Below are 129890 nucleotides of genomic sequence, written 5' to 3'. Positions count from 1 at the left end.
TTCCCTTCCCCTTCCCCTTCCCCTTCCCCTTCCCCTTCCCCTTCCCCTTCCCCTTCCCCTTCCCCTTCCCCTTCCCCTTCCCCTTCCCCTTCCCCTTCCCCCTCAGTTGCCATGTTTGTCTTTATGACATGGGCCCAGACATATATATGTCATGTAAAAAAGAAAAATTACCATTGCAATGTCTGTGCTTTTACCACTACAGCATCTTTGACATCAAAGTCCTGTTCAAAATACTAGTACAGAAAAGCAACGGGGTTTTCTAAGTACAGAATTATTTTGATTGTTTAAAAATAGGCTTCTATCTTTAGAAAGAATATTGAATTTTCTCTTTTATAGCTTAATGATTCGTTGTTATGACAGACTTAATCAATCTGATGAGTCCATGTTCAGTGTTCTGGCAAATATAATCAGCCCTGGAGTGTTTTCTTACTCCCCAAAGGCACATTGTTTCTGTGTTTATTTCATTCTGATGTTTTATCTGGAAACCATATTTCTTTTTCTTGAAGAAAAGTGTACTGAGACATGCATTGAAAGCCATGTGTTTAATTTACTGAATATGAAATGATCTTTTTATTTAGGAAGTGAAAGGAGAAGGTTATAGAACAAAAAGGCTAGCTAGGTAATGGGTGAAGAAGTTACAGAGAGAAAAGGGAAAAGATTGATCTCATAAAATTCACAGGGCACATTTAAAGACAGTTTGTAGTAATAAAAAGGACTGTCAGAGATTCTAAGACAAGCCCAATGTCTCACTTCTAAAAATGATCTACACAATGTGCATTTGTTTGAGTTCTAGTTTCCATAACTCATTTCTTGCTTCTGAATCTTTCATTTTGTGTTCTTTAATGTCACTTGTCTGCCAGATTATTCTAGGACCTTTGAAGTGCAGAAAGATGGTTTATTTTCAGGCTTTACTCCCATGCAGAGTTCCAACATGCACTGCAAGTCTTTGGGGGAGGGATTTGTCTCCTAAAATTATGGAGATTTTACTGAGTACTATGAAATAATGAATTATAAAGAAAACAGAGATATTCTAGGCTAAAAAAAAAGTAATATAAGTGTATCTTATATGTAACATAGAGTCTACTAAAGAGGATCATTATTTAACAAGCATTGCTTTTTTTTTAAATGTCAGTACCTGATTCTGTGAAGACAGGAATATGTGCATGGAGCAGCAGAACTGACCATTTCCACTCCTCAGGGAGTGCAGGTCAGAGCCTGTGGTGTGGAGTGGTGTGTACCTTTCCTGTTGCAGGAAAGGCAAGGAAAACTTTATGCTGTGCAGTAATAACTCCTTCTTCAAACCACTGGCGTTAGTACATTGCTAACCCTGCTGATTTCTTGGACGCTGTGCAGAAGGGGCCCTTCTTAATCAGATCAGTTGCAGGAATGACCTGGCACATGCAGATTATTGAAACAAGGTGTCCCATGTAACACATGAATACTTAGTGTGTCAGGGTGATTTAGACCGGAATCTCTATTTAGATGGTGTTAACACCACACATTTAATAATAGTCTAGTGCCAGGCAGGAAATAATTACTTGCTCTCTAAAGGATAATTTGTAATAAGCAATGTTGTCCTTACAACTCCTATGATGTGAGGTTTATCTCTGAATCTTCAGTTTAAATGCCACACCCAAGGTCAGCCATTATCTCTCTCTATTCTTACTACCATAGTCTGATAGGAATGGTTTTATTATCCATGCATAGAGCATTCATGTCCATGACAGTTCTTTAATGCCAGATAAGATTTTTGGTACTCTCTTTCTTATGCAGTACAAGTGGTTGTTAGCCTTAGCAGAAGGCTCTTAATAAGTGAATTAACAATAGTTAAGGTTAAAATAAAATTGTCATATATTTTAAGTGATGTCAGTTATTCTCCATTTATAAGAAATTGCCATTATCTAAGAAACCTTAGATCTTACCAAACTACAGCAGTTCTTAAATTCTGATAATCATGCAGCTAAAATATCATCCTTTTGACATTCTACTCAGTAGAAATCCTAATTGAGTACTAAGATAGACTACTATCCCTTCTACTCACTCAGGGGAGACTTACAATGATAGTATGACTTTCAACCAATGGAAAAATGAAAAATAAAAATTTATTTTAATTGCATCTGATGGAAAGGTATTGTTGGACAGGTGACTTCCTCTATTATTTCCATGGTTTTTAGTTTGATTACACTTGGATGCTAATAAATATTTAGTTCCATTTCTAGTTTGGGGCTGTTTTCTGTGAAATCTCAAAATCAGCAGTGGCTTTTTCTGTCTCCCTGATGATTCTGAAGTTCTGTCAGTCAAAACCCTACACAAAATTCACAGCTTGCTCTGGTTTCAGCTGAATCTCACTGCCTGTGCCTCAGATAACCAAGTAGCAAATTTCCCTGGGTGTCACACCAGTACTAAAATTTATCCATGTCAGTATTATACAACTTCCTTATATTCTCTGTGACTTACTCACTTTGCATTTCAATAGTTAAAGACAAGGCTTCATGTCCTTTGAGTCGCAGTGTTCAGAGACATGACAGATATAACTAAGTTCTTTAAGTGGCTCTCTAATTTCAGGGTAGGTTGCGTGACATTGACAGTGTAATTTAAAACTACAACTCTGAGCTTTTTCATCTTTTTCTTTTCCTAGCGCACATTTCCATAACCTACTTGTATCATATAAAAGGGAAGAGAAAAGTAATTTCCTATGGCTTTTTTTTTGACTGAAGATGTACCTCACCAATTGCATCAACATCCCTTCTGCACCACACAAGAATGTAAATAGGTAGATTTGTCAACACATGTAATGTGGGGTTTTTTGTACTTTCCTGTGATGTGTCTGATGGCTGGAGTCAGAGACAGCATTTCTGTCTTGATGAAATGGGTCTAATCCAATACAGGTAGATACAGGCCTGGTTTTGGCCTAGTCATTTCACATCCAAGGGCTTAGTTTCCCCATCAATAAGATAATGTACTGGTCTCCTTTTAATGTGATACCAGATTTATAGAGGTGAAGTGCTGCTAAAGAACATTTTATTATGAAGTCCTGCATCCCTGGAGCTTAGATTAAGGGGAAGGCATTTGCCTCATGCTCATTTGTTCTTTCTGAAATATCTGCTTTGTATATATTTTTAAAAGATGGCATGGAGTTTGAGGTTCAAGGAAACACTTCCTGCACTTGAGAGCAGCTGCCTCACTTTGTTGACCCTTTACAGCCTCAAGCTACCTCAGCTACAGGAGAGCTTCTGGCATGACTCATCCTGGAATTGCAGCTTCCAAGAATATGCATCAGGGGAGCAGAATTGGAAGGTAAGAAGGTTTTCCTACTTCTGATTCCATTTCTGGCTGAGATTGAATGTCCCATGTGTCGTAGATTCTGTATCTCTTCAGCTGAAGACTCTTCTGAAAAGTTTCTTGGCACCCAGATAACCAGGGTTTTCAGCTGGTCTCCAGCTGAGAGGTGCCCAGTGGGTGGGTACCAGTTGGGCTTGAAAATTCAGGCACTGGGTGCCCTACATGCCTTGCTTTAGCTGTGGGGCTTATAAAGCTGGAGGTACAGCCTTCTGGTTTAGTCCTAAAACTGCCATTTTTCATCTGTGGTCAGAACCCAAAGGTCAAATTTTCTGCTATGGAAAAGCTCCTTTTTAGTAAACAAAAAATAGAGCCATTTTTTTTTAAAGTATTCTTACTTTTCTTAATACAAATGTGGATGAAGGAAAACATCTAAAAATAGATGAAATCTACATGGTTGGAAGAATTTGAAGCTTTGTTATTAGTGAATGATTGCTGTGAGGAGTCCTACTCTTTCATTTTAAATTTTCAAAGATAGCCAATGTCCACAGATGCAATTTGTTTAAACTGTACTTGTAGCATAGACATGATGAAAAAATCATTATTACAAAAGCAAATGATTTGATAGTAAATTGAAATTAGGAAAAAATGGGATTTCTCCTCCTTCAAATAACTTGATTTTAATGCTAATGAAACCTTGACAAATAAAAAAGAAAAAAAAATCTCCAGGAAGGGTAAAAACTGAGAAAACCTATCGAGTTTTACAGAAAAGAACTGCTTTAAAGTGGCTAAAAGAGCCTAAGGCATTGCACAAGCACTGATGAGATTGCTGTTTCCAAGAAGTTTTATTCTGGTCACACACAGACATACCTTTTCTGAGGAAGGCACATAAGAACTGACAAAGTGGTCACACGCTGTAGACAGTCTGCATGTGACACACATGGTTTAGTGTGTTAAAATTAGGGGGGTTGGCTGATGCTTCCAAGAGGTGACTTGCCTGAGGACAGTGTGTCTTTGTTTTCACGGCAGTCTAACCGAGAGATGCAGCTTCGGTTTCTCTCCTGTGTGGTCTTTAGTGGAGCCCAGTTATGTAGCTTTTTCAGACATGTGTCCCTGTGCTGTATGAAATACCCTACACATGTTGACTGCCAGGGAGTCTGAGAAGCAGACACCTTTCACAAGCAGGTTGACCTTCACCTGGCTGAACAGTGTTATCTCAAATTTTGTTCAGAGTCTCCAGTTGTGCAAATTGTTGTTGATGTTAGGTGTGCCAGGATGTTTGTGTTCATCATTGATTCTCTTCAGGTATTTCAGCTTGCATTGTCTTGTATGTGCAATGAAAATCCCAGAATCATAGAGTATGCTCAATTGGAAGGGGCCCACAAGGATCATCAAGTCCAACTCCTGGCCCTGCACAGGACCATCCCCCAGAGTCACACCATGTGCCCAAGAGTATCATCCAAACACTTCTTGAACTCTGTTAGGCTTGGTGCTGTGACCAATAATCCTTTCTTCTTACTGTAAGGGTTTAGGTCAATAATTTCTTCAAAATTCTCCTGATATCTATTTCTTCTTTGAGGGACAGGACAGACACATGTTAATGTAACAAAGAATCCACACACAGTGTCAGCAGCCTGGAGAGCAGAATGGGACCTTGGCTCTTTGTCTTTGCTCTGATGCTTTCTGAGGCTGCACACAGTATCCACATTTCTTTGTCTTTAAAAATATCTCAGATTGGTGTCCAAGAAACCCCTACACTTCTTTGGAGAGATAAACTATCGAATATATCACACTTCAGCTGATTCTTACTCGAGAAGTAAGTAAGGGGTGTGTGTACAAGAATATTTCCAAAGACATTTTTAATTACTATTGTCCTCTGCAGACCCTAATTCCTTACTCTGTGCAGTAGCTGGCATTCCCCACCATCAGCCAACTATAATAAATTCCTTCACACACACAAACTTCATTGTTCTTGAAGTCTTGTTTTTCTTGCTCTTAAACACACTTCAGTCATGACTGATGTGGTTTAGTTCATATGACACAGCCCTCTGAGCACTGTTGACCACAAACTGAGGGAACATTACCAAGTATTAGGCTCCATGTATTTTCCAAATTCTTCCCATTGTTTACTGATGATACAAAGGAAGCATTCTGTCCCAGTTCTGTAACCACTGCACAACAGCAATACAGACTACAGGTAGAAGAGCAAATGGCATGAGGTACAGAAGCTGCGTGAGCCTCAGCTGGACAAGAACAGTAAGAAATATGGCTATAGTTGGCCAGGAATTGTTTTTTAATGCCAGTGGTACAGCAAACTGTGCATACCTGGGGAGAAACCAAGAATGACACAGTCCTCCATCCTCTTGTTTTGGCACATGTGATCAGAGGGTGGGATACAGATCACAGAAATTAGATATTGTTCATATTAGAATTTCAGGTGGAAATAAAAGTCATAAAAATAACATATATAAATAGGATTGAACACCATATGAATAGGTAAAATCAAAGACTCACCCATGAGTGTAAATATTGAAAACAGAACTAAGCAAAAGACTGATATACTCAGAGAGATTTCTTCACTGAGAAATAACTGCATCTGCCAGCACTTCAGATTTTCTTCTCCCATCACTCTAAAAGTATAATGATGTCGTTATTACAAAAGAGAAATGCTTAACATGCCTTCTTGTGGCTTCAGTTGAATATTTGCAATGAGGAAAAAACATACCTTTATTCACACTGGATTCCATCTCACATACATCGGAGTCAGTAGAAATGTACAGTTGTTCAGATATCTAGAATCTTAAATTTATTCTCTATATTATTTTTGTTAATGATGTTCATCTTTTTGTTGACTATCTTTTTCCACTCAGGAAACACTACAAGTCCTCTTGACTAATCACAGCATTAAAAAAATCAACTGTAAGAAACAGTTTCAAAGGAGCAGCTGATCAAGTGCTCTTTAAACGATTTCCAAAGTTAATTTATACCTTTTATCTAGTCCTGTCTCTAGACAATTTGTGTACGAGATGTAGGACTGCTTGAGGAAGACAGGGTCTGAAAGAGAATTGTACTGAAAAGCTACAAAGGCTTAAAACCTAACCTATAAGATCATGGTAAGAGATAACAGAAGATTGAAACAGAAAATTGTCCCACTGATGTTCAACAATGTCTACTACAAGGGGACTTCCACTAAAGCACTGGGTGATATCTCTGCTAGATGAAGGATGCTGGCCTAGCTGGATTTTGGGCATAGTTCTAGCAGACAGTATCAGCCTGGTGTGTCCCACCAGGATTCCTTTCGTGGCCACAAAAATAGGCATTTGCTAAACAACTTCTCAGTAGTGGAGAAGAGACATTAGTATTTGCTTTTTACATCAGTCTTGATCTGCCTGTAACTTTTCCAGTTTTCAAAATGATATAAAAACTAAGCAAACTCCAGAAGAAACACTATTAGTTGTAGTTTTACTACATACAGTATTTTATTATAATTGTTATCTATGAAGTTTTGATGCATTGTAAAATGATTTCATGAAGTGCCAACCTCCCACACAGGGACAAAATCTGTGAATGATTCTGTATTAGGTGTTTATATATATACATATATATATATGTATGTATATATATATGTGTGTGTGTGAATAAGGATATGCAAACATATGTAGATATTCATGTGTTAAAAGCAGTTACAATTTTCAGTTTCAGCTGTGCGTGGGAAGCAGTTTCCTTCCATGGAGAGGAGCAGATTCACATCTTGACCAGAGAGGACAACTATATGACTAGTACTCGGCAGGAAATGCCAGGAGTCCACACTGCTACCTGCTCAGTGCCTGGAAGCACTTGGGTGCTTCAGAGGACAACGTGGGCTTAGCAGCCTGCAGAGCCCATCTGCCCTGAGAGGACAAAGTTGGGATGCTGCTAAGGAAGTCTGTAGGTTATCCTGCAGAGGACAGCAGGAAAGCACAGTGACTCATACGCTCTGCAGCTGCTTGGGTTTGCCCAGTCTGTAGCCAAGGAATGGGGAAAGAGAGCTGAGGGTACTGGGAGTGAGGTGATAGGAAAGGATGATGAATTTGGGATTGGATGCAGCACAGAGGATGTGTGAGAGGGGGCTGTGAAGTCACACACTGGGCTGCACTGTACATTTCCTACTGTTCGCAGAAAGCTCCACTGACCGGCTTCCCACAGAACTTGCTTTTCATGTGTGCCACTATTGATGCACTGCAGTGTGTTCTACCACTCATGTACTAAGTAGAACTCACCCCTGCATGTCAATCCATGTCAACAAATCACCAAGGCATCAGTAGTCATGCTCCAGCACACCAAACCCTCCCCAGAACCCATGGTAAATCCAGACCTCTTGTGCTTGAGTCTCGAAAAGCAGCATATTCAAGCTAAAATTGCTTCTGATAAGGCAATGACCTTGGAGACAACCTAATCCAAAAAAAAAAGAAAACAAACAAAACAAAAAATGGGCAAGAAAACAGGCTTAGGGAAAACTTCGTTGTGTGTCCAGGAACAGTATGACATCCAGGGCACTTCCGAAGTTTTATAATATGTGTCTGGCTGTTGAAGTACAGCAGATGGAAAGGGTTCTGTGGACTACAAAGTGAAATTTGGGCTGCTATTCCCAAATTAGGTTGAAGGAGAATTTCCTACACACCAGGCAGCCCAAAATGTTAGAGGGATTTCTTGCCAAATTTCCCTCTTCCCACTCATTCCATACCTTACCATTTCTCTCCCAGCAATCAGCAGATGAGGAAGCAAGATCCATGATGCATTATTTTCTCTCAAAGGCCTGGAGAAATCATTCTTTCCTCTGTTCAGGGTTAAGAAACCAACATTGTGTTTTCCAGTTCCACTGTGGACTAAAATAATGCCAGCATCACGATTGATGATGCTTTGCCTACAGTCCCCTGTTTCAACATAATCTGAAAGGATACAACCATTTTTTGTTACCATAAACTGAAAGAGAAAACAAATGCACTGGTGTGATGGGGAAATCCTGGGATCATGTCAAAGCAGAGATGGAAGAGCAAAAAAGGAACTAAGAATGGAAACTTCCATTATGGTATAAAATAAATAAGTTTTCAATTTTCTTCTGATGACCAGACATGAAAGGGATACAGCCCTGTAGGTCAGGGCCATTCTCTTAGTGAGGGATAAGCGCTCACCTCCACATGCTGCCAGTTCATGGGTTCAGAACATTTCAGGCTGAAGGAGGTGCATGAGGTGCTGCTGATGGACATTCTGAGGGGCTTCCTTGGTCAGCTGGGGTTTTCTAAACTGCAGGAATCCCTGCCAGATCAGCACTCCAGAACTTGCTGCAATAGGGAAAAATCTAGAATAAAAGGTCAGTTAGATGTTACAGTGACTTGCCATTCATAAATGGAAGGAAAGACTCCAGAAACAGAGACTTGTCCAGCACGTGCAGCAGTTTAGCCCAGTGTAGCAGGGAGGATGCTGAAACTGAAACCGGTACACCATTGAAAGCCCAACAAGAACAATATTTATTACAAAAAAGTAGCCAACAAAATGAAAACCCAAGAGAGAAGAAGGAGGAAAATAAGCCTTCAGTACGACTCCCCCACTCAGGTGTTGCTTACAAAGTTATCTTACTGACCCCAGAATGCCTAGAATTACCCATAGCAGAAGCTGCATCCTCGGAATGTCAGCAGGCTCCCAAGATGGCGGGTGTCCCCGCAAAAGGCAACGCTGTCCTTCAATGTAAAGCTTGAGTTCCACTCCCAGCACGAGCTCTCTGCTTTTTATACAATTAACTGGTGATGTCTACCTGGACAGGTGTGGCCAGCACCGCCCAGTTAGAGGCCTTCAGTCCCTCCCTCCATTATGCAAGCGGCATCTCTTCTGTGCATGCGTGAGTACTCTGGAATTTCCCCGTGCCTGCGTTCTACACCTCGGAGGGTCTTTCCTAAATGAATCTGGGGGTTTACTTCATCCTCCTCCTCTTCACTTTCGCCTTCAAATGCCCTTGGAGGGCCGTCAACCAATAGTGAGGTACCAATTAATTTCAGCTAATACAAGATGCTTGCTTCAAGGATGAAGTTCTCGTTTATCAGTGCTTGTTTTCTTATAACTTGGCAGGAAAAGAACAGACTCTCACAAGTGGCTGGGCCAAACACAGATCAAAGTATCAGCATCTAATTAAGCATGGATACACCCAGGCTTGGTGCAGTTCAGGTGGGGAAGCCTAGTCCTGCCTCCCCTCCCCTCTGTAACACAGTACACCACCAGTCATGTCATTCTCCACCCTCATTTCAATAATATGGTGAAATGCAAATACTTATTCTTTTCTTGAATTCTTGTGCTGTTCTGCTTTCTGCCTTCCTGCAAAGGACCAGAATAGCTGCATGAATCCTGCACTAAGTATTCCATTTTTTCTCCTCGCAAAGGGTTTGTGGAACCCAGCAGGCCTCTGTGCTACAGCCAGTATTAGCAACACTTCCCTACAAATGGTTTTACAGGAAGGACCATCTGGTGGTCAGCTGCCCAAATGCGTATTTGTTGCCTCCTGCACCTGTTCAGTGTGTTGTTCAGCCTCTCCCTGACAGGTGCTCTCCCATCAGAGTTCTTCCTGAGCAAGGGGACGAGAGGACCCAGCACATCTCCCATAACAGCAGCAGGTACAAACAGCTCTTTGAGATTTCTGTTCTTAAGGAGGAATAAATCCCAGCTTATCTTCAAAACTGAAATGATGCAAAGGACCAGAAGGATAATACCTGGCTCAGAGATCAAACTCGCAGTATTACAAGCAACTGCATCAGTACTCAGGTGAGCCTGCAATGTACCTGCCAGTCAGACCTGTACTACTTTAGGATGCGATTTCTCTGTGCAAACTAAGCCATCCACTTCCATTAAAAACTTAGTTTGGGACTGCCCTGACAGACTGGAATGTCCTGACTGGACAGACTGGACCACAGCCACGTGCTCTGAAAGTAAAGTAACCTTTACCAAGGAGACCCTGAAATGAGTTTGGGTTTATATGTAAAACTTTCAGGGAGACTGGTGCTACTTCTTAGAGGCATCTCTTACTCCCTCTACATCCTTGACTTCCCAAAAGAGCTACATTTTAACAGAATAATAAACTTGAATTTGAGAATCAAATGCAACTGGAGAAGTTCTAGTTCATGGAACTTGACTGTTATTAAGATCTTCACATACAAACCCCTCAGCTTATCAGAAGATTACCTTCAGAGAAAGAAAGGAGAGGGAGAAACACCTGCAATTTTTGATTAATTTTGTGAACTATCCTGTTAATTACTACTCCAGCGGAACTAAGGGTACATATCAAAAAACGGCTTTAAGGATGGCAAAAATTAAAAGTAGAATTAAATAATATGCTACTTAATAATAAAAGAGCTGTAGCTGTCCTTATCAGGCCAAAAAAATGACATCACCAAAAGCAGGGAGAATGAAGCAATATGCCCGCCAGACCAAAGAGCTGTATGTCATTATACTGCAGTCCTGTCTCAAGAAAATCATCCGGAAAAAAAATATGTCTGAAGATTGTACATACTTGCAAGTGAAAGCCCTGGGGTAAAAAAAAATGGGCTAAAAGCAGGATATTCCCTAAGCTAAGCAATATTTGCTCATCTCTCTTCTAAGAGATGATGAAATTTTCCCCAGCTTTCATATGGCAACTGGAAACACACCATCCTTTGTTCTTTAACCTCTCACGAGGAAGTCACACACACTAAAGGTTTGCTGAGCAAACATATGATCCTTTTTCCTAGTCTGCCAGTTTTTTTTGATATTGGCTCCCTCCCAGCAGCACATCAGAACAAGACTGCTTAGTTGTTACATTGATGCACTTCATCCTTTCCTTATTAGGGAAAAAAAACCCCAAAATTTGTAGGTTTGAGATACTTCCTGTCACCCAGATGTAAATACATTCAGTGTTACCCTCCTGGCTATACCATGCTTTAGGCATTTGTTTGGGAGGTGGATAGGCAGAAGGAATTTAAAGTCTTAGCTTCAGCCTTTTTCCTCTCATTTTAAGGCAAGCAAACTCCCTTTTACAAGGTGTCGAAGAGCTGGCCCTGGACACTCCCTTCTCTGCAAGCAGTGCTTGCAATGGGCACAGGCAGCAAAAGCACTGGAGGTCCTGTTGCCTCACTGCAACCCTCCTCCCTCTGAGAAGGAAGACAGTAATTCACACCTCGCCTAGGACAGCTATTCAGGCAGCCTTTAAAGCCAATGGAGAGGATGCACTTAACCCCCCTCCATTCACCATCTGTAAGGACAAATTCATCTCCCCTACTAAGACAAACTACTTTTTAGAAGCATCTCACTCCATTGCGACCAATTACGAAGAAAACACAGATGGTTACGTAAAGTCACTTAAGTTTGAAACAGTTGATTACAAAAGAGTTCCAGTCCTAAGCAATAGTTCAATATCTGGCTTCTAGAACTAACCTGACCACTACTTCGCATCATAGCTCACCTGATTTTGTCAGTCTAACATTTGAGAATTAGAACTGTGTTTTAATTGGCAGGTATATCAACTTTAATATAAATTAATGTGTTAAGTAAGAACCTTAAAGAGCTTCTTTAAATACATTCATCCTAAAAATGGCAACATTAAAATACGTTATTTTTTTACAGGCACAAGACTATAGCTGACTGAGAGACTTAATGCTGGGAAAATGCATGTCAAAGACCTTGCTGCTGTAAGCTTTAGGTGGCACTTCTGATGTTGAGGGGGAAAAAAAATCCATTCTGACAGAAAAAAAAATGCAGAGTGTTACTAAATATTTCTGAAGAAAATACATATGTTCAAAGTAATTCATCAGCTTGGTTTCCAAAGGATGGGAGGCCAATTTCTGCACTGCCTCAGCACTTTAGAAGTCAGTAACTCCAACCTGTTCTGAAAAGGTGTCAAGGAGAGTAGAGTTCTCAAGGTAATTAAGTTCTTGCAAAGCTCTGTGGAAATCAGTGGTTGGGAAAGAGGTCCAAATAATTCCTCTCAGAGAGAAAAGATGGGCAGAAAGATGCCCTTCTCTTGCCCGGCAGAGATAATGTCAATCAACAGTGGAATATGGAGAAAGATGTTTGATCTGCAGGAGGTGTAAGACATTGAGAGGGAAGAGGACTTCGTTAGTTCCACTCCTTACAGCATTCATTTTAAATAGAGCTCTTTTCTCAGGATCTGCCATTTTGTAACTACGATTCAATTTCCACTGTGCCACCCTTTCTGCAACAAAAGTGCTCGGGAAGATTAAACGTGACTACCTCCCCGACCACCAGTTACTGAGATTAAGAGTGAGCCCAGCTATACCCACATTAGAACGTAGCCAACACAAAACACCAGCTAAGAGAAGGTATTTTATATTGCATGTTACAAAAGCATGAAAGCAACCACAAATGTGTATGGTTTTAATGACCATCGGCACACAGAAACACAGATCATTTCCTTATGCTTTGATATGCTTGATGCCATGTTACTGAGTGATGAACAATTACAAACCCATGGAATGCCCAAATCTTATTCTCTTACAAAATGATCATCATCATCATCAAAATGAACTGCTCTTATAAATGAATTTGCTCTTTTCCTGACATATCAGAACAACATGGTGTGCTGCTTTTTCAATAACAATACCAAAGTAAGGGCCATAAAAAGGCAAGTAACATAACTGTCACTACAGGTCGCTGGAATTTGTGATCATTTATTGCAGTCAACTGGAAAAGTAGTAAAGTTTTATAATAGCATTCTACAGTCCCTTATAGACATCTGCTACCATCGAGGGTAAACAGATCTTGCATTTTAACTTAGTAAAATCAGCACTGAAATATAAACTTACCAAACAAGGCAATATATAGCAAGTATTTTCTTTAACTGTTTGGTGTAACTTCATGTATTTTGTAATAAAGTAATTACAGAGCAATTTCTTCAAACAATAAAGGCTTCATAATTTTAATAATGTACAAAATGTATCTATGCAAAGTAGCAGCAGCAAGTTTAAAAGAAAATCCACTGCAGAAACACAACATACAGGTTTTAAGTAAAGAAAACCAAATGGAACAGCAAGCATCCTCCGGTACTGCAAGAATTTGATAGGCAGAACAATTTTCCTTTGTCTCCCAGAAAGTTAACAGAAAATGGATACAACTCTTGCTGCTTTTCACTGTTTATACTAACAAGAAGAACTATAAAAATAGATTCAATCTGTATTTATGATAAAAACATACCTGTGGCTAATCTAACAGCTAATGCCACAAGCCATTGCCTCACCCTAATGCTGTATCTCAGTGACTTTCTAATAGTAATCATCTGGGAAGAGCACTGAAAAAGTGCTGAAGCGCTGCTTTCCTAACTGCAGGCACTGCAAGAAAACAAAACAGAAGTGATAACTTACGCCCTATGATAACATTGTATCAGTTGTTACATTCAAACCATGACTGGTTTTGCAGCACCACAAAATTTTGAGTTTAATTATTACTGGAGCCCAGGGCTCCTCTTTTTGTGATCTGGTTGCCAGATCACACAAAAGGGCCCTTAGCATTCACTCTTTGGCTCTTACATGTTATTTTGCCCAAATGTTCAGTTTCTTATCTCTTATTGACATATTCTGCAAGCAAAGACTGAAGTGATATCCTCTATTTCCCCAGCTCCAATTCCTTGACAGCTATTTACAATATGGGTTAACAAGAGCCTTTTTACTTTAGGAGAAATTCCTTCAACGAAAGTGCTATCCAGCACTGGAACAGGCTGTCCAGGGAAGTGCTCAAGTCACCATCCCTGGAGGTATTTCAAAGATGTGTAGATGGGGCACTCAGGAACACAGTTTAGTGTTTGTTTTTTTTCAACATAAATGATTCTCTGAGTCTATGAAAGAAAGCAAAATAGCTGCCTTTATGAGGCACTCTATCTTGTGGGTACAGACACTGCTCTCAGAATTATCTTCCAAATCCAGGTATTCCATGGATGGTGGCAGTGAGTACCCAGTACCTTTACTTGCATGAAGGAAGACAAGCAGGGGCCTGGACAGCACTCAGGTCAGCCCTTACTCATAAAGCTGAGAGAGACTGAAGATAACCAACTGAAACATAAAGAAAAGGACAGAAAAGTGAGACCAGTTCCTTGCATGCTCAATCAAAAAGATGTAATTCTACATCCAGGGAGGAGTGACGCTGGTCTGTGCTGAAGGAAGCAACTGATTTGAAAATTAGGAATGCCAAGAAGTACGTAAACATTCATGGAATGTGTGCTGGAAAGGGTAAAACCTGGTATGAGAAGATAATGAAGTCATGCAACAATCCATGGAGAAGAAGATTTAGAATTCAAAAATAAAATAACTGCAGTAGTGTTACTGCCTATTTGCAAATTAAGATGTTAAGCCTCTTAATAATGACGCAGAAAAGGCAGAAGCTTCCAACTAAAATTTCTACTTCCCAGCTGAAAAGGTGTATTGGGTGAGGAAGTCTTTTCCAACCCAAGAGCAACTGAAAAGGCAAAGCATTACTAGAAATAACTGTTAATAAACAGCATATATTTAGTTTAAAGATAGCTGACCCAGGATATCTTTACGTAACTGGAAATGCCAATAGATTTTGGGAAGATCTAACTCTCACACTACAGAAGGGAAACTAGAATGAATTAGATATAAATACAGACCAATTTTCCAGTATCCAAACTATGCTGCAGAATTTAAGGGTTCAAAATGTAATTACCACCCATCAACATACTTAATGAGAAACAGCTTTAGTACTTTGGTAGGACGTCATCACAGTGAGACAAACATCCGAACTCATACTTAGCGTGATCCTATGTCCATAACGTACAGACCAGGTACACAAACTGGCAAAGTTCAACAAGAAGCTCCCCCACTGGCTGCCAGTCAAGTGAGTTTTAGGGAGGCTGCAGAGATTTGCAATAGGACCAACACGCTTTGATGCTCTAATAAAACCATGCAAACACGAAGCTGGGCAAAGCCCACACAGAGCCAGAGTAATGCAAAACCCAAACCATTCTCTGCATCTGTGACTAGAGAAGATCCATTTGTTTAGGCTATCAAAAAGTACTTGCACAGAAATAGAGCACATGTTCACACATTTCAATAATGACAGCTTATTATGATTAATAAGTACCCATACAAGCGGTAGATTTGCACTCTACTATAACGTTTACAACTAGGCAAATTCTTGAACGAAGAACTGAGCTCAGGCTGACTGAAAGATATTTAGTGTGATGCTAGATAACTTAGTTTTAAGACCTGCAATATTAGATCATCTAATGGAATTAGTCCCCTTTGACCATAAGGTGTCAGAAAGTCATGTTGTATTTTCCCCAAGCAGCCTGTTTGCAAATGGGCATCTCCACTTACAAAGGAAAAGATAATGCAAATAGCATGGAAAGTAGCCAGGTTATAAAGAACAGTGTTCTACAACTGCATTTAGATCACCCCTGTACTACTTGCCATCATGAGCTGACCTCTGGGAATTAAGCCTCCATTTCCACTGTGCTGGTTACAGTCCTCAGTCTGAGACAAGACCATCCCGTCTCAACACACAGGAAAAAACGCCCAATGCATTGTAACAGGGACAGAGGGCATGGTTCTTGAGTAAAGGGGCTATTACCAATGAACCACTGTGTGCAACCAATGACCTACTGATCTCCTCAGAGATGGCTCTCTTTTGATGGACGGTGTCCAGGTTCATGAGCTGCAAAGCTCTTTCAACACTTTTACAACACTACATAAATGTTTACATTTATACAGAAGTCCAAGCCCTTCTAAGCCCCAGTAAGATCCTGAATACCAATTTCACATCACTGTACTGCATTTATACTTGCACAGTGTAAATATCATTAAAAATCACACAGACATTGAGAAGTAACAGCTCCATAATCTGAGTTGCAGCATAGTGTTTATTTACATTATATCACTCAGAAAATTCCACCACAAGCATGACAGAATCAAGAAGCTTCACAACAAATGCAGCTGAGATTTTTTTCTGTACATTATATTTTTCAACAACGAGAAATATTTTATTAGCAATACGGACACATTTAAATATTAAAAATCTATACAACGTCCTTTTCTCTCCCAGTCTCCGAAACGTGTAGGTTCAGGGCCTCTAGGTCCACCCCTCTCTTTTGTAGTAGGATTGATTCCATCAGGGAATTCTAAAATAACAAGGAAAGTTCATTAAAATTCCTATAATGTTGACAAATATAAAGATGTCACCATTTATGACGTCTGCCTCTTAGTTTCATTTTCAAATACAAAATCAATTCTCTTTCATTTTTAAAGGTAACCTTGAGTTAAGCATTTCCCAGTACTACAAAAGTAATTTCATTTTTTTTGACTACAGTCAGCAATATGTATGATCATATTCAGTTATGGAAATAAAAAAGCAACTCAATGTCCAGAGGCATTAAAGCAACACAATTTCTCATGAATTCATGATCAGAACTTGTATCATTCAGGCATACTGTACAGAGGTTCACTACATCTAAAACCTCAGGTCACTTTCTGTTTGTTTAGGTCACTAATTTTAAGCATTTGTTTTAAATTTCACTTGAATTTTAGTCAAGATTCTATCATTCTTGTATTTAAACCTGTCTTTCCTGGATGCTGGTATGTTTTTCAAGAAATGGCGTTTTGATATTCATCAACATCAGGCTAGAAACTGGACCTTTCTTACCTTCTAAAACTTAACTTAAGCTCACTAAGTCACTGTGATGTCCTCTCAGGAGAGGGAGACTCTTTTTCAGTGGGGTACAAAGGGACTTTCATCTCTCTCTGGTAAGTGACATGCTAAGTTTACACATGACCAGCGCTTCTTCATAGAATGGGTTGGAAAGGGACATTTAAGATCACCTAGTTCCAGCTCCCCTGCCATGGACAGGGATGCTACCCACTAGGTCATGTTGCTCAGGGCCCTATCCAGCCTGGGCTTGAACACTTCCAAGTATAGCTCACGCACAACTTCTCTGGGCAACCTGCTGTGCTTCACCACTCTCTGAGTAAAGAATTTCTTCCTAACATGTAATCTAAACTTGCCCTCTTTCAGTTTAGAATCCCTTATCCTGTCACTATCTGCTTGTATGAAGAGTTCCTCTCCCTCTGTGTTATAAGCCCCCTTCAGGTACTGGAAGGCCACAATGAGGTCTCCCGAAAAGCCTTCTCTTCTCCATGCTGAACAACCCCAACTCTCTCAGCCTGTCTTCATAGAAGAAGTGCTCCAGCCCTCCGATCGTCTTTGTGTCCCTCCTCTGGACCCACACAATCAGGTCCATGTCTTTCTTATGCTGAGGACCTCAGAGCTGTACGCAGCACTCCAGGTGGGGTCTCACAAGGGCAAAGTAGAGGGGGAGAACCACCTCCTTCGACCTGCTGGCTGCGCTGTTTCTGATGCAGTCCAGGATATGGGCTGCCCATTCCAGCTTTTCATCCATCAGAACCCCCTATCCTGCTACAAAAGAAAAGTACTCTGCTAGCTTACGTCACTTTCTCAAACACCACAGAGCTTTCTGGACATCGGTCAATGTGCTTACATGACTCAGTGCTCCCTTACTCAGGGTTGTCTCTTAAAAATAGTTAACTCAGGCCACCAATCCACAAAGTACTTGCTGGCACAGCACCATCCCAGGCTGAGTGTTTTCTCATCCTGCACTAGATTGCAGGGCTCCATGAAGCTCACTGTACCCCACATGTCCCTTGCCATGCTGATTTTCCAGAGCCTCCCACATATATGTGTAGCTTGGGACTCCCTCAGTCATACCCCTAACTCAGCCCCAGTGGACAACACAAGTAATGAGAAGCAGGGTGGAAAATCAGAAAAGACAACAGAAATCCCGAAGATCAGAGGAAAAAGAACAGTGACGGAGGGAGACCCATGGAGCTAGAGGCTATACAGGATGACATACTGGGACGCCTGTTTAAAAACTGATGACATCAGGTGTCAGTATTGGAGCACCTCTAGCAGTACAAGGAGCACAAATGCATGTAAATTTATTTTGTAGATGTCATCATCCCAATACCCAAGTTCTACTGATGTGCTGACAGTGGATACAGATGCTCAAAAGATTTCTCCAGGAGAGCTACACAGCAGTAGGAATTCCAACAGGCAGCTTAAACTCTTTTTTTTTTCCTAATAACACAATAGGCAATTTGCAAACTATTGCCGGTGTTATATGTAAAAAATACACAGGTACAACTCAATTTAAAGGCCAAAGAGACCTTGAGTCTTGCTCTAAACCTAGAACACCTAAGCAAAAAGCAAAAGATATTGATTACGCATTTGTTTTAAATGAAGCAGTGATGGTATTTATTTTCTTGGGAAAAAAAGACAAGAATTAAATAGCTGCTTACATAGTAACTCCACCTCTGAGTCAGTTCTCAAGTGAGTCACAATCTGAAACTGAGTGCAACCCTTTTGGAGATGATTCCATAATACAATAATGATGATACTATAATACAATAATATAACTGCAAACTTGCAAAGAAATTTATGAAACAAGAAGCACAAGTAGCTTTTCACCATGATGCAGCTTCCCCAAGTGCTGTGGAGGCCTCAGGAATCTGGGAAATACACCGTCGAATCGGAGATCTCTTTTTAGTACATCTGCACAAAAACTGCCCCTATTCTGTGCCATTTTACCCTGCATGGAGAAAGGGTAATTCTGTGGAAGAGTATCTGAGGATTTTGGATATGAAATTAAAGATTTGAAGGTGGAAAAATAAGAACAGTTTCTTAAACGAATGTCTGGAATGATTCATCTTTATGCTGCTATCGTTCAACTCTGCTGGCCTTATGGAAACAAACAAGGGGCACATCCTCAGGGACTGAACTGTGGATGGCACTGGCTCACTCAGATATTGAATACGGAGTCCCAGACAGACGTGACAGCTACACTGCTTTTTAATTTTCTGGAAGCGTGTGGCAATGTGCTCGTGAAACAGTGCCACATTCAGTTCTGGAAAATGATGTTATTTATCCAAGCAGACTACATCCCAAGAATTGAAGCAATTACCAGCTCTGTACAGAAGTGCCCTTTAATGCGTTTGAAGTATTTACCGAAGGAATGTCTACAGCAGAAGGAAATTCTGCTTCTAACAGGCACTCTGCTGCCTTCCTTTTGGAGATTATGAATCAGTCTGTATTTCTTTTCCCCAGGATGTCAGTGCTTTCAGACCTGGCTTTCTGTCTACATATAAAGGCACAATATGCTGTGAATATAGAAGAATGAGAAGATATTTCATCAACCTGTTAATGTCTAATCCAAGAAGATTTATGTTGGGCAGAAGAAACTTGTGTTTAATTTGTTGCAAATAGTTGCAAGTTATTCTTTGCATTGTATCTTTTTAAGTTCTTGCATAAAAAATATTTTTTTTTTAAATAAAAACAGTGAAAAACAAACCCCACACAGAGCACTGTGTCCAGCTCTGGGGCCTCCAACACAAGGAAGATGTGGACCTGTTGGAACCAGTCCAGAAAAGGCCACCAAGATGATCAGAGGGCTGGAACACCTCTCCTGTGCAGACAGGCTGAGAGAGCTGGAGTTGTTCAGCCTGGGGAAGAGGCAGCTTTGGGCAGACCTTATTGCAGCCTTTCAGTACCTACAGAGGACCTATAAAAAACAGCTGGAGAGTGACTTTTTACAAGGACAGGGGGGAATGGCTTTAAACTGAGAGAGGGCGGGTTTAGATATTATGTAGAATTTTTTTACTGTGAGGCTGGTGAGGCACTGGAACAGGTTGTGCAGAGAGGCTGGGGATGCTCCATCTCTGGAAGTGTTCAAGGCCAAGTTGACTGGGGCTCTGAGCAATCTGGTCTAGTGAAAGGTGTCCCTGCCCATGACAAGGGCTTGGAACTTGATGATCTTTAAAGTCCCTTCCAACCCAAACCATTCTGTGATTCCTTAGTCATTTTGTCATCTGGATACTGATATATTAAAAAGCTTGTTCTAGAGACCTCGAAATAGATAAACATGGGTTACCACTACTGCTGAAGAGTAGCAGAACATCACACTACAGTGAATTAGATAAAGCATGACTAGTGCTTTTGATTAAGGGAAGATGACTAATTAAAAAGAAGGGAGAAAGAGATTCTGTTGTTCTTCCATCTGACAAAAAAGTGCATGCTCCTAGTGAATTCAGCAGTGATGGATCTCTGCCTTAATCTTGTCAGGTTCTCTACATGCAGTCCCACTGAGGTCACTGGAATGCAACACAAATAGCTCTTTGTTAGGTCTTCCCAGACCCCAATGAGCAGCTTAGTAAACTCAGTATCTGTTGTTGCTTTTCAAAACACTGTCTGCAAGACCAACAGAAAGTTGGGCCACGAAATGCAGCATGAATAAGAAATATTTTGTGGACTAAGAAATAGAATAGGCTTTTTGAATAATAAAAAGTAGCCAGTGCCCTCGTGAGTTTACTGCCACTATTTACAGCTGTACTATTACAGACCAATACCAACTACATTTCTCAGAATCACGCAATGGTTTATGGTGGAAGGCACCTTTTGCAGGCACTTGGCCCCAGCCCTGCATAAGAACCCAAGTAAATTTGAATATCTCCAAGAGGAGAGGAATCACAGGTTCCCTGGGTGACTTGTTACAATGTTTGACCACCTTTGCTCTGAAGACTTTTTCTCTCATACTCCATTTCCTGCAGCTCGTTACTCTCTCCCATTGTCCTGTTTTTTTTGCAGAACCATTAAGGTTAGAAAGTGTTTCTGAGGAGTGCTGAATTCCAGTCATTTTCTTCAACTGACATCAGCACAGCATCTCACAGTCTTGCCTTTAAAACAGCTTTCAATTTTGTAAAACATGACTGGAGTAGTCTAGGCCTTCCCTGGTGACCAGTTTGTGACCAAGGAAGTGCCCAGATTTACCTGGTATTCCTTACAATTTTTACGTAAGCCAGGCTATAAGAAGAAAGGAGGAGAGGCCTTCGCCCCTCTTTCCTTCCAGTGGCTTCAGAGGTGCGGGTTTCCCCGCTGTTGAGTCTGCCGTGTTGGGGAGTGAGGCCTGGTAAGGCCCTGCCGACCTTGGGAGATGGAGGTTGCCGGTGGTCGTTCCAGCGCGACTTTCTGTTGTCCCAGCAACAGAAGCAACAGTAGCAGTAAGATATTCTTTTGCTAATTCTTTTAGTTGCTAGATCGTGTATATTTTATTTTGGTTTTGTTCCTTTTTTTCCTTCCCCCTCCCCCTTCCCTTTTTCCTTCTGAAATTGTATATATATTTCAATTGTATATAACTGTAATATAAGTGTAAATATATTTATATATATTGCTTTAGCTGTCTCTCTCTCCTTTCAGTTCTCTTGGGTTTTTTTCTTTTCCCTTGGTTTGGGAGGCAGGTGGAGTTTTTGTGGCGAGGTTTAGAGACTTGGCAGGGAGCCAGCTTCAAACCATATCAATGACTTACTTTCCAGGGGTTCCCTCTCTATACTGGATTCTTCCGGTTCATCAAATCGGCCTACTGGTAACTTCGGTTTCTTAAGTGGCTGCTTAGTAGGTCCAGATCTTCCTTCTGGCTTAGAGCTGGAGCTGCTCCACAAGTTGTAAAGAAGTGATGGCTCTATCAAGCAAATGGAACATGTATCATAAGTGTGAGAGTTTAACACCAAGTAACTCTATGACTGTTCAAAGCACCTCTGAAAAAACCCTACTTCAGAAACTAGGGAGTGGAGGACAGGAAAACAAACCCTAAAATTTATTTAACATTCAACTCATGATGACCTAAGAAATCAGCACAGATAATTATTTTTGGTCCTAGAAACATATGTAGGCAAAACTGTGTTAGTTGCATAACTTAGTTCACATAAACAGTGTATTTTAAACTGCTTGAACTTACCTTCGCTGTTACCTTCTTGTATTTTAGACTCTAAATAGTAATTATGCTACCATAGATCAGTACATTCTGCTTTCTGGGAAAAGTCTTAACCTCCCCCAAGAAACCTGCTGATTTCCACATCTTGACTCATTTCCAGCAGCTTTTTAGCCAGAAAAGGCTTCTGCTTTCTCAAAGGAAAGTAAAATAAACGTTGTTCCCTTAGTAACAGGTTTTCCAGAATGTCGGCAGAGGATAGTTGGGCTTCCCTTAGGATGGTAAAATAATTCAGCTGGTAGTCAAAAGCAGGACAAACTTTGAGCACATTAAAGTTCAATTATATAACTGCATGCAAATGCTTTAATTAGAAGCATAAACTTTTTTCCTTAAAGTCCTACTAACATTTTGGTTAAAAAGCCAAGTGTCCACAGTGAGCATAAACTATCCTCTAAAAATATTTTGGTTATGGACAGGTACCTAAAACAACTCTGACTTAAGAAGGAACATTCAAACAGAAATCCTCCCTGTACCAGCTGGGTGCAAAGTACCTGAAATAAATATTATTCCATCTTGCTGAGGAGATTTAATCAGGAAACCTTCTCAAGCAGCATGAATTTGACTCACCTAAATATACACCAACCAACAACCCACCTGTATTCCCAGAATCAGCGTATTCATTCACTCATTTTAAAAGACCACAGCTTTAACATTAGACCCTAGAGCCACGTAAACTGTATTATGTCTACCAACTGCTGCCAATGCCCCAAAGGAGTATTTTTTTTTTTTTAGTTTAAGAATGACATAACAAACTATCAACAGTAAAGTATCTAATCTGTTGCAAACACTGGATCTTTCTACTCCTGTCATTCTTCAGCAAGCTGAAAAAGCAGCTTGCTAGAAAATTAAATTATAGCTGGTATTCTAGTCCAAATTCAAACAAAAGTCAGATTAAGATACTGGTATGAAATCAATTATCTCAATCACCAGAGAAGAGGCAAAATCAATTTTCCTATTTGCAATACTTGATATTCTTGACCAAAATACACTCTTCTTGACAGAGAAGCAACAAAAGTTCAACATTAAATATCTCTGAAAAAGATGGGATGAACTATCATCAGTTGATATCACATTCTTTGATCTTTGATTCCCTCATCCCTTACAGGCTCTCACAAAGCCCTCCCATTTATTAAGTATATATACGAGTTACACAATGATATAGCTGAATTTGAAAATTCCAAGTCTTTAAAGCTGCTGCACTACCAGCGTCTGCAATATCCTGTCTTTTGAAGTGGTCTACAGATGATGATTTATCACAACAAAGCCATCCCTGCAGTGGAAGCTGGGCACACATCAGGATGCTCAGGACATTAGAGCATCAGCCAAATCTTGCCATGAACCCAACAGAGCACAAATACCTAACAACGTTTTCTCCTAGTTCTTCCATTAACATATAGCGTAGTGAAGTATTGTATCAACAGCATCACAGAACCTCAGCTTTTGCTAGAGGGAAGCAGCCCGACCAGCAGCTCCACAAACAGCCCAAGCTGAGGCCTGTGGGACAGGCTCTGTTATCCAGGCTGCCTTATTTCTCTATAAACAAACCACATGAACCTCCTCAGGTGAAGGGCACGAACCAGTAACTTCCAAGGCCACAGTAAGTTCCCTCCAGCTATTCTACAAACATTAACCCACTGTTTAACATTTCACTACCGTTAAAAAGTTCGGAGCAACGACAGGGCAAGAAAACCTGCGTAATAACAGATATACCCGATAGCAGGCTTGCGATACAGGGAAGAATATTAATATCCGGGGGGTGGGGTAGGAAGACAGCAGACGAGCTGTGGGGAAATGGAGGGTGCGGGGAAAGCTGTGGGACCGCACAGAGACTCTCTGAGACCTCCCGGGCTCACGAGGCGGGGGTGTCACAGCTCCCCCCCCCCGCCGCCATCTTGGGCGCCCTCCAGCCCCCCCAACGCCGGCAGCTCCGGGCGGTGCCCGTCCTCTCCCCTTCACCCGCCCCTCCCTGCGGGAGGAAGGGCTGAGGGAGCCGAGGAGCCCCTTCGCGGCACAGCCGGGCCCCTCCCGCCCTCCGCCCGCCTCTTACTCGCTGCGCTGGGCGCTCCGCGCAGCAACCGCAGAGCCATGGCCGGGCCGGGAGCGGGGCGGGCCGGGCAGGCAGCGCGGCCGCGCAGGCGCCGAAGGCGGCGGCTCCAGGCGAGAAGTGCGGCTCCCGTGAGGGCGGAGGGTCCGGGCAGCGGAGCCGCACCTGCCTCGCCACCCACCCCGCTCCTGGGCTTCGATGAATGGAGGCGAACGGCGCCTAGGGAGGCACGGCCCCCAAGAAGGCAGCTCCGGACTCATGAAGGTGCTCGGGAAATCAGCTGTAACTCCTCTCTCCCCACCCTCCCCCGCAAACCTTTGGCATCCTCTCTCTCCTCTGCAATGAAAGAGTTTTAGCGCTGAAAGGACCCATTTCCCTTCTTCCCTCCCAACCCCCATGTGTAGTACAATCCTGCTAGTTTTGGTTTTGTTTTAATAATAAAAACACATTGCTGAAAAAGGCAGCCTAAGACGTGAAGGAACTTTGGCTGATTCCATAGTGACATATGGACCCAGTGTTCGTCCTTACAAATTAAAGGCCGTATAACTTCAAGGTTACAAAAATTATTTAAATATTAAATGCTTTATTAACTCAACAAATAAACTTTATCTCCCTCTGTCCAGTACACCAGCTGATGCATTTTCTGCACTCAAACAGGCAATATTCACCCTTCCAGCAAGAAAGTAGCAAGAAATTGAGCCACCAACCCCTGCTGGACCAGAGGACTTTGGATGGCACCTTTTCAGTTTTCCAGTTTAACCAGGGAAGGTGCTTTTAACACTGTATTTCAGTATAACCCTAACCCTGGGACAAGTAACACCCATGCTCATGGAGTGGAGCTCCAGTTAATTAGCCACATTTAATGATATGAATATGGCAACAATGAATATTGCTTTTTGTCACTGTTCAAACTTCTCCAGCTAACCTTGTCCTTCCGTAAAACAGAAATCGAACCCCTCTGTCCACAGGTACTAAACTACAGAAAACAACCTGGAGATCTGAGTCTAAAATAGTATTTTGTGTTCACATCTGAAGAGTTTAAGAAAGTAAATCTCCTTGGTAATGTAAAAACAGCAATGCTCCCTTGAGTTTATTGCACTACATCTGGCAATGACTACACACTGGAAGTGATTAAATATAACTGACTGCTTTATGAGTGACATTTTCTCAATCAGCTTTTTATAACATAATTAATTAGACTTTAGAGACTGAAAATAATGAGAAATCCTTTCCTTTATTCTAACAGCGAGATGCTGGGCCTCTAGATGAGAGAGAATAAAGATGAATGCAGAAAAAAATGCTCTTCTGCCCAAAAGGAACAAGAAAAAAAACCCCAGAAGATCTCTTTGAAGTTCAAGAACTTATAATTTAGGTGTTCAATACAGAAAAACTCATACCAAGCTGTCTGCAGATACCAAGTAATAGTAAGCTCTGCTCCTAAACAGCTTAACACAATCCATGAAAAATCATACACACACGCATCCATCATATGCACATGCATACATGTGCAATTTCAAATGGTAAGGATCAAATAGCAATGAAGGATTAATGAGTTACTGTTTATCCACCCAAAAATAACTTGAGGTCTTCAAAACATTTTTTTTCTTAGTCTTCATATATTGTATTGCTGTAAAAATGCAAAATTCACTTTTAACTCCTGAATTATGCATTTCTAGATCCTGTGGTTGAGGAGGTAATAAATCTGAACATTGGAAAAACAAATGTAGCATATGCCACAGGAATATTCTACTTTGTGATTGAGTTCAATGTTGGTTTTTTTTTGTTCCTCTGTTTACTGATCATTTATCTCTTGCACTGCAGTTTGCCTCTCGAGGACGACACAAACAATGCTGTATTTTGCTTTGCTTTTCTAAAAAGTGGGAAGTCAAAGATGTATAGGTACCACAAGGCCTGCAGCAGGTCAATTCAGATGAGCCAAATGTAATGGCCACGGGGCTATCTGGAATCCACCACAACCAGCACTGCCCCAGGCAGCAAGTGTTCTGGTAACTGCCTATATGCCCACTCTTCCTCTCAGACCCCGTCAAGAAGCTTGATTATCTGAACACCACACCTGGTCAGGGCTGGGCAAATAAAACTGGCTTGGAATCAAGGGGTTTTGTGGTTACAGAGTAAGTTTTCTGTGAATGTGAAATCTCTTGGGTATGCTGTAAAGCCTGGTGATTTCCTTTATAACATGAGCTCTTTTTCCAAAGTAGTAGCAATTGCTAGATCTACAGGACCAGAAAGATTAATTTTGATGGAAGATTCAAACACAAACAAAGGAAGTAATTTATATATACTACATGCAAACCAAAGTTCAGACACTATCTCATTTTATGTAGTGACCTCCTAATAATATCACAGAGAGCTCTGTGAAATAACAGTAGCAGCCTACTGCCTTCATGGAACAAGAGACTGGCAGTTTTCTAAAGCAATGTCGACCTCAATTCTTACCTCTCATTCTGTAAGCAGAATAATTCTTCAAGGACCTGTAGGATACCTGCATAAGGTGAGGTCACTGTCACTACGGGAAGATGAAGCCCTGATTCAAAGAGAAGACTGATGAGATGGAGCACTTTATAGCTGCTACTGCATCAGATGACACAATTAGGTATATATGAGTCTGTATTTCTGTCAAGGAAAGAGAAGGCAGAAATATGCAGGAGTAGGGGGAACATGCCACACAACACATGCACAATTGTCCAAAACATCCAAGACTGTATGTGTTGCTCAGAGACCAAGTGTACCATACAGTCTGTAAGAGCAAATATGAACTTCATATGCTTTGAGGACGTGCTGGGCTACCAGACCACATATGGACTGCACTGGGCAATACAAGTGAGGGGAGAAAAAATGAATTTAATGTTCTCTTAATTTGCCCTGTTCCTTGATAAACTTATATGCGAATATCATATGATTTCCTGCACCGTCTGTTCCCCTCAAAGAACAAACCTAATTCAAGCTTCCTTAAGTGGATGGGATCTACTAATAAAGAAAAAAAAAAAAGACTGTTTCTGCCAGGATATTTCTGCTTTGCTGATCACAAAAGCATGCTTTATATTTTCAGATTTCCAGAGACAGAAAAGAAGATGGACATTTTTCAACAGTGACAGAACCATCTAAATACTTGTGTACTAAGAACAGTTTAACCTCCTCATTGTAAATCAAGGAATATTTTGTAGCTTTAGCGCCCTTAAATGGATATTCAAAGTTTAGCCACTAGCCAACTACTATAATACTCTTAAATAAAAGACAGTTGAGATACCAGAACATAATTTAAACATTTAGAACTAGTAGTACCATTATAATACAAAATTATTAATAAAAATAGACATTTTTATAGTGAGAATGTATTTAAGACATCTTTGTGTCAGAAGGAGTTGCCTAACACAACTCTAATAAAGTACTCTTTACAGCGTGTACATTGCTGAACTGTAGATACTCATTTGAGCATCCTTGTATGCTACAGGCAAAAAACCCCCCCATATATTACAAAGACTATTATACAACAAACCATATCAAATGCAAAATCACTTCATTATAAACTATTATTGCTATATTCATTTCAAAAGTACAAAATTATTAATTATATACAAAAAAGCCTCCCCAGAATTTTGGTAATTAGCATAACATTTCAGTTTCTTTAATTGCTTCCATTAGAGTAATTTGTTCATTTTATTAACACCAGATGCAATAACACAATGCTAAAAATAAACATGCATTTTACAACAAATTTATGTTTTTCAAAAAATGTTCATTACAATTAGTGTACAATTAGTGAATGCACATGTAACTCTTTTCCCCCAACCTGTAGTGAATTATTGTCTGAAACAGAGAAAAGAGAAGGAAGGAGAAACCAAACAATGCTATTCAGCACCAGTAGAAAGTCAATAGACCTTTAACATTCCTGTATATCAAAAAACATTTTATCTGTGTCACCAAACAGGTAAAGTTTACAATATTGTCCCATTTGACGATGTACTGATTTATATTTACAATACTTTGTAGTCAATAAAATGTTTTGACAATATGTAAAAACTGCTTAAATTCATAAAAGTATTGCAGAAACTTATAATGTTTACTTATTTTAATTACATACAAGGAAGTCCATGTAAAATTGTCCATGTTCATCTGAAGAACTGACAGAGTAGGGAGCCATTTTAATAGTTTGCAAAACCCCAACTGTTTGAAGGCAGCTATCGCTGAACATTCAAAAATCCTTAGTTGCCATTTGCTTCTGAAAACGAAAGTTCCAGTAATAAAATTTGTGTATGTAAACTAACATGTTTTTGAGATCAGTAGAAAATGTATTCCCACAGGCATAATATATTTGACAATGAAGATAATGCTTTTGTAGAAAACTGTTAAGCTGTAGTGAGACTCGCAGTATTGTCATTTTCAAACATCCAGTATTTTAGCAGCTCATTGTGTTTCCAGTTAAACTTCCTACAGTGCTAAAATACGACAACTGAACACGTAAGAAGACCTTATTAGAATTTTAAAATCCAATTTATTTTTGGCATCTATAGCCTCTGGTAAAATGTAGCCAAGTAACATTGACTTTTGTAGTCTGAGAGCCAATAACAAACCAACCAAAGTACACACTGTGCTTTAATCTCCAAATAATTAGGTACCCAAAATTAAGAAAAAGTAATAGAAAAGTAAAAAGAACAAAATAAAAAAATATTGCACAGCCACATTACCTAGAAAGTAAAGTTGATGTTAAAAAGCCCTAAGTGTGGATGATATAAATTATCTTCCATATAAAAAGTATAAATATCTCTTAAAATACAGCTTAGGCTATACTTTAACACCACACATTATTTGAATTCATCTGTTAATGAGGTAATAACCAAGTCTCTTACAATGCTCTTCTTACTGAAAATATTTTAGGGCAGCAACAAGAAAGAATTTTTCTAAAAATATTTCTGAATCAAGAACAGCAATGTGTGCAGCTCTCCCTATGAGAGAATCTGCTGTATTGGGTAATGCATTAATTACATTATAACGAACCAAATTACATTCCTTATTTTGAAGAACTGGCAGAAGCAGGTTCTGGATCATTTCAGCATAAATTGGTCCTGTAGAGGAAAAAAAAAGTTGTACTGTGTGAATCACCGGAAGCACTAACAATTCTTTGACCTTGAACTCAAGAAGAACATATTCCATAGTAAGAGAGGTAACGAAATGTGTTATGCTGTGGTTCTGTTAAGGTAGAATATACAGGAAGTTTAATTTCCTCCAGAAATGTTGGAAAAATAATTTTAAGCTATGTGTTTTAGTATTTGTACATTTACAGTGAGAATGTGCTCATCAGTATTTATTACACTATGTAAAAGTTATTTATTTGCCAATATATAATGTTAGAATACAATTGTGCTAGGATGTCTCAACAGTAAATGTAACTACTGACCCTCACTGAAAGTGGGAAAACTACCTTTTCTTTTCGTGTTACTATTAAGCCTCGAGTAACTACAGCCCAGGGCTTGACACTACAACTTAATATCCTCAAAAATCAAAGCTGTTTGTCCTCCCTGTTCATGGAGGGAGGCTGTGTCCATCCCACCTAACTTTAAGCAAAGTCTGTAAGCTAGAAATTTATTCAGTCTCATCTCCTTCTGCATGTAATAGAACAGGACAGATCCAGAAAGCAATTCAGCTCCGACATGGATTTTCTTTCTCCATTACTACAAAGTAAGTCCAGAGTGTCTAAACACATAATAGAGGTGCCTCAGTTAACCACCCAAAATTAAATGGGATGAGACTGATAACTGTGAGGTTTTAACCTGAGTGGTTTGTTTCTTTTGCAGGATATTTAATACCTGATTGTTTATCTTTTAAAGCTGTTTTACACATCTCAATGCGAGCGGAGTGATAAGGAACATAACGATCCTGCAGAGATCCTACTAACACAATGTTTTTGAAGTAATGAAGACCTACAAGAAAAGAGAAAAATGTTTCTATTACAGTTAATCCCTTGACAATTATGACAGAATAATTAAGCATTTTACAACAAAATTTGGTACCATTTCATTACAAGATCTTGCCAAAAAAGGCAGAAAAATCAATTACAATAGGTAGAGCTACAAAATAACAAGATGTTGGGTACCAGCCTTTCCTCTGTACATATTTAATACACGTGGGCACGACCCAATTGTAATGTTTCCCATCTAAATCAAGTAGGGTTCAAACACCCATCTTGCTTCTTAGGAATACAGTGGTTGGTTTCTGGGTGATAGAAGGGAGTCAAGCCTTCACATGGCTTAAAGAAACCTAATGATGGATAGTGCCTTGCCTTCACTGATGTTTCAGTCAACAGCTGCATCAGAATTCATGCCTAGCATCTACACATACACGATACAGCCCACATAGTGCAGGTGCCTCTATTAGGCACTGTCTCACTGTAAGGTTTAACCAGCTCCAGCACAGGTGCAGGGTCAACCCAACACAACCCCCCAGTACAATGAAACCTTTATAACTAAACTCAGACTTCCTACTTCTTGGACAAACATGCTAACAGTAAGATGATGCAAAGGTAGGAACCCCCAGTAATGACACAGTTACAGTCCTTAAGACATTTAATTGTTATGTTTTCTCTAAAAAGGTTCAGCAGATTTCGGGTGCTGCCCATCTGCTTTAGGCCAAATACAATGGAGCACTTCAGGAAAATAGGTTGCCTTTGCCTTAGAACAACCCCTTCTGAATATCACAGCCACCTACAGTTAAATACAAAGGTTGTTTCCTAGTTTTCAATATTTTTAACACTCCATGTGATGAAGACTAGATCTCCAAATCAAGTGAGTTATAGAAACAATGCTAAAGAACTTCAGTATGTCAAAGAGTATCTTCCTAGATTTCACAGAAAATGGGGAAAAAAAGTAATTTGTAAATATATAAAAATATAGGCAAGATGTATCCAAACTAGATCCTGGTTCCAGTTCTCTTCAAACAGGAAAAAAACAACACTGCTGCAAAAGATCAGCCAAATCACTGGAAGTTTTTATTTGACATCTGATGAAAAATAACTGCAGCAAATCTTATACAAAGATGCAGTTGCCAGTTCCAAAACTTTGTACTGAGTTGAAAAGAATGAATTTGGAATAAATAGACCAAGGACAGGAATTCTCTGAAGGCTAACCTGCAATAGTCTTGCAAATTCCTTGGGAGTCTACTTATCTTGATGTGAGTTTTTTTTTATATGCGCTTTATCTAGTGAAATATCCATTAGCAGTCATGTAAAATGTACAAGGAAGACTTAATGACCTTTCAAGGTCCCTTTCAACCCAAACTATTCTGTGATTCTAAGTGAACTGCCTAGATCTTTCAATAAATCTGAAGAAGGAAGAGATATCCTGGGGAATATCTAGAGGAACATCAGTCTATGTCTATCAACGTTTAAATATACTATCTTCATCCCCACATGCGATGTAACACATGCAAAAAACCCCCAACAAAACATAGATAAGAAAGGCAGATAAAGAAACAGGTAATCCTAAATGTATGTATATTTACTTGACTCACACAGTGACTCACAGACAGACAGACAGATATAAAAAACCTCATATCTGTCTCTCAGTATAGTGACTGCACTCAGAACTTTTGCTCATTAGTCAGGAAGAAAATTTTCAAACTAATACTCCACACCTCTGCAACAAAAATGGTTTACTGTTTATTTAACTTGAAGAATATAGGATTAAAGCCAAAGTAACTCTTAAATAAACTGAAACAGGAGCTTGTTAGAAACAATTTTTTTTTTTTAGGTTTCCTATTCACATTTATACAAAGTGGCCGTTAAAAGATAGGAGGTATTAACAAAGCTTACCTGCTTTTTTACTAAGTTTATATAAGAATGTCTGTCGTGGATCCGAATGGTCTCGACATGTTAATTGCAACAAAGAACCAGACTTCTTCCATTTCTGCATAAACCACAGTCCTGCATTGTTAGGTTACAACATGAGTACAGATCCACAATAAAACATGGAAACTAATTAAACATGAGTACAATACGTAAAATCCATAATTTAGGCTCTCAGATGTAAATTCTACTTGTCATAAGCATTGTCAAGCCCAGAAACCATTTAATTTTTTTTTCATTATTCTTTCCTGTTTATTTATATAATGAAACATGAAGGCCTGTATTTCCACTAATGTACATGCCTGCCTATAAAGATTAACCACACTTGCAAAAAGTGAAAATCCTTACTGATGTTAGCCATAAGGCACTGTAGACATTCTATTTCAATAATCCTAGAATATTAGAACATTTTGATGTTCAAATACATAGCACTAAACAACAGCCATTACTTCTCAGATTTCTAAACTGAACGCATTACATATAGCTTGAAAAAAGGAAGCAGAATTTTCTCTGAGGAATACGATAATACAGTATTTTCTGTGGTGCTGTATTCTCTTTATTAGTCAATGACCCAGGTGGCTAACTGGCTTTTCGGAAAATCCACCTCACTCTCCATGCAAAAGCAAAGCAACCAAGCCCTTACTGCCTCATGAATGCCTTTATGCATTGATTCAACTCTCAGAGAAGTAGTTATCTTTTAAATAGAAATTTCATGGAATAGAATCATAGAATTGTTAGGTTGTAAGGGACTTCAAACATCATCTAGCCATGGGCAGGGATGCCACTTACTAGAGCAGGTAGGCTGCTCTGGGCCCCATCCAACCTGGCCCTGAACACTGAACATCCATGACTTCTCTGGGCAACCTTTTCCAGTAAATTTATTGGTAGTTATTAATGTATACATGCAGTATAGTTATTTAGAGTTCAATAACCATTACTTATTATCTTGGTGTTTTCCACAACCTTAAAAAGAGTCTAAAATGTAAAGGAAGACTACTACATGACTATTACATTACGTTTTGGACGTTCCTTAACTACAAAAGAGATAAAATTCTCCAGAAATCTTTATTTTTTTCAGTGAATATATTCTGGATTATACTTTGATAGCTTTAACCTGAGCTGACAAAGTCAGTTGCCAGTGACTATATAAACAAGCAAATGGCCCCGCCTTTGTATCCTAGAAAACAACAATTTCTAAAAGCAAAGTAATGCTAACACTTCTGGGTGATTTGGGTGAGATTCAGTTACAGACTAGAGTACTTCAGAGACACTGTCCACAGATACACTAGGATTCAATGCTCAGTCTTAATCCTGAAGTGAACCTCTCTGGTAGTGTAGTTAGGGCTAGAAACCATTTCAACCAAACTAAAAAAGCTCTCGTTCTCCCTCCTTCTATAAACTCAAACAGTAACTCCAGGTAGCCACCAATGCCTGTCCACTTCTCTTAAGCTCAACACAAGTTAATTTTTTCCTCCTCATTTTTACTTGTAACAAAATAATAATCAATAAACTGGCACTAAACCAAGTAATGCTTTTTAGAGCGTTTTTAAAGAGTTTAATGAGCATGTTTCTATTCAGTGAAAAAGGTGTTACTTGTTTTGGGGCTGGGCTCTCCAAGGTAGATGTTTTCATACAAAAATTTGATGCTACCCAAAAGCATTTTATAACATTTATTTCAAAAGTCATCAGTTTCTACAAGTTCTAGAACTATATTTAATCTTTAGAAAAAGAGACATTCATAAGGTACAAATACATCTGCAGAAACACACTGCAGGTTGTAAGGCATTTTTCAGAGAGAAAAGACACTAGTCATTCAAAATCACTTCAATGCATCTTACCTACTTGTTTGGCAAATTAAATATATTAAATATATTAAAATTCAGTTTATAATAAATTAAGCTCAACAGATTAAAGATGGAGTAATTATGGTGTAACAGAAAACCTGAACCAAACATACTGGAAAACCCTTAGGTCAACCATCTCTTGCACGGTTGACACATCCTTCTGTCGATACTTTCTTTCTTCTTATGACAGTGAAACGTGCACTTTCTCTTTATCACAGTAATGCAGAAATGGGCACCTCACACGAAATTGCTAAATGTATTTCAAAGACATATTTTCCCCTAAAGTTATACTACTGAAAATAATACTTCACCTGTATTAACAAGAGCACTGCTGTTGTAGAGGGTACCAAGATGTGGTCCAGACAGAGACAGGAAGGTATGAAGTTTGTTGAGGTAATACTTAAATCGAGGTCTTGTAAGCACTGAACGGATTATTAAATTACCCAGTGAGTGTCCAATAAAGCTGTTTAAAAATAAAAACCAGTATAACACAGATATTTATGGCAATCTTTTTTTTTTCTTTTAGACCGAGAAAAAGAAAACTGGTGTCATGAAATGCTGAAAGAGCATAGGAAAAAAATAATGAAAATCTGCCATTCGGAACCTGTATTTTAGGTCACAAGAAAGCACAGCTTGTCCATATTGCTCAAGCTGCACAAACTCATTACAAACATGTTCTGAGCTCCTCCAGAATTACTTTATACAGCATTTTTGAAAACCTAGCAGAAGCAAACTATCCTTCCACCAGCATCTCCCACCCAAACCCAAGATTATTTCTGGGTTCATTTCTCTTAGCACCAAGTATTCACAAAATATTTTATGAGCTGTGCATGACTGAACAAACCACTGCTTTGGCATGTGATGGCATTCAGTATGATAAATGTAGGAGCATTACTGAAACAATCTAGTGGAGACAGATTCCAAAAGTACTCCTATAAGGGAGAACCCCATTACTTAATTGAACCTTGTTATTTAAAAGTAGAAGCAACATCTTAGATCTTCTCAGCAGCTGGACCAAAAGAAGCGATTATCAGCTTGAGCGAGCAACTGAAGAATATGAATATTTTTCCAGGAGAATATTACTTTTGGTTGTTTCCCTGGTTAAGCAATGTAAGGGAAAGATAGATGGGACTCTTTAGCTTCATGTATCTAGGAATAAATATTACTTAATCTGAGGTGCCTACTGTCATATCCACAAGTCTATATAAAGCATTTCTTTAAAACGGACACTACAAATAAAGCAATTCTAGTTATTGTGCTTACAGATCTCTGCTGAGATAAGGACCACACCACACTAGGCAGTGACTTAAAGAGTATATGCTAGAGACAAGACTCACAAAATCAGAAGGAAAATGTGCCTTCCTGTGTCACAGATGTAATCTCAGGACACGTAGAAAACAGAAAACCATCCATATAGTAGAACTGTCATGGCTGGATCACATATGTGGCACAACATTATACCTGTAAGATCATCCTTCCTGTTTGCTCTGTATCATTGCATTAATCAACAAAAATAGCTAAAACAAAGCTTCCTGTAATATCTGTAAAAAATACAGTGCTAAAAGATTACTTGACTGTTTGAATGCTTCCCAAGCAAGAATCACTGACTTGGAAAATTCCAATTTAAAGGTAAATGAAAAATTTCAAACATTTGGTTATAGAATGGCAGAACCACCCCTGAACTCCTAAACTCTGAAATAATTACGCATTTCAATGACAGAACAGACTTTTTGTTCATCACCAATACACAGCTTAAGCATATGAGTATATTCTTCCCATTTGCTTTTACTACTAGATTTTCAAAATTGCTTCAATATGAGAAATTCTTAGCCTCAGCTTGCTATGTTTGCCTAATTCTGAAATGAAAGATTATGTATTCTCCGTGGTGTCAGCACAACAGCAGTGCATTTGCAAAACAAAACACTGAGCTGTTTTCTTGAATGCTAAAATTTAAAACTTTTCTCACAGTACATCATAAAGTCCACACAAGAGCAACAAACCCACAGATTTAAAAACAAATGCCACAGAATTATCCTGAAGATGATCTGCATGACGTAACTGCTCCTGAATAAAAGAGATTGTTTTCTAAAGAAGATCTGAACATTAGCAGAGATGTTCTCTTGACAGTTCTATAACAGTTCAGACAGTATTTACTGAAGGTCATAAAGGGATAAGAAACTCTTATATTGTATCATAACAAATGGCAATTTCTGGGAAAAAAAGCAGCAATCCATCAATCAATCCTATCACCCTCAAGAATACGGGCATCCCTAAACCAAAACTTCAGAAACATGAAAGATCCACTTGTGGAAAAAAGGGTGCTCACAATTAGCCAATGTGAACGTACCTCAAAGATTAAACATCTGTACTTAATTTGAAAAGACTTTAAATAAAAAAGGTTACAGTAATATGTTGTGGTCAAATTCAGATGTTTAGGTGAACACGTAACACATGGATATTGTTTTCTAATAAAGAAAGGTTTAAGAATTTGCTCAAATCAAAAAGGAAAGGAAAAGGAAAACCCTTCAAAAAGCATCTTCAAAGTGTAGGACAAAAATGTAATCCATCCTACTCATGGGATGCTCTGCAAAAGCAATGCATTTCTGAACACCAGGTGGCAATATTACCATCTTCTGAATATATGATACCATTAACACACTGAAGTTTACAGAATTACAGGTTTTATATGGTAGACACAAGTCTACCAATTCAGATCATTCTAGAAAATTAGACACAGCAAACCCTCATTATTCTATGCTAACAAACAAAAATCCTGTCCAACTATAAAAATTCATGGAAGAAAGAAAAAATCAATCAAACCCCATAATCAATGTGCTGAAATAATGAATAGATATTTTAATATATACCTAGCATTAAAAAATTGCCTTCTTTTTTTGTGAGCCAATGTTACTTAGGGAAGAGGATGGCAAGCTGAATAATCCACCCGAGGTCAAAGTCCAATACAGGTCATCAGAAATTCATGTAAGACCTGATATGAGCAAAATGGTTTCTGAAACTACATTGTAAGACCATGTGGTTTATTTTCTAGCTATGTGATTACCTGGGAGGGCTTCCATCCTCACAGACACTCAAAACTTGAACGAGTCTAACTGAGCAATTTGACATGCTTTGAAGTTGCATTAACTTTGAAGGTGGCATTGGTATGAGGGGGTAACTGGTCCCAGTGACCTCCAGACATCCCCTCAACCTAAAGATTCCTGTGATTCTTTACCAAACAGTTCTTTTATAAGACAAATTGCAGTTGGCTTGAATCAAGCTTCCAGCTCATGCTTGCTACACATGATTGTAGTGAGCACAAAGATTTTATTCAGAGAGGAACACATGTGTTAGATAGTGAAGTGCTGCAATAACTGGTATTAGTTCTGGCCGTACCAAAAGTGTTTACTGAAGCTGACACTATAATATGTCTGTGTTACAATGGTACAGGGAGTGCGTTCTCTTTTCCCAGTACAAGAATGTAGCACAAGAAATGGGATTTTGCCATTACTTGAAGGCACAAGGCTTCGCATCTACCTGACAGTGCAGAATCTCAGAATGTCCCTAGACTTGTCTTGACTTGAGCTGATTTAATTTTATCTGACAACAATCATCTGGCAGTGAAGTAACAAGTCAGGTCTACAGCTGCTTTAGTTTCACTACAGTTTCTATTAATAACAAGTAGTTATTCTGTGCAGCTTGAACTGTATCACCAGAATAAAGTGTAGTGTGGCAGAGTGCAGACACAGGTACCATATGGCAGAGGTCCCCAATGGTCTATTAATGGTCACTGCAGAAGCACAATCTTTATAACTCAGGAGAGAAAGCCAGTGTTAGGAGTAACAGAGAATGGGAAGAAAAAAAGAGTAAATGAGAAACAAAAGAAAAAGCATATGGGCAAACTGGAAATACAGAAGTATGAAAATAAATCCATCCAGACCCAAGGCCAAGGAAGCCGAAACTCCCACTGTGAACATCATTCTCCTTACACTGAAGCTCCAGGATGCTGACATCCCACTATTTAAGCAAGACAGAATCCACCAATCTTAGGATGTCAGCTTTTTTTGCGATACAAAATCATCATAGATCTGGAAAATGATGTCTGATTTGACTGAGCTACTGAGCAGCACTCGTAGGGAGAACACTTCCTTTAGGAGACCGAGATTTTATGAGGAGAAACCAGCATCATTCAGGAGAACATGCGTAACTACCACAAAGTCTGCTTTCTGCAGTGGCATAACCAGAATGAGAGAGGAAAGCATCAGCTACTTGAACAGAGGATTTCTTAATGGTACTTTTCTGGGCTTTCTAGGTCATCCCTTCAAGGAACTGCATAGAAGCACATGTCTTTCTGCCAACACTCTCATGTAGCTACCAGGAAACAGCTGCAGGATTTCCTGACAGATTAAACTTTCTCATAAGAAAAGCTAAACTTGAGAAAAGAAAACTTCTGCTTTAGCTGGGCCCAAGACAAGTATATACCTTGAAAAGGAAACTAAAATAAAAATTCATAATTTCATTTTCTTTCAAGTGACAAGTAACAAATAAAAGTGAAAAAAATATTTACAAACTGAAAGTCTTAGGAGAGAAGCAAACCAAAAGCAAACAAGGGTTCAGTTCTCAGGTATGAACAAGGAGAAGGTAACTGGGTGGGTTTGCTCACTACAGCCTTCAGACCACGCCACGGGAGAGAAGGCACTGGTGTGTGCTGGTGGCTTACAGAACTATCCTGTACCAAGAGTGCTAGTGTGTAGTCTGTGTAACACAAGTATGCTCAGAGTGCTTTGTTAAGTTTTAGATCAACAGTTAAGACAAAGTTAACCATGTCAAATCTTGCCTATTTTAAGGCAGAAAAATTTGTTTAAACAGTGAGATTATGTTCAAGTATGTTTTCTCCAGCTGAGTAAGGCCTACCAAACACGTCTTGTAGCAAATGTATGTGACTAGCAAGCCAAAATACCTTCCAGATGCGTAATTTGAGGGTGTCTAAACAAATGGATGAAGTCAGGCTTGAATTAGCTCCTTTCATCTATCGATGAACTAATTCCAGCAACACAGCTGAGTTAAAAAGGTAGTCTGCCCAAATGTGCACCCTATTTTGAGTAAATAAATGGACATTCCCTGGAAGTAAATGAAAAACAAAATAGGAGCGCATAGACTGTGGTGAGTCTTCTAATAAGATGTAAAACATGCTCTTTAGCAGATGAAATAATCAGAAAACAAAAAATGATGAAATATATTTTCATGCAGCTGCCCTTAAATGTCACAAGATGAAATTACCCTGTAAGAATGACAAGACAAACAGTCTGCTATGTCATACTTGGTGAAGAGATTATAAAATCAGAAGGAAGCTGGCATAATGCTATTACAGTTTCCTTCAACTTTCTCAAAATATTATCTGTTTCTCTGCAGAACCCTATCATGCAGGATCTGTAGAAACACAGGACAGCAATTCCTTAAATGTAATGCTTAACTCTGACCTAAAACTACCAACAGGACTAGGTGAGCTTACAACATTGTTCAGTCTTCTTTCAGCTCAGAATTCCCTCTCTCTCCACTGTCCTCCTTTTTTCCCCTACTCCTCCCCCATCCCAATTTTTTTTTCCCAACTCTCTTATGGCCTGCTCCTGAGCATCACAGTTCAGAACAACCCAGGGCTCTAGTTTTAAGTTTATTTCTATAAATAGTATAGAACAGATATTACCTGATTTTTGAAAGAGTTAGATTATAAATTTGTATATACTGTATAATTTCATCTAAAAGACGATCTGTCATGGAATCAAAATCAGCAAAGGTATCATTCTGTAAAATAAAAGAAATAAAAAATAATAACTGTATTTTCTAATGCAGCAATATACATTCTGCATTCAGTCTGAATTCTTATACCCCAGTGTTTTAATCAACAGCACACAAATAAAAACATCCATATTAACTCTGAATACAAACTCTACAGCTAGTTATAACTTTTTCAAGTCGTCTTCTTTTAACATGATAGTGATACACATTTTACTGTAAGACTATCCAAACAAATCTTAACATTAACTCACAGCCAGCCTGACTTCTAAGCCTTCCTCTACATGTAAGATTATCTGTAGTGAGACAGAAGACCAAGCTGCGTATTCAGAACTAAATCACACTGCCCATGAAACAGAAGTGAGACAATTATGGCAACAGCAGAAAGAGTCTACATTAGCACTGTTTATTCAAAATGAAAAAATAAACAAAGTCCTTATAGCCTTATCCCCCATTCACAGCTGATTCTCCACAATGATTAGCAGTAAGGAATTAAAAGATATAGGCAAAGGCTACCTAAAACTTTTCAACAGAAGTTCCAAAGGATCTGTGCTAAAATCTTTTGTGTTCAACATATTGGTAAATGATCTGGGAAAGGGAAGATGGAGGTGAGATGTCAGTTTGTAAACAAACCCAAATATCCAGAATAATCAAATCCAGAACCAACCAGAATTTCAGAAGAATCTTATTGTACTGGATACCTGGATGATAAAATGGTGAGGAATACAAACCAATGTTACACAGGGAAAACCAGCCCTAACTGTATATGCAAACAATAATCTGTGTTGCATATAATCAGCCACGTTAGGAAAGCAAGGAAAGAAAATATCAGTATAGCATTTTGTCAGTCCATAGTGCACAACCATCTTAAATGCCCTTTCTAGTTCTGATCATCCAATTTTAAATGACAAGACCTTTCAAGCAGGCAGAGAAGGATATCATGGATGAACAGAAACCGTTTCACATCTGATTCTAAGAAATACTGAATGGGCTAAGTCCCTTCAGTTTCCTCCTGAGTGAGAAATTATACTTGTTTATAAAATACCTGATTAACTAAAGCAGAGAATGAGGAATGATTATTGAGTATTTTTTCCAAAACAAGCTGTAGAGGAAATTATTTCAATTTCTTTTTTTGCAACTGAATTACTAATGTATATGAACCACAGAATTAATCTCAACTGTATGCTGTGGAAACTGGAAGTAAAAACATTCAAAAAGAGTCAGCTAACATTAAGGAGAAAAGTCTGTCAGAGGTTACTAGGCTCAATGGTCTCAGTGGAGCTCACAAATCAGAAGGTCTCACAACTGCTGACTGACAAAACCTATAGGGCTAGAGAAGAGAAAGCATGGCTTGGCACATGTCACAAAGCATCCCAGGAGCTGCCGCCAGAAAAATGTTACTGCACTGATTGAACCTTTTGTTTGAGCCATTGAAGAGACTTTGTTCTAATTCATTCCTGAAGTACATCTAATACAATATAACACACACACACAAACAAAAAGTAAAAATTGGTCTTCTGTGCTTTGTCAAGTTTACTTCACCTGAAAATAATAAAATTCCCAAAAAGTTAACACAAGAGGCAGTTTGATATTGGTTCAGTGTTATGATGTGGATCTCACAGTTCACTGATGAAAGAACAAGAGAGAGCTACTTTTTTATTTATCACATCCTCTGAAATAACACATCTCCCTTCTTATTACACCAGTTTTCACTATCACTATCTTTACCATTAATACTGAGCACATTTTACCCACAATCCAAATAGTTTACACTGAGAACTCAAGAAACACAGTACACACAACAAAACGGCAGCAACCCTTAAATATTTACGTTCAATAACATACAAGGGTTTGTAATTACTTTGAGGTAAGCCACAGATCAAATCATGGATTCCATGAATACAATCAAAATACATAAAATGTGGTACACTGTAACACAACAGTGCCATGTCTGAAGGTGTATGCTGTTTATCGCTTTACAAAAATTCTTTTTTAGTTGGCAAATACCTGATTCCTTTCAGACATAAGAAAATCGATTCTTCCTCCAGGCAGGCCTAGCTCAATGTAAGTCTTCACTAATCTTAGATCTGCACTGTTACCTTAAAAGAAAAAAGAATCAAAAGTTAGATCCTCCGAAGTTAACTTGCAATAAAAGCACCCAGAATACTGAAATGAATCTACGGTACAAATTTATATTTAAACACAGCTAATTATATTCTCAGCCCTAATTAAAATTCATTAAGACTTCACAGGATAAACCGCAATGTCAAATTAGTGACAGAACAGTCTATAAAAATGCCATTCAATGGCATTCAATGGCATTCACTCTTAAAAAAGCAAGGATGTAGGAAGTCATGTTTGATTTTGTCTTAGCATCCAACAGATATGTAGCACTGTGAACATTCCATTCTTGGAAATCTAATTAATTTTGATAAAAGTCAATTAAAGGACCCAAAGCTAGCCTAAAGAATTCAGTGAAGGAGCATTTTCATAGAATAAAAAGGCAGATTGGACTGTCAGCAGATAAAGATACTTTTAGACTAGTACCCAAGACAACAAATGCTAGTTTAACTAGCATCCTGAAGACTTTTCTATGTCAATAATCATGGATGCTTTTGAAGAAAGAGTACCTTTTCTGCCTTAAAGAGAAAACAAGTTTTTTATTTAAATATGTCACTTATTGTTATCGTTTACCTCGGCTGAATGCCCAGTGTTCACTGAGACTCTGCCCAACTACCCCCCTCCAGAGGGAAAAGGAAGGAAGGAAGAGGGGGAAAGAAAAAAACTTGCAAAACCGAGACTGCTGAGAAGGCAGTTTTATATTTACACAAGAGAAAGAGAACTATAAGCACTATGCACACAGGGAAGACTGACAATAAAGACTACTTCCCCACAAAAGGTGTTTTCCTTCTCCAAAAAACAGCTGTCTATCCCATGCAACTGTCCCGGAAGAGAAGGAAGGAGTTGTTTCCTTTTCGTCTCTTTATGTCTGGGCTGATGTAACATGGTATGGAATACCTTATTGGTGAAATATACATTAGGTGACCTGTCCTAGTTCTGTTTCCCTCCCAGGGAGGGTTACAAACCCTACACTTACAGGAAATTCTATGAACTCACCATTTCATAAGAAAATTCCAACTATACGGACTTTTTTTTAAGGCTTCAAACATATTTTTTTTTCAACAACGGGCTTTTTGGTCAAATTAACTTTTGTGCCAATTCTAGGCTCACAACAGCACTTGAATATCTATGCTAGTAAGAAGGAATACTTCTGAGTCCTTTTTTAAAAGTGCTTAGCAAAGGCTGCTTTCTGCCCAAAGGAGAAAAATTATGCTGCTATTTTATTTTTTTAAACTTAGGAATTTGAAAAATGAAAAAGGTGCCTCTGCAGTGTCAGTCCAGTCCAATACTCTATTCTACTGCCCTCTTGTGTTTTGTTACATTGCTAATTTAAGCATCATCTCAAAAACCCATAAAAACACTGATGGCAGAAATACCTTAACTAGAGGGGATATTATTTCTTAACATGCATGTACACTTTGAACTAAAAGCAGGTGAATATATTCAAGCTATTTGAACTTTCCAACCCTTTCAATTAGCAAGAGATTTTCTCATTTCTACCACAATAGAGTCTCTGTCTTTGGAAATATTCAAAAGCCCAACTGGGCTGGGTCCTGGGCAACCTGTTGTAGGTGACCCTGCTTTGAGCAGGGAGTTGGACTAGACAACCTACAGAGATCCCTTTCAGCATCAACCACTCTGTGATTCAGTGACCTAATCTTTCGAAACCTTACAGACACTTGACTGCATTTTACTATTGTACTATTCTCTTTCCTAACAAGATACACTTATTTTGTTTTCCTTGACAACTGACAATTCTAAAAACAGTTCTGTCAGTAACTCCATTCTATTACCACAACATGGATAAATGCTTTTATGACATAAAAGATGCACTTAATGTGAACTATGGCATAAAATAGTTTTATATGCATGGAAGTTTTACTAAAGACAAATATTGCAGAGAATTCTTAATTTAAAAGATTTTATGGAACACACTGTCAAATATAGCAGTTGAATGTCAGATTCCCATTTCCCTCCAGTGAACCTATTTCAGAAGGGTTCAGTTCAGAGTTTGAATGACACAAGCTAAACCTCACTGGTAATATGAACTACTATCTCATTCAGTATCACATTTCCCAGCATACCATCTAGGCCATGGACACAGACTATAAGATGTATTCCTTCTTCTGAACAATCATCCTCTTCCATGCTGAAATATGGTACCGAAGAAGCCAGTTTGAAAACATCACTATACATAAATCCAGGAAGTTTAAGTTGCCTCAATTCTTCTTTGGCCTGTAGGAAACTGGAACAAAACCATATTTATGATAAAATAACTTTTACTATTGCTAGACAAATGTGGGGTCTTCTATGAAACTGTCTTCTACTGCCTTTTTGCTATGTATTCTATGTAATTGATACAAAGGAAAATATATTTATCAAATTACTACCTTCAGAAAACAAGCTATTTCCTCAAAACATTTTTTATTGCCGATTCCTACAGCCCCTTTTCCTCTGCAAGAGAAATTGTATCTCAAGCTCTACTCTCTTCTCTCCTTTGAACATCTCTGCAAACTCCAAAGTATTTCTGAAACCACTGAAGACTCTGGGTTAGTTCTGGTCTTGACCAAGCAACAGTTTTGTTTACATGCAGTAACAAAATTACAGGAATTATAACCAATCAGAAGTCAAGGTAAAGATTTCCACTGACTTTTGATAATTCTTGCCAAACTTATTTCCTAGGTAAACAGAGATCTGGATTCAGTTCTGTAATCACTGACCATAAGGTCCCTCTGGTAGGCTGAATAGCTGATAGTTGCTTCAGAAGCAGCCAGATCCAGATTTCTGATCTTTTACATATTATATGAAGGCAAAAACTAGAAGGTTTTTAACAGCCGAGCTCCCCATGTGCTGGGAGCTCCTTGTGTTCCTCCCTTTCTTCCCTTTCTCTTTGTATTTTGTGTATGACCTTCCTACCTAATTAATTGTGTATCGGTTTCCTGCAGCCCTTCAAGCTTTATGCTTTCCTATGCTTCTTTCCCTCCTTAATCCTTCTGTTCTGCACAATCCCTCACAGTGTCATGCTGTATCCTATCCTGTTTTGCCTGATGTTTCCCTCCCATTCTACTTTCTGTCCTCTGTTTTCCCAGCTTTATCTTTAGCTCATTCCTCACTAACTGGCAGGCGTGGGCCTTAATGAAGTCAGCCTAAACAGAAACCACTGCTGGCAGCCGGTCTTAACACTGCAGCAGAAGTTGCCTGAGTTCATAAGGCACATTTTCTGAACAAACCAAGGCTGGTTCTCTATAGAGCAGATCATGCCTTCTGGATTCACAGTTATCTCATGCTCCAGAAGACACTGCTTTTTCCCAAGGCCAAGTCCTTGATTTTATTCTGAATTCACTCTTTTATTGTTACGGAACAACCTGAGTAGTCTCTGCTTTTCATCTCTCCCGGTCCACACCAGTCCACACTCTCCACTATTTCAGAAGCTACTTTTCCACTTTGAACCTGTTTTCCTTGACCACTGACCGCACAACACTTCCTTCTGTTCTCAGCTGCTTTTCACAAACTATCTGGTCTTTTCTGCCTCCAAAGCATTCTCCTTGTTTCTACCTGTCTTCTAAATTTTCTTTTCTCTGACAGCAACATTTTATTTCCATTACAACACATTAGCTGCTGCTTCCCACGTTCAGTTAGCAGGTGGGGGTTATCAGGGAAACTCCTATGTTTACAGCAAGAGGATCCCTGGGATCTCTGATGTTCCTCTAAATTTGGCTTTCCTGGTATCTGAACTGCAGTGTAACTGTGATCTCCAAGGTGTTACATTTTTGATATTTGAAGTTAAGATTTAAAAATACAGCCATCACCATGGTTTGCACTGCACATGCTTCACTTAACTAATCAGATGGACAACCAGTTACAGAATGTTTTTGGGTTTGTTTTTAAACAAAAAGCATATTTTCCCAAGCTTGCTATTTTAACAGTTTCCATTTCATTAAACACTATTTTTATGCTCAGTATCCATTACAACGTGACTTTTCAGCTGAACTATTTTTTTTTAAAGTAACATATTAGAGAAACAAAAAAATTCGTATTCTGCTTGAAGTTTGCCAAAGCACATGAAATTACAAGATAACTGACAGAAGGAATTCAGTGCCAGCACACTGTTAAGTGAACATCTAAAACACGCTGTTACCTGAGCATGCAGAACCCAAGGCACAGTCCTGGGGACACCCCACAGCCCAACCATGCTTTTTTTCCCCTTCTATACTATACTAACTTAATTTCTAAAAGTAAAAAAATTTGTTTTAAAGCAATCACTTACGCTAAGACTTGAGGTTTTGGGGAGCTTTCATACCAGGAAACAGCTGATGCTGAGCTGTAGGATGTGCTGCCTGGCTGTTGTGTAATTGCATCAGATTTATTCTTTGAAGAACAGATAACATTGCAAGGAGAGTCTCTCAGAGAAGATGGAAAAGACAGACAACCAGGAGTACAGACAGGAGGCACAGTCATTACATCTTGCAGGTGTCCACTATCAATCCTTTCAGATCTCAGAGCTCTCTCTTCTGCTAAGCCATGATCCTGGTCAGCACTGGAAGCTCCATCTAATATACTATAGTCTGTTTCTTCATAATACCCATTTTCAATCATTTCTTGATCCTCCTCTTCTTCCTCGTCTTGTTGGGAAGAACAAATAATTTGTTTTTCATGTGCCTCCTTTTGAGGGCTAACAGGATTGCTGTTGTCCACAGGCCAAATATCTGAAATATCTGTGCTGCTTCGAGAGCCAAAATAGTTTTCGACAAGCCCTTGTTTTACCATGTCAGCACTACCGGTTGGAGAAGGATTATCTGTACCAGTTTCACTTTTAGCTATTGACGGTTCTTCAGTTGTCTCCTTTAGTTCTAAAGGCTTGTTATGTTTTCCTTCATTTGTGTTTTCAACCTCATACACTGCATTTACAGATGAAGAACCTGAAACAATAGATGGCTCACCCATACAAGTAATTTCCAAATGCAATTTAACTGCTTCTTCTGCAGCATCAGGATGCCTTTCAAGGTCCTGAGAATCCTTGCAGGTTGTGCCAGGGTCTGCCTGTGGGCTATAATTTTTCACATCAGTAGTTGTTTCAGATGAGGACGCGTCTAACTGTAATTGATCTTTTGTTCCTGAGAGCGAGGAATGTATAGACAGAGTTTTGTTATCCAAGTGCCCTGAAAATACAACACACTGTTGATTTGATGTTTTACTGTCATCACATTTTGTCAAGTCAATTGCTCCTAGATCCAATACCGTTCTGCTGTCACTTAGCTGGCATTCAGGTACAACAGATATCTTTGAATTCTCATCAGGTGACAGCTCATCATCATCTGAAGGCAGTGAATTTATGGACGTCAGGGATGACTGTATTTCACTTACAGCACTCGTACTCTCAGTGCAATGGCTTTCTACTGCATATTTTACAGCACAGTCCGCTTTTAGTAAAGGCTGAGGAAATACTCTCTCACCATTGTATGTGCTTTGCCCTTGAATATTTTCAAAAACATGATCAGGGTTGGGGTGAGTTGCAAAAGAACTTGGTTCACTTTCTACACCTGAATCTGAAAACCTAGAAGAGGCACATGTCACACTAACATCTGGTAATTTAGTCATGTCTCCACTTGCAGAAAGTTGACTTTCTTTCGTAGAAAGAGTAGGCGGATTATTTTTCATTTTTGTTAAGATGTCACTGGTATGATGACAGTTTCTCTCATGAGCATCTTCCTTTTCAAGGACTGGCTCCTGTTCTCCTGAATTAAATTTATTTCCAGATTCTGAAGGATGAAAACTGAGTGTCTGCAAATTCTCTCCGTGCACTCCACTTTGTGGAAACTCAGCCCACGATCCAATGTGAACCACTACTTTCCCCCCTTCATAAGGATTCTTATTACTTGGTTTGACCTCGATTGTCCTGACTCCTGAGGAAGCTGGTTGACCTCCATGACAACCTTCAAGTGTACCTCTCTGCTGTAAAGCACTATCTGCTTGAGCAGTTCCAGAACCTGTCTGGGAGATAGTCAGTCTATCAAAAATAGCTTCATTTTCACAGTGCACAGGACTACTTGGACCCGGTTGGTCACCTTCAATCTTGGCAGCCTTTTCCTCAGTTCCAGATGGTAAAAATGGAAGTTCTCTTTGATTTATCTGCCTGGTGCAGGTCTTTGTATCACAAGGAAATCCACCTAATGTAGGGTCCAGCCCTTCGTTAGCATTGTATGAAGGCTTGCCTTCTGAGCTTCTAGAGACATCTTCCAGCGCTGCACTTTTCAAACATTTGTAGCCTACTAAGACCACAGAGTCCTTTGAGTTCTGTTTTATGACTTTTTTTGTGTTCTCAGGTTTCATTGTTTTCATGAGCTTAGTAACCTTAACTTTGGATTTATTTGCATCTTCATTTTTCCCTTTCAAAGCTTTTGTTAGCATCTTTTCAGTTTCTGAATGCCAAAAGATGGAGGCACCGGCAGGTCTTATTTTCAGTTCTGGGCTAGTAAAACCAGCAACAAAACCTTCTTCAGCTTCAAATTTATCCAGTTTATTGGACTCTGCCCTTGGAAGACTCTGAACTACCAACCAGGGTACATCCAGATCTTTCACCAAAAAAGTGTGTGTGTGGGGAAAACAAAGAGAGAAAAGGATTGTTTATCAATATTATGCAGATAACTGATGCTATAAAACACTAGCAATTATAGAATGTTACACATCCTCTAAACTCAAGCTAAAAAGCCATATCCAAGCAAATAAATTACTCCTTTAAAGCCATTACTCCTTTAAAGAAAAATACTCAGGTGTTACATAATTTTTGCTTATTTCTTCAAAAAGGAAACTACTGTGAGGTGTGTTTACCTTCAGTAATTGAATCTAAATATCGATCTTCAAAGATAATAGGCAAAGAGTTCATATCCCCATCTAGTTCACTGCATTCAATAGGGAGAGGTGGAAGAGAACTGCAGAAGGAAGTATTTTTGATAGCTGCACACATCTGTAGATGACTTTGAGCACTGAAAAAAAGGAAATAGTCCTCCATGAAAAAAACAGAACTCTTTTATTTTTACACTGACAGAAATTAGCAACAGTTTAATTTACTTTAATAGAAACTTTTCTACTAATTAGCTATTAATAACGTTAATATTTAATAACTTCTTATATAACTTTCATTACTTTAAATCTGTAGTGAGAACGTAAGTTTCTCTTCAATTTATGTATTTCTGCAAGACACATTCTACTCAACAAAAGCTACAGGATAACAATTCTACATCTACATACTGTGCACTTCCAAAGGCTACTCACTGTAGTTCTTGATAGGCAAGAGCAGCTTGCCTAGGATGCTCAAAACAAAAGAATGCTTCTGCAAATCTGCGCACCTGCAAGATCCAAATGAAGTTAGAGCTTATTTTACATTACATATAATTTAAAAAAATCCACCAGCATTCCTGCACATCAGTGTTATTCATTTGTATGTATAATATAGACAGTTCCCTTTTTTTTTGAAGCATTCTATCTGTGTGGGAGGGAAGATGATGCCACAGACAAGACTAAAGACTGAAACAAGAATTTTAATTTGTGCACTGGATAACTTGGAATTACATTAGATTTAACTGCCTGCTGAAAACTTGATTGCCAATCAATCAATCATCCAAATCAGGCTCACCTGAAACAAAACCACACAAAAATATTGTGAGATATTCCAATGAGAAGAAAGGAAATGACTGTTTGATGGACGCTTCTGAATGAACCTGAGGATTACCTTCAGAAGTAGAAACCTATTAGATATTCTGCAGTTTCAAAATACAGAGAAGTGTTTCAAACTTTCCACAAATAGTCTCTAGCCCACAGTAAACTACCGAGCAAAAAAATCTTTTGTTGGTAAATATTTCATCTGCAAGTGATGAAGACAGTAACAGAATGTATGTTAATTATAAGCACTGTATTCAAGACTTAATTGGCTGAGGTCAGTAAACAATACAATATTTAAAGAGTACTACTAATAACATAGAGGAGCATATTTTTTCACCATCCAATATGTAGTGTTAAAATAGAGTGTGAATTGTACAGCAACTTACTACAAATAAAACCACAATCAGTGTACTAAAAATGCAGTATCTAGAAATCTCAAAGTTAAGGTTTTGCAAAATCAGACTTCTCACATTTCCAGTATTTTATATAAATACTAATTCATTCTATATGCATTTTATTTTTGCAACTGCCCAATCACGTGCATCAAAAAAAAGCAAATCAAAGAGAATGTGCTATGCAGTGGTTGTTGGCAACTGCTTGTGCATTAACATCCATTTGCTTGTATCAATTAAAAAAAAATTTCTAGCCCACTTAGAGAATCACATATGTTAGTCTACTGAAAAAATAATTTATTTACCAACCACTTCCTGGCCTCCTATCCCTTTATATCTTCAATATACTCTGTGTTTTCCTCTTTAAGTTACGGAATTTCCCAGACTGTGGGAGTTTTCAGTGTATATGGTGAAGCATCAGGCCTAGTTTAATTCTCTCAGCACTTTCACTCAGAGCTGTGGCCAGCATCCGCATCCACCCTGAGCACAAACATGGCACTAGGAAAACCTTGTGCATTAACTGGCAAACATCAGGCATTCAGGACCACATCAACTTTGGTCAGAGACAAGCACTTGCAGGGGAGTTCATTTTCTCTCCTGATACACTGCCCAGCATACTTTCAGAGAGTACTGTTTGCATGAAGTTTATATTCTGCAGCTTCTACACCTTCCTTTTTTTGTTTTCTTAACACAAGAAAATCTGAGAAAAAAAATTGTTCCAAGGTGCTTAAGAAAAAACCCAACCCCAAACCACAAACATTAAACCCCCAATCTCCAACCTGCTCTAGAAGCTGAAAAGTCCTCTCCCAACCTCCCAGAATTTATTTAGCTGTATTACATGAAATTAAACTCAGTCATAATATCACCTCTAAATAGTCATGGAAAATGTTTTGAAGTAAAAAGAAAACACTAAATTCGATACTTCCTGGTAAATGCAACTTCCACTCTCAGCAGTGACAAGGAACTCAATCTGCTTTTCTTCAGAATTTGTTGTTAGGAGTTTATGCGTACACATGTGGGATTAGAACTGGTGTTCCTAAGTATTCTACTGTGTTTTCCCAGCTGGCTTTTCTAAATAGACATTTACATTGCAAATACATGATTTTGTCAGAGCTAATCCTCAATCCTTCCCCCAGAAAGGGAGAAGACTTACACAATAGACTTAATAGATAATTTTACAGCATAAATCCTAAATTTTAGAATAATTGATCGTGAAGGGTGGACGTTATTATTCTAAACTAAGCAATTTAAAAATGAATTTAAGATCCTAACCAGTCAGGTAATAGTTACAGGAACATTGCCAAATTAGTAGATTTCTGTGGTATATGTTATGAAAAGAGCACACAGCTGTTTCCCAGGAAGTAAGCAAGGTAGTTTTGAGTTTAGATGTGAGCACTTTACCACATAAAGTAACCGGAGTTATATGGAGACCAAAAGTATGGTTTTTAAGGTCCTCCCAATGTAACCAGAAGACTTTTATATAAAAACTGCTGTGGAATACACATTGTGTCTCCAGACATTTATTACTAGCAGTCAGAAATCTTAGTTTTTCTCCTATTTTAGGACTAGTGAAACTGAAAGAAATAATTCTGGAAGAGTACGTTTAGACCTACCAGAAGATGTCACTAGGGAACAGAGATGAACCACTTTAGTGTTCAAACATTTGGTAATATAAAGTAACATACTCTGGGCAGTTTTTTCAATAAAACACAGTTGTAAACCTTATCAGCATGATAATGTAGTTGACAGTTCTAGTATACCAAAAGTGTTCCTGACTTTTTAATGTAGTGCTTACTATTCCAAGTATTTGAAAATAGTTAAACATTAAAACATTTAAGTAAACATGAGTAAAATTATTAAAATAATAATTTAAATACTTAAACAACACTTAAGCAGAAATACGTGTTTTAGAAGCTTGTACGCAAAGAGGGTGAAAGCCATTTGACCAAATACAGGTGGCAGGTATTTCCAGGGGGTATTTTAACACCACCACCACAAAATAACAAAAAATACCACAAATAACACAAAACCAGTCAGATTAATCACTCTCTAAAAGGGTTCATTCATCTTAGATTAAAAATAAAAACTTTCCCAGGGAGAAATTTCCTGTGGAAGTACAGTCTGGAAATATTGGAAGAAGAAAAGATAAAATAAAATGAGATTTAGCATCCAGTAGCGAACACATCAGATTATCTGTTTCCAAAATAAAAAGGTTTAATCAGAGGAACAGAATTTTGTATACAACAAAACTTTACTACCAAAAGGACAGATAAGACTCTTAAGATGAGAAGTATTAGGTCATCTTTAGCCTGGAGAAAAGGCTCAGAGGAGACCTTATCGCTCTCTGCAACTACTTGAAAGAAGGTTGTAGCAAACTGGGAGTCACTTTCTTCTGCAAATGGCCTTAAGTTGCACCAGGGGAGGTTTAGACTGGATAATAGGAAATTTTTTTTCACAGAAGGGGTTGTAAAGCATTAGAACAGACTGCCCAGAGAAGTGGTGGAATCACCATCCCTGGAAGTGTTCAAAAAATGTGTGGATGTGGCACTTGGCAACATAGTTTACTGGTGAACATGGTGGTGCTGGGTTGACAGTTGGACCTGATGACCTTAAACATATTTTCCAACTTTAAAAACTCTATGATTCTAAATATGAACATAGAATCTCTCAAGAGAAGAACTAGTAGGTCATCTTTCCAATCTCAACTAAATTCAGTACCCATAAAACCTGCATCATTTGGAATGTGCAGATAAGGGCTCTAGTGAAACATGATCATTGTACATTTCCCGAAGTAAGGTTATACAAACTCTCAGAATATAAATTCTCAGGAGAATCATAACGTATCCATAAAAGTATAGTGACAGATAACAAAAGAAGTAACAGCAACTCAAAAGGACATAGGTCATGCAACCATTTCATAAGTCATGAAATCAAATTATAATTTTTTTTTTAAAAAAAGGGAGGAAGGGAACTCCTATTCAAATTTTTTGCAAACTGGAAAGCATCACAGAAATACTTTTAATATGTGCAATATCCCAGTTCACACAGTATAATTAAATACTTTAATTTATACTCCCTACAATAATTGCAGTAAAATTCAATAATTAAGGTATTTATGAGTTAGGGAAGATGACTTACATCACAGATTTTAAAAAGAACCACATATAAGAAGCTGAATACATAATCATTAGCAGTATCTTTTCTGGAGCAGTAAAAATTAAAATATTCATTCTTCCTTTTGTTTTATTAATTATAAACTCCTACAAACAGTAATACATAAGCAGCTTAATGCAAGTGCAGATTAAGTGAAACAGTTTTCTTGTTTCATACCTTCCACCAGTTAATTTGAAGGATTTCAGAATTTATAGGAAATGTACAGAAAGGTACGTAAGATTCATAGACAGTAAAATGATCACTTTCCTATGGGTAGCACGTCTAACAAATAAGCCTTGCATTTTTTCTGAAAGGTTCCATTTACTCTCCAGAATAGGCCATTTCCACAACCATGACTCCCTCATTAAACAATGTGGTTTATCAAGTAAGAGTAATGCTTTAGTTCATACTTGAATATATTTCACTACGGGAACCAGCACTGCAGCGGTTTTGTGTGCAGAGAGCCCACAGCAACTGTGCACACACACACACACACACAGACCAACTGTGTGCACATGCACTCACTATAGATGGTTTTATATATATATAGATACGTACTCACATGCCAGACCATGCACACCTCTTCTTTTCTAAAATCCAACTTAACAGACTTTTCTTATAAATTCTTAGTTCAGAAGGAAATGCATTTTGTTTTATGATGCAAGCAGGCAGCCTAAAGGCAGCAGAGAAGTAAAATGCAGGGTGGGCACTAGGCACGGCTCCCACAGAAAAATACAACAGTTTGCACAAACGTTACTTATTCTACAGAATGCAATCTGCCTTCTGAACTGCATTTCTTATTCAAAAGAACAGTGAATTAGTTGGTTCATAAACATAAATATATTTTAGGTATTATATTCTAAGAATATTATAATTATACACAAGGTAACAAATGCAATACAACAGCTCCCTTTATGATTCCAACCAACTTTTACAACTATAACTAGAAAAATTATAATCTAGAGTCTCATTTTGATACGCATTTCTGTAACAATGTGTCCTAGTAGCCTATGAACATGCCAATACTTACTCTTAACGTGTGATGCTCTTGTGCTAGTAAAGCTGTGACCTCCTCTTGTAAGGTAATGACCTCCAGAAATTGCCCCCAGAGAGCCATCAGAAGTGAGCAAAGCTGAGCAAGATTCATATTTATAAGTTCTGCCAGTTCATCAGGATTTTCCATTTTCTGAAGTCAGAAAAAAATAGTTACATGATTCACTGATAAAACCATAATGTACAGACAAGAATTAAGAAAAAAGAAGTGTCCTTTATATTAGTGAGAATTTTCACTTAAAACCAACTTCCAAATGAGAACTGTTTTGACTAAGTATCAGAACTGAATCAATTCATGTTACAACAATAACAGATTATTTTATGTTGTATTAAATATTATCCAGTTGCCTTTTAGAATTAGGACTCCTGACCATAAATTAAAGCAACAATTCCATTTATGGCAAAGATAACTGAGTTCAACTGCTGTATTTTCTAACAAGCAGTTTTCTAACATACAGTGTGCCTGAAAGGAACAGGAATCAGGAAACCAAAAATCAATACTTGCTATGTTCGTCCAACTTTTTTATCAAAGTAAAAATTTAATAAAGACACCTCCATTTTAGAACAGTCACAACTCACAATAACCTTTGTAAGATGCTATATACCTATGTACACTTTAAGCATAGTCAGGAAGCAGTGTTATAGCACAGGCTTCCTAGAATCAGAGCACACCAAGACAAATTCAGTGTGAAACAAGTTTTTCTTTCTTAACAACGTACTGTAATCCTGTGACATGGTCCCACACCAGTCAATTGTACACTGCTAGGCTTATGTTCCCTGCCATTTTAGAAAAAAATACAGTTTTTCAGAAATTCATTGCAGGCACATAAGGCACTGAGGCAAAAGATTTAAAAAGAAAAGATAGTAAAGACCCAACTCAAGCAATATTAAAAAGCAAGTAGAAAAAAGGACTGAAAATATTAAAATACCAACTTAACAAGTGAGAGTAGAAATAAGAGAAACTTTTGATGTGAACCACACAAAAGAACAGAAAAGAGATAACAGAAAAAACATAAACATACTTTCGCAAGCTAAGGGAGAAATTAAAGAATTCAGGGAAGCTATGTAAATGTAAAAAATATTTTAATACACAGAGTAAGGTTATTAGTTGCCCATAGAGAGAGAACAGCGCTGGCTTTGTGTCCAATTATACAAATTACATCCTTTTAAAGGCAGTATTACATTTTCTTGCAGTTATTCTACTGCTACTGTAACAAAAGGTAAGCCCACTGCTCTTCCAAAGCCGGGCAGATGGACCACTCAGCAGCAAAGCAGGGATAATCTTTTGAAAAAGTTTTAAAACCTGTTATTTTAAACTTCGTTGTGACAAGGAAATTAGCTATTCAACTGGGGCTAGTTCTGACTATGGAAAGAGTTGGGGAGACAAATCTAAGTCATCTGAAGTACAGTGTATCCTTGAGAATGTTGAGAAAACAGGAAAAAGAGACAATAACAGAACAAGTCCTTCCGGATGAGGGGATCATTTGCAGAATCTGCTTTTGTACAATCTACTACTACTACTGCTTGATCTTGTAACACTGTTATCTGATACCATCAAACCCAAAGAATTCAAATTCTAAATGTAGACAGTTCAAAATGTGATTTTCTTACAAGTAATCCACCTTTCTATAACCTACATTTGCATGATATGCAGAAGTTACCATGGCTACTACTGACACACTAAGTCAGTTAAGTTTTGGTGTCAGTTGAGCAGTTTCTCTTTGGGGGAAGAATTTAAATAAGTGTTTGCTGTTATCTCTGAAACAGTTTATTCCCAAGCATATGAAATCACCACCCTCTACTTTTCTAGTTATTTCACATACTTAATACATTAAAAAATTGTACCTTTACTTCCTCACACAATTCTGTCAGACGAACTTCTACATCTATGTTTTCTGGAAAGATGAGAGGACACATCTATGAGTAACGCACTTTCCAAGTTGCAAAGTGAAACCAATTATATCACCAAACAATTTTAAAACATTAAAAAGAACCCATCAAATAAAACTTGAAGTCATAGTAAGTGCCACAGTCAAGTAAACTGTAAACTCCCACTAAAACATTTTCATAGCAGTTTCTGAGACTGAGGACAGAACACAGTTAATAAAAAAAGTTGGCAATTATCAAGATCACTTATCATGATACGCTGTCAAGGATACCAATTTTCCATTCAAAAATTAAATTTGAAAATAGTGTAATTTAGATGATACACTTTGCAGATTATTCATTTAGAGCTGCTCAGCTATTCAGCAGCAATGTCATCATTCACAACCAAGGTAATACAATTCCTCTCCTACCAGATTTTCCAGAGAAACCTTATTCTAATATCATTTTTCTACAGGTATATTATTTATCTGATTTGCAAGATACATGAATAAAAATAAAATTCTTTAATTGTCTGAGGAATCATATTTTAGTCAAATAAAACTGTTCTTTAACTGATCTTTCTCTCAATATCTCAATGTTAAGAGCAAATTTGTCTTCCACAGTATGGCAGCTTAAACTGCATCTGAACCTTGAATGACTCATTTATGAAGAAAACAGATTTATTCCTTCATGTAGATGTTTTTCCTTGTTTATCATTCCTGTTGACTTAAGGGAATCTGATAAATTAAAAAATAATTTTGTACTAAGTTTAATTTCCTTCTACATCTGAGGTACCAGTAACAAGGGAATAATTTATAAACCCCAAAATGGTCTGTAACAAATACTTCTTTTTCATTTTTGAAACACAATATTAAGGAAAAAGACTACAATTTCTCTTGAAAACACACACCCACAAAACATTCCTTGAAACCCACAATAATAAGCTTAGGCTATAGATAATCAACACAGGTTTACAGATCAGCAACGATGTGTTTACTCAACTTATCTTTGAATTATACAACCTAGATTTGTAAGTCTACATGGATTTTCAAGTAATTGCATCCAACATACTTAGGTTTAAACTTAATGCCACACAAATTAACTCATACAACTCAAAGTTCTGAGAAAATATGCAAATTGAAGGAATGCATGAAGTTCTCAGAAACAAATTTACAAAAGCTGTCGAAAGAAACTACACATACCTGTATTTGCTAAAGAGCACTTGAAGACAAATATTCTGAAAATATGTGAAAGCTTAAAATATGATACTACTTTTGGTGTGGCCAAATTTTGTCATTAGTGAAAAATTAAATGGTTTATTTATGACACAATACTGATTATTTATCTTGTTTGTCACACTTCAATTGAGAATAGGCTTGTTGAACAAGATTTAAAACTCTGAAATCTAAAATCATTACAGAAAACCCCAAACTACAATGTTATATTAAGAAAAAAAAAGGAACTGTGATAATACAAGACAAAAGGAACTCAAGCACTAAAATGTAATGTTCACCCAGCAACTATCTGATGGAATTTTGCTGACTCTGCTAAAAAATAGTTTTGTTTTCTTTTTACAACAAAACCAAAATGCAGCTGATGATGATTAAGCTGGTGACCTCCTATGAGACTGAAATGCCATTATATCCTTTTCCCATCAGAAACTTCCTTGTGCTTAAACAGCATGTCATCCTTTGTTCAGCATCAGGCCAATACTGACACTCTCCAAAGGGAGAACTGGCCATGTAGATATGGACAAATGCACCCTAAGCTCTGATAATGTCTTGTGTAGTGTCTGGAAGAATCAAATCTTGAGATACTAGAAGCAACGTGAAAGATTTCTCAGAAAGAAAAGGTATCAGTCTTTAATTATATAAAAAAAAAATAAATAAAAGACTGTTGAATTAAATTAAACTACAATTTTTAGCAATATTTTTTAATGTTGATGACTGACTGAACTCTTCAGTCATTTTAAAGAAGAACAATGCTAAACCAAAGAACAGCAATAATGTCTCATTTTATTATCTATATTCAGCCTAGCAGTAAGTAGCTCAATTCTGCAGACTTCACAGTTTATCATATGTTCAAAATGGCTGAATACTGAAATAGTGTTCCTGTCTATAAAAGAATGTAATATTTTATATCATTATTAATAATATAATATTTTATAGTATCAATAAAAATCTGAGGGGTTATATCACCTGCTTTGAAAACATACCTAGGTAGGCGTCTCTCTGGGTTCGTGGATATTTTCTTCTGAGAAGGCGTTCATAAAGGACCTGCATGCTGGCCTTGGCTAGTTACAGGGATTGCACACACATGACTAGTTACTACACTCTGGTTTTCATCTGTGATTTATTATTTGCCTTAAAGTTAGTAAAAGAGCTTATTGCTAGCCTAGCAATTAGTGCAGTTAGACCAGTACATGAAAATATACCATTTTAGTGTAGTTTCTAGAGTGTCATTTGTGATACACATTAAGGTAGCATTTTTTCATTTCCTGAAACAAGTAATACTTAAATGCTCAATTACACTTATCAAGTCCAACAGTTGTCTGCACATGCTTTTGCAAAATCACTTCCTTGTGTTAAAATTATATGACAGAGCAACAGCAAAGCAAACAGAAGAAACAAAATTAGAGAGATAATAATTTAATCTAAAACAAAAAAGTGATGATTCTGGAGTTTAAACAGGATTAGATATTGTCTTCTGCAATGCCCATTTAAACTTCACAGATAAAATATCCACTATAAAATAGTTAATTTAAAAATTAAAAAAAATGGCGAATGACAGTTGTGTACTTTGTGAGGTTCAGTGAGTTTCAATTTCTTTACAGACATTTCAGAAACACAGCTTTTTTTTTTTACTATTGATAGATTTTAGAAGAATTAGTGTTAATGGTAGGCATTAGTTATTTTTCATGAGCAAAAAGTAAGAATTAGTATTTACATTATTAGTACTTTTTATTACATCAATTGTCCCAATCAGTATATATATAAAATAACTGAAATAAATGAAAAAGATATTTACAAATACAAAAAACCAAAGTAATTCTAGCAGAGACATAATAAAAATAAAAAATCAAACCCACAGGAAACAAACTCTCAGCACAACACAAACAATGAATGTTAAATGTAAGCTGTAATATTCTATTCAGATATTTATTTTGAGTATTTCTGTTCAAACTTTTATTCCCAAAGGTAAGCTAATGAAAGATACAACCCAAGTATGCAACTTGGTGGCTGGCTTTTTTCTATTATTTATATATATTGTGAAGGAATGTTTTAGGGGAATTGAAGGTCCTGTCTGAAACACTTAAGCATCAAGATTTAGTCTAAGCCTATCCTTACAACAACAATAGTGCCATCAGACTCTACTGAGCTGATGGAGTGTGTCCAGGAGGGCAGTGGAGGTGGTGAAGGGAGTACAAGTTCTATGAGGAGCGGGCAAGGAAGCTGAGGTTCTTTAGCAGGGAGAAAAGGAGGCTCCGGGGAGACCTTATTGCTCTCTGCAACTACCTGAAAGGAGGCTGTATCCAGGTGGGGCTCAGCCTCTTCTCCCAGGAAACTAGTGACAGGTCAAAAGGAAATGGTCTCAAGCTGTACCAGGGGAGGTTTAGATTGCATATTATGAAAAATTTCTTCACTGAAAGGGTGATCAGGCATTGGAACAAGCTGCCCAGGGAAGTGGTGGAGTCACCATCCCTCGAGGTGTTCAAAAGGCATGTGGATGTGGCACCTGGGGATATGGTTTAGTGGTGAACATGGTGGTGCCGGGTTAATGCTTGGACTCCATGATCTTTAGAGGCCTTTTCCAACCTAAACGATCCTATGGTTCTATGATTTCGAAAAAAACACATTTGGACCTTAAAAGGAAGACTAAGAGCTGAGTTATTCCTTTAATAAGGTGCTTCCCTCCATATTAAGATAACTGATACAGATGTTCTTTGCAGCATGTTGCAGTACTTTTACTTCCATAAAGGAAAAGCCTCAGTTTCTAGTATTTTTCTACAGATTTCTGATATACTCCCTCAAAAAAATTTCTTCCCCTAAAAACAGTTTTGTATTTTGTAATACACAAGTGAAACATTCTTTGTTTGAATCATTAATTGACCATATACGTTTTTAAAATAGCTTTCATATCTCAATTGCCAACCTTACTGTTTCACTACGCTTAGTTTTGACAATGGTAAAGTTAAACAATACAAAAATCAATGAATGCTGTCTACATGTAAATTCCAAAAGTCAGAACATGACTAAAAAAGGTATATGCTTGCTGAAAAAAAAGTCTAAATCATTCTTTCCAATGTCAATGTATTTTTCTTTTTTACTTGCACTGCTCTTCTACTTCACAAATTGAGGGTTGGCTCTCTAATGTATCTGCATTCTACAGAAATGTAATGTACATGTGCATTTCCATACATTTCATTTAATGCTTTTGCAGTTATTTTCATCAAATGTGGTTAACTAAAAGTCTTCGTGGTACCTAAATCTGTTTAAAAAGTTACAATACAAACTGAGCCAGCAGCAATTTTTTCTTGTAGGTCTTTTTTCAGGTAAGTTTCCATTAAAATATTCTTCTCAAATCAAAAGCTTACAGAGTTACAAATTTTTGTACAAATATGCAAAGTTTCCATATAACAAACAAAGAAGTGCAGTGTGCTACTTTGGATTAAGAGCTCTAACTTTCTCACCACTAAACATAGTGATTTGAAATAACTGCACAAATCAAGACCAACAAGAAAAGATATACTTGCATAGACTTAGGTTCTTATCTCCTTATTTTATTAGTAAGGTGACAGTACTTCTTTCTACTTTATTTTTTCTTCAAGCAAAAATATTTTAGATATACCAGATGTATGAGATCAGTGACAGTTTAGTCTAGAAGAGTATATTCTTAATGAACATTGACGAGAAAGTGATGCATTTTATTAAACTGAACATACCCAGTTCAATTCGGTGAGAAGAGGGGAGCTCCTTTGTTATCATAATGAAATAGCTGTGTAACCCTTTGAAAGCAAGCAGTAAACTGGCACAAAGTGTATAGTGGAAATTATAAGCATGGCTGAGGAAAGATTCTGAAACAACAAAGCTGCAACCCTAAAATAAAGAAAAACGGCACACATTAATTTTGTACAATAAATGAAGTGTTAGGAGAATGACTAAAAAAGATAAACAATTGCCTCTTTTCACAAACTTGTAATTTTTGTGATTTTCAATGGATTGCAAGACATTAAAAAAGAAGTTTAAACACTTAATATTGTAAGCTTTCCACCTGTATGTTCCTGAAGCATGGAACACAGCCTTCTGGAACAATTTTTCTCATTTCCCTTATCACATGGCATCCCAAAGTAACTCCAACAAAATTCATTCTTTATCAAGTAATATTCCTGCAGAAAAAATAATATTCTCACCTCCCAACAGAATACAAATAAAATCTTAAACTGATATATTCTTACGTCTGCTGATAACTGTTTTGTGTAGTTATTGCCAAAGACCACACTTTCAAGAGAAGGAATCACAGAGTCCCTGTTTTGTGCTGGTGCATTCCTGTTCAACCATGTATTCTTCACTGGGCGAGGAAAACTGCAAAAAGCACAAATGAATTGATAATTTGAACATACTACGTGTCACCAAGCTATCACAGTTAAAACAAATCCTTGATTTTTCTTGAAAAGTAGTAGAAACAAGGACCCTCAGTAAGATCCTGTAAGTTCCTAGCATGGTGGTCTGCCCTTACAGAACCCTTCACAATGACCCAGATACCTCAATTAAGTCTCTGATGCTGTGCCAGGGGAGCAGTGCTTCTAAAGTAGTTCTCTTCAAAACAGGTCTCCAGCTAGTTGGAGAAATTTAACAAATTATTACTCTCAGCTGTTCTGTGGCCATCTCTCACCATGAAGGTCAGCAGACTAGGCCAGGAGATTTGTGGGACCTCTTCCTCATTATTTCTAAGGCAATTCTCAATTAATTTAAACAATATTCCTGAAAGTTTAAGCCAGAGAGATAAATTCTGAACTATAACAGGTAAGAAGTGTTCATTTTCTGCCAACTTTGCTGTGGGGACTTTACCTCTTAAAAATGAAGCAGTAGCAAGAAGTTGAAAAGCTGTCACACAAACTGCCATTGCTGTTTTCCTAAGGGATGCCTGACCTCTGCCTACTGAGGAGGAGATCCCATCCTGAACCCCTGGGAGAACAGAGCAAACTGCAACAGTAGCCTTGTGAGAACAAAGAACTAGAAAAAATGAATGAAAAATAAATGAATGCAGAAAGTGAGGACTATTAAGTAACGGGCAGAAATAAGCAATGACAGGTTAATAAAAAAGAGTAGATTGCACAGGCCTTCAGGGCTGTAACCAAGTAAAATTAGCTCCTCTCTTTCAATGGAAGTGTTAATACTGGTTGTTCACAGAGAAAGTGAACCTGGATGCTACTATGAAGAACAAAACACTCAAAAAGTAAACCCCCCATAGGAAAGGAAGACGTGTCAATAATGTAAGCATGATGCAAACAGAGGAGGAAAACTGCCACCCATGAAAGCCCAAAGGATGAAGAGGAGTGATGCCTGCAATTTTCAGGTTTTCAGAAAGAGGTGCTCCAGAAAAGTGAGCCAGATGTGGATACTGCAACTATCAAGTATTTGCTATGTACTAAATATGGGGGAGCCCAGCAGAAATAAAACACTGTAAATTTGAAAGTTTCTTCCTCTCCCCATCCTAAGCTGATTTAAGGGACAATGTGAATCCTTAAAATAATTTTGTGGACACCAGCAACAATCTACTCTAAAGATAATGGAAGCAGCATAGAAGTTGCTGTTTTGTTCCAATATCTCTTTACACAAGCTGTATCAAGTTGAGGTTTGAAATTAATTCGCATTATTGTATCATCACTTGAAAAGCCAAAAACAGAGCTTTTTAAAAGGTCAGCAGGGACAAATTCGTTTCTAACTGTAAATTAGTAACAAAATCTATTTTTCAATTTCTGACAATGAAGTTAAGTTCAGCCCTACAGCTATGGGATACATACAGGTTTAATGCCTCACTTTCAGTTGCAGTACAGTGTGGCAATGAACACTTTACATACACGATGATACTTTAAGTGCATTAAAAAGTGCATTTAAGTGCATTTATCAGATGAAGTTTCCAACAACAATTCCCACCTCCTCAGTACTTGTTTCTATCCCATATAATACTGCACTATCCCTTCAGACGTGTTAGCTCATCTACTATATATAACCATGCCTAAAACACATCATCAAAACAACTCAAACCACTTGGAGGGGGGAAAAAAGAACAAAAAAGCACATAAGCCAGTTGAATCCTCCACACCAGCACAGCCCTATTGCACAGAACAGCTGTCTAACATACACAGAGATATAGCTCCGATGATGTGAAGACAGGCACAAGCAGTCAATATCTTAAGCTAAAGGTTTGGGCATTTACAGTACAGACTGAACTTGAATATGAACAAACTTAGGGGCAGTATCATTGTACATGTGAAGATAATGAAGGAAGGAAAAGACAGATATGCTAAAGAAAAAGCTGTTTAAAGAACACTTCATATGTGTGACTGTGTCTGACTGTACAGCCCTTTTTCACACTTACTTTTGACAGAGAGAAGTAAACAGATTGCAAAGGGTGACACAAGTAAATGATATAAAAAAGGCTCCAGTAAAAATGAGGCAAAATCTTTTTTAAAGAGAAAAGTAAATTCTCCGGTTCCATTTACTTTAAGAAAATAGTAAATGCATCATTTGCAGACATCACTGCCATTCAAGCAGTAACTGAAAACTGTGCAGATAAGATAGCTAACAGAAGGTGCCCTATTTGTATTAATGGCAGCTATTTCAGTCACTAACTAAAGTGAGCAGCAGATCTGCCTGATTAGGAAAATTCATAAATATTTATACATACAAATATACATGTATAAATACAGATATTTATACATTCCTCTACTTCTCCGATCTTGGGTATTATCTCTCTTCTACATTACATGCTCTTATTTCTAACAAAAAAAAAAAACAACCAAATTTTTTTCAGGTAACTTTGAAAACAGGAAGTTTCTCATCCCTCTGGGTCCAGTATTCTAAAATCACCATACAGAAAACAATATTGGCCATAGATTTAATTCCTTCTTAATTATTCTGTTTTTATAGCATTTCCATTTGAACACTTAATAATGTATTTGCATTTTATTAATGAGAGATTACCTTATCAATGGCTGATGCAGAGCAACCAAAGAAGCATGAACTATAACCGATATGACAGAAAGGTGGAAGTAATCAAACATAACGTTGACGTAATGATGAAGGCCCTGGTGTAAGTTAAAGTGCAACTTTAAAGTTCGGCTACTAATTGGCTGTAGTGTGCTCAGGTCATCTGGTCTAAAAAGAAATTAAGAAACCAACATACAATTAGAACAACTGTACTTAAAATGCAAGTTATTAATAACTGACACAGCTGGCAATTTAGCATAGGTCTATACTTTGGAATGCAAAGGCATCTCCCCCAAGAAAAAAAATTTATCAGAATGAGACAAACCAGTTACGAAATCTTTACAGACTTGAGCAGTGGATTTCTTTTTAACCATCATTTATGTCTAATATGAACATACTACACCTATAAATAATACAGATTTAATCAGTTTAAAAAGTTAACATATATTGTCGCTTTAATAAAAACTTTCATATTTAAACTTACGAATAGTCTGTATCCGTGAAGTGTAGATCTAATGTTAGTAGAAAATTCATTTCATTAAGTGACTCCTCAATCTACAAAGAAATTGTAGAAGCATGAAATCTTTCAGGTCCCTTATTTGTACCAATTCAAATTGTACATAATGAAGACTGAATTATCTGAATATAGTAAAGTTGAATGGCAGATTACCTTCCTCTCATCCAAGAGCATTTTTATTTTGAAAATCATCACATCGTTCACAGAAACTTCCTCATTTTTGTAAAGAATCTGAAATGTTTTACTGCAAACTATATTGTCATGGACTGAAGCAGGAAAGGCAAGATCTGTACCTGGAGAGAGAAACAAGTATTAACATAACTGGAAAACTCAGAGCTGCAAGTAAGTGGAACTATCATTTCCATCAGTTTCATGACCACTATTAAAACTGTAACACTAATAATACCAGCAGTTTTCAGTCAGCAACTGCTGGAGTTTGAAGGAGTACATTTTGTTTCAAAGAAACACTGTATAAATATTTTTAATTTAATTTGCATTTAATATAAGTTCTGAATTGAAGAATTTTTTCTTTGTTATGAATGGAAGTAAGACATTCTAGGCATTAAAAATTCTAATGAAAGTCCTGAAATCCGTCTTGTTTCATCCAGCATTCATGTTGATTTGCAGGGTTTAACCACACTGAAGACTCTTAATTACCTACAGATGAGACAAAGGGGTTAAATGACATATACCACTCCACTGAATTAATCAAGAACAGAGGTGGCTCATTCTTGCCTTCCATATCTTTGCATCCTACTCTGGCCAGACCAGCTCCAGGTTTATCAACCGAACCTTATATTTCTCACGCAGTATGACACTTATGCTTTCAATCCAGAGGCTACTCATCAAAAAGAGTTCAGAAAACTGTGATAAATTATTGGGGAATCTTTTGCCAAAAAAAAAATGTTAAAAGACTTGCAGAAGAAACAAGAAGGAGAATATTTAAAAACAGTTACTGAGGAAGTATTTATCATAATAACAAGGGGTTTTCACACAGGAAGTATTGTGATAGGTACTATCCTCTGAAGAAAAATAGATAAAAGATGATGTAACTTGGAAGAACAGAATTAACAGAAATACTGATACTTTCTTATGACTCCTCTTAGAAAAAAGCTCAATAACATCAACTTCTACCAGAACACAAAGTCTTAGAAATTGTGTAAATGGGGATGAAAAACATTTTTAAAATTCTTTCGATTCTTCTTAATAAATTATTTCAATGGAATCCACAGGGGCAAAGAATCTGCAGTTTGCACTCTACAGATCTGGGGGCTCTGATAAAATATCACTACCCTTGGCAAACATTCCCACTCTATAATCTTAGTAACATCTTAGTTCAACTTCCTTTCAGAAACTAGAAACAAGTACTAATACTGGGTTTTGCTGAAGTGCTTTCATAAATATCTTTGGTTTAGGTGTCCTGGACAAAATGCTTACAAAGGCTGAATCACTACAGTGTAATTCCCCTATGTATAATGCCACTTTCAGCTTATGTCCACCTGTGTCATCTGTTACAGGTGAAGGGCAGAGCAGGTATGGTTTCACATGGCACATAATCTGATATAACTGCACAGCATCAGCAAAAGGGATCCTGCTCCTTTTGATACAAAAGAAGAGTTGGAGACAAACAGCCAAGGTCCCACTTCCTGTGCACCGTCCAGCCCTGAGTTACAGCCCTCAGTTCTGCTGACTCCAGTGTAATGTGAATCCACACCCTCAAAAGAGAAGGGGAACTGCAGAGGAAAACCTGATGTCAGAAACAGGCTGAGCCACTTCCACACAGGGAGCAAGGTCTCACAAACATGAGGTCAATAAGGCAGAACTACTATTTTTTAAATTAACGGTGCACTGACTTCACTGGTCAAGACTCTTTCTAAGCTTCTAACCACACAAAAAGCCTTTTCCTCAATGAAGGGGGAAAATAACGGGGAATTAATTTACTCTTGCATCATAAAAACAGATGAATCTCATTCCTTCCTAACCTGCTTTTGTTGTCCCCCCCCAACTTTTTTTCCTCTGAAAACCAGCCACAAATTTTTGAGAGAAGGAGGAATTCAGAATACCCTAAAATCTGAAACAACCTCATACAGGCTAGAAACACATAGGTCTTTCTTATAACTTTCTGGAGCATGACATCTTCCTTCAAATGACAAGAATAACAGGAGACCTTCACAAGGCTAGAGCTAAAGCAAGTGAATCGCCCTATGATATCTGTAATGACACCCATGCTGGGCAGCAAGCAATTCCAGTGAACTAGCTGATGTGGGAAATTTAAATAAACTGTTTTCCATTTCTATTAACAAAGGACCTCACTAAGAGCTGGCAAGGGCTGGGCAAAGGATGGAAGGAGATGCCAAGGAACAGAAAGAAGAGGAAAAACTAAGACTTTATATTTGACTTGAGGAAATAAAAGGAGGAGAGAGGTCAAACTGTCTGCAGGAGAGGGGAAAACACGAAGGTAAGGAAACTGAGGTGACTTGTGCAGAGGCTAGGGAGAGCTAGAAGTAAGCAAAAAGACTTGAACTGGAGTGGGAAAACCATGACACATCAAAGTGACAGGATTTAGAATAGGTAAGTATGAGAAAGAGAGAAGAGACAGAAAAGTATAGGAAGAAGTACCTGATCAACACAGGACATCATTCTCAAGAGTGGGAGTAGTGGCCTCCTGACCAGTCTCCTCTGTGGTCAACACGCAACACTTCCACACAGGTCAACACTCTTAGTGCTACTCCACACATACCCTAATAGTAGCTATTTTATACACATAACAGCAGTCTCAGGAACTAGTATCAGCTACTCTTCCACCTTCAGCAGGAGAGCTGCAAGTCTGAGTTACAGCATCCAGCTCGGCTAAAATAAGCGAGCAGCTGAAGTGAACGGAAAGCAGGGATCCTCAGCAAAACGGAGCACTATCATGTCCACAAGGACAAACCAACGCCCTTTCATTGACCAGCTTCTACCCTTTCTTTTGCTTTGTTGTGGGACAAACATTATCAGTAACTACCTGAAAAAAAACCTGAGAGACTGATCTAAAAAGGGCTCCAAGTTTTTGGCTTTGAAGGGGTTTGGTTTTTTGTGAAATGGTTGCTGGTCAGCTGAATGAGCTACCCTGTTGAGCACCCCGACCGAAACAGGCACCTGTGTCACGGCACACAGAGCAATATGAAGGCAAGAAAAAGCAGCCAAGGGGAAACAAGGGCAGAATTTTTTTCTTTGATAGCACTGCTGATCTAAACTCACACCAAACCGTAGTCTTATCCTTTATGCCTAGTAACAGGAGACAGAAAACCTAACATATATGTCACAATTCATAACAAGATTGAAGCTTTCTGAAAAAATAACCTAAGACCATTTTAAAATATACCTTGAAATGGAAATTTTTTTTCCCAGCAATATAAAACATATTAATAAGTGTCACTGTACAAACAATATTTTTTAGTAAAGGATATCTACCAGAGTCAAATTCTCCAAACTACATTAAACCTTGCCTTTGAAGTGGAGCAATCTTGATTCATAAGAATTACTCATTTACCTCACAAAAATCCAAGAAATATTCAGGAATCTTGACCAAAATTCTGTATCTACACTGTTGCTCTACTCAGTTACTTTCAAAATAGCCTCAATAATTCAGGTTTCAGTAATATCACATCGCATTTTCTCAGACTACAGCAGTTTTTTCTCCCTTGCAATTCCAATAATTCCACTCGACATTTAAAAACTTGATTAATTTTTTGCTTTTCACATTTTCACAGCACGCTGAGGTGTGGGCTACACAGAATTAGGAGAGCACTAACAGCTTTCCCTGGGTTCAGTTTGCCTGGACAAAGAAACCAAAAGTGAATGTCAGGTTAAAAAAGCAAAAAGATGAGGGAGTGGGTAATTCTGTTCTGGAGGTTAAATATATTTTCAACTTTATTACCAGGCAACAACAGAACAAGATTGAAAGCTGGATCCTTTCAAAGTGTTCTTTTCAGGAAAAAAATGGGCTTATCAATCTGGATAAGAGCCTGTATCTGAAGTACTCCACTATTTTGAGGTATCTACTTAAATGAGATCTTGGTCATCTTACCCTGGAACATGGGGAAGATTGAGCAGATCAGTGGAAAAAAACTGAAGGCACTAATATAAAGGAATCATCATGTTTTGCTACCAGCAAAGACAATCAACAGAGATAAAACAGTTACGCAAATTCTGTAACCAACTTTCACGTCTCACTGCTAAGAACAAGGTATATTTTTATTGTGTTAGTAACAAAATTAAAAGCATTTACATATTAGTTACAACAATATAAGACAAAAAGCGTGATCCTTAATTAGCAAGGCAAGATAATTACCTCATTTACTAAAAGTTTTACATTTCTTAAAAGTTTTGGCACTTACCAGTTCCATGTAACAAACTAGCTTCTAATTTGTGTGGAATTCTTGGAGGAATTTTCATAGATGCACGAATCTGGTAAAAGCTAAAGCAAAAGACAGTGATTTGCAACACATGCATTACAGTACAACTCGTTTATCATATACAGATACATTGACAGAGGTAGGAATGGAGAGTGGGAAAGAAGAACACAGCAAGGAAGTCTTCCAAGTCTAAAACAGTCCTACTTTGACTCTTTATCCTGTTATGTTTTTTTCTTAATCATTAACCAGAGCGATAGCCAAAAGCATGAATAAAAAGAAGTCCCAACACAGCGCCAGCCTTTCCACACCCCACAGAGTTGGAGCAAATATTTGTAGAGATACATGGTAAACTACACTGGTGTGAATGAAAAATCAGGAGTGTCAGCTACGCTACAACTGTACGGGAAGGATCTACCATGTAGCACATCTATAGGGCTGCTACAATCAGTTCTGACACTGAAGGAGCTATTTGTGAAACTGCAGTTTGTAAGACTCCCCCTCCAGGATCCTCAGAAAGCACACCACTTATCACACACTCTCTACATTGTTTGTGGCCACCAGCTATTAAAAAGTGTAAATAAAGGGTCATATTAGGCAAAATGTGACAGTACCTTTATGCTATCAAAGGCAGGAACCGCAGGTTCCTTGCCTAAAATTAAAAAAAACCCAACACAATAGTGTTGGGTCTCTGCTCTATCTCTAAACAGTCTTTCATCTTATTAAGCTCTATACTGCTTCCAACTTTTAGTTTCATGTACGCAATCTGTAACTGTCACCAGACTGATTTTACGGAAGCCTCTACATAACAAGCACCCATAAATACACTTAGACGACACATTCTGACCATCTCATCCCATTTCAGATAACTTATTTTTGTTTGCAGGAGTTAGCTTCAGCTCCTCAGTGAGCTGATGTGATCTACACACAGCTCCAGAAACACTAACACCACCAAAAGGGAGGGAGCAAGAATATTCACAAGCAGAGAGGGGAAGACAAAGCTGCCTTTTTTGTAGGAGCCAAAACCCAGCTGTCAGCAGAAAGGAGCTTGGTGGGTCTATGCAGTAAACCTTGGGCAACAGGGACTGAGAGAAATCCTGTAACCTGAGGGACTAGACCTTCCTCACAAGACCTGTAGATACGCAACCATGTGCATTAGCCTGGCTCCTGCAGCAAAATAAGGAAGGACTTTGAGATGATGTTATCGAACCATGTTTAAACCCCTTTATCCTCTTCCCCCCATGTAATCCTGGCTGAGGGAAATACTAATCAATTGGGTAACTGTAGTAAAAACTTGTGTAATTCCCTTATTATCATAACCCGTCCTCCTCATTAACATGTCCAGGTCCCAAGACCCTTAAATTGCACTCGTGTGTTCAATAAATTATTCCAGTTTCTTCCCCCATATCTGGAATTGTCTAGTTTCATAGACCCTTACACTTTTTAGGCAGAACCATGGTCCTAAATGCCCACGAGTATACATTTACCCTTTGTATTCTGCTCACAGAGTATAGCCAATCACAGTCATGGTTTCATCATCCCCACTATCCAAATCCAAACCAATCTACTGTGGTTTTCCAATTTTGGCTTCTGACACTTCAACTAAAGCTGACCATCCAGGACTTCACTAGCAATTGATGCGACTGTGCACTAGGCCTAATAATCAACCAGTGAGAAAATTTTAATTTAATCCTTTCACAAAATTTAAAAGTCAACTTTAGTGTGATTAGAACTATATCAAAGAATGCTTTATAGTGAACCAGTAACAATGCTAAACATAAGAGATGAAGTGATTCCTACCTTTTAAAAGAAGACTAAAACATAACCTATTGCAAACTACCAGCTATATACTTTGGTTTTGGAAACAGGTCAAACATGATTCCATACACGCTCCTTAAGTGATTAGGAAATTAATAACAGGATAGGAATAACAGGAAATGAATAATAGGATAGGAATAATAGGACATTAATTCATTTTGTATTAGGTTAAAGAAATAAAAACTAACATTAAGCATTCACTGTAATCTCCAACAGTGTAAGGAATTGAGCGGGTAAGAGTCCCCACTCAACATTAATCCAGGAGGATTCAATGTAGTGCACTGATGTACTCCTTTTCCCTGGATCAGATGTGACTTCCACCACTCCATTAGTTACTCATTTCACCTCTACTGAAGAAATGCGATACAATGTAATGTACAATAGCCTCAACAAGGAGATACTTTCCACCAGCTTCACATGTCATTTCTGGATCTGCTGTAAACATTCACCAAGAGCCTGATGCCCTACCACTACAAGCTGCATCTTCCCATGATCCAAATGACTAGCCCATCATGGCAAAGCATACTGCTTGTTACTTCAGGCAGCAAGGAAAGAATGCAAAACTGTTCATATGGTTTACATGAAATATTATGTCTCACTATGTTTTCTATCAAACATTACATCTCAGTAAGTTCAGAGACATGTCAGAGACATGTCACATATTTTAACTCATCTCACCCTAACCTACCAAACCGAGTCATTCTATTAGACTTTAAAATATCCAAAATCTGCATCATTCTCAGTTGATGTTTAGAAGCATGTGACAGCTCTACAGAGCATAAATTTAACTAAGGCTTAACAACTTCATCAACTGTGGATAGGTTAATGAATTAGAACTGTAACAAGGTAAAATGAAAGGCAAAGGCAAAATAAAAACTGAGCATCAAACAGAAAAAAGGTGCAATGTGATATTCCCATTACTTAATGCAATAAGACTCATTTGCCCTAAAGATACTATTAAGTGACTGTTTACAATGTGTGCCTCAAAGTGAGCAATCAATAGAATTGTTCGTGCTTAAAATGTTATTTGTGAAATCAAAAGGCTATTAGAACATCTTGCTTTTCCCAATTATTATTTGCTTGTGATTAATCAAAAGCAGACCATTCTATCCTTCTTTAGTAAACCCTTTACGTGCCCAATATTTTTATTTGGTTTAATGAGGAGATGAAGGTGTATTGTTTGCTTGTTTCAGACAGGTGGCATGGACTTTCAGCAGATTTATACTTTAGGCAGTTTATAGCATATAACATTCACCTGTTAATCTGAGTAATAAAATCCTGTAGGAGTTCAGCTCAGGGCAAATATGTAAACATTAACTTAAATCTTGTGTCTAGATATATGAAACAATTACTTAACTGCATCAAGATATTTAAATAAGAAAAACAGCCTCCTACACATATTTACCCAAACTATTCACTGTCACTCATTTTTAAATGCCATATATATTAAGGATCTATCTGCCAATGAAGAGCTATTATACTATTATACTGAAACAGAGTACTTGACTCAAGAAATAATTATATTTGCAATACATAAGGAAATGCTTTTTAAAGTTATGATATACATTCCTCATTTCACAGAAAATTTTAAAAGTAATGTCGAAAAAATGCATCAAGCCTCATTATTTTTTACCCTAAGCCCTGCCTTCCTCATCTTCTTTCCATCTTTTGTTCAACCCACTAGTCAATTTGTGCTGTAATGTTTCCATTTCTATTAAAAAACAAAACAAAACCAAGTCACTTTCAACTATTTCCCAGCTGTACCATAAACACTGTTTAGTTCTCATACAGACAACTGATTCAGAAACCTGATCTATTGTATCTGCTTGGGCCTCCACATAACATTCAGTATCAAGGACTTGTGAATCACCTATCACATTCACCTGTCCCAAATATCCTTAAAATACTCCATAAATAATATCCGAATACAATCCGAATTCATTGTCTCATGTATCAGCTCTCCATTACCTTATGTAACAAGAGAATGAAGGTATCCTGTGTAGTGGAAAATCCCAGATGATAACAATGCTACAGATCACACAAGTGATGGTACAGCAAATGTGGCCAAATTGATGAAGTAACTTCGGTCTACCAATGCTTTCAAGACCCAGTCCAGCATCTTCCAAGAGGTGGCACATGCAGACCTACTCATGTAGTTGCAGGCTTAGTACTAGAACTTTTCCAGTCAGGGTCCATCAGTCTGTCTATACTAAAATGCCTTCCTGAAGCCCACTGGAACAGAGAACCCAATACAAACCTTTCGGAACGTGGCCTGTGCTAAAGCAAATTCAGTGAGATTCACATGCCCAGCCTCAGTACACACTTTCTCTAACACCCACCTGTAAGCCCCAGGAACATGGCAGAGGAATAATCAAACTGACCCGCACCAATCTGGTTCCTTGCCAAGTCCTGACTGACAGCAACCTGGAAAAATGCTTTAGTAATAATAGACAGGGGCTACAGGTTAATTTCAAGGTTTATTTAAAACTGTTCTCCAGAAAAAGGAAACAGTTCAAGCTTTGCAGTCAGCATTAAGATTCCAGAAAAGTGCTGGACTTCTTAAAGCTTAGACTAGTAGTGATTTTTCTGGGATGATTTTTGGAGAATAATTAGAAAAAATCTATTACAACCTCTCCCATAATCTCTGTTTTGACTGCATCATATGAGAAAAACGTCATTTTCAGATTATTAAGGGTTGACATTTTTCAGATAACAAAGAAGTCAGAAATATTTTGACGATGTTTTAAAGCCACTCTCCCTGTTTTGAAGAAAAGAATAAATGGTATTCAGAAAGGTGGTATACTGTAAGAACACACGTTAATCACTCGTAACAAAAGCAACATCCATCACACCTTTTGCTATAATCTGCTCCATTAGCTCAAGCAGGATAACTGCATATTTCACTAAATGGAGAATAAAACAACAGAAATACCACCGAGAACTGTACTTTACAGTATGATGGAAAAATGCTCTAAAAATTAATCATAAACAAGAGCCTGATATGCATTAGTTGCTAAATTACCGTGATAGATTATGCTGTGTTGTTTAGAATCACCACCTAATAATTCAGCAAGATACAGTTGGATGATCTTGGATGATACAACTGGTGTTTGGCACTTGAAAAGCCTGAACTAAAATGGCAGCTTAACCTGAGTTACTGCAGTACAGGAAACACATTTGGGATGAACAGCAGACTGACAGTTCGATGAAGGTCTGACACCACACAAAGAACAGATCTGGAATGAATGTTTAGAACCATTTTGTCAAGACAACGAGCAGGTTGCCACTGCTTGGCGTTATGTTGCTGATGTTATTTGAAGGACAGGCTCCACAGGGAGACTGAGTAAACTGAGACTTGAAGCAGTCTTAAGGATACTTAAGCATTGGAACAGGTTGTCTAGATAAGCTGTGAAATCTCCACTCATGGAAGCTTTCAAGACCTGAGGGGATAGAGCTCCAGGCAACATGGACCAAGTGTAGACCCTCCTTTCAGCATGAGGGTGGATATAACTACTATCCCTGCCACCCTGAATCAGTCTATGACCCCAGAGGTTAAAGGAAACCTAAAAAACAGGGGTCGGCAATTTACAACATGACGACTGAAAGGCAAAACAGCAATAAGTCCGTATGGTTGGGAGCTGGTATACAAAACAAGTTGCAGACACATCTGTGAACAGAGGATATTCCAGCTCCTGGCTTTCCTGAGTCTACACAGGCAAAATACTTCTCAACAGCTGATTTACTTAGATGATTTACTTACTTCTCTGAAAGGCAGCATCTTTTACTTCCTAACAAATTTCCAATGCCATAGATTTAGGAAAAAATAATAAAAAAAGGACAATCTACAACACCACCTCTGAAAATCTGCCAACCCCTCCTTCTCTAAATGCTTACAGCGCTTACCTTTACTTAGCTTAACCACAGACATGAGCTCCAGGATGAATATCAGATCTCTTGCTCTGGTTGTACTGATTAAAAGATTTGTCCTGAAACAGCTCCATATCCATCCCCCAAAAGGTACCTTTGCTTTTGCTTCATAGTGTGGGAGAGAGTCTAAGTATTTCAGACGTCTACTGAGACAGCACATCAAGCAAAGCCAAAGTCACCAGTGGAAAGCTTCTAAATATCCAGGTAATTTCTGTCAAGCACAGTGTATGTAGTCTTTCTTCAGTAAATATACATGTGTACCTGCTCATGACCATTAGTGTCATTTGGTCCTTAATGTAATCACTGGCAAATACATAATCACGATATTAAAAGGTTCAAACATATCTGGAGCTTAGTGTCCTTACTACAGACCTTGTAGGAAAAGGTCTTCTGAAAAAAGTAGTTAGAATTGCTCCTCTCCTGTAGGCACCCTTACTGTCCCTTTTGTATGAAGGATTAAATCTTTCTCATCAAGCTGCATTAAAATCTTGAAAATTTAAAATCTGACATGTGCCAGAAAATACTTTCCCACACAGGAAAATTGACTTTTTTTTTTCCCACTGAGATCATCATTCAGGTAGGCATAAGTAACTATTTTTCACCAGTTTTGTGGAAAATGATAATTTATAATAGGTTTAGTTTATCAATAACTAAATAGGTTTAGGAAATAGGTTTAGTTTATCAATAACTGGAATGTATCTTGCTATTGACAAAAAAGGAAACATAGGAAGTAATGGTGATTTGACCTTTTAATGCTCCAACATTGAACCACAGGAAATAATGTGTGCAAATGCAGACATAAAGGACAACCATTATTTTAAAAAAATCTCATGCATTAAAAAAGCATATGAGCATTTACAGCATTAGCTCCACAAGCAATTACTTGAGAAACCACTTACTTTTCCAGCTAAAGAACATTCAAAGGGAAGTGTGCGTTCTGAAAAGGCTTCATAAAACACTTCATCGTTGAGGCAAAACTTTTTTGCAGTACCTCTCACCAGGAAGAGAGGAAAGGCAGGAAGCATGTATGGCAGAGTCTGACTTTCCTCTTCCCTAAATCCCAGTGCGCTCACTGCACACTTAAATGCTCTCAGTTACATTAACAAGAGCAAGCACTGAACACTGTGGACTGCAAAACTCACATGCACATTGGGTCACCTGCAGGGCAGATTCTAAGTTTATCAGTTCACAAAACGGAGGAACAGCTGTGACTCCACATACGCGAAACCTCGGGAGAGGTCTTGGTATCTACTGAATGCAGGGCTCTACTGAAAACACACCCTCTGCTGCAGACCACCACTAAGACTTCTTTTTCCAACGTGATGTGTGTTTCAGGCAAGCACGATTCTTTTGGTGCATGAGGAAACAAAGCAGGAGATGAAGCACTGCTTTGCAAATAGGGAATGTGACACTGAAATGAGGAACTGCAAAGAAAACAGACACAGCAGTGAGTCTCCAGAGGAACAGGCAGGTCTGGGGGCAGCGATTCCATGGAGGCAGCATCAGACTGACCCCGGCAGAGCTGTGTCTTCTACAGATCACACCTCTTTCCACAGAAGCAAACTTAGACTAACAGAAACTCCTGCTGTGATGGGAGGTTGAGTCAGCAAAATACTGAAAGGCTCTAACAATGAGAAAACATTCCTTTACACTTCTGTTCAACACCCCTGTGTCCTACAAGCTAAGGCCCTTGCTACTACAGAGACACTACATTACTAATTCTTTAATGGATTTATAAAAATCCATCTTAAAAGCAGTAAAGACATTTAGCTTCTCACACAGTCACAAGCTGGTACTGATAAATGACAGCATACTTTTCTAGGCAATCTGTGTACCCTTGTAATGTTTAAAGCATTTCACATGATCGTGAAACACAAATACTTTATCTTAAACATTACCACAAGTTTGCCAGATGTTTTTTGTAACCTCATAAGCATTCTGCAAAAACACAATCCAGGCAAAGGCACACAAACAAGGGGCAGAGAGGAAAATCAGAAAGGGAGTAAAATAAGGTGCCAGGGAACAGAAATAAGAGAATATAAATCAACACAGAATAAAGCACAGGCAGTGAAATGCTGATTCTCAAAGTGCCAAATTAAAAATAATTGGTTAACTTGTTCCTTAATTCCTCTCCCCCCAGGAGACATGCAAAGTCATCTCTAAAAATTTAATCCTACCAAACACAGTCGGGGCCCACAGAATACCGAATGGACACCAAAGTAGATAGAGGGCTTATACAGACAGGGAATTATTTAATACAAGTATAGAATACACAAAAATATTCTTATCTTGCAGTCACTTTGTAGTAAGTACTTCTAATATGGACCAATATGAGATTACACTCTGCTGTAATTGTGGGATTTATCTATTTTACTTGAGCAGCAGGAAAATTATCATGCCCAAAAGACTGTTTAAAATCTTTTATCCATCCCATCTATGAAAAATTCAGGTATTTCTCAGTTGACTAAGATGTTTTTATTAAGTTGAATAATACAATGGGCAAACTTACAGGAAATAGATAAAAGGTTCCCATTTACTTGAAAGCAAGTTTCCTTGAAAGTGAATTACTTTTTTGAAGTACCTCATTACTTCTGACAACTAAAGGTATGCATAAACAAAATAGTTATTAGATCAAAAGTTTGATGAGTTATTTGGGAGACTAATACTTCAACTAAGTCACAACATCTTGTTATGAAACAGGATTAAGTACATAAAACAGAAGAGAGGGAAAAGTAAATGCAGCTGGGGATTTTGCCTTATTACTACAAAAGCCTTTTTTCCACATTCTTACCACAAGGCACACACTGAGGCAGAATTCCTGCAATCATTATGAACATATATTTAAACATTTGAAAAGGGAATAGTCTCAAACAAGTATTGCTTTTTAAAGAGGCACAGAAACATGCAATACTAGATGAGTTCTTATTTAATCAAATAAATCTTATATTAGTCTATGTTTATAATTTTAGTTCCTCTTTTATTTCCTGTTTTCACTGAAGGGAACAGGAAAGAAATCATACAAAATTTTCTCACATCTTTAAAGTACAACAGGTTCATAAAGCTCATCTTCAGGAATAATGACTTCCCATTTTCTCTTATAAAAACTTTTCAACTCTATTTATTTAGCTTGGAAAGCATTTTTATTTGACTTTTTGATTCAGCATACTAGCCTCACAAACGTGTTTAACCACTGTGTGGCTTGGAACTTTTTAGTTTTTTGCAGAAAAAGGTATGGGGTGTTAGGTTTTCCTGGCATCCAGAGTCACAATTTTACAAACCGTCACCCCTTGCAAACAGGCATCAGTTTTTAGTGAGACATATCATAATATTTTAATTTTGAAATCAAGGTTTAGCAAATACAACAGATGGGAGACCAGAAGACAACTCATTTTCTGGCATTTACTGGTCTTTCAAATTTTATGAGTTTTGCAGCTGTGCAATTCTGCTCCTCTCATCTGTCGGTAAACAAGTATACAAGCCTTACAATTCACTTGATGTCTTATTTTAATTAAGGGCAATCTCTGTTTTAATAGCAAATACATTGTACATTTAACCAGAGCTGAAAATTCAGGTTCCACCAAGAAAACTGTTGCAAAAAATCATGACAAAAGAACCCACGTGAACTGTTGTGTCTTAAGCAAGAGGCATCAAATAAAGGTCGTCACTCTTATCCCTTACCAACATCTGTCTTTTCCACTGCAGAAAGCCGTGTCATTCATGGAAGTGACATGAGCTCCTCTAGTTCAATCTTTTAAACCGAAACACCATAGTTTCAAATATAACATACTGCTCTGTGATGATGTTAGGGCACTAAGAAAGAAAAGTAATCTCTCAGAAGCATCTATCTTTTTTCCTTCAAGCAAGGCATATTTTCATGATTCATTTAAGGCAGCTTAAGCCAACACTGCAAGTAGAAGTGTTTTGTAGACCAAAACCTCTTTTACATGTTTTTGCCTCTCCTCAAATAAGTTTTGATGTTCCACCAACCACGTGGTAAAACAAACCAATATGCTCATCCATCTGAAAATGGAAAAAAAGAATCCAGTAGGGGCTATTAAAGAGGGCAGGATCACACAGGGAGAAAGTGTTCCCTTCAGTGGCAGGACGTGCACTTAGGTCAGGTTGAGTGGTGGGGCTCCATGCTCAGAAACAACATGAAACTGTACTGTCACTTCCTGTAAATTATTTTTTTCCTCAACTTCAAGAGTTTCACCTTCAAAAAGATTGAGAAGCAGATCTGCTGACTGTGCACTATATTTATGCATTCATTATTAAAATAATTCTTAAGAAATAATCTCAGGGAATATTACCAGAATAATGTCACAAGCAAGCTATGAAGAGTTAACAGCATAAGTCAAGATCTGTTTCTCTAAATTAAGATGATCCTAAAAGTTCATAAATGTCAAAGAGTAAAGTGAGCATTCAAGGCTAGAAGGCAAAAACTCCACTTCTTACCCCTTCAGAAAAATGGAAAAAGTTGCTGTTATTGATTAGACTTTTATTTTTGCCACAATAGATCCACCTCCTACAGCAAAAATATCTTTGATCTCCTAAAACCTATTCTATCTAGTACAGGGCAGCAAATATACCCTTAGAAGAACAAAGTTAAAAATCCAAACTCACAAAAGTTATACTTCTGATGCCAGTTTAAATAAATGAATCAAATCACATGGGCACAAACAGACTAAGTAGCCAAATCCCTTCTTCTCATGACAGGTTCCACGAGTTGGATACCCTGAAGACACACAGTGCACACTGAACCTGTTCAACAAGTTAAAAAAAATTAAACAAGCAAGCAAAACAAAAAAAAATTGTCTTTCAAAGTCTACATTTTTTCAAAGGCTTTTGTTTTGAGAAAACTGTAACAAGCACTGCAGAAAACCTTAGACGGTATCCAAAATATTTTGAAATAAATGGTATGTAGGAATGTATTCAGGAAAGGTAGGAAACAAATTGCTGAAGGGAAGGCATGCAAAAATACTATGAGATGAAAACTGAGAACAATATGATTGGGAAAAGAGAAAAACTCCAATGAAGCAGCACTAACCACAGTAATATGACTGAAGTGCAGAGATGATCATCAAGGTGATCGTATGATTTATTGTCTACCTACACTGAGGAGACTCAAACTTTCCATAGGCCTGGGGATCCAAATCCTTTTGTTCCCCTTACGAGGCTGACCTCTGACCATTGCTCCCTGTAAGCTGGGATCTGCAAAATCCACTGAAGAAGAATCCTAGTTTGTGCTTGGGATGTGGAAGCTGAGGGTTTCTGCTGCTCTGGATGACTGCAGACTCACCTTTCTATCATTTCCTCCTTCTCCCTTGGAGAGCTGACCTACAGAAATGGAATTGGCATTCTGGGGGTGATTAGGGCCCTTTGTCCAGCAAGTACAGAGCTGGATCTCTGTCTTCTGCAATTATCTGAGTCCTTCTCTTCATCACTCATGTAAGCTGGCATCTGGGAAATCATATCCTTCCTCATAGTAAGGAAATGTCAAGAGTAATGAATTGAAAATTAGACTTTTCTTTTACAATATAAGAAAAGTTTTGCAAGAAATCAAGTTTAAGGAGTTCTGTTTCCCTCTCTTCCTCTGTCCTGTCCTCCCAGGCACTCACTCTTGCCCCTCAGCTACAATAGATTTGACACTTTCCTCAATTACAGCAATGCACTACTCGCAGAGCAGGTCCAGTCCAGCAGCTCCCTTTACAGCAGGCTGCTCCAGAAGCCCAGCCAGCACAACACACAGGGCAGTGCACCACAGTGGGATGAAGCTGCCAGCAGCAAGGGAGGCGGAAACTCTGCAAACTGGCATCGCCAAGCAAGCTCTGTGTCTCTACATGAGGGCTTAGGGAAATTAGAATTGACATACCTGACGTCTGTCATAACTCTGTATCCTACGGGCATGGATGCCAACTAAGATGAATGCACAAGTTCAAACAGAGGTTTTGTTTCAAAACATACTAATCTCTGGGCTGCTGTCACTCAGCAGATCATACTGACATTAACAGCCTCTCCTGTTTCAGAGATGTCTTCCTAATATGGAGGCTGGAACTTTACAGACAATTTCTCTCAGGTTGCAGTCCAGGATTACAGTTAAATCCACCCAAAAGTTAGCTGGTAACAGAAGCAGGGGTCCCATTCCTCCTGTGTATTTTATACTCCTTCTATATCTCCACTGACAGAATATCGGATGCTGATGTGAGCCAGGGAGATGGAAAAAATATAAACCAGAATATAATTCTGGTTCTGCCAGTTTTTTTCTGCTGCCTTACCATTTTGAGCTGACCAACTGCAAGGTAAAAGAGCATTACTGCAGGCACACTGGAAGCACCACAAGCAGGACCACCCTGTTCAGGCAGCTGCTATCCAACAGATCACTCCCACCTATAACACCTACTCCTTTGGCCCGGTGTTCCTGTTGGCTTTAACTGACTCTATAACTGCTGCCAAAAGCAAGCCTGTCTTACTGACCACGGAACTGCCTGACTGCAAGAGCAAACAAAGCAGACGACCGTGCATATCACACCTTTTGGCAGACACATGCAGTTGTACTGGCTCAAGCCAACTATAAATGCATAGATGAGAATGCTGTTTCACAACAGAGAGCCCATCAGTGGGCTCTCTTACCCTCTCTCCCTCCACCAAAATCAGTGCTCAGGCACAACTGAAAAATACATCTTTTTTTTTTTTTCTTCCCAGTCTCACAATCACCTCCAATAGCCTGGAAACTACTTCTTGCATTAAAACATATAATAATACAAAATGATTAGCAGCAGAGGTCTTGATCACTTAATGTAAGGTATCTGTCACCTTTCTGGAGAAAAAAGACACATTTTAAAAGCAATTTTAGAAGTCTTCAAATCAACAACTGAAGTTATTTATGCATAAGCATCAATATGATGGTCAAGTCTGGAAGGCCTCTCAGTCTCTGGAGGTTTTTTAACCTTCTGCCATGGCAAACATAAGTCAGAATCTGGGAAAGGGAGAACAAGGTGGAGGGGGTGAAATAAGGTTAAAAAATATTAAGAATTCTGATTAGTTACTTTATACGGGGTACAGTAATTGGCAGGAGATGTAAGACATCAAAGAGGAAGATATTTTGTAGCAAGCACGTGATGAAGCAGAGACAGCAAGTCTGATTTTGGTGGTGGGACTGAGCCTGGTTCTATATTCTGATAAAGCCGTATGCTCTCTGCAGCATATGATGATCCAGTCAAGTGCTGTTTGTGATCACAGACAGAGGTATACATAAAGGTATTATTAGGCTGCATGTGCAGCAAAAGAGACAAAAAGACACCATATCAGAAACCTCTGTCATGTCGTGAGGCAGTCAAGACTTTAAAACACAGGATGAGCATCTTACTCTCTCCCTCCCCTCAAGATAGCTATGGATAGTAAACTAACTTAAAGACCAAATACAATCAAATTTCTTCTGTAACTGTCGTGTATTAACCAAGCACACATAAACAGGACAAAACATTCAGGAATGACAGATTTTTCACAGCAACAGTCTGAACTGTAAGCCTATGCATAAGCTGTGTGCTTCAAAAGAGCTAACCCATGAAAGTGGCTCAAAAGTAGGAGTTTAGTGACAAAAAATATATTCAACGCACAGTTAAAACTCTTACTGCTGTCACATGCTATTCCAGAATACTGAATTCACTAAAATTCACATTTAGAAAGAGAAGGTTCATAGTCAAGAAATCATAATTGTGATGCCTTCAACTAGCACCTACGCCCATTCTACCTTCATACAGAATAAAAAAATGTGCCTTCTCCAGACAAAATCCTTTTATACTCAATACTGTCTTACACTGTCATTTACTCCCTCACTAAACTCAACTCACTGATCATGTTTCTGCTGACAGTCTTCATGGCAAGGCATGCTCATTTACAATTTTTACTGTGCAGCGCGAAATGGCACCTGGTCTTACAGAGACAAGAGCCCTCTATCTTCAACTGCATAAAGAAAGAATTACACAGACTTCCTCCAAATACAATCCTGAAAGGAGGATAAATGATGTAAGGCATCATTTACACAGTTACATATAACCTTGCTGTCACATGAAAGAGTTGTACCTATCACAGCACTGCCAGGTCCAGCAAGATGGTAAGATGGCATAAGTAGGCATCTGAGCTCTTTCTCTTTTGTTCTTAGAAAATGAAATTTGCCAAATAGAATGCCTGGAGGGAATGGGATGCCATTAGACAGCTTTAATTCTGAGTTGAATGTTTTCAATTGCAAAATAATAATTTCAATTGCAAAATTTATTATGCTTAAAAATTCCAAAAGTACTAAATGAACGTAAGAGTAAAATGTGAACAAATTTTAAGCGATTTGAAATTTGTACCCCATATCTGACAAGTCTAGAATATGCAATGAGTATCCATCAGCATTTCAAAAAACTGAAGAAATATTTTTTTAATATAGAGGAGATGCAGAAAAGAAGGCACCTCCAGGACAACTACAACTACCAACTGTTAGCTATACCTTTATCAATAACAATTGAAGAAATAAGCACCTGAACAGTCATCTTTACACATGGGAATATGTAGCTCAAAGAGGCAGATTCAGAATCTCATTCACTTTCTTAAATTGGAGGCTAGTCTTCTAGGAATTAACATGGGGGATGGAGGGAGGAGGATTCTTTAGGCTTCAAAGTAGAAGCCCAATTTACAGTGGCTCTAGGTGACCCCTAGAGAAACCTCCCTCGGTGGTTACAAGTCTCCTAATACTAGCATTGTACTCAGATATCTGAAGAAGACAAGTTGTACAACCTCCCTGTGTCTTCAGTTTCACTCATTAGTGTACTTCAAAAACGTTAATTTCTCAGCTAACTCAAAGCAAACAGTACTCAGGTTTCCACTTACTTTTCCAACTCCTATTTTCAACAAATACAAGGCTTTTTATTTTAAAAAATAAGATTCAGTCTTTTAAATGGTTACTCCTCCTTGGGACCAGACCACGTCATTGGTCTCACAGACATTCTGCATCAGAAGGGCTAATGGATATGTGATGATACTAACTTTCAACTTCTAAAGCAATGTCAACTTAAAAAAGGACTTCCCAACTGCTCATTCCCAGTCTTACCCATTCTTGCCTCAAAGCAAGCAAGCCCTTTGTATTTGTACCCACTACTGAACTAGAATCCAAAACTGATCCACTTTAACAACAACAACAACAAAAAAGATCAAAAGTATTTGTGTTATTTTTCCAAGACAAACTATTCCGTTGAGTTTACAGAGCCTACAAATCTTAAACACATATTATTGTTATTTGTATTAGTGTAAAACCATAAGCTGAAGAACAGAGCTCATCTTACAACTGTTAGACAAATCTGACAGCTTTCTTCTCCCTTTGTAAAGACTGCATTACATTAAGCAAAGATCACAGTAAAATACTTCAAAAGATAAGCTATCATGTCAGAAGGCAATTCACAACACTTCTTTCCAGAAAGGTATGTCATACAAAAAAATGTAGTTTGAAAGTATGACTGAGCTGTATGAATTAAAAAGAAAATCAAACAGTTGAGCCTGAATGTTCCTTGTCCATCCAGAGTTTGTTATTTCATCATACACTAGCAACATAAACCATTAGCAAGGGCTACTTCTTTATTTAAGGACAAAATCTTTTCATTCCTGATAAAGCCAGGAGAAAGAAAAGTGGTCCTACTAGAAGTGAGTTTCGAATTTTAATTTCCTGCTAAAAATTATAAAATTAATGTAGAAACTCACTGATCCAGAAAAAAATACAACTTTTCATATACTGCATTATTTCTCATGAAATTACTGTGTCATCATAATAAGATTCATTAGATGTCATACTCTGATTCAGTGTATTTTCTTTTATGCTACATTAACGCAATCACATGCATGGAAGCATAAAATGTCAATGCTGCACACAGAAAAACATAAGTCTCTGGAACAGAAGAATATCATTAGGCTAAATTTTCAGTAGTCAATGAAGCTTAAATTCTTTTGACTTTCAGTAGGACTTAGGTTCGCAAGCAACTTATGCTACTGCAATCTTACCAATAACCTAATTTCAGATATGATACATATCCAAAACTGTGTTTTACGTTAGAATATGCTGAAGTCTCTCCTGTGGAAGGTATTTAATATTAGCCTTCCATTACTCAGGATTTAAAAGCAAAAACACTTTAAAAAAGTGTGGTAAACTTACATTAAAAATGTAAACTCCTGATCTGGAGTTTTATAAGAATCTTTAGCCCCCCAAAAAGTCAAATAATAGATAACTAATATGCACTGAGAAGTAAATCTGTAGTAAAGAGCTACTGTTAACACTTTATTTTACTTCCTCTCTTCGTAGTCTACTCGAATTAACAACAAATTCACACTTAGCCAAAATAACCATAAGGAAGTTCTTTTTCTGAAACCCACAGTGAAACAGCAGGTATTGAACCTTCCAAAGAAAAATGCTACCAAAAAAAAAAAAAAAAAAAAGACAAAACACATAGAAACATTACTATTAAAAGTTTTCTAAATACAGCTTTGCCCAGTTGTGTGCACACGTGTATTACTGACAAAGTAACAAAAGATTAGTGACAAAGTAAGAATTTAACACTGGGATTGTAAGAATGCACAGAGATAGGGAAAATGCAGATTAAAGTTGTTTTCAAAGAAGATCTTGCAGCAATATGTGCACTATGCTAAACTACAAACTACTAGCTAAGTTTCTTTAGCTCATTATATTTGCCATTTCACAGGTAAAAAAGTAATACACAGCTCCAGAGAAATGAAAACCTCATCTCCTCACAGTTGAGGGTTATCAGGAAACTTCTCTCACTATCCACAGGAAAGGTGTAACTGTTCGAAGTTAGGCATCAGGATCCATCATCCTGTGGTGGAACACAGAAACTTCAACTGAGCACTGCAAAGTACCGTGGTAGTTTCAATAACCAGTTCTCTGGAATCAGAAACGCTCAGCACATCTATATCTCAGTTCAGAGTGCTGACACATACAAAACATGTATGTAAATGAAGAGGGTTAAGTGTCCACAGGAGAAACCTGAGTGACAACTTGTTCTTACAGTTACAATATCTTTGAAGTACAAAGCTTTAAACTGAAAGAAGAGTAGAGTTAGATCACAGAATCACAGAATATGCTGAGTTGGAAGGGACCCACAAGGATCACCGAGTCCAGCCCTTAGCCCTGCACAGGACCATCCCCAAGATCACACCGTGTGCATGGGAGTATCATCCAAACACTTCTTGAACTCTGTCAGGCTTGGTGCCGTGACCACTTCCCTGGGGAGCCTATTCCAGTGCCCAACCACCCTCTGGGTGAAGAACCTCTTTCTAATAGCCAACCCAAACATCCTCAGACACAACTTCAGGCCATTCCCTCGGGTCCTGTCACTGATCACTACAGAGAAGAAATCAGTGCCTGTCCCTCCTCTTCCCTTCATGAGGAAGTTGTAGACTGCAATGAAATCTCCCCTCAGTCTCCTCTTCTCCAGGCTGAACACAACAAGTGACCTCAGTCGCTCTTCACACGCCTTCCCCTCAAGGCCCTTCACCACCTTCGTTGCCCTCCTTTGGACACTCTCTAAGAGCTTAATATCTTTCTTATATTGTGGTGCCCAAAACTGCCACAATATTCAAGGTGAGGCTGTACCAGTGCAGAGCAGAGCGGGACAATCCCCTCCCTGGACTGGCTGGCAATGCTTTGCCTGATGCCCCCCAGGACACGGTTGGCCCTCCTGGCTGCCAGGGCACTGCTGACTCACATTCAACTTGCCGTTGACCAGGACCCTCAAGTCCCTTTCCATAGCACTGCTTTCCAGACCCTCACTCCCCAGTCTGTATGAACATCCAGGGTTGCCCCATCTCAGGTGCAGAATCCGGCCCTTCCCCTTGTTGAACTTCCTATGGTTGGTGATTGCCCAGTCCTCAAATTTGTCAAGGTTTCTCTTGCAGGGCCTCCCTGCCTTCAAGGGATTCAATAGCCCCTCCCAATTTTGTGTCATCTGCAAACTTGCTTAGTATCCCTTCCAGTCCTGAGTCCAAGTCATTTATGAAATATTAGGAAGAAATTCTTTTACCTCAGAGGGTAGCAAGGCACTGGCACAGATTGCCCACAGGAGTTGTGATGCCCCATCCCTGGGAGTGTTCAAGGCCAGGTTGGATGGGGCCCTCAGCAATCTAGTCTAGTAAAAGGTGTCCCTGCCCATAACAGGGGGGTTGGAACTAGATGATCTTTAAGGTCCCTTCCAACCCAAACCATCCTATGATTCTATGAAAAACTTGCTGAGACTACTAAGCCAGTATCAATCCAGAAGATGTACCGCTGGTCATCAGCTGGAAGTTGCACTTTGCACCACTGACCACAACTCTTTGAGCCCAATCATCCAACCAGTTTTCCATTGAACTCATTCTCCTCTTGTACAGCCAAGCTATGTTATGTTTCCTTTGTATTTATAAAAGGTCAGTACTACAGAGCCCAAACCTTACTGGAGCTTTTATGAGCTAAAATGACAAAATAGCCTGAAGCCTCACTATCTCAAACCATTATTCTCAAAGGTCCCCAAAAATTACATTTCTTTTATTCATTTTGTTACACAATACTTACATATCAACCACTATTTGGGCAAATATTCCTATCATCACATCCCACTAATTCAAAATAAAAATTGTGTGAACCCTTATTTGATTGTAACAACAGATAAAAATAAACCAATGGAACTACTTGGAGCAAGTTGGGTTTTAAGCAAGTGACGCAGAGTTATAAGAAAACACAATGAAAGAGCTGTATTAGATAAGGATGCTACTTAACTATTATTACCACATACTTTTTTTCAACTTACAGCTACAGTGCCACCTTCAGAAGTTAACCACCAGAATACAGGGACACACTAGAACCACAGACATAGGGACAACCTTTCTTGAACTAGGTAAGAAGGAGGGAGCCATGCATCCAGACAAATAGTGTTACTAGAATTAAGTGTCTGAGCTATTTCCCCTCCTTGGAATAATAACAACTACCTAAAAGTAAAGCAAATAGTCTGCTTCAAAAGGTTACTTAGGAGAATAATATGGTTATAACCCTTCAGATAAATCTGATCTTGAGTTAAATACTATGAGAAATTTTGGCTCAGTCTGCACTACTAATTGGTTTAGATTAGCAGAGTGGTTTTGAGGCACTTTCCCCAATGACTCTGGTTTGCTGCAAGCTGGTTCAGCTCCCTGAGAGCTTTCCACTCAGAGAACCTGGACGACTCCTGAAGGAAGCTGAACTACTCTCTGATTTACCTGTCACAAAATGCACCTCAAGCCCTGGGGGGACAAAGAGGTCTGAACCAACTACTGATATGCACAACTTCAAAATACACTCATGATACAAAACATCTGGTCCAGAGAACGAGACGAAAATTACTCTGAAGTAACCTTGGGACCACACAGATATAGGGACATCAACACTGCTTCTAGTCATTCATTCCTTAAGTACCAAATTTAATCGTTAAGTGTAAAAACAGTCATAAGTGCTTCTGGCAACTGTAGTGTCACTGCAGATATAGATCCAAGAAAATATGATACAGTTGGCAGATTTCTTCAAACAGTTATAAAAGCAGGAAGAGAGAAAAATGGGTTTTATTGGATACTGGGGTATGTGGACCCTACAGGGAAGGTAGTAGGGAATGTGCCACGAATTCCAATGACCAAACTCAGTCAGTTCATAATTAATAAAAGGGATGAAAGACTAACATCTAAAAATAGTTCAGGGTGAACTTTCAGACTGATAGATTAATTCAAAGCACATGACAAAGCTGTTAAGAAAAACCAAAACTGATCAGACAGAAACTTAGGCTGGAAATGATGACGTCTCCAATAATCAAACAAGTGAGAATCTGGATTCACTTGCCAAGAGAACAGTGTGGATAAAAATCTACTAAGTTTTAAGAAGGAGCTTGATGAACTCAATGTGATTAATTACAACAGCCGACATTTTATCCCACACAGTTCAGAAGGTCATGATGCTTCTAACACATCAGACAGGCATGCTAAGCTTGGTAGGCTTGAATGAACACAATCCAAAACAAACACAGAATACAATCAATTCTGTGCCTGATTTTTGGTGAGAGAAACACAGCGGCAGCTCAAAAATAGGAAGCCAATAATGAAACTAAAGATTTCCTTTTCTGCTCATTCAATCTATTATCCCAGAGCTCCTCCAGCAGTGTAAGTATTACATCCTGTCTCAAACAAATACAAAGACATTTCCCTAGAAAAATACTAGAATTTACCCAAATTGAATTTATTGCAATACTCGCATTTCTTGGTCTTTCAAATTATTCTGGAAACTCTCTCTTCTTCCTGACATTAATTTCTAAGGGAACATGCCCAGAGTTAAAGATTCAGCTTGAACCAGAGAGGCAGTATCTCCTCATGTCACGTTTCTCATTATGTCAGCATTCCACCTCCGAACTTGCCCTGTGAATTTATTGCTTTTTCAAGAGTAAGCTAAAAAGAAACATGCCAAGTAAAGCACTGGTAGTTATATTGCTGTGCTTTGCTTCTCAGTTACCTTACTGAGGAATCATTTGAATTGTAAGGTTAAGACAACCAAAACACTTTCTTCTGTTCAGGTTCTCTACTGGAGTGTAAATATGCTGCCATGTTCTACCCTCTCCTTCCCCACTAATTCAAGAGATTAAAAAAGGCTACAGTTCGACAGACAGTGCTTTTTTGTTGAAGTAATTAGAATATTCTCAGAATATTCCCAGACCTCTTAGGCCTTCCTTAATCCTGCTCTTCCAATGAACAGTGAAATTACGATTTTTCCTAAAAAGGGGACATAGATGTTTGCATATACTTTGACTGCAAACAGTAGCAAGCATAATGGGTCATAACTTCTGTCAGTACCAGTTGTATGTCAAATTTAGAGAAAAATTAGCTTTAATAAAATATAGATGAGAACTAACAGTTAAATGGCAAAGATGGAGGATAGCTAGCCAAGACATGATTCATAACTATTTTATGCCTCTTTCTCCTAAGCTCTTTTCCAATGCTACCTTTTTTTATCTCACTCTTGCCCAAAATCTTCATCTCAGAGGGCTAATACAAGGTGAAAGAACTATGTGCATCCCAAAGCAATAAAACTATCCTATTAACTTTCATCAACTCACCACGTCAGAAAAAAAAAAAGAAAAAAATCAAAACCCCAACAAAAACAATACCCTGCCACACACACACACACATGCCTTGAATTATGACAAGACTAAAAACAAGCCTGTATTTTTCTATTACTAAAATGTTCCTAAGGAAAATTATTCTACAATGTTTTGGAAAAAGGAGCTATCATAAATCAACACTGATATATACTGTTCCCTCTCCGTAAGCACTGACACAGCCTCAATTAGACTTATCTAACATAAACATCGTAAGAACTAACAAGTATTTCTACTGTAGTCTGTTGGAAGATTGACAGAAAGGTAATGTACCACAACACGAGATGACCAAAACCTCTAATAACTTGAAAATAAGCTACAAAGCATTATTTCCTGCACAACCATGGGAAACAAGGACCTTAGAAAGTAATCTGGGACAGTCAGGTAATATTAAATGAAAGGAATGTGAAAAAGACTTCTACAGAGTCCAGGTGGAGTCAGAAGAGAATCTAATGAGGCAGGATGGAGTCCTGTGTAACTGTGGAGGCACAGCATAGTACGAAGAGAGAAGTAGGTGAAGTTCTCAGTCCCAAACTGATAAATAAGTTAATTGGGGCAATAACATTTTTAAAAGATTCAAGAGAAACATCTATCATATTTCAAACAAAAGGGATTACAGAAATTAAGATACAAAAGGGTAAAAGCCTGGATAAGAATAAAATGCACTCTCCGTATCTGCAGGTTTCCCCTCTTCTCCAATTAGACAAACATACCGTATTACAACCAAAGTTTTAAGCCAGATTACTTGAGTACTTACTTTTAATTCCTAGAAAGAATATGACTTTCCAGTCATGAGAGACTGGACTGTTAATGGTTAATGACTTAAAACAATTGTGGAAGCATCAGTGTGCCAAAGCTGGGTGAGATAGTGCCTTTTATCATGGTAATTGTTGCCCCTTACCCAACTCTGCTCAGTTGTAAAACTTCCCTTCCTTGGGGAAGGTCTGATGGAGCATAACTGGCTCAACTGCACTGATATGAGAGGCAGCTGCCACGTCTTCGAAGGGGTCATAAACCATCAAAGATCCCCAAAGCACCCCCAGAATCATTTTCTGAGGCCTTTCACCAGAGGACTGAAAACTGCCCCCACCCAGGGGAGGTACCAGGCATTCCCACCTGGCCTGAACATATATTAATCCATCAGACTTTGTTTTTCATGGGCTTCTTCCCCCATGCCCAACAGAACAAGATAGATCAAGACTTCAAATAACCACTTAGACCAATGGACAACTAAACCACAACAATAAAGTCTATGGGTGGTGATACATTCTTACTATTATTCTTTCTTTCTTTTCACTTACATATTTTCTTAAGTGCTTTCATATTGCCATATTACTGTAGATAATAATAACCAAAACGGCCACATACCTGCTTTCAATTGCAACCAAATTATTCTAAAATAAACCCTACATATATATATATATATATATATATATATATATATATATATATATATACAAACATCAGTCATACAGTGTCTTTCACTCTAATTCACCCCAAGGGATCTACTGGCAAGAACCCAACTTACTTGTGCCTTCAGGGGTGGGTCGTAACACCAATAAGGAATAAAAAAAACTTCAAATCACTATAAAAGCAGTAACACATGAAACAACACTTCATGAGAGAGTACCCATTAAGGTCTTTCCAACATCAGCCATGCACTGCAGTAAAGTCTGAAAGAACACACTACCTACCCTCTTTGAAACAAATCAACATTGAAGAATTTGTGGAGCTCCACGGAGAATTCTACCATAGCCTGAACTTCACTCATGTTTATAAGGATGAAGAAGTTAAAACTTGTCAGCACCTCAGTTACTGAAAACAAACAGAAAACACACTATTTAGAACACAAGCTGGAGATAATGTCTATCGGGTCCTACAAAGGACAATGTTTATATACAATTTTGCACAGCTTTCTTAAACATGCAGACCCTGAGGTAAACAATAATACAGGCTGTACCAAATCCAGTCCACAGTAACTTCTATCTTTGCTGTGAAGGAATTGTTATCACAGAACCATCACAACACATTGTCAGCATAATACAATTCTGGCATTTACTGATATCTACATACTGCAAGTCTGCTCCGGTACTTGGCTGGATAGGGAAAAATACTGCCATCAAGGAGACAGAGAGAGGATAGGCTGCTTCCAGCCCTTGTTGATGCAGAACGACCATGCAGGCAGCAGTGCCTCAATGCTGGCATGAAGACAGGGAGAGCTGAATAACAGCACAGCCAAACAGTAAAGAGAAAGTGTCTGACCAGGTCACATAGGGTTTAGGATGGAGAGATTCTAGAGGGAAGGTAGGAATTAAGGAGGGAAACATGCCTATTTATAGTTAATTTTTTCTTAGGAGTAAGGTGTTAATACTCACTCTCATCTTCACAGACTGGCAAGTTCCTGCTAATTTACAACTGCCTGCTGATACCTAAATTAAAATCCTATAGATTTTACCAAGTTCTGTTGGTTTTCCTTCAACAATATCAACTAGACTAATAAAACAGACTACATTTTCTGTGAACACTTGCCTTCAAACTTAACAGTTCCTGAAACTACTGTCTGTTTTGGGGACTAAGTTAACGAAAAAAACTAGATTAGACTATCTTTTATGCATATTAGCACATTTTTGCTGGGTTTAATGCAGAAGCAGTAAACATTGAAAAAACTTACCTGTCTGGAGCCTGAATGGATTATGGGGGGTTTTGTTTCTAAAATTTTCAACATGCATTTGGGTGTTTGTGAAGTAGCAAGCAGTACTACTGAGACTGAAACAGAACAGCTGGCAAAAAATGTCATCACCACAGCACCTGAAAACAAGTACCTTTAGGGGCAACCTCTAGCCTATCAGCTAAGCTTTCTTAGCATAGAGGTAAGATTTACCTCTCTGTACTCACTCTAGAGGAGCTGGAAGGCTCCAGCCCCCACAGCACAGGTCTAGATTTTTAACTACAAACAAGAGGCTAATTCTGATCTTGGTTTAAGAGCCAATACAGGGACCCTGCAAGGACTTTACAAAAACACAGAAACAGTATGTTACTGAAGTAACAGTGGACAGGGGAAAACGAATTTTGCTGCTGAAGCTATTAGGACAACATGAAGACCTCAGATCAAGGGCCCCTACTACAGCATCTAGATCACGCTATTAACCCAGCTTGCCTACAAATCCTGTCATCATTCAAATTTCAATCCGAAAGTCAAGAGATTAACTGAATGATGTCACAGTTTTGCTACAGACTGCAATGTTAGGACTGGCACTGATAACCTACAGGGCTTTGTAGCAATTCCCTCTTCCACTGCTTTGTCTATAGGATTGAGTAGGGATGTCCTCAGTGGTCTTAAAAGCTATAATCAAGATGTTCTGCACTCTAATTCTCTGGGGTTGCCATACCACATTATCACATGGGCACCACCTACCAAAGTCCAAGTATATGTTCTGTAAACGGAACCTGAGCTGCTGCACAGCAGAGCTCCAGAGCTCCTAATCCCACTGTGACCCTGGGCTGCCAAGCAACAAATCCTGTGGGTTGTGTATGAAACTGTCCAATATCTCAAAAAGGAACCCGCTTTAAAACACTCAGGAAAAAGCAAAAGGACTTAAAGTAAGGATGCCATGGGGCAGTCTCATCCAGTTTGCATTTTAATGAAACTACATTCTCCTGTGAAGAAGACATCACATGGCTCTGACTTCCTGGCACAATGAGTGGTGCTACATCCCTGAACAGTTTGCCTCCACTAAGAAAAGGGAAGACTGTTCCTGCAAGAGTTGTCCCTCCAGACCCCAGCAGGAAGACTCAGAACAATCCAGAACTAGTCCAATAGACAAGTTCAAAGGTCCATTTTATGAACGAGTTAATTAAACAAAAAAAGCTAAGAGAGCTATATCTTGCATAACTGCCAAAAGGGTTGCCCAGTGAACTTGTGGTATTCCTATTGTGTCTAATACAGCTCTAGCTGGGGCCATTCCCTCCCTCCTCTATCAAGCTTACTTAGCATCCCCAACCAGCACACTAAAAATCACCTGGGCTGGCAATTTTTCCCTGCAGACCAAGCACAGGGTCCAGCAAACACAGGACTGCATGACACACCACCATATATTTTAGTCCAGTATCACAGCCCTTGCTATCAACAGTATCCGGAAAAGCGGCATCCATGCCACACTCCAGGATCAACTGCAAAACCAGTAAGAAATTGTGAGGCCCAGTTCACAGAATGGCACACCCAGCAAGCACTGCTGCAGGTAACTGGGGCTGCAGTCTATCACCTGACTACTGAGAATGGCTTTTTCTTTGTAGAGCATCAGCTTGTTCCACGTGCACCTTAAACTGGGAGAAGGAGAACATTCACTGCCCTAGGCTGACACAAACCACAGACTTTTCTGCAAGTCTTTCATATCAGTGCAAAAGAAAACAGTGTTCTGTGAACTATAAAATAGAAAATGTTATGCAGTGATTAAATATTTTAAAGGAGAAACTCAACTTGGACAAAGTCTTAAATTTTGTACGCTAATCATACAAAAACCAACAAAAAACTCATGTAGAAGTATGTACTTATATAGATTCCTTTCAAATTTACAGCTAAAATTTCACAAACTTTAATTACATCAAAATTCCACAACTCATTTTAATACTTAAAGAGTTTATTGTAGTATTTTAAAGCACATCATTAGCATTCAGAAACGAAGCTATTACACTGTACATTTGTTCTGTCTGCCTGTAAGAAGCAAAAGAATCCTTCAGTAGGAGCTCTCCACATATGACAAACAGAATTTAATGCAGCACATAAAGCCATTTCAGAAGGTCTGATAATAAATGAGAACACCCTAATACACAGAACAGAAGGTTTCTAAACTTTTGGTAGCTACTTAACATTTATAATCAAAACATTTCACTATTCAAAAGTATTTACAGAACTGAGAGTAAACATCTCCAATAGTTAAAATATCAGTTAAAGCCACTTGATCCTAAGTTGAGGACCAAACCTTTCTTTCACACTTCTGGGGGTTTATTTATTTTCCTAAGCTGAAAAATTTCTTACATATTGTGGCCAGTCCATGCTCTCCCCACATTCGCTCACCACTTCTTTAGTTATCCAAGCTAATCTTTCCTGAGGCCACAGTACAAAACCGATCACAGGATATCAGATTTTAAAGGTCCATCTGAAGGAAAAAATGTTTCCCGAGTCTATATTTTTTCTAAATTGAGCTACTTTACAGCAGCTGCATCAGAGCATTTGAGAATGCACTAAAAAGACAGAATCCTCCTAAACCAGCTTTGTTTTCAGAGAAATGCTTGTTACTTGTATTGGGAAACGCAAGACAACACTAAGAAACAAAACTGCAAAAAGATGTTCAAAGAATGTCTTACCTGCATTGGTAAATACTCCATTTTAGTATGTTAATCAACCAGTCTTCCAGTTCTTCACTACTGCTGTCGGAAACATATTGCTCCAACTAAAAAACAAACAAGCAAACAAATGTTTTACTAACAGCAGTATCTCTAGAACTTTTCAGTACTCATGTTATTTGTTCCCTTTTCTTGCATCCTAAGAACAACCTTTATCATGACCTCTCCAACAGTCATACATGTACTGCCTATGAGCATTCTCCAATCTGCCCTTGGGTCCTGCACTGTAATTTTCAGCTCTTTGCAAGTGTAGCAGTCTGATAACTATTTTTACAAAATAAAGTAAAAAACCAGAACCTCTCGTGAAGCCAGTGTTCTGGCAAAGCTGACACTGCCATGTCTTGTCAAACTATCCCTGTCTTCACCTAGGAATTCTAAAATCCAGCTCCCGGAGGACTCTGGTACCTCCCCAGCCAACCCACAGTCTCCCCAGTCTTCAGAAAGGCTCTAAGCTCACCAGCAGCAACACAGCAATGAAGAGGTAGGAAGATATTCTGGCCTGAGTCATCAAATACAGCTCATGCCCCCACGCAGTCTTACATAGCTACCACGGAGGAGACAACTTATAGAAAAAGGTCTGATGAGATTCTCCTGGTAAATCTTATGTCCCTTCTCCACAGGAAACAAAATTCAGGGGACAAGGAGGAGAGCCTTAAGACCAAGAACTCACTTTCTTAGAGCAAACATTACAGGTAAGTCAACACCACAACTGTCCCTGTCCTGATCAAGCACTACCTTAAAACTATTTGAAAAAAACATAATAAAAAATCCAAAAATCTCACTTTTATCTGATGACCTTTAGATTCCAAACACATAGAAAAGAGAATGCTTAGCTCTCCCCTCCTAGAGGAACTTTGCATCCTTTCTGTATGTATGTTCCAAAGAAATACAAACACAAAATCTATCACGGCTTGTGCAGGCAAGCTGTGAAACTTAACTGGTTTTGTCTCAGCTTCAGAGCAAAGAAAACAGAGAAAGCAGAGCATAAAAAAATACATTATCTGGAATTTTCTAAATAGAATTCACTTGTGCATGTCATGTGTGGTATTCTATCTTTGATACCATAGTTTACCAATAATGACCGAGTAAAAGCCTGATACTATAATACTGCATAGAAATGGCACCATTTATTCTATCTGTTTAACAATGCATTACAGCCTATGTCATACCAGTTCCCTTTTAAAGAGGACTAAGTTCCTTTTTAAGAGAGAGAGAAAGAGAACACACAATCTTTTCTAATCTTAGATTTAGTATTTTATATCCAGTGGAAATCAAAAGCAAAACTACAGATTGTGCACATGAAAATACAGCAAAGTGTTCACTTTCCATGTCTTCTTTTAGCTGCTCATTTAACATTCTTCAAGTAATATTTTTCCTCTAAGTTGCCGTAGGAGCTTTGTACACTTCCATCCCTGACCTTTTTTTACCCGTCTTCTTCCCCTTTATGCTCAGAGACCCAGCACCTGCCAACAGAAATTCAGCCACCATTTATCTCTGTGCTGATGACTCACAGGTTTGTCCCCCCCACCTGAGAATTGCCTTCAATTCCAATTTTAGTTGTTTCTTGGACGCTGTTTGCAGCTGAAATTTAGCGTGGCAAAAACAAAGTTCTTGACCTGACCAGCAAGGCTATTCCTAATGTCCAATTTCTGAGTGTGCATACTAGCACAATCTGACTGTAAACCTAGACGATATTTTTCATTTAGTTTTCTCTAGGTGCTCATAGACTTTGGCAAGACTATGCAGAAGACCTGCCAACTTTTTCTGCATGTGATTAGAAATATGTCCCATCTATCCATACAGCCAAAACTCATCCAAGCTAATATCCTCTTTTATTTTAATTACTGTGAGGCTGAAAAAGCATAATTCACTGCATGTACTAGTTCAGCATGGTGCTGCAAAGAACCAGCCTGTTATTTTGATCATTTCAGCTCCCTCTGCATCCCCTGCAGAGAGAGCCTGGACTACTGCATCAAGCATAACTCCTCCTGTCCTTTGAAATCCTTTTGCAGCTGTGCAGCACATGGTATCACAGTGTTCTGGTTGAGACTAGAGCTTCCCAGCACTACAAATAAACCTTGCTTTTCCATAATTAAAAAGGTGAGGGGTAGAAAAGAACTGGTAATTGAATTTTGAATTGCATAATCATCATGTTGTAAAACAAGGAAACAAACAAACAAACAAATCCCTTAAGTGGAAATATCTAAGAGACCTTATTAAATTCATTACCCAATTTTAAAAAGACAACAAGACCATCACTAGAAAAATACTTCAGAACAGACTGCTTTTTATCAGGATTTATTCATTTACTTTTTTTGAAGCTTCACAGGTATAAATAATTATGTGAAGTAAATAACCACATGTAAATATAGTTGAACAGTGACCTAATTTCATGGGGTCAGGGCAAAAACTCAACTATTGAAGTCTTCATCATGCCTGCTTCTCTAAGCCCAAACTACTTCCCAACCAACCACAAGGTTTGATTCTAACAAAGCTAATGCAAGATATCTATGGCACTTAAATGGGCTATATAAACAATCAACTTAATCAGGCATTAAAATTCAATTTTTCATACTTTTTGCTTTAAATTTAGCACCAATATCTCATCCTCTATGCAGCACACTGATAAAAACAACACACTCACTACTTTGAGCTGACAACTTGATTATTCCCACTGAGCATAGAAGTCATTAAGATGTTGCATTTATTTCTTTTTTTCTCCCCTATTAATAGATCATACCCATGATACAATAATCCATCTTGAACATTTATTAGGCTTATTCCCTTCTATGCTAACATTGGGCTTTGTCTGTCTGACAAATGACATGTTATTTCTAAGCTTCCTCATTAAAAAATTTAACATGAAAAGTTCTGTGAGCAGTACAGTTAAAAGCTCACTGTCTTATCAATGTGTCCTCCCCCCTCCACCACAACCCCTGCTGCAAAACAGACCCAATGTTTGCAGATTTCTGAATTTTTCCTCCCAGTACAGGCACTAACTTCAGAGTCTTCTCTCTTCAGCCAACAATTTACACTAAACAAAAACTGCATCATCTCTCAGATCCCTTCTCCTCTTTCACACTAGGCGGAACTGAGCAATGGTTTCAACAGTAATTTGCAAAGAAAATGGAAACAGAACAGGAGCAAACCAAACTACATGTTTTACTTGCCTTTTACAAAGACTTACCCTAAAAACAAAATCCACATTTTAAAAGTTATGATTAAAAGACAATGAAATAACTGGCACAAATGTGACTGCTTTTGAGTCAGAAACTGCTAGAATGGAGCATTTTGACGAAAAGCAGTAGCAGTTCAGGATATGTGCTACCACATTATGCCAGCCACTTTGTCCCACTTTGGTCCCATGCACTGGCTGAGTGAGAAAAATGAACCAAATACTACCACACACTAAGAACCAAGGAGAGTGGACAATGTAAATCAGCAGTAAAGCTGAGCTACCTCAAAAACAGTAAAGAAAATAACTACATCTAACTACAGTAGAAGTAATGTATCTAGAAATACATCTGCAAATGTAGAAATAAATCTGTAAATTAATTCCTTGTTTCACTTATCACCTTCCATGAGTGAACTCACAACCTATCTTTTCCTAACAATCCACTCAAAGAGCAATAGAGGGGGAAAAGCAAAATGAAGTGCTTACTCTAAATAATCAAATAAAAGTCTTTTGGAACTTTATATAAAAAGCATATATGGATCTTACAGTAAATTTAAAAAAACCAAACAAATGATAAATTGCAGGCTGCAGTATTTTCGCTTAAAAAACCAAACTCTATAGCTTAATACATTCACCTTCTCATAATCTCAAAAATTTATGAAGGATGCACCAGGTAAGAATTAATAAAGTAGGAGAGGGAAGCTTACTAAACTAATTTGATTCTGCCCAACTGAATACGTTCTTCATAAAACATTAAGGGTCTGTCAAAGTGTACATAAAATATACTTCATTTTCCTATTTATATAAAGGAAGAAAGCTCCCTCTCTTTGAATCCCATGTCCTAAGCAATGATGAAAAATAATTTTACATGGGTGAATGAATGTGGCATTAAAATGTCTGCAATACCATTAATGTCATTACTCTGCCATATTTTATGAATCAAAAGAGTCTCCAAAAGAAAGTTGCAATTTCTGTCCCACCCCAAGCAAACCTACTGTAAAAAAATAAAGCTTTTATTTCAAGAGAAATGAAAAATAAATCTAACTGGATATGATCAGTAAATTATTTTTAATAGGTAATAATTCTGTATTATTGTCCTTTGAATAAAAAAAAACCATTTTACAGAGTTGAGTCATTGTTCCGATACCTGCTGTTAGGTCATGCTTTGACAAGACAGTAAATACAGTTTAGACTTGATGGGTTGATTTTGTATTGGAAGGCTTTATGCCAAATAGTTACTGTATTTCCTCCCACAGTAGGCATTAAGTCAGCACAAATGATATATTGCACACTCTTATTAACTTAAGAAATGTGATAGCTTGGCTGCCTGATCAAAGTTACATTAGGGGATAATCTGATAGTAAATCTGATCCAGGATCAGTGGTCACAAAACCTTGCTAGGTCACACTTCCTTGCTAGTTCCTACAGTAATAGCATCTGTGGTGATAGGCTGGATGGGTCAACACAGAAAAACAGTGACTGCCAGGATTTTCTTACAAATGTAAGTTCTTTAAGAAATATGCAGGAGTACTCTATCAAAAGCTATTTTACTTTTCAACACCTAATGTTAATAACCCACTAAAAAGTCAGCTGATTTGGGGCTGGCTACTACATCTTTAAAAATATAATCCTTGATATCATTTTTTTTCATGGAATCACAGTATCATTACAGTTAGAAAAGACCTCTAAGATCATCAAATCCAAACCCTTAACCAAACACTGTCATCTTCACCACTAAACCATGTCCTCAAGTGCCAATTCCACACATTTTTTTTAACAATTCCAGGGACTGTGATACCACCACTGCCCTAGGCAGCTTGTTCCAATGCCTGACCACATTTCAGTGAAGAAATTTTTCCTGTCTAAACATTACTTGGCACAATATGAGGCCATTTCCTCTCACTCTGTCACTTGTTACTACTTGGGAGAAGAAACCAACCCCCACCTGGCTACAAGCTCCTTTCAGGTAGTTGTAGAGAGTGACAGAGTCTCCCTTGAGTCTCCTGTTCTCCAGGCTAAACAACCACAGCTCCCTCAGCTGATCCTTAATAAGACTTGGTCTCCAGACCCTTCACCAGCACCTCAATGTCTTTCTTGTAGCGAGGGCCAAAACTGAACACAGTATTTATCTGAGATGTGGCTTCACCAGTGCCAAGTACAGAGGGATGATCACTGGCCTGGCCCCGCTGGCCACACTATTTCTAATTTCCTTGTAGCCTGGCTTCCAATTTCCTACCACTTTAACAAAATTAATTGAGGTAAGCATTACAGCACATAAATCTAAGTTAAAAGTTTGATTCTTTGATTTTTCAATGCAAAAAACACCCCAAACCTAAAAACTCTAGAAATACAAAACACTGTTTTTAGCTTCTTATATCTGTCCCATCTTTATTCAATACCCATCATAGAAAAGTCACAGATTTTTATTTTGTTCTTTCTTTGTTGATGATTTTCTGACCAAAAGTCTTCTAAGACCCTCTCTGCAACTCTTCTGTTACACAAAACATGCATTAATTTTATAGTCAAATCCATATTGTTCTAGTATAAAGTGCAATTTAGTTACGGTTGAGTGATACAACTGTAAAGTTGAAGGACAAATAGGCAGACTACCACTGCAAGCAATGACCTAATGATGTCATAGAAAAGTATTTCAGAATGTGCATTAAAGCTTTTCAAAAACATATTGTAGCAAACAAACACCGACATGTCAATTTGGCCAAAGATTTTAAGCTCTCTCAATGCATGCTTATCTTAATACTGACCAGGTGAGGAAGAGCCATATATCTCTCTACAACCCCAGGTAGCATCTCCAGCAACTTACGTGCTGCTCACTTCCAAATCTAAGAGCATTAAGTCGAAACATACCTAAACTTCAAAGTTCACATGGCTATTACTACAACAAGTCAAGCACAAGATTTTAATGCTCTATCCTCGATGTCCTCCACTCTCTTTTCTACTACTGAAGCCTGGAGCAAAACAGATCTGACCCAACAGCAAAAAAAACCCCCAACAACCAAACCAAACAGGTAACACACACTCCCCCCTCCAAGAAAAAAACACAATAAAATTAAATCACTCTCTTCTTTCCTTTAGCTGTTTTAGAAGAGAAGAGAATAAACACAGTACATACAGTGCTTTTTTTATTGACAAATACTCAGGAAAAGAAGTTTCTGAAGAAACAAATGTCAAGTAAAGACAACACTGATCAAAGATAATTGTCATGGTAGCTTGAACAAACTGAGCAGAGTTCAGCATACAAGGAAGACTGGATGTCAGTAAGCACCACGAGAAAACAGCACATTACATATCACGAGCAGTAAAGTCTTTTAAGTTATTTCTCTCTGTTACCCTTGCAGACTTGCTCGCACGTATGCCACAAACAGCCATCTCTGCAATTGTACTGGCAGTCGTGGGGGGCAAAAAGCCCACCAGCACTAAAAAAAAACCTTTACAGCTATTTTGGAGGTTACTTTGTAAATTTTGTGAGGTTGTTGTTTTGGTTTTTTTAATAATTTAAACAGCAACATTTCACTGATTTAAATACAGCTCCACAAACAGCTGCACTGATCTATCTGAAAGAGTACACCTACAATAACAACTAACCCTGAAGAAGAGAGGAAGGGCAAAGCAAGAATTTAAGCCAACTTTGCCTGTGAAACTAAATGAAATCTTCCACACCAGCAACAGCTTCAGAAGCTTCTATCCCAGGTGCTCATTCACAGAGACTTCATAGCAGCAGTATATCGCCCCCACAACACTGCCAACACAGTGCTTGTGGGACAGCATTTTAAAATTAATTAGTTACCGTTTTAGAATAATCTATTTTTGCAGGGCTTGATCAGATCACTTCCTTATCCGGTTTCAAAGCACAGCTCCACAAATAGCTGTGCCATTGCAGCGCGGGGAAGGGAAGCAAGCGGCAGCACAGCACAGCAGTTCCCTGGCCAGTTGTACCCTCATCCTGCCTGCCTCCATAAGCCACAGCCTTGGCACAGCAAAGCGAAGAGCGGCAAGGTGAGAGAAACTGCCCCTTCTCACAGCCATTCCCGAGTCAGTATTTTTATCCTCCATTCCTTCCTTTTATTCACCTCAAAAGTCGAACAGTAATCCCCTCCCGCCCCACTTCCTCCACGGAAGGACACAACCCTAGAGCCCAAGCGACAGCCCAGTCTAACCTCTACCCTGTTCCATAGGGCATGTCCTGCTCCCTACTCACAGGGAGGAAACCTCTCACCTGGGAACCCTGCCTGGCAACCCAGACCATTTCTTTCCTGAAGGAAGCACAGAACGATGGAAAGCAGAGCAGCTTTCAGCAGCTTTGTCCCAACAGGCCCAGATACACTCTCTGCCTGCAGTTACCAACTGACAGCTGGCATCGGGAGACAGGAACAATTTTTGCTGTAGAAGGGCTCTTCCGCTCCCTGTCACGGAGGAGAGAGACAGGGCCACCTTAGTTACCACAGCCTGCTCTACCTGAGCTCCACAGGCCGTAACCCTCCCTCATGGCACTGGCATTGCTCCCTCCTCACTACAGTGCCAGAATACCTTGCTTAAAGAGTCCCTATTAAAAGACAAATATACCAGCCTTACCAAATCCAAATTCAAGTTTTGCCTTTGTTTATTTTGCAGCTTGAAGGCTTCATGCCCCTCTCACCTTCTGCTCCCTGTGTGGCATTTCACTAACAGAACAACGCTGATGTGTGAGAAGCTGCTAAAAACACTGACAGAAACCTAAAATGGCACAGCTCTGTTTCCAAAATAACATACTGGAAACAAAACAAATCTAATGATCTCCTTCAGTAACTTCAATGCGTAGATTTGAAGGGTTACATCAAAACAAATCAGCAAACTGATTTCTGAATTAGCTTGAACTATCACCAATGCTATTTAAACAATTTTTGACAATGTTTTACATGGAACAGTTTTTGTTCACTCCTTTTCTCCTACCATTTACTTGTCATGTTTAGTCAGAAATTCTTGTACTAACATTTTGTAACCATTAAATCCCTTATATGCTGCTTTAATATTTGCTACAAGTAGAATAAGCAAAACCACGTATTAAATACAGTATAACACATCCAGAGGAAAAAGGCCCACCAACCAGGAACCAAAGTCATCAGAGGCTTTCCCCACCCTGCCGACAGCATGGCTGATTGGTTTTCAAACAGCTCATTGTTCCCTCCTGTCCTATCTGAGAAGGACAAACTGACAGCTCACCATACCGACTCGCCATGAAAATTCATCTTTTTAGCTAAACACCAACAGCTTTTACATGTTTGAATCAAAAGGCAGGTAACACATCTGTTAGAGCTTCTAGTCACCAACCCAAATTCAGCCCAAACATCTGTAGCATTAGCTGGCATTCAATCCAATTTCAGAGACATACAATGCACTTTCCATAGAAGAGGCTGTCTCTTAAGAATATGCAAAGTAAGATTAACAGCAGGTAAAACCCTATGGCTCAGAGCTTCTGCCTCAGCAACAGCTTTCGTTAGAAAGGGCTTTCATTACAAAAAGAAGTCCAGCACAATAGAATGGCTGTAAATTTGGAGATCTAAGTCTTGACTTCCACATTAAGGTCTAGTATTGACCTCATCCTTACAAGGTTTTTTCCTCTAAGCTATTTTACACGTAAAGCAGTGAAACATGTTTTCTACTATGCCTCACTGTCTCAGTACTTCAAATATCCTCAATACCTTCACACAATTTTGTCTGATTATTTCATCAAGGTGAGGGACTGAAGGTCAGAGGTGCATGAAATCATAGGCCCCTGGAATTAACTGATAGCTGGTATAACCCTAAAAATTCAGAAAATCTTTTAAAATATATATGTGCATTTACAGAAAGCTAGATGGGCCCCATATAAATAGGCAGGCAAGCAATTTTAATTTAGTTTAAAAGCACTAGATACACAAATACTACCTCTACTACTAAAACCCAGCAGCATTAATTACACAGTTTTTTACATGGAAATACACAATCATTATGCAGAAAAATCAGCAAGTGATAACTGAACTGACAGCCTAGGAAGAAAGTACAGCTCCTTCTGCAGAAGTGCAGATACTACTACATTTCTGTTGTAAATTTCAACAGAAAGAAGAGAAAAAAATATACTGCAAGCCATTCTGATATGAAAATTTAAAGGGAAACCTCATTTATTTAGAAAATCATCTAAAGCATAAAGAGAATTCAGTTTATTTTATAGCTAGAAAGCACTACAAGCTTATCTCTCTTGACATCCTTTATGCAACAGGTAATGAGTGATTTACGGCATGATCAGTAACAGGGATTAATTCATGAGGTCACAGCACGTGAACAAGGTTGTGATTATAGTGGGCAGACTTACATCTGGAAAACAAACAAGTTTATTATTTCAGATATCAGAAGTCCAGTGTAAGGCTTCCTGCACAACTAACTGACGAATGCTGTAGATTTCTTCTTAATTCTAAGAATTTGAGGGTGTGCTGTGCACAGGTTTGTGATTTATTTTATAAATGAGATTCAAAAAACCATATTCACACATACATATGTATAAATATTTATAATTACATAGTATGAGAGGTAACAATTTTTTAACTTTTCATTTGAAAATTAAAAATAGCAAAATATGAATGTATTGCTTTTTTCTGAGACAAGACATGCAATTCAGAAATGTGGACATGTTTTATTTATTTTTAGTAAGAAATATTGGTGAGATTTTGTATCTCGTTTCCAACAAAACTGCTCGCACAATATAAAGCTCAAGATTTTTTGCAATGATAATGTTCCCAATTCTAAAATATCTACAAAAAATCCACTCAGAAAAAAATAGTACTGAAACCATTTAGCAAAAAATAGAATTGATGTCATTTCAATTTGCTTTAGCGTTTTCAACTTTTGCTCTTCTTGTAAGTTGAGCTCTGCGAGGTTTGATTCTGTTCCTTATTTCTCTGCCTCTTCTTTCCAAGAATAGTGCTGTCCTGCTTGAAGTAAACACAATTTGCTCACCTGACTTCTTCCTGACCCCAAACCATGGCAAACTTATTTCCTCCCTTTCAGTTTTTTTTTCATGTATACTCTTTGTTGTATATTCTTGTTACCGCAAAGGTTCCATGAATTGTTTTTCAAGGAAGACAATTTGTACAACAGACTGCTACAAATATCAGCAATACTACATTACCAACATACCAACCACCTTTGCTAGAAATGAATGCATAAATACTTTTAACCGCTATGTTAATACTTCTGCAGTGATTGAACTGTCTATACACAATACTTAATGAGATGTATCCCATGAATGAATGTGTTCAAAAGGTGCTTAGTAAAATGCTAGAGAAGGCCAAAATCAGCAGATGCATAATGAACATAAAATCACGTGTCTTGCCACAGAGAAAACACGTGGTGCATTAACATCAACAGAACGTAAGGATACTTTGTTTTGCCTAGATGTGGCAGAAAAATATGGAAGTAGCATTTATTCAGAAGCATAGTCTGATTGTAGCAAGCTCACAAGCAACCAAAAAAATCACATTTTTCAAACTTTTTCATTAGGAGGGAAAACAAAGGCAAGATTAAATAATTCATAATTCAAGAAACTCTAAGTTATGCTCATAGTTAACCAAAAGCATTTACGTGCTGTTACTTGACCCAGGAATACTTATTTTGTCTACAAGCTCTCTGAGCCAATGGCCTGTCAGAAATACCTGATATACAACGGCAGGCTGGCAAAACAAATATCCATCAGGAACAACTGCTGGTCAACACACAGGTGCTACTCATCTATCCTGTTATGAAAGCAGTTAAAGCTCTAGTGAGACTATTTTTCATCCAGAGGAAAAAAGGACACACAAAGCATAGGATGAAACAGCAAGCAAGCATGAGAAGTACTGGCCTTTATCAATAACAACTTCAAACACTGAAACAAGGTCAACAGTAACAAAAATTCACAACCGTTGATTATAATTCTCACACTGAGATCCATCTTTGGTACAAGCTGAACTTTCATAGATGTTCAGGACAGCACCCAGGCCAGGAAAGAGACACCAGTACTCTTAGCATCACATTAATAAATATTTAGGTATCTGCCTCCTAGGTTGGTATAGGTAGCTAGGTTCTCTTCAAAGAAAAAAAATGTACAAGAGTCAGAGTTCAGACAGGGTTCCCATATCTTCACCTACAGTAGTTCAAAACCTTACCATTCACAATAATCTGCCTCACCCCTCTGCGAGGGTTTACTTTCCTGTGCACCTTCCCAACTAGACTGTGGCATTCATATTTCAATCTAATCACTTCCAGTAAGAGAAGCTCGCACCAAACCACCAGATTGTAAGCCAGTGAGCATGAGATACTGATAGAAACATCCTGTCAGAGAGTGTTTATGTCTGAAAACCACAACTAAGTCCACCAGAACGTGACAGAGTCTTTCTCAGCACAGAACTGATTAGCGAGGTCAACAGGGAATGCTAGAGAGAGCAATGGATCTCAGTTTTCATGTCTCTCCCTGCTTGGGAACTGTATTCACTAATTCTTCTATATGAGAAAAAAATGACACAGACAATCCTGGAACTGAGCTCTGAAATCCAGGTACTTCCAAGTGAAATGTTAAAACCACAAAACTGGAATGTCAGGTAATACTGTCATATCCATCATCAGGGCTTCAGAAGAGACGCAAGGGGTCTTCTGAAATCTGAACTGAGCCCAAGGTGTTATTTTTGCAGTTTTGCTTAACTCAAAACAGAAGTAAATTCTATTGCAATGGTATTAAATTGAATCAACAAATGTGCTGGGTTGTCTGGCACATTTTCAAAACCACAGTTTTGAAGACAGATTTCGGCTGCTGTGTGCAGCTGATTACTATATAACTGATTCATGCCAAACCTTACCCAGGCCAGTAGTACTGACCATAATCTGAAATGAAGATAATAAATCAATTTTATTAATACAGTGTTAATTTAAGAACAAAAATAGTATTTTCACATATTATACCAGTCAACTCTTACCAGCTTTGTAGGATCGTATTTCACATAAGGGACACTGAAACCCCTCCAAATAATGAGCTTGAATTCATATTCTCTGACTTTTATCGGTTACCGAAGGAAAGCTGAAGAATGGACTTATGCTACCTACAGGAGGAAAAATGAGAGGTGGGAAAAGGGAAGCAAGCCGGTCCATCCAAGGAAAATGCAGACTAAGATTTATAGCTGTGCTCTGACATACCAAATGCAGGTATTCAGACTGGCACAGTCATATGGAAGAAACAGAGCAAGATGACAATTCTGTGCTTCATTCATTTAAAGTATTTGCAAAGATACAGCCAGAGCCTGGTTTATTGTTCACTTCCTACAAAACAGTGTTTTCAGTTCTAATGGGCAATGAATTGTTGAATGAAATAATAAAAACTATGCTGAAATACCTAATTTGCTCCTCCATAAATCCAGAACTTTTTCATTGTAAAAAAGCTGTAATGTTCCAGCAAAGCAGAGCTTTACTGAACCAGGTTGGGGCTATGCCATTTATCCCTTAGCACGGGCCCAGCAGTTTTATCTTCACAATCAGAATGCTAAGTAGGAACTACTTAATGGATGAAAATGTAATACATTCCCTTCCAGAGTAATAGATGCAGTAGCATTCACTACTTGTTATTGGTCCAGCAAACTAAAAAGTGGTGCATGTGGATTTTAGCTCAGGCTTTGCCTATGTATAAGACAACATTAAGCTAATAGAATTAATCACTTAAAAAACAAAGCAAATCCCAGTAACACAAATTAGACATTTATGCCCATTTACATGATAAATGTAAGATCTCAAACAGTAGGTTGTTACCTTTCAGTCAGCAAAATCCACTGCAAGCAGGAGAAAGGGGAAGTGGGCTTAAACAATTCAGCAAATACCTCTTCAGTTATAACATCAACATGACTGTAAATCCCCCAATTACAATTTTTTAAGATCTGTTATGCTATGCAGCTGCTCTTCCAAGTGATATGTTTAACACATAATCATCAAATAAAGCTTTCAAATAAGTTCTGCTGGAAATTTTGTTTAAAATAATACAAGAAGGAAAGATTATTTCCACCAGAGCGCTTACTGATCACGCAAATCCTGCTGTTAGCACTCTGGTCGTTAACTAAGCCCTGCCGAGATCCCACGGGCGGTAACAGGGCTTACGAGCATCTGCTGAAGGCAGGGCCCGGCTGGACCGCAGCGCCCTGCCCGCACCGCGCCCCGCACCGCCCCCGTTCCGCAGGACACGGGCCGTGCCCGCTCGGACCGGGCGGGCGAGAGCCGCCAGTGCCGCCCTTGGCGCACCAGGAAATAGTTATTCCTAACAGTTACTCCTAACGCTCGGTCAGCAACTTTCCACACCGCACGCAAAAAGCGATATTAAAAACCAACCAACCAACCAACCATATATATATATAACGCCCCCCACCTCCGTTTCAAACCCTGTGAGAATCCAGTATTTCTCAGGAAGGGAAGGAGGGGAAAGGCAGCACCGGCTCCGGCTGTCCCAGTACCGCGCCCGGCACTCGGGCACTTCGCGGCGGGGACGAGCTGGACATTTTTTCTGACCTATTTTCGGCGTCGCCTCGGAGCGATAAACAATCAAAAGCGGTGGCGAAACGCTGCCCAGGCAGGAACTTCCCCAGTCACGAGCCGCTCCCGGGGGCAACAAGCAGCCCCCGGCAAGGGCTCAGGGGGACCGTCCTCTGCCCCGCGGTGGAGGGGGGCGAGCCCGCCGTGCCGAACGCCACTTAGCCGGGCTGGGGGGAGGCTCCCGAGGTTTTCCTGCCAGGGTGCGGGGAGGGGGGGGTCAGCCCGACACAAACAAGTGCCCGGCCCGCCATGCCGGCGAGCATGCCGCCTGTTCCAGTCCTGCGGTAGGGGTCGGGACACGGTCCTGCCGCTCTGCTCCACCGCCCCCGCGCCCCCCTCGCCGCTCCCCCGCACCGACCTGGGACACAAAGGAGCGGCCGCCGATCGCCCGCGCTCCCCGCGGAGTCCAGGCCGCGGCAGCACCGGGATGGCGTAGCGCAGGCATCCGACGCCAGCGCCTGCTGCTCCCGCGGCGGCCCGAGCCGCCCGCGCCCGCGCTGCGCTGGGCGGGGAGGGGAGAGAAGGAGGGGGGGCCCTGGGAGCCGGGCGCCGCTTCCTGCGCTCCGGCGCCGAGGGGCGGCGGGTGGTGGAGCCGCCGCCGGGGGGCCGCGCTCGCCGCTAAGCAGAGGCCGGCGGCAGCGGCCGCATCCTCGGCTCCTCCGCCGGGCTTTCCGCGCCGCCTCCCTCCGGCTCCGAGAAGTCGCCCGTGCGGCTCCTGCGGCGGCCGCTCCTGGCAGCCGGAGCCGCGGCCTGTGCTCCTGCTCCCCCTGCCGCCCCGCCGGGCCGGGCTCCTCCCGCCGCTCCTCGGGCCGGGCTGGGGCGGCCCCGAAAGGCCGGGAGACCCCCGGGGGCGGGAGGAACTGACCCACTCGGGCTTGCCCCGGGGTGCTTTCCTCCCGCGGCCGCTCCCCGGGAGTCCCCTTCGTGGCGCACGCTGGAAGGCGGGGGAGGCCTCCCTTCCTGCGGCGGCCGCCAGCGCTGCCTGCCCGGCACCCGCGTCCCGGCTTGGGCGCGGGGCCGTGCAGGGAGCAGCCCGCGGGGGAAAGGCTCCCCAGCGTGGTGGGGCAGCGGAGGGACACCCTGAGCCCTGGGGCACCTGCCAGGCTGCGGGACTGGAGATAATGAGCCCTCGTGGGGAAGAAGTTCTCATTCCTGGAGTAAGACCTTTTAGCAGTACGTGGTACCAAAATGGAAGTAAATTGACTGTAAGCGGTACTAATAAAACTGATGGTCTTTAACACTGAGGAGAAGGGGCGCTGGGTACTGCGGTCTCATTAACAACAGTGACATGTAGCTTGAAAATTCGTTCGTTCACAGGATTAACAAGCAAAATGATCCTGTGTCTGAAGAAAAATCTTATTCTTCCTCTTCTATCTGCTTACCTTTATCGAAAAAAATAAATCTTGAATGTGAAGAAAACTTGTGTAAAGATAGTTTTCCAGACTCCCAGACTCTGAAAGCCAAACCTAACTCTACAGCTGTTTTACAGAGAGAAATTACAAAGCAGAGGATTTGCTTTTAGTTGAGGGGGTCTTTCAGGCCAGTCAGTGCAGAAATTTTATCTGGTAGTCTTTGAATAGAATTCTTTCAATAATTTTGTCACCAATTGATTTAGCATCCAGACATGCAGGCAGAAAATTGAGTGTCAAAGTAGTGAGCCCGATTGATGCTGGGTTGGGAAAAACAACAGAGGGATGAGAAGCTGATGGCCGTGGAGTACCAAAACCAGCTTTGTGAGACATCCTTGTGAATTCTCAGCATCTGCTTGCTTCTGTAAAATCTGTTTGTACTGATCACTGCTGGCAGAAGCTTACTGCAGGCTGAACTCACAGTTATTTAGAAATTTAATTTTCGTGACAGAGATGTCAGTTCATGGGAGATTAATGATTTAAATGAAACTTGCATCTGATTTATCAGGGCCATGTGAGTGTCTCAAGGCTTTTTAAAAAGGCAGTTTTGAAAGCATCAGTGGCTGCTATTTTGCTTTTTTACCCTTGGTTATTTTGGGGTAGGCTTGAGTAACTGCTTCATGGTCCTGCAGAGTCAGATCTGACAACAGAAAAACCACTGGAGCGGTTTGTGTGTGGCTGACAAAAGGACCCACCAGGCCTAAACACAACACACCTCAAACCTATGTCAGAAATACAGCAGCTTTGTACTAAAAGATGCTCAGCACCAGTGCCTGTGGGTCTCATTAGAGACAGATTTTGTTGATGTTCGGGTTGCTGAATAGTCCAGAAGCCAGCCTGACAGTTTGGATGGGCTTTATATATTTGTACAGATAAATACTTGTTTGGCTCGTAATTTTCGTTACTTTAACTCTCCTTAACCTTGACTGGACTTTTGCTAGTAGGGGAATTTGTCTTGAAGGCTTGTTTCCTGTTAAACGGAGGAAGCCTTTCTTGGCAACAGTCTTGTCGCCTGCTATGAGCAGAAAACTGGAAGCTTGTTCCCATAAATGGCAGAGCTCCCATTAGAGAAATTGAATTTCTTCCTTCACCAAAATCCACTTGTGAAGATGTATCATCAATCAGCCCAGCTGCCAACTATGCCCTTCTTTTGCATGTGGCAGTGAGTACGGGAGTGGGGTCCACTGACACCTACTGCACACTGCACATGGCTTTCTGGTGCCTCCCTGTTTGTTCATGTAAAGAGGGATGGTGTGACAGCCCTTCTGAATGAAGGAACCTTGGGGAACAGCAGCTTCTTCAGTGTCTGTGCAAAGCTGCCCTGGTTTCCAGATTTTTAAAGTTTGGGTGCTGTACATAAAACAACTGCCACAAAAAGGGTACCCTGTTTAAGACTGGATGCACTGATAAGCATTACTTATTAGAGATACCTAATTATGAATTATGGACTATCATCACTAATAACTAACATATGGATGCCTGGAAGTAATTAATTGCTTAGATATGATGTAAGAGACCATAGAAACTCACTTCTGCAGTTCAAGTTCTGCTGAAGCTCTTTTCCATGTGAAAATAAATTAAATCCTTAGCTCGTGTTGCTGAACTGAGCATTTTTACTAGTCCAGGATTTTGTTAAAAAATATAAATATGTCTGCATGACTCAATACAGCACTAATACTGGCCCTCTAGCTAGCACCAAACTCATACAGACTACGAAACAAAAGCCGCGTAGCCACCAATACCTGAACTGAGAAGCAGGACTGGGAACCCAGATGTAAAGCCCCATGAAAGCAATAGTACTGCTTCCAGTTTCAGAGCAGCCCTAACCAGTGGTAACCTGGGGCTCTTTCTGCACTGCTCCTGTGTGTAGTATAGCAAGCACAGTGTGGGAGAAGAATAATGTGTTAAAGAGCCAGTGAAGTAGAGTGGAGCCATATAAGTCTTGGAAAATTGGGTGAAGCTTAATCTTGGTTCCTGGGAGGAGAATACGCAATGGATATTCTGACAAGGAAGCTTGGTAAGAGTATGCACAAGTGGTTGGTCTGTCAGGAGGCCATTCAAGAAGAATGTCTGGAAATAAACAGTTTTTCTGCAAAATCTGTAAAGGTGGACAAAAAGAAAGGTTGGCTCCCAGAAAAATTACAAGAGCAGGAAAAATTAGACATAGAATAGGATGATAAAGATTGCCAGGTTTGGAGTGAACATTATATCACAGGGATGGTTCATGAATTACTGTGTCCAGGGTTTAAAACTGAATTTAAAGTATAAGTGGAAGAATGATTTCGGTCAGAAAAGCAGCTGTTGATTGTGCTTGTTTGCTGTCAAAATATGGAAAAATGCTGAATGAACGTTCAACTGATTGCTCAATGAAAATAAAATTCTAGACAACTGCCAGATTTGGCTCTGTGCCCCAATGAATATCCAGATATAGGATACACAGCACTAAGCATGTTCATTTTTGGATAACAGTTTTGTGTGAAACATCCTCTGCAATGGCTTTAATCATAAGAAAACATAGAAACTAATTACATTTTGAGAACAGTTTGATAACTGTGTGTTGAAAACAGTGAATGAAAAGATGCCTCTGTGTACAGCAAGGGATTGCAAAGTTCTCATTAGAATATATAATTACAAAATCATAATTAAACTAGTATGCTACTAAAGTAGAAAGTGTTACAATTGCAATGTTATTTTTTACTTTAAATAATACGATCAATACAATATAAAGTAGCTTTTAAACTTTATTACATAATAAATGGATGCAATATTTGTAGGATTCAAAACAGATTGGTTAAAAGCTGCTTTTTAACAATTGTGATTGTTTCCTACTATGACAAATAATGGTAGTTTTTTTTGTCATTTGGGGATTGCACAGCCAAAGGCGTGAAGAATCATGAATCACATACAGAGAACAAACTAGTGATATAGAAATGTGGCAACAGAATTTAAAGGGTCAGCCTCCACTTGTCAGCAGAGGCTCTCTAAAGGCTGCTCAAAATGGGGAACTCAGTGCTGTTGCTACCTTCAGCTTGCATGGTGTTAGGTTGATGCAAAAATAAGGAACTGCGTTTTTTAACGTGCAGCATGCTAACGGTAATTTAGGGAACACTTCAGATCACTGCTGTAGTCCATGGTTTCATAGACAGCAACAGGAATTTGGGTTTAGATACCCTAACTAAGGGACCTTCAGGAAGTGTCAAAGTGGCTAGAGACAGGATTAAATGAACAGACACAGGTTAGGTGTTGAAAGTGTGCAAGTAAAGATTGGAACAGGTAAAGAATTAACGCAAGGAGATCAATTATTGAGAAGTTGAAGTTATAGAGGGAGAGGAAATGATCCAAATGTGGAAGTACACTCAAAAGGGAAAGGGGAAGCAGATGAGCCACTAGAAGTTTGCAATATAAGGCTTGCAGAAAAAAATAAAATATTTAAAATACAACATGGTAATTACCCTTCAAAAACAGAAGAAACAAGGATATGGAAAAAAGACGGTCCATAAGATATTAGAACAAAACACTTATAGCCACTTAGAAATGCTGGGGAAGACAGATTGTACAAGGAAAACTGCATTTGGTTTTGCTTTTCTTTACAAGTGTAATAAGAAAGAACTGCAGGAGTCAAGGGCACAGCATATGTTACATAGTGCTTATCAAATAAAAGACAATGAGGGAAGGAGATGTAAAAAAGTAATTCTGAGTCTCTTAGCTAGGCCTTAAGAAAGTAATTTACTTGAAGATTTGTTTAAAAACTCTAGGGCCAAGAGAGGCTACAGAAGATAATTTTTCATTAACTGTCATTGCTGTTTAGCAAGTTATGATGTATCAAAGCTAAATATCTCCATGCAGTAACACTTAATAATCATATCAACATTAACAATTTCAATTCTTCCCCTTTTGGGGAAGGCAGCAATAGGAACTAATTACACCTTCCTCAGTGCAACAGCAGTACTTTCTCAGCACCTTCTCCTAGACAGTGATGAGAGCGTAAGTGCCCTGTTTGCAGGGTGTGGGTACTCTCTTCCGTGGGGTCTCTGAAAATAGTTTTCTCCAGGTTTTTCCGTCACCCCGTGGGAGTGATGGGGCCTTGTGTCTCTGCCTCCAGCTGTACCCGTATTGAAACTGCTCCCTCCATCTCTGTGACACCCAGGGCCTGGTCCTGATAACACACAGCCGTGCAGGAAGCACTCTCACCTGTGGTCAGGTCATATGTCAAGAGATTTCTGCCTTGGAGCCTGCTGACTTGGCTGTTGGAAGGATATGCCATGGCCTAGAGGGTCCAACCTTAATTTCCTTTTACTCAAATCACATTTTAACTTTATTTATATTGCACTTAGCAGTAACAGTTTTCTTGTTACACTCTGTTTTGAGTACCATACACCATATAATTATAGCATTGTTAAGGTTGGGAAAGGCTTCTAAAAGCATCAGGTCCAACTGTTAACCGTGTTCACTACTAAACCATGTCCCCAAGTGCCACATCTACATGTCTTTTGAACACTTCCAGGAATGGTGGTTCCACCACTTTGCTGTGCAGCCTGCTTCCCTGGATAGCACCACAGACTGATGTTCCCACCAGAAATCTCTGTGTATCATGTTGAGCTTCACAAGTTTAGGACTACCAACTCTTCCTATAAGTTAAATTCACTCAGTTACTGATGGTTTCTGAATTCATTTCAATATTCTATAGAATTCGTATAGAGGAAAACACATATTCAAAGTATAATCTGGCTGGTGCCAGATGGAGAGAAACCACTGTATGTACTGATGCATCAGTCTGAGTATCCAAGTGAAATACCAACTCCAGGATATTTTGGAGTATTTTCTCTCTCATTTTATTTGTTTGCATTTTTCTGAGGTCACTGTTAGTTGATTTATGCCAGTCATATGCCTAGTTTCTCTGGAGCCATGCTTGCTTTCTGCTGATTGTTTTCCACAATTTGACTAAAATTTCTAAAATTAATTATTGCATTGTTTGATTTTGCTTCTGGAATACAATGAAAATTATAGGACCAAACCTAAAAACAACAGTTAAAACATTCAACTAGATGCTTTACCCCAACTTTCTATGTTGGTATTTATCATTGTCTTTTGTGTACAGTATCTTTCCCAATCTTCCATTTGATTCTGTAGTATAGATTTACTGTTGTTCTTTTTTAAATGAAAGTATATACTTCTGAGAGCTGAGGAGCCCAGTGATACAATAAATCCATATGGATTTATTCTACAGCATGGGAATGATGATTGAAATGAGCTTTCAGCTCTCATAATAAGCTTGAAAAGAGGGGAGAGAGAGAGAAGTGTGGTATAACAAGACTGAAGAACAGAGAAGAAAAACCTTTTGGGATTCAACCATGTTTTTACTCAGTCCTTTGCTCTTTTGTGTTTGTCAAGGACGTAAACAGTCATGTATGCCTTGAGGCCAGAGCTTAAAGAACATGAGTCCTATACTCATTTGTTATAGGACTGGTCCAAGAGATCCCCACCATGGTGATTATAATCACAAAGAAAAGGAAAAAAAAAAGAAAAAGACTTCGTTGAGATTTGAAGGTGAAGTAAAACATAGGCCTTAGTTAATTATTTGATTTCCTGAAAATGCATCTCTGTTAGTGAAAATGTTTTAAGAGCTTTGCGTACCTTTTTTGGTGTCTATCTTCTTTCAGTCATCAGTGAAGTTTCTAAAGCATGGGAGTAGAAAAATAGTTTGTATATAATATAATCTATAGTATTGTTGGTTTTAAAATGTGTTAATAGGGGGTTTTATTATAAAGAGCTGTGGGTTGTTTTTCATTTAAATTGTCACATTTTCTATTTAGTTAGAATATGAATTCAGTAAGACATCCTGATGGTCTGTCATTGATTTTTTGCATAACTTCTGCCAACTGTTAAAAAAACGCATCCTTGCAGAATTTAAATCATATTGCGCAATTTCAGGACTGTCAGGTGATTTGTTTAAATCTACCATAGCTATATCTATATTTTGGAATAAAATAATAGTGTCTTGAGACACAAACTGTTGCTAAATAGGAACTTCTGAAATGATGAGATTTTAAGATCCTAATAGCCATAACAATTTGAAAGGTATGAAAATGGAAATACACAGGTGAAATGACATCCTGAAACAACAAAGTCCAGAGACATCCTATTTTTCTAATATCAGACAAGCATTTGAACAGACTCAGTGGAAATAAAGAGCTTTTTCAATAAAATATTGTCTTTTTCAATGTTAATATATGAGAAATAATATTCTGAAGCTCACTGGCCTTTGTATAGCATTAAATGTCATTCCAAGGTGAAAAGGAAGTTGCTTCTGAGGGCCTATACTTTCATTATTAATACAGATGGTCTGCTTCCAAATTTCTCTAACTGTTGAAGTCATCTAATTTCCACTGTGAATCTGAAAGTGGTTTAGGTTTCAATTGCCCTGGAGGAAAGTGAGTATAAGTTTTGTGAAAAAAGATGATGGTGGGTTGGAGTAGGCTATCTTGTCTTTCCAACAGAAGAATATTTATTCACTTTTCTCTACAGCTACCTCACATATGAGCTGGTTCAGGTATCTGCTGAAGTGGAAAGCTGTAAGACTCATTTCATAAAGAAGGATGAGCAAAAAGGTCACAAATTCTACTCACAACCAAAAGTCATACAAATACTACCACTTCAAAATACAGAAAAAAAATGCTTTTCAGGTTATTGTTCAAATTTATGCTACTATATTACTTCAACCAGTTCTGACACAAAAATAATTTTGCAACTAACTAATAAAATGAAGGAAAGGTCCTTGTAATTTACCATGTCTGCTACAAAATATTTTTTTCTTATTATTTTAAGTCTCATGTTGTCTGGGATTTGAAATGCTGCATTGCTACTCTTGAACTTATAAAAATAAGTTGGAAAACATGAGCCCCAAATGCTGAGAAAGCTACAAAGGAAATGAAACTTATCCATGATTTTGATCTTTTGGATGATTGAAGTGGTACTGTGGAAAAAAATAATATATTTTTTCAGGTAAACAAAAGAATTCTAGTAAAGATTATGGGTTTTACTACTATCTGGTCAAGATAGTAATTGTTTTTCTGCCTGTTTGTGGTTGCCCAGACATTGGGTCTAAGCATCTCTCTATATTTTCGTCATATCAGGTGGAGCTGAAATGGGCAATGCCTTGGCTCTCCCTTTCCCACTCCCTAACCAGAGCAACAGAGACAGAAGCAGGTGTCTGTCTCTACTGCTTGTACAAATCCAAAGCAAGCTGCCATTAACGTCTCAGAGAATATGTCGAAGGAGATAAATGAACCAGAAGGGAGAAACAAAACATGTTTTCAATTCTTCAAAGTGCAACATTGAATTGTCTAGTATTAGGTCTACAAACTTAGGGGCTCAACATGGTGTCAAGATAACTAGAGATGGCTGCAAGAATTGGGTGAAGAGAATGCAAAGTATTAGAAGATCAATAGTTACACAGATACAGCTAGACTACTTACTGATTTGTGGTGCAGAGAACTGTGACCTAGTACTGGTGGGACTAATTTGCTGGGGTGTGCTCCGAGTTAACGCAAATGTGTCACCCTCAGAACTGCTGCCAATAGATACAATCTTTAGACACCCAAGACAGCTTCAGCAACTTGGACAGTGCTGTGAGCAATGAGTCTTATTTAATGAAGGGTACGTATTCAAAACTGGAATGTCTGCAAAGATAGGCCCCAATCTCTCATTCCATGCAACCCCCCATAAAGGCTTATTGGATCACTCTTGGTTCAAATTAGCTTTTCCTAATTTGGACGAGGAAGAGTGTAAGTGAGCTTGAGGGAGAAAGGGAAGGGAAGAGAGGGAGAAGAGGGGAGGAGAGAGTGATAATCACTATGGGGTATGATAGGTTTGCCTATGTTTCATTTGTTCAAAGCATGTGAAATTTGTGGATGGGTTTTGTCGTACAGTCCCTTACTTATGCAGCAGCGCTCAAAGGATGTTTTTCCTATGCTTCCATCCAGCTATACTCAGCTTTTATTCCGTGCTCGTGCTATTATTCTGCTTAGAGTGGTGATGGGAAAAACCTTCCTGCAACCTGGCAGCAGACAGTTGCTTGAATGCAATAGTAACTTTTAACAGAAAGCATTAATGCAAAAATAGAAAGCCTCATAGAAGTACCCCAGAAAACATGACTTAGTGTAATGATCCTTAGACACATTTTCAGACTTGAAATATTAAGACATTATCCCTCAACTGCTGTTCTTACTCATCCTGTTCCTGGAAATTAATAAATTATAGATCTTGGGTCATTAAAAATCCCAACACATTTCTGTGTTTCTTTGATACAGAAAGTGTCCTAATATCACTGCAACTTGATATCTAGTTATATGACAAGAGATGGAAAGGTTTGGCCTGCACAGGTGTGTGGCTTCCTTTCTTCAGGAAGATCTTTTCTCCACGCCTGTATCTGAACAGCACTGTATTTATGAAGTTGCAGCATACTGAAAAGAATTTTAAACCCTTACTGCTCTTCTTGTTGAGATTTAGACCCTGTCATTACATTAATTTAGATTTTTTTTTGAAATTTACAGTTAATTAATAAAAAACTTTCCAGTTGCTTTCCTGAGGAAAACAATTATGTTACAAAGTTTCACAATATGCAGAAATTTACTGTCGCAGGGCTTCAGCTAGCACAATCGATTCTTTTTTTAGATAAAAGTCATTACTTCTCACTTATGGCTGTGTACTGCAAGCAGGGAATTACATTATACCTTACAAAACTGTATCTTCCCCTATCAGGTTCATGTGCAACAGAATCAATTCCTTCAATGTTAGTGATGTTCTTCAAAGAATAACGTAAAATCAGGATGTCACAAAGTTACACACAATGTTTCCATAATTTTTCATCACAGTCAGACAGCTATTTCACCCAAATTGAATGCCTGCAAAAATGCTGAATTTAAATACAAGGCAAGTGCACCGGTGAAATATAATCTCATTGATTGAGTTTCAACATGTTACTGATAAGACTGGGAATTTAAATACATACAAGTGTTCCTTATCGTCTTTGCTGAGACAGACAATGCACCTTTGACAGCCTTAAGTATTTGGTGGCTGCAAAGCTGTTTCTTTGTATGCAGAGATACTGTGAAGAAGAGAACATGTCCAGTATCCAAACAAGAAAGCAAACAGCCCCATTTTGTTGTCAGTCGGCCAGGATCACATTCCAGCACGGTACTCTGGGCACCATTATGCTGCCACTTGTCCTGTTGGCACATGGCAGGACAAGGCGTCTGCAATCAAGACAGCAGATGGTTCTTTGGGTTGCCTAAAATCAGGGCTGTCATGGACACATCGTTTGTGGCACTGCTAAGAGAGAATGAAATATTGGCATAAACATCATAACAGACCTCTGGGTACTGAAGGCATGTAAATCCCTCCCTGTATTCCGTAAATCCCTTCACACAGAATAGTAGCCCCCAAGTTTCTGGAGGTTTTTTCTATTAATGTGCTTGCTTGTTTCATATCTGGTGATACATATGCATTCAGTGCATAATCCATCCATTTAAACCCAGTTAAAGACAACCGTTTGGGGAATATTTCACGTTTTGACTATGCTGATGAACAGCACAGCATGAGCTGCCTTGAAAACATCTGTGACTGCTGGGCCAACGATTGAATTGCCAGTGCTCAATTTGTGGCCAATTCACTTCATTCTGTTTTGCCAGGCTCCAGAGTGAAAACCACGCATTTCTGAGCAGTGGTGGCACAATGGTTAAACTCCCCGAAAGTTTCAGCATTGCAGAAATTTTAAGCCCCCACTGCTGCTTGGATCCTATTTTCACTGTGATATTTCCAAAAGAAAGGAGGGAAAAGGAGAAGAATACAGGCCTTTGGTGTACCTTGCCTGCCATGTCAGCTTGAGTTGTTCTTGGAAATGTTTCCAAGTCTTAGACCATTTCATATTTTAATGCTGTCTATACATTGGCTGAGAGCATTCCACACAGCGAGGCAATGAGTGATGATACCAAGGGTTAGAGAACATGCACTCCCTTAGTGGAATTGCTTGTTACAACCAAATTCAGATACAGAGTGCTGATAATGATCACTGCACTTACATGAATGATGTGATCCTTCTGCAGTGGATCAGGCCTCTATTCCTTTAAATAATCTGCAATTAGTATTAAATGACTCTTAGCATGCATTTTCAGTTAAACTCCAACAGGGAGGCCAATTATCAGAACCTCACTCAGATACAGCACAAGAATGTCCTCTAAGCAAGGAAGGAGAGAGAGGGAATAGGAGAAGATTTTCAGTTACTTTCTCTTCAAAGCTGGTGCTCCCTCTAGCCCTACTGTGTAAGGTCCTCTTCACTTTGGAGTGAGGTAATCAAGAACACAAGGTTTACAAATCAAAGGAGAACATAGACCCAAATATATGAGACCAGCAGTCATTTGGAGAGCAGAGATTTTCTTCTGTAAGGTGTTTCCTTTATCCTGTCTCGGTTTCCTGCTCAATTAATCTTTCGGTATCTGCTCCTTGTAAGTGGATCAAATGCTGTGGTTTCTTCCATGTCTATGAAAAATTTACCTGATATATCCTATACCTCTCAACCTCTTTATTGGCCATTATATATGGAAAAGGTTAGGAAGGAAAGCAGAAAACCCTTGTTTTCCCCCTGAAATACATGTTCTTTAAATTACCAGTATCATGGCTGGGCTTCACGAACGAAGATTTGGGAATGCTGCTGTCTCCTTTGAGAACACACGCAGGATCACTCTCGAGGAGAAAAGGCAACGCAGAAAGAACCATGTTTTGTGGAATATACCATCTAAGGAGTCTTTCTGCTGTGCCTTTTGCAATCGGACATGTCTGTCTGGTATTGGCCTCATAAGTCACCAGCGTGCCTGTAGCAAATGTGGATAGAGCCTTCCCAAATCTTCGAAATTACCAGTACTAACCTTTAAAAAATCCAGATGTTTTAACAAAATAAACTTGTGTGCTATATTAACCTTTCCCCCCAGGTTTTGAACCTTCAGGAATCACTGCTTCCAGCTTACATCTGTAATACCAAAGCCACAAAAATTATGTACTGCACGTAGAAGGTGGAATTGTCATGACTTCATGAGCAAAAACACCATGTAAGACATGAAAAAAGATCAGAAAAGGTACCAGGAAAGGTGAATATGAAAATGGCAGTAGTACCAGCTATAACTGGCATTTCCGTTAGAAGAACGAAGTTAATGAAATACACACACAAATACCAGTTACTTAATTATTCACCTCTGATACTATATAGCCATGTATAAATGTGCATGCATACCTACATCATGCAGCAAGGGTTTCAGTGGTCTTTTACAAAAATTGGCCTTTGAACTGTAGAAGGCTCAAGGTTTAATGCTCAGTGGAGAAAGGAAAGAAGACCATGCTGCAAGTAACATGATGTATTCTGCATATAGTCCCATGAAGGTATGAATGAGGTCACATCTCACTGAGGTTCCCTGGTGCCACTCCTGCTGTTTGGGGTTCACTGGACAAAGTGAGGCACAGAGGAACTGTGGTAGGTGAGGGCTGTAATCTAGTAATGGAAATGTGGCTCCCACCCTGGCTCCTGTCCCCATGAGGGCCCCTCTCAGGAGCAGTGGGGCATTCCTGCAGGGTCTGTCAGGGCAGGGCCTGGCAGCCAGAGTTGTCCCACTGCCCCAGACAGGAACAGGACAGCTGGGGGGCACTGGGGCAGCCCTGGGCATTGGGCACCTCCCTGGGCTGTCATAAGGTCTTGGACCATGAGTAGTGTGGGGCACCCCAGGGGGCTGGGCAGGGACAGGGAGGCCCCTTAGTGCCCTGACATGAGCCATTTGGGTGTATGTGCTCAGCCCCAGTATTGGCAGCCCCCAGGGAGGTGGGACTGAGACAGTGTTGCCTCTACTGGGCTACCTATTTGACAGCTCCTAATGATAAACCCAAACTTTTGGGAATAATAAGCTTTTTCATTATAAATTATGTTTTTCTTGCATGCTTAAGATCCAGAAGTCGTATTGTGGCCATAGAAGTTGTAGATGCCCCATCCCTGAAAGTGTTCAAGGCCAGGTTGGATGGGGCTTTGAGCAACCTGGATAGGGGAAGATGTCTCTGCCCACAGCAGAGGGGTTGGAACTAGACAATATTTAAGGTCCTTCCAAACCAAACCATTCTACGGTTCTCTATTTTATTGGATGTTATTTTCTGGTTTTATAGTTGGTTTTTAATACATGATAAAGCTCTTCTGAACGTTTTCTATTATTACTTACAGAAGGCTACGTTAAACTCTTATATAAAACAGGGATTACAGGGATTACTGTATCCACTACATTTCTCTTCTCACTTTTTATGGGTTATTTTAATTATTGTATTTTGTTTTCTTATGGATCATGAACACAGTGTATTTTTTTAATTACTTCTGCTATGGAGCTTGGTCTCCATTAACAGGAAAAGTTTATTTTATGAATACAAAAAGTACATAGATTTTCAGGTAATAAAATATGTTTTAAAATTCCCAAACTTCGCAGTACCAGCAACAAATTTTACCCATGTTGGATAAGTTTAATCCAAGTTCTCTCAAGATAGCTTTGTTGCATTAAGTACAGATGAAAAAAACAGAGCAATATATTCAATGATGTCTATCATCGGTCTATTCTAATATATGTCTTCCTGTATTTGTCTAAGTAAAACATTGGACCTAATTTTCCGACACACATGGTCTTGGTAGAAGGTAAATGGCAGTAGGAGGAAGCAGTGCAGAAATTTCTAGGTTATGTACAGCACCTTTGAGACCACATCCAAGTAGCAAGTTTGACATTTGAGCTCAGACAAACACAGTAATCAATTCTGGGACCTAGCAGCATCCATTCTAATTTTCATTTTAGTTGCTTTGTTGGTTTTTTGAGGGGGGTTGTGGATTGTTTTTCTTTTTTTTTCCCCCTTTTGAACAAGAGCTTCTGCGTTATTATTTTGAAAGCAGCGACTGGAAACATGACCCTACTCATTTTCTTATCTTATTTGGGGTCTGACTACGTTTAAACTGTTGACAGTGTTCAAATACGCTGCAGCAGTGCAGCACCAGCCCCTCACTGAGAGGGGTGAATGTGGGATCAACACTTTGGAGCAAGAGAATCAGCACGTCCTTTGTCTGTATGACAGTCTACACATCCATAATGTTCAGCATAACAATAGGAAATATTTAAATTGCAATAATTTACTATGATGTGTTGAATCTTACTGGAAAATAGCTCATTAGTTCTGCACACCTCAGACTGTGAGGTGATGTAGTGAGGAGCTCAGCACTGGCAATCAGGTGTGAGGCATTCTCCACCTCGGACTTGGATGTCACGCATCACCGTGACACCTGAAGATACTTCATCTAGTGAGATCTTCTTCATCTAGTGAGACAATTAATTACTCGGGACAATTTATTAATTTTTATAATTTGCTACATAAAATATTAGAAGTAGTATTTTTAAGGACGTGAGTGCAATGTTTCTCCTCTATCATGTCCATCCATGCAGGAACAAGTTACAGTGACAGGAAAAATAGTGTTACAATCACTTCCCCCCCCTCTAATTACCCAAGAAATAGAAACTATTTGCTAATATTAGCCAGTAAATAGTGAAATTAATAGAATACAGTCTGTTTGTAATCTGATAGGGAATTATTTTGAAAAATTGTCTGTCCGAGCCCAATGATAACTACTGACAGTCCACTCTGTAGTACAAGATGGAATTGTATTATTATAGAATCAGAGAATGCTTTGGGTTGGAAGGGACATTAAAGACAATCTAGTTCCAACCCCCCTGCTGTGGCCAGAGACACTTTCCATTAGACCAGGTTACTCAAAGCCCCATCCAACCTGGCCTTGAACACTTCCAGGGATGGAGCATCCTGAGCTGGGCAACCAGTTCCAATGCCCCACCACTCTCACAGTAAAGAATTTCTTCCCAATATCTAACCTAAATCTACCCTCTTTCAGTTTAAAGCCATTCCCCTTTGTCCTACCACTACAAGCCCTTGTGAAAAGTCCCTCTCCAGATCTTTTGTAGGCCCCTTTTAGGTACCGGAAGGCTGCTATAAGGTCTCCCGGAGCCCTGTCTTCTCCAGACTGATTAGCATGATGAAGATAATACCCCAAACAAAGTATTTGTTGCAACCAAATCCAGCATTGAAATTTTATCTGTGCTGTCAGCAGGCTTGCAGCCCAGTTTCTCCATTTGCTGAACAAGCCTAGACAGGTCAAAGCAGATGAAACTAATTTGAATCCAGCATGGTTAGGCATCCAGTACAGAACAACTCAGAGCGTGTTAGGATTTGTGCTCTATACTGTATATTGGGACCCTGCTCCCACCTAACTCTTACACAATGTTGTCAGGGTTTGTATGATCAAAGCATTTTATGTCTGGATGGGAACATCATCACTGAAAGATGTGATTTACCCAGGGTATGACCTACCCACGCTGAACCCTGAAGACTATATAAAATCTTAGCTGTGGGTACATATCCTTTCCAAAACCTCTCTGCATAAGATGTTGCTATGCTCAGCAGCAATAGCTCACGTGAGGACTTCTCAATTCATTTCATCTGCAGTGACATGTATTAGCTTAAGTAATGTTTTATCAGTACTGCATTATTTTATTAGTCCAGAGAATGCAGTGACTTAAACTGTTAGCCTAACTATTCAGTCATTGCTGAACTGGAACTTCTGAGAGAAATGTGAGGGGACTCTTGGCAGTTGGGCAGCAGTGGGAGCAAGTGCAGAGGGCAGGCACAGGGCAGATGAATCCAAAAAGGGCATCATCTGCATCCATAACCACTAAGAGTTTAAAAACCCCAGCTGATCTGGTCTGACACAGTTGAATGTAAATGTAGTTTTACACAGTAAATAATTAATTCCATATGTTTCCTATTTCATGTTCTTTTCTTTGCCTTAGCTAAATCATATGTCACTTTAAAAAGCAAACAAAGTAAAGCTAAATGTCAGAAGAGTTTATTTCCAGATGAATGATACAATTATTAACAAGCAAGTAATCAAGCCCTCAGATAATATGCAATTCAGAGCATACCTTTGACATTTTGACTAGAAGTATAGAAAGTGCAATTAAATCAATGCACTTCCCTAATAGAGTTCTTGCTTCAAAATTCTGGATGGCTAAGATTAACTCATAATGATTTAATTCACAATTTTTTAAATTATACTTGGTCACTACTGTCTGTTTCTGCAGAAAATCAGTAATGCTCTTCGGTGAAACTGGCTATTTATCACAAAGATTGCCCTGTCTTATTAAAAAAACTTTTCATGGAAATTTGTATGTATTATAAATTTCAGATGCAAAAATGATATAAAGGTGTCCTAGAGATAACACAGAGAGCCATTTTACATAAGTCTAGATGTTAAATAGCCTCAAGTATATTTTATTCTCAAGACAAATATAGGAATTTTTTTCAGGTCTGTAAGCACAATTTGTATCTCTACTTTTATCTCTCCTTATGCAGAGAAGTCAAGAAATACAAATCACTGCTTGAGAAATAAATGTGTTTGGTAACATGCATTGCCTTCACCAATCATAACGATTAAATTAAATTGCAAAGCTCCTGAAATTCAGGATGTTAAATCTGAAATTCAGATTTAACAGTAATACATTGTCTTAAAATGTCAGAAAGATAATACAGTCCAAGGGATTTAAATACCCATTTCAGTTTCTCCTTTCCATATCCCTAGGTTTTTTTTTCCTATCATCTGGCAGTTGAACAAACTGGTGCACTACAAAAGTACATCAGAAAAATATGTCATTTATGTAGAATTACTCTTATGCAGTAGTGCTATAAGCCACGGGTCCAGCTGATCAGGTGAAGTCCACTGAAATCATGTATCAAACTTGTTAATCCAGCATTTTGGAATAAAATTGTTCAATAAGACATCTGGTTTTGAAATTATGAGCTGATATCTTCTTTCAAAATTAGAGTCCTGCCAAACTTGTGGAGATGGTTTAATCTTATTCTCTTGAGTAGTCTAGGTACATTCAATCTTCCTGATGTTTCTCAAGTGAAGTTTCTCAAGGAAATTTTGTTGTAAATCTGAGTAGACTGATGGGGGATGGAAAGCAATAATAGAAAAAAAAAGGGCTGTGAGATAATCTGAGAAAGTGAAGTTATTTCACTGTTTTCTAAATCCTTAAAAAAGCCATTATTTCAAAATAGGTAGGCCTAGAAACTACAATTAAACAAAACCAAAACATGATTAAACCTGAAGCAGGGTCAATCGTGTCTTTGCCTTCACTACTTTTAGAAAGGTTTGATAGTATTACAATGACTGAAACCTGATTTTCCCATAGGAGGAAGAGGTACTATCTTCATGCACACCTCTGCCTTTTTAGAGTTTTATCTGAAAGAAGAATCCTAAACTCAGACTCACAACTCCTATGGGACCAGGATAGGAGTTTTGATAAATGTCCAGTGTCTGCAGTATGTCACTTCTGTAGTTACAACAACAGGATTAATAATTGAGGCCGATGACCAAGAAGATGTGAGTAAACATTTGAAATGGACTTGGGCTGAAGTACCTGCCACTGATCAATGTGCTGTTCATCACACTGGGGTGAAGTTGCCATTGCTTATGCTGTGCTAAGGTGCTACAGTTATTACTATGCCACAGATAAGTTGCTTGATAGAATAAACAAAGTGGTGAAGATACATTAGGTCCCTTTTCAATGAGTATAGTTGACATTTGCTTGTTAAAGGGAAAGGGGAACATCCTTACTGAAAAAGGAAACATGGCATATTGTTTTGAACCTTTCTCTAATAAAAGTTTAGTGAAAGACATCGTTTTTCCCCCCTCCATGTTTTCCTTTGTTCTCTATTAAGATGTATTTTAATAAGGATGTAAATAATACAGAATAAGTCTCTCATCAGAAAAGGAAATTATTTTACCTGGAGCATCATCTAGATGCTTATGCTGTGTTTGATCTATGCGTAGATTCAGCAATTTTAGGAAAGAACTCCATAACACTAAAGGAATACACAAGCTCTGATAGCAGCATGGAGGAGGATGCTGAAGATCCTAAAGGGGTGTGTGTGATGTTGGCATGAGGTAGCATTGGTGTGGAGGCCAGTAGGTCGAGGTAAAAGAATAGAAGTCTGTTTACTCTGCAGTGCTGACACAGTGCCATAGGTGATACAACAGTCCAGAATGCAACTTGTAATTTAGTGGTCTCTTTGACCATTTTGAATGGTGTTATGAATCACTACTGTACCTTTTTAGCCCAAGCATAGGTAGCCTAAAGCTATTTCAGCCCACTGATGTGTGCTCAGTTGCCAAGTTCTTTATTATGCCTGTGGGTACACAATACGGATTATCTCCTGCTTGTCTGAGGGAAAAAGAAGGATCTAAACTGAAAACAGGCTGGCTATACTTCAGTGACGGGTAAACTTCTTTTCAGCTAAAGCAAATCACTCCTCTTGACATGCCATCAGAGTCATAGACGACTGACCTTCAGGGCACAGTGCAAGAGATGCCTATTGCACAGCTGATTGACTGGTTATGGATTTTTTCCTTGGTTTTGTTTTTGCCAACAGCGTATCTAATCTGGGTTTTAATCTTTTTATTCAATGCGTAGCTGCCTTAGCAGTCTACTTTAAGAACTAACATATGAAATATCTATATATTTTGTCTGTTTGTAATTAATCATCAGTGATTATGATGTGTAATTACCTATTCCATTTAATTTAGCATCAGCAATGGATGTATATTAAAGTTACGTCAGCCATCTGCATATTTTTCCTGCCAACTGCTATTCAGAGACCAGCTTTTTAAGGGATTTTTGAGCAGAGAAAGATGGCCATCTGCTAATTCTGACCATGCACATATTTTAAGATATGTTGATTTAATTATATAATGGAATTGTAAATAGGGAGCATGATATATTCAGTTGAAGACTTTGTTATCAGTTCATTGACCAATAAATATTTAAGTAATTTCTTGCCATTTTGCTTTTATAAATCTGAGATTTCCCATTTCTCATTTAAACATTTTTAAATCTTCTGAAACTGTTTGCTATTCAAGACAGAATATTTTAGAAAGAGTATACTGTACCCTCATAAAGGACACTAAATTTTCCTCAGTTTATTGATCTAATCCCTGTAACAGTTTACAATTTTCAATTTAAAAAATGCTGTATGTGTTTATGGTAAAAGCATATTTTCACACTATTTTCATTACCCATATAAGTTGTGGTAACCAGTCAGCATGTAAGGAGTTCAGTTTGAAGTCTATGTTAGATATCATTACTCATCTTTAGACCCTACCTTCCTCCTGAGCCTCGGAAGAGTCCACGTGAGTAAGGGTAAAATATAATGTTAGTATTTTTAATCCAGGAGAGATGGAAAATTAGATGAAACTATCATTTCAAAGCACTTTTTGGTTTGCTTTTTTTTACACATAAGATTGGAATGTGAAATATTTTCCCTAATGTTCAAAATTATTTTCTAACTAAATCAACCTTATCAAGCAGCTAGAATTCTGCCAAGTCAAGATTCTGCCCCAATCCCTCCTAATTCTCTGAGGAAAGCTGGGTCTGGTACTTAATCACGGATTTATTCAGGATTCTTTTGCTGCAATTTCACTCATTAGCTATATAAAGGGCAACAGAGAAAGATGAAGTCGTCACCTGAAATGTCTTTACTAAAAAGCTACTTACTTCTTCCAAGTGTTATAACCTGCCACCGCTGTGAAAGATTTACTGTATCTGTTTAATGTAATCACGTCACCGTGGTTTGGTCTGACTGTACACATCCCTTTTATTAGAATCAGTGATTCAAACATAGGTTTTCATGGGTGATCATGTACACTAATTTTAACCATTTATCCTTTCCATGGAAGCATTGTGCTCTACTATATTCACAATTTTTTTTTTTTTGGCCTGTAATTAAAAGCTGTAATCTTGTAAGCTAGTTCCTTTCCCTGAAGACATGCTCTAGCTTTATTTACAAAGTTGGCAAAATACCAGTAAAAAGATTAAAAAAAAATGTGTTTGAGGGTAAAGGCTTGGACTGTTAATGGTACAGTGGTTTTTCTATTTCCTTTCTATTGTGTTAGAGTTTCATTGTTTTCCTTTCATGGGCTTTTAATCTTTTTATAGTATAACATACATGGAGCCACTGATGCAATCCACAACAGCATATGACAAGTAACAAACAGCCCATCTAATTTTAACCTTCTCTCCCTGCATACATGTTTTTTGTCCTTGTAGCGTTAGAATTGCTCATCTGCCTGCAGCTGAGACCTAAACTGAGCACTGCAGTCACATAAGTATATGAGAAACCACATGCAGTTTTTAAAGCTGAACTGAAACATCTTGGATTTGGGGGCAA

General features: G+C 38.7%; 2 protein-coding genes across 7 annotated transcripts; both read right to left on the bottom strand.

Moving 5' to 3' along the window:
• Window positions 1-16145: 16145 nt before the first annotated feature.
• On the bottom strand, window positions 16146-24402 carry SDHAF4 (succinate dehydrogenase complex assembly factor 4). The gene is made up of 3 exons (XM_027711216.2): window positions 24183-24402; window positions 21674-21826; window positions 16146-16423 (listed from the first exon to the last, which is right to left on the bottom strand). Exons 1-3 carry the CDS (start codon window positions 24220-24222, stop codon window positions 16314-16316), a joined length of 303 nt encoding a protein of 100 aa, XP_027567017.1. The 5' UTR covers window positions 24223-24402; the 3' UTR covers window positions 16146-16313.
• A 343-nt stretch (window positions 24403-24745) lies between these two features.
• FAM135A (family with sequence similarity 135 member A) lies at window positions 24746-109984 on the bottom strand. 6 transcript variants are annotated; one of them, XM_027711211.2, is made up of 23 exons: window positions 109484-109984; window positions 107532-107654; window positions 95340-95425; window positions 91670-91790; window positions 69025-69104; window positions 64799-64938; window positions 64613-64683; window positions 64123-64296; window positions 61371-61497; window positions 60858-61011; window positions 58131-58208; window positions 55895-55944; window positions 54027-54182; window positions 49065-49138; window positions 48621-48775; window positions 46060-48364; window positions 43877-44037; window positions 41679-41770; window positions 39583-39680; window positions 34193-34344; window positions 32005-32115; window positions 30005-30118; window positions 24746-29263 (listed from the first exon to the last, which is right to left on the bottom strand). In XM_027711211.2, the coding sequence occupies exons 4-23, from the start codon at window positions 91744-91746 to the stop codon at window positions 29058-29060; spliced, it is 4575 nt and encodes a 1524-aa protein (XP_027567012.1). In that variant the 5' UTR covers window positions 91747-91790; window positions 95340-95425; window positions 107532-107654; window positions 109484-109984; the 3' UTR covers window positions 24746-29057. The 6 variants fall into 6 exon arrangements, 5 of the variants coding, with proteins under 5 accessions (XP_027567012.1, XP_039240575.1, XP_027567013.1 ...); XM_039384641.1 differs by lacking the exon at window positions 109484-109984 and adding an exon at window positions 108355-108762; XM_027711212.2 differs by lacking the exon at window positions 109484-109984 and adding an exon at window positions 108617-108762.
• Window positions 109985-129890: the final 19906 nt, after the last annotated feature.

The sequence above is a fragment of the Pipra filicauda genome, unplaced genomic scaffold, assembly GCF_003945595.2.
Source record: "Pipra filicauda isolate LSUMZ 115617 unplaced genomic scaffold, ASM394559v2 scaffold365_size864120_pilon, whole genome shotgun sequence".
In the NCBI taxonomy this organism is placed as follows: Eukaryota; Metazoa; Chordata; class Aves; order Passeriformes; family Pipridae; genus Pipra; species Pipra filicauda.
Note: the sequence above shows the minus strand (reverse complement) of the source record. Positions and strands in the feature narration are given on the sequence as shown.

Coding starts and splice junctions, on each gene's coding strand:
- SDHAF4 (XM_027711216.2), bottom strand. CDS start 24,222: ATGGCTCTGCGGTTGCTGCGCGGAGCGCCCAGCGCAGCGA. Junction 21,827..24,182: donor CGGAGCGCCCAGCGCAGCGA/GTAAGAGGCGGG, acceptor TTTGCTTGATAG/AGCCATCACTTCTTTACAAC. Junction 16,424..21,673: donor AGAGAGGGAACCCCTGGAAA/GTAAGTCATTGA, acceptor TTGTTATTTTAG/AATTCCCTGATGGAATCAAT.
- FAM135A (XM_027711211.2), bottom strand. CDS start 91,746: ATGAGTGAAGTTCAGGCTATGGTAGAATTCTCCGTGGAGCTCCACAAA. Junction 41,771..43,876: donor CTGTGTCCATGGCCTAGATG/GTATGCTGGGAA, acceptor TTTTCTTTTAAG/GTAACAGTGCAGATCTAAGA. Junction 39,681..41,678: donor TTATGTCTGAAAGGAATCAG/GTATTTGCCAAC, acceptor TTTATTTTACAG/AATGATACCTTTGCTGATTT.